This window comes from Gymnoscopelus braueri, assembly GCF_963280865.1.
Source record: "Gymnoscopelus braueri genome assembly, chromosome: 22".
In the NCBI taxonomy this organism is placed as follows: Eukaryota; Metazoa; Chordata; class Actinopteri; order Myctophiformes; family Myctophidae; genus Gymnoscopelus; species Gymnoscopelus braueri.
Window position 1 is genome coordinate 27,575,582 of NC_137624.1, and position 124,603 is coordinate 27,700,184.

Sequence of the window (124,603 nt, forward strand, 5' to 3'; positions counted from 1 at the left end):
TGTACTGAAAATCAGGACCATGGAGATTTGCATTAACATACAACGAAACAAATTAATACGCGCAGTCATATCTCTTCATCTGTGGTGCAATACCATCAGGATATGTAACCTATTCTGTAGCAGAATGTTATCAAATAAATAATCAATGAATAGATCATCTGTCTGTCTGTCTGTCTGTCTGTCTGTCTGTCTGTCTGTCTGTCTGTCTGTCTGTCTGTCTGTCTGTCTGTCTGTCTGTCCGTCCGTCCATCCATAGGTATCCATCTCCCTTCATCAACTATAGTGTTCGAAAAAGTTCCATCCTGGCCTGGGGCTATTCCTAGACAGCTACTAACATCAGTCGCTATTCTGAAGGACACATCAAATATTGCTCATGTTGATTTCTGATCAATCTGGCAGGTACAGCAGGCTACTTTCTTTTACTGAGATGTTTGATCAAAAACAGATGTAAGCGTACTAAACTTAGATTCAAAATGGTAATCGGTCAACAAGATAAGGTCATACAATGGGCATTGGTCAATCAAATGGATACAAGTGGAGTGGGCACTAAGGAAGAGTTGGCACCTCGATGTAAAATGTGCTATTTTGTCCAAAATGTTAAAAGATAAACTATTTGAAAAATGGTCTTAAGTAGCGTAAAGTATACATAATTTTAACATGCACAGTACATCATTATCAGACTTAAATTGACCCTTCAATTTCTTGTTTATGCCCAACATGATCGGATATACAGGTTTGGTAGCAATTTGTAGCAACTGTAGAAATATTAGACCTTAATTGTAAAATGTTCAATCATGTTCTAATCATGCATACTGTACATCACTTAAGACCGTTTTCCAAATAGCTTATTTTTTTACATTTTGGACCAAATAGACATCGAGGTGCCCACTCCTCCTTTAGTGCCCACTCTTCCTGTCACCAATCAAATGAACTCTGTGGTAGCGGTAGTTTTATCTGAAGATCAGATCTGATCTTCAGCTGAAATCAACTTTTTTTTAAAGCCTAACTCATGGTCAGTGACCTCGAGGTCACTGACCATGAGTTAGGCAAAAAAAAAAGAAGTATTCGGTTTGAAAAAGGTCCTCCAGAGTTTGTTCTTGGACTTCCCAGTGTGAGCTCAAGGGTCATCCGGTCAGTCCGGTGGTCAGTGGTCACTCTGTCTGTCAGGAAGCGCTGCTGGCGTCGCTTTCTTTAAATAATATCACAATGTGGAGATCTGATAAGGACTGCAGACTGCTCATGTTATATGATTCATATAGAACCAAGGAAAGGCCTGTATAAACTGTTTATGCACTTCCAGAAGAAACAATGACTCACCGTTATTTCCCCAGACTGGAGCTTTACAGTAAATAATAAATTTTGTCCCCAAATCATAATCTGGGTCTACTCTCTATATAAATTCACCACATGGTATTCCTAATTAAAAATAGCCTATTTTGCCTATAGCTTAATTAGCCTGAACATCTAATAATGTTATTTATGGGCAAAATGTGAAAAGTGTCAAAAATTGATTTATGATTGCATTGCCGGGCATAATTCACACATTCCATCATGTTAATGACACTTATACGTAATATTGTTTTTCTACTAAAAAAAGTTATAATGATCATAATAGCCACGAGACGGACCTTAAAAACAATGAAACCCTCATTGTTAATTTATTCATTTAGCCAAATGGTCCATTAAGGGTGCAATTGGTTACATTTGTATTTGGATTTTACACTACGTGACTTTATACCTAGTTTTATTTCTGAGATTTGAGCCACACACACTATCAATAATTCAAAGGCTATTCTCTCTTTGCCAAACAAAGAAAACAATGCCATAGTGTACATATACTGTCCATATTTCTCTTTTTTTTTTACTACTCGTTTATATGATGTTTTTGCATATTCTGTTAATTATTGCCTTTACATGTATTGATGAATTGAAAACACAGACCACAATGGAAACAAGCTTTAATTGATTGATTGAATACTTAATTAACATTTTTGCTAAAGGAAAGTACAGTTCAATACAATGTCTGCTAAGAAGATTATAAACACAAGAAAGCCTGTGGCTTGTTTCCATTGGGGTCCTTTATACTCAATTCATCAAATAAATAACTGATTCCATTGGTGTTCGAACCCAGGACCTTCAGCGTGGAAAGCAGACGTGATAACCGCTACACTATAGTACCTTACGGCTTTCAGGCTTTTTTTTTGTTTTAATCATTTTAACAACCTTTTGTATAAAACTTTTTACGAACTGTTAATAAAGTAATCAATCAAACAAACAAACACACACAGGGCTACATAAAGAAAAGCTGATCTGAAGTTAAAAAACTTACATTTGAAAGTAGCTACAGTGTTCCCATTTAAAGGTATTAATCCACCAGCAGCAGCACAGAACGGACACAGTGTAGAGTTCAGTCATGTAAAGTCTTTTCAAACTTTCTCTACTCTGTCTGGGCGGATTTACTTTTGTACCCCTCCCACTGGCCCAAGGATGTTAATGTAAGCGCAATCACGTCAAGGCAATGGCTGTGTGCACGCTTCACAGTAGCCCTGATACATGACTGACAGTCATGTATGAACTTCAACATAGTGTTTGCACTTTTTTTTTTGTTTGGCTCGTACATCTGCATAACGTTCACATTTCAAATATAAAGTGCTTACCCCATAGCCACAAATAATGCAATTATGTACGGGTCCACAAAAGTACCTGTATGTTTTGTATTGTTCAATAAAAAGCATTTTAATCCAATTGGTGGCCATTTTCTCATAGAAGTATAACGTATCAGAGTGCAATACACCTCCCAACCGATAGGATCAAGCGGTTGAAAGCACATGGAGAAAATGGGGAGAAAATGGCCACCAATCGAATTAAAATGCTTCGTATTGAACAATACGGAAGATACGGGTACTTTGGAATACCCGTACATAATTGTAACATCCGTGGCTATGGGGTAAGTGCTTTATATTTGAAATTTGAACGGTTATGTAGATGTACGGGCCAAAATTGGGAAAAGTGCAAACACTATATTGAAGTTCATCCATGACGGTCATGACCGATGACCGTCTTGTGATCCATGGCTAGCTTTACAGCTGACCACCAATAGATTGGATGAAGCTTAGCGGGTGGATTAAAAGTAATGGAAATCAAAGGAACTGCAGCAACAAGTATTCAATCAAAAACTCAATCATAAAGTTTAGGCCTATTAGATTTACTGTGTGGACTTCTACTGCTGTTGAGTTAAATGAGAAGTCGTCTTACAAAACAAAGGTAGACTATTATATTTTGCTGACAATGTATCCTTACATAATTTGCAGATGCTTGAGATGATGATGATGATGATGATGATGATGATGATGATGATGATTTGTGGAAGGCTTCCAGGAGCATTCTTCATACCTCAATGTCTGGCTTGTTACAGCTGGATATGTCGACCTCTAGTGGACATATAGTAGGCTGTCTGCCTGGACTATAATAATAATAATAATAATAATAATAATAATAATAATAATAATAATAATAATAATAATAATAATAATAATAATAATAATAATAATAATAATAATTCCATGAGAAGAGAGAAGACAGAGATAGACTGAGAGCAAAGGAATGAGAAAACAGGCTATGATGTGACGTGTTGTGAGCTTGTAGATCTGCTATTTTCACTATTGTAACATGTTTTTTCTTAATAATAATAAAAAAAGGAACGGTCTTGGACATACAAGGTTTCCACCTGACTGCAGGCAGTGGTGGAAACTAAGTAAATGCATGTACTCAAGTACTGTAGGCCTACTTAAAGGGATACTTCACTTTCGGGCCGGGGACACATTTAAAAAAAATATTAAAAATAAATGAAAAAAGTTATGGAAAATTCATGGCCCCCTCACGACACGCAGTGTCCTACTAATGTGTGAGGGGGCCATGAATTTTCCATAACTTTTTTCATTTATTTTTAATATTTTTTTTAAATGTGTCCCCGGCCCGAAAGTGAAGTATCCCTTTAAGTACAATTTTGAGATATTTTTTACTTTACTTGAATATTTCCAATTTCCAATACTTTTATTCTACTACACTACATCTCAGATTCAAATATTGTACTTTTCACTCCACTATAATTATTTGAAATCTTGAGTTACTAGTTACTTTGTAGATTTGGATTATTAGAACATGCATTAAAGAAATAGTTTGTGTCTCCTACCGAAACGGCTGCCTACCGGTCCACTGGTCATCAAATTATTGGCTTAGGAATGCGACAAAAAAAAAAAAATATCCATGAATTCAAGTGTCCATGGGGTGACTAATCGATAGAAAAAAAGAATCTTTTTGGGTGAACTAACCCTTTAATCACTTCAGCCCTATACACTTTGGCTTCAATCTACAAGCTCACAATGTGTCGCATCGCGACGCGTTGTGAGCTTGTAGATCTGCTATTTTCAAAAGATTTGTATACATTTTGAAATGGGACATTCTGCGTAATGAGTACTTTTACTTTTTGTACTTTTAAGTACGTTTTTGAGGCCAATACTTTTGTACTTTTACTCAAGAACATTCTGAATATCAGACTTTTACTTGTAACTTGAATTTCTACGTGGTGGCATACTGGCATTGATACTAGGCCTACTTCTTCCACCACTGACAGCAGGTACACATGGGTGTGTGGTTGAGCTACCTGGTTCAGGCAGGTCAGGCCAAATCAAACCTAATCAAGTTGCGGTGAGGAAGAGCCATAACAGTGTGTGTTTAAGGTCATAGGTGTTGACAGCCGCTGCAATTACCAGCAGCTGAGATCAGCACCCTGCAGCATTGTTTTTGACTGGGCCTGTGTATGAGTGCATACTGTGTGTGTGTGTGTGCGTGTGTGTGTGTGTGTGTGTGTGTGTGTGTGTGTGTGTGTGTGTGTGTGTGTGTGTGTGTGTGTGTGTGTGTGTGTGTGTGTGTGTGTCTGTGTGTGTGTGTGTCTGTGTGTCTGTGTGTGTGTGTGTGTCTGTGTGTGTGTGTGTGTGTGTGTGTGTGCGTGTGTGCGTGTGTGCGTGTGCGTGTGTGCGTGCGTGCGTGCGTTTCATCACATCAACCTATGCACAACCCTGTTGCATTATCTCTTCAGCGTGAGGCTCAATTAACCTACTACTTTGTAACGGTCGCAATGCAGAGCACTGTGAGTTTGTATTTGTTTGTATTTTTGATATTATATAATATTGACATCCTCTGCATTTTTTATTCTGGAAAAAGTTTAAGATTTGTGTTGTTAAAATGTTTTAAAAATATTCCACCTTTTTCTAATAGTCTAATCAGATTTTTTGAAAGTAGCAGAGATATATCTGCTATTTTCAAATATATATATTTTGTATATAGGGTTACAGTGGTTAAAGAGATTTTGATGCTACGTCATATTAGCTTATTTAGCTGTGGGGACCCTCTGGAACCCCCTCAAGGACCCCTGGAGGTGCTCGGGCCCCACTTTGAGAACCACTGATGTAAAGTATGTGTACAGTACAGGTCTCTATCTCTCTCTCTCTCTCTCTCTCTCTCTCTCTCTCTCTCTCTCTCTCTCTCTCTCTCTCTCTCTCTCTCTCTCTAAAACATGACCTGTCTCATACACGGATTTACCAGCTCACAACTGTTTTTTTTTTTTTGTTTTTTACGGCATTTCTGTATACATTTTTGCACTATATTATCACAATACCATCCCCACTAAGGGCTCCTTTTGCAGTTCCAGTTTGAAAGTGCACTGACTGGAATTGATTTAATTCCTTCTTCCACTCCAGTGGTTTGGACCACTGAAGGACGAGGCTGCTTGGCGAGCTTCCACTAAACTAGCAAGACGCACAACAGAAGTGTCCAGCAGTGGTGTAAGTACATGTACTCAAGTACTGTACTTGTGTACTTTAGTACAATTTTGAGGTATTTTTGGGCGGTGAAACCGCCCCTATATGTGAGGTTTGGATATTTGCACCCCCCAATCCTGCGCTGTGATTGGCCACCAGTGTACCCCCCTAACCCTGCACCGTGATTGGCCAATCACAGTCTATTCAGGACTGTGATTGGCTAGTGAAACATGACACATGTGCATAGCCCTATAAATAGGACTATGCACTTAAAAAAAACACATTTATGTTTTTTTTTAAGTTAGGGGTGTACAATGGTTGGTCCACAATATTACTTTTCTTTAAGTGAACTTCCATCACTGTGATGACCACTGTGACCACACCGCCCACTTCACACTGGGTGTGATTTTTTGGGCGGTGAAACCGCCCCTATAAGTGAGGTTTGGAAATTTGTACAATTATCTTGGGCAGTGAAACCGCCCCTATAAGTGAGGTATGGAAATTTGTACAATTATCCTGCGCTGTGATTGGCCAATCACAATCTATTCAGGACTGTGATTGGCCAGTGTCACATGACACATGTGCATAGCCCTATATAAGAAACCATAACTTTAAAAAAAACATAAATTGGTTTTTTTAAAGTTATGGTTTCGTCCATCATAAAGAGTGTTTCAATAAATGTATTTATCTTTTGTACATGATTGGTTGACTCCATTCAGTATTGTGATTAGCTAGCAAGACACCGCCCACTTCACACAGGGTGTGATTTTTATTTACATTACTGGAGTATTTCCAATTTTCAGTACTTTTACTTCTACTCCACTACATCTCGAAGACAAATATTGTACTTTTTACTCCAGTACAATTATTGTATGTTACCGTAGTTACTTTGTAGATTTCGATTATTGTTACGAAACATACGTTAACCACTTCAGCCCTCTTTAAACTTTGGCCATTTGAAAATAGACGATCTTCTGTACAAGCTCACAACACGTCGCTATGTGACGTGTTGTGAGCTTGTAGATCTGATATTTAATTTGATTTTTTTAATTTTCTTTAATTTTAGACATAATATGTCTAAAATTAAAAAAAAAAAAAAATTTAAAGTAAAAGTACTCAATATGCAGAATGTTACCATAAGTTATCATACATTGTATGATAACTTATGGTAACATTCTGCATATTGAGTACTTTTACTTTTGGTACTTTAAGTATATTAAAGTACCAGCAGCAAAATGTTAAATATTTCACCGGAAAGAAAACATTATGTAGTTACTCCGCTGCGCCCTCTACAGATCTGGTCAATGGAATTTTTCTATTGACAAGACATTTTGGCCAAAAAGTGTATTTTAGATGTGAGGTGGGGGGCTCAGAATGTTCCCACTTAGTAGAGTTGACTTTCAACTCCATAAAACGTCTTTGTTCTGGTGAGTAGCGAAAGTGTATTTTTAATTTTTTACTGCAAACGAGAGGCTATGCAGCCTGTGGTGCGTGCGCAAAGAATCGAAAGTCCCATAGCCTTAAGGAGAACTCCTTCAAGCCTATGAATCAGAGCTACTTCACACCCACATATGTCTGAGAAATGTTTACAATTCCTTGTTCTGCTGCGTGTGTTGCATAGTGAGTGCTGACAACTTCATTTGCTATTTTCATGCCTTTTATACTCTGGTTTTAACAAGAAACATGCAGACTGCTATGCTCAACTAAAACGTTCTCGGACTTATCAGGATGAGAAAACAAAGCGACCTAACCTACCGACAACTGTGGTTCAGCAAGACCAATATTTAAGTAAGAGAAGGGCAATTTCTCTTATGGAAGCAAACAGCCAGGTGCTCGAGCACTGGTTGGCCTCTATGTGTGCACCTGATGGAGGCACTGCATGCTACACAGGTCACAGGTTAAACTGCATGCTACGCGGGGACTAGGGAGTCACTCGTTGCCAAAGAAATTAGTGCTGAATTGTCAGATGTCATGAAAGCTGTGAAGAAGCTGTGAAGAACACACTGCTCTACTTCATCATTCTGAGGTTCGACGGAATTCACACGGAACAGTGTTCTCACGCATGTTGAAGTTATGTGTCTAGTCAGGAGTTTTTACTTCTCCAAAACTGCACAGAGCTGGCTGACAATTTCGATGTCTATATCTGGGTTGTGAGCTGAACTGATTATAAGTTCTATGCAAGGCCACAATGCACAGGTCATTCACGTTTCTGTATGACAGTGATATTATATTGTGACACATAATGTATATTTATTTAACGCATTTCCTTCCGAGTATATTTTGCAACTGCAAAACCTTGTGAAACTTGTACGGGAAATAGGTTTACACCTGTAAACTTGTGATGTGACAATAAAATTGAAATTAAATATTATAAGTAAGCCTCAGGGTTCCTTGTGGGGGTTCCAATGGACCGTTACAGGTCTGTAACTCTGAAAGTATACACATTTGTATACTTTTTGCTTGAGTATGAGACACAGAGATGTTTTAATACAAATAGAACTGCATTCAACAATATTCCTACTCAATAACTGTTTTACAAGCCATACTAATTTTAAAGATGAATGTTGTGATCTAAGAACATTAAGTTATAGGTTGAACGGTGTACCACCAGGAATCATGTCTATTACCACTAAGTATGTACAAGTCGGGGTGCAAGTAAGACTATAAAATATGTTTATGATGATAGGGCTACTGTAAGTATTGTTGCAGCTGATTAATATGCCTACATAACAAGGTATTTTTAAATGGCTATTTGTTACTGGGAATTCAATGTGGAGTTTCTTTTGTGTGCTTCATGTCTAAATAAAAAAAAGATAATCCAAATGTTCCCGTAGTTTTATTTGCTGCTTATATTTATATATATAAACACAATCGACATTGACATTGTCTTGCAGTCAAATCATTTGTGCAGAAGACCTAATGCCACACTGTACATGTATTCAGAATAACTCAACATCTGTCCTTTTAACAAACATTGTGAAAACAACATACATACAATCATTGTTCGTACAGTAGCAAATAAAGGTTTACCTCCATGCCCATTCATTCAGTTACCTTAACCTGGGTTACTTTGGCAACACAGGCCAGAGCTCCATGTCTTCCCTCTGGACAGATAAAGCACAGGCTGGATGCTACTGCTGAAGTCCATCAAGCCAAATGCAACATAGTGAATACAGCAGTGGAACACATCAGGAGAAAAAGATTGCTTGAAAGGGAATAGTGCTACAGGTGGAAAGTAGTTAAAGACTATGAGGGCCAAAATGATCAGGACCATTTTGAAGGCTCTTTTTTTGACAGGGTGCATCTCATCCCACCCGGGCCCCGACTGCCTGAGTGCCCAGAGGATTGTAATGTTACAGAACACCATGAAGGCAAACGCTGCAAGGATCAGGACAGTGAAGGCCATCTCAAATTTGACAATAGTGCCCACGCACTTGCAGATAGCGTAGGCCAGCGTGACGAGCCATACCACCGTGACCAGGACAGCTCTGTGGTGGCCGTCCTTTAGTTCAGTGGAGACGATAGGGTGGAGCACAGCCATGTAGCGGTCCAGGCAGATGCAGGACAGAAAAAACGGTGAGGAGTCTTTAACGCCGTAGATGAAGCGCTGTATGTACCAGGTGCTGCCAGTTGTCAGGTAGACAAGGTTGGCGATCTCCAGGGGAATGGTGAGGCAGAAGAAGATGTCCAGCACCGCCAGGTGGAGTATAAAAATGTCCGAGGTGGACGAGTCCCTCTTGTTCTTGTGAATGAGCCATAGCACCATAATGTTAGCTGGAATACCTAGTAACATGTTAATGAGCTGCAAGCTCAGGTACCAGATTAAGACGGCTGGCATGTGTGCGCAACCCTCGTACACTGTCTTCTCTGCATCACTGTAGTTGAGGGAGATGAACAGCAAAGAGGAGTTGATGTGAAATATCTCCATGATGGCTGGATTGGTGTGGTCTCGCAGGAGGACAACAGCCGAATAACCAATAGTGATCCACCTGGACATAGAATAAAATGGTAAGATCAGAATTTACAGTACATTCAGCATGAGAGAGTCTGTCTGTGTGTTAGCATCTAATCTCCGGCACTGTTGGCCCGGTCGCTCCAAAACTGTGCACACACACTCCCTGGATGCCAATTCAGAACCTCTGCCTTTTTCACATGGACCTGTTATAGCGCCACCAGGAGGCCGATTTGTGCAAAACCCATTTTTTTACATTACTCCCACAGATTTTATCCAAACGTCATGCAAATCGGTACACAGTATCTCTATAGTCATGTGATCAACACGGATCTGTCCGATTTCCCATATTCCATCCTCATTGCCTATGGTTAGCTTCCAAAGTTTGCAGGATTGGTCCGTTTTGAACAAAAAGCCTCAAACTATACACGCAGCTTGCGATTTCCCTGAAATTTCACACGCACATTCCCACTAGGCCGAGGAAGAAATGCCACCCTTTTCACATTGGCCTGTTATAGCGCCACCAGCAGGTCTAATTTAGCAAAACAAATTTTTGGAACAAAATGCCTCAAATCATGAATGCAGTGTCTGATTGCGGTCAAAGACTTAAGAATAAATGGCACCCTTTTCACATTGGCCTATTATAGCGCCACCAGGAGGCCAGAATAACGTACCTGACCTGGCGGAGACCTGTGCTCCGAGGAGCAGTTTTATCTGTATTTAATTCCATAATGAAGTAACCCCTTTGTATTCACTCTCAGGCTGATATTGTAAACTGGTCATGTTACATTAGTCCTGGGAGGTACAGCTGACTGAACCACAAAACTGCATACCTTCACCAATGTACCATTGCCACAGTTAGAAAGAACCAAGATTTAATTAATCTGCTTGAGAGACGTCATGAGAGATATACAAATAAAAAAAATACTCACACTGAATTTAGCAGTTATAGAGCAAATAGCATTACAGCATGTTTTAGTGTTAAAGACCATCAGACTAGCATTATAATCCTTAATTGTGTACATTTATGAAAGAAGACCAGAAACAAGTACAAAAATGCATTAAGTAAACAATTTAGTAAGAAACAGTTTTTAAACAATACAGAAATTATATATCCTAGGCTCACTCACCACTTTTAGAGTCTAATAAAATTCCACGCAAGGAATACTGTACCTATCTTCATTCAATTGTGAAAGTGAAAGTGTGGTGGGACTGATGTGATGCAACGACCTTTACCAAAACGTTACTTCCTGCACATCTATTCTGCACTTCCTGGACATCTGCACTTCCTGGACACAAATCAACGACAGCAAACATTGAGAATTACAGAGCAAGAGTCAAAGGGTGACCCTGCCTATATTTGGAGTTGCGCGTGCAACACTCTCGCCACCTCTCCGTCGTTGGCTCGCTCCAGGCCCCACTTCGCTCCTTATATGGTGATGTTTGGCTGGCATGGCTCGTCCTTAAACATTCATTTGTTTTAGTTTGTATTAAGTTTTCATTCATTTAGTTAGTTATTTTTACAAGTGCGTAAGTAGTTTCAGGATGTAACTAGTTTTTGTTTAGTTTTGTTGTTGTAGGCTAGTCTTAGTTATTTTTTTTCAGGTATTATGATGAAGAAAGACTTGATTTATAGATGTTGAAAAAGGTAGGATGAAAGAAAGCATGACATCAAATATGGAAATACTAAGATGATCTTACCTGCAGTTCTAGCTTTAGTTAGTTTTAGGGTGTTCATTATAGTGTTCCCTGATTCATCTCTCGATCAGCTAAGGGGTCCTTGGCCCGAAAATTTTTGAAAACCCCTGCAGTAGAATATCAGTCTCTTAGCAGCAGATACAAATCATATTATGTAGTAGGCTATATCTGCTCCTACAGTAAGTGTTGTTGCTTACTTGCACAAGGAACCGTATTATTATATTGTGACACACAATGTATATTTGATATTGTTGTCCTATTATTTAACGCATTTCCTTTGTTTCTTCTCTATTATTAAGAGTATATTTTGCAACTGCAAAACCGTGTGAAGCTCGTACGGAAAATAGGTTTACACCTGTAAACTTGTGATGTGACAATAAAATTGAAGTTGAATATTATAATAATAATGTAAATGTCAAGTAAGCCTATGGAGCAGTGGTTCTCAAAGTGGGGTCCAGGGACCCTCAGGGTTCCTTATGGACCGTTACAGGTCTGTAACTCTGAAAGTATACAAATGGAACCAAATGGACCCTAACGGGTCCATTTGGTTCCATTTGTATACTTTCAGAGTTCCATTTGAACAGTCTCAGAGATATGGGGGTCCTTGATATGAAAAATGCTGTGAAACAATGCTATAGAGCACTTTCGAGACATGACTGTGATTCATTCCCATCGGAGTTGGAATGTCACTTCATAGTGTGTAGTCGTGCAACGTTGCTTCCATTACATGCCTCGTGAGCAACAAACACAAACAAACACGTGATTTATGCCTGGTACAGTATATTGAGAATAGCTTATACAAACTTCCTCCTATTCATAATGTGAGCATTCCTTCCACAGTCACAGACATAAGCAAGTTAATGTCTATACTAGGCTAAACATATTAGTGAAATAAATTGCACTAAGCTTACTCATATCCTGTCTATCTTACGTGCAAGGTTACATGCAACCTGAACCCACTTAAGGCTGATTTCTAGACAGCTTCATCATACTATGGCGTTGCACAGTGAAAATAGATCTATAATCTCACAACGTGTCTTGATGCCATGAGTTGTGAGCTGGTAGATCTGCTATGTTCGGGAAAGAAATGTGAAAAGTGTAAAAAATGTATATATAATAATGATAATCTAATGACATGCCTAAAATAGGGATGCTAGGTTGAAAGCCGTTAATATAATTTTTAAATATTCATTCATTTAGTTAGTTAGTTTTACAAGTGCATAAGTAGTTTTAGGATGTAGCTTTAGGATGTAGCTTTAGTTTAGTTTTGTTGTTGTTGTAGGCTAGTCTTAGTTTAGTTTTTTCAGGTATTATGAAGAAAGACTTAATTTATAGATGTTGAAAAAGGTAGGATGAAAGAAAGCATGACATCAAATATGATGGTGGAAATACTAAGATGATCTTACCAGCAGTTCTAGCTTTAGTTCGTTTTAGAGTGTTAATTTTAGTGTTTATTTCGTTTTTTAAACAACTTTAAAGGTTCTATGACATTCATTTTCACTTTTTTTTTAATTTTTAATGTTTTTTTGGGGGTTTTATGACCTCAATTACACCCAAAAAATCTGAACTTTGAACATTGAGTGGATTTTCTGGGGTCTGGGGTTTTCTGAATAATTAGGCTGAAAAGTAATCTGAGCTTGGCCCTTCGGCAGTGAGGTCACAGCCGATTAATCCCGCCCACTCTCCTCCTCGCCCCTCCCCTCCCCTATCCTTTCCTTTGGGGGGGGGGGGGGGGGGGGGGGAGCAGAGGCGATGATTGACAGGCAAAATCCCTCACTAGCGACACCCGCAGGCAAAGATTTATTTTTTCATTGCAGTTGAAAAGGCTTTAGAAATGTGAGAGAAAAACACCTGCCATGGATCAATGGAGTGGAATTTTTTGTTAAAACTTTCTATACACGTTTGAAGGACCATGACAAAGACTTTTAATGTGTGGTAAAACTGAACGTCATGAAACCTTTAATGTATTAGGTTCAGTTATCTAAATAAATGTTTTCCCTTTTAGTTTTAGTCTTAGTCTTATTTAACTATAATAACCCTGGGTTGGAAGTGGTTAAAGGTAGCCTGATTATCAGACTGAAGCTTCCGTGGTGCTCACTCAGAGAGTGGGCGGGGTCTATGGTCTGGAACCAGGCTAGGTTAAAGGGATAGTTCACCCCCAAAATTACATTTTTTCTATCGATTAGTTACCCCATGGAGACTTGAATTCATGGTTATTTTTTGTTTTTGTCGCATTCCTAAGCCAATAATTTGATGACCGGCAGTGGTTCCGGTAGGAGACACAAAGAGTCTCCTTTGTATCTCCTACCGGAAGCGCTGCCTACCGGTCCACTGGTCATCAAATTATTGGCTTAGGAATGCGACAAAAACAAAAAAATATATTCAACTATCCCTTTAAATATCTGACCCTTCTATGTAACCAGGCCTGGGGGGATTTGGCCATTCATTCATTCATTTATCAAAGGCTCCTCATCATACTCGGAGGGTGGTCATAGGAGCACACCTATGCCTCTCCTGTTCCAAAGCACTATTTTTTTCCTCCTGTGCCTGGAGATATGAATGTAAAAGTCCGGCCTTCCTTTCCACTGCAGCCGCCTCCGCTCCGATCCACCTCCCCGACCCCTGTGTACCTTTTCAATAGCAGGAAATGATCTGCGACTAACTTGCCCATTGTCTGTCATCACAAGTCAACACGGGGTCCCACTTGGCTGCGTGGGGATGGTGTTGTCGTCAGCCGGGCCAGCCGGCAGCACGTCACTGGTAGAGGGGTAGGGGACAGTAAAGAATCCTGCCAGGTCTCTGGTTTCCTTATGGTCCTCCAAGGGCAGATCTGAAGCATGGTCTTGTGCCAGCTAGTGCCCAACACAGGGTTAGGAAAAAACCCTATGACAGAGGAAAAAACCCAATGGCTGTTATTTGATACATGACACAGACCAATAACAAAGTTGCAAGAACTGCAACATTGTATCATACTTAACCAGTGAACCCTCTAGAGACTTAATTAACTAGATCTGTGTTGGCTCTGTACTTTTTCCCGTCTAGACACCAAATTTCAAAGCCAAAAATATCCGATCTACAAGCTCACAATATGTTGCATTGTGACAAATACAGTAGCCTATACCTAAATCCTCTGAGGGTTATGATACATTCCTGCTTGAGTATACTGTACAAAATAAAATAATGTTTTCATTTTGCACTACTAGTATTTACTGTATATTATGTGTAAAGGAAATTCCCTGAATGTTATGTTCAGTTTCAGATGCCATTTATATCAAATCCCACCCCATTCGGATGCTATCAATGCATTGAATGGGATATTATCACATTTTATCAGACCATTGAATGGGCGAGAAGCCGGTGCAAATCCAACATTTCATAAAGGTGCTGCAGCTTGGTATGGTTGCAATTACGCAATCATGTTGTGTTACGTTAAGATCAATGCAAGTACTTGCAGGATGTAATGAAAACTTCACTACCATTTCAATACACGTAAATCCCAATAAATTAAATCAGATTTCATGTGCCAGAGATCAAATCGTATTTTCATTATGAAAACATCACACAGGCAGGGAGGGGAGTATCATGTGCATGCGAATATAGCTCACCATTTTAGTATAAGGGTAATTGCATACATTTGCATACTGTATGTGCATCAGTTTGCAGTAAAGGCTACTTTAGAAAAGACACATTGACACATGTTGTGTTAGATCTGTTATTTCCAATACACCATCTTGTCTTATCTCCATCCAAGGGGAATCAAAACAGTAAAACAGACTCAAATCAGTATTATTATTATTTTCTGTTATTGTTCTTGGTTATTTGTTTAAAAAAAAAGAGAAACAGGAGGTTTATTTATCAGACTTAGTTCATGAACCAGATATTAGCATTTATTTTATGGACTATTTTTTAGCATGTTTCTGTTATCTCCCTGCTGTTATTAACCACTTAAAGGACGACTTCACCGATTTTCAACCTATCTTCATATAATTGGTCCTCACTAATACTCATGATAAAATTGTACCATTTTTTTCTACTTGGTCTGTGTCTCATAGGAGGGCTGTGGACAGTCCAGAAACCTGTCTACCAGTGACATCATCGTTAGGCATGATTTTTTTTTCCAACAAGATTTCACATTTTTTATTTCGATTTTTATTAACACGAGAACAATGGCTTCTTTTATTGCAACTTTCCAGGAATAGAAAGCCTGCAGTTTCTATTAGCTTGGATTCCCCATTGATGATGTCACTGGTAGACGGGACTCTGAACTGTCCACAGCCCTCCTCTGAGACACAGACCGAGTAGATTTTTTTTTTACCATTTTATCATGAGTATTAGTGAGGACCAATTATATGAAGATAGGTTGAAAATCGGTGAAGTCGTCCTTTAAACCATCTAGTACAAAACTTCTGTATGTGCCCCCCTCTAAACCAAATCTCTTCAGCCGATCTACAAGCTTGCAGATCTGCTATTTTCAACAAATGTTCCCCCCAGAATAGGACTAGGGCTCCAGTGGTTAACCATTCAAAAGGCATTGGAGAAAGGTGTCCTATCTGGCTGTCATCTCAGTTGATTTAAGAGGTAGGCCAACTGAGCAAGGACAGGGGTCTTGGAGTATTACAACTGCCTGTTTGTGAAAACCATTTAAAAACATTTTTGTTGCAGAAGTGATTGCTTTCCCATTTACCGTTTTAGTATTGTTGGATGAATGGATTACATTTTTTTTCGGTGTGCTGGTTCTCTGGTGCTCTCTAGTGGTCACGAGTGGCTGAGCTTTTTGCTTTTGTTCCCCACATATTTGAAACAAAAACTTTGAAAACCCCTAAGCCATTCATTGCAGCCATTGAGGCGATTTCTGAATTGTATTATTTTATATAATTTAAACGCATTTTTTTCTTTTCATTTTCTTGTAGCCTGGTAGCGTTTTTGTTGTAGGCGTCATTGCAAATGAGGGTCTGTTCCTTGAATTAAAAAAATAAAGACATTTTAAAAATGCCATGATCACAATATACCTAATATATACCAGGTAGCCTAAACACAGGTGTTGCCAATTATCACGAGCAAACATGCACAATAGCATCACCCTGTCTCTTGTTCGACCTGATTGGAACAATAGTACCTCAATGGTAAAAACTTTACCCTACTGCTGTCAAGGAGGTCAATTGACAAGACTTTTTTGGTACTTAAAGTACGAAAAGTGAAAGTTCTCATTACGCAGAGTGTCCCATTTAACAAGTTCAATATGTATACAAATCTTTTGAAAATAGCAGATCTACAAGCTCGCATGGCAACGCGTTGTGAGCTTGTAGATCTGCTATTTTCAAATGGCCAAGGCTAAAGTGGTTAAATGTACATTTTGTAATAATCAAAATCTACAAAGTAACTAGTAACTAAAGTTTTCAAATCATTGTAGTGGAGTAAAAGTACAATATTTGCCTCTGAGATGCAGTGGAGTAGAAGTAAAAGTATTGAGAATTGGAAGTACTCCAGTAAAGCAGAGATACCTCAAATTTGTACTTAAGTGCAATACTTGAGTATATGTACTTAGTTACTTTCCACCGCTGAGGATACTGTATAAGCAGGTAGATTTAGGCCTGGGACCAGCTCATTGCATCCTCTCTCACATACAGAGACCTCTACTCCCTACATGTCACGTATACCACCACTATGTCCCTCCTTTCTCCTTTGTTTGTCAGAGAGGGGGCGACCTTTACGTTTTCTAAGATGGCGGCATTCCTTAGCATCCTAGATCAGTGGTTCTCAACCTTTTCAGGCCGTGGCCCCCCCAAAATAATAATATTTGAAGTGGGGACCCCCCACCATGACAAGCACTTGGCATTGTAGGAGTTGAGGCATTACATTTAGTTTGACTCAGTTCCACATATAAATATTGTGAAAATAGCCGATCTACAAGATCTTATAGATCGGCTATTTTTAAATTTTTGCCTCATTCTTATATTATTTGACAATTTGGCCAATGTTTGACCAGTTTTGATGAAATAGCGTGTTGATTACTTTTGATGCAGTGATGGTCTTTTTTTTTCTTCTTTTTTTTTAGGTTTTAAAAATATCTTAAAATTCCCTATCAAGACCCGGACGGCTGGCGTAGCGGTCCAGGCAATGTAGCCCGACAGCGTTGTGGGTTCGAGTCCCGAGCCCGACGGCCTTTGCTGCATTTCACTCCCCATTCATCTCTCCATTTCCTGTCAGCCCACTGTCCTATCAATAAAAAAGACCAGGAGACCTGGTTCTGCCAGACCCAGACTTCACATGACGTGTCAGCCTGTGTCTATGCCCATGTATGGACGAAAGGGGGACAGACTTTTATGGCTGGGGCCTAAGGACAAAGTGACCAAAACCTGTTTTTTGCCCATGTATGGAGAAAACAGGTACAAAACATGCCCATGTATGGACGAAAGGGGGACAGACTTTTATGGCTGGGGCCTAAGGACAAAGTGCCCATGCCCATGTATGGAGAAAACAGGTACAAAGTCTCATGTAAGCCAGACCCCCTGGGTCTGGCAAAAAGCATAAAAGCCCCCCCAAAAAAAAATCCCCCAAAAAAATTTGCTTATGTACACCCACAGGTTGAGAACCACTGCCCCACAAGATACAAGATACTGCATAAGCAGGTAGACGTATAGGCCTGGGACCAGCTCATTGCATTCTGTCTCACATAATACAGAGAGCTCTCACACTCCCCCTCTACTCCCTACATGACACGTATACCACCACTATGTCCCTCCTTTCTCCTTTGTTTGTCAGAGAGGGCGACCTTTACGTTCTCTAAGTCTAAGAGACGGCAGCATTCCTTAACGGTCCTGGATTACTTCATGAAAGTGCTTAGTGACGCCTTTTCTTGATTGACTTTCCGATGGCTTACATCCTGATTCCTGGTCCCCCTTCAGAAGCACTCTTCCTCTTCCTCCAACCTACTGCCACAGAGCACTCCTTGGAGGATAGGCCGGATACCTGTTAGAAAGTGTTTGTGTGACCTGTGTTGGCTTTGCTGTAGTGTGTGTGTGTGTGTGTATGTGGCAAATGTCCCCACAAGTATAGTAGAATTTGAGAAATAGATATTTTGTGAGGACTATTTTCCTGGTCCTCACAAGATAAATGGATGTTTTGTAATTAAAAAAAAAGATTTTGAGAGTTAGGTTGACAAAAGATTCAGGTTGGGTTTAGGATTAGGCATTTACATAGGTTAGATTTAGGGGTTGCAGTTGGAGTTATGAGTGATTTATACATAGGCCTATAGTTGTGCACAGAAAATAGCAGATTTACAAACTCACAACGCCTCACGCTGCGATGCATTGCGAGCTTGTAGATCTGCCATTTTTCAGCTTTAGGGTTGAAAATGGCAAAAAAATGGTAAAAAAAAATGGCGTTCATAAAATCACCATCCTAAAATGATGATGGCCTCTCAAGCATATGAATACAAACGTGTGTGCGCGCACGCGTGCATGAGGTGTGAGCTACAGGAAAGACCTGTTGCTCATCGTGAACTCAGAGGAAGAGTTCCAACAAACAAGGACTAAACTATGTGGAGGTAGCGGCAGCGTGTCCTGCATCCTGTTGTGTCTACATGCTCCACATCTCCAGCCTGTTTATCAAATATAAAAGGATTCCTCTCTCCAAGACTGAATGCTTTGTTCAGTCCTTTGTTTATACGTATGTGTCTACATGAGTATGTGCACGTGTCTGTCTCTCCACAGCTCATACTATCTATCAATCAGCAATTAATACTAAAAGTTAATACTTTACTAAACGCTTTTTCACACAGCAGTAGGTGTTCCCCCCCCCCCCCCCCCCCCCCCCCGATTCCTCTTGATATAAGACAAGGGAAAAAAATATCCAATGCATTTATGCCATATTATAATACAAAAGCAAACATTTCTTAATCTTTAATTCTTTATATTAGATTTCACATATACAGTACCACTCTACAGATATCCAATTATGTTACATACTATACATCTTGAAATAAATAGGATGGCAAATGATTGTTGTGCCAGCATATGGTTGTAGATGGTCACATTTAAATAGATGAATGAAATGTACGGTCAGTGGGAAAAAAATACAAATCAAATAAAAATGATTGTCATTGGATAAAATAGTGTTTAACCACTTGAATCTGGGGAAACATTGTGAGCTTGTAGATGGGCTATTTTGGGGGAAGAGATGGTGTGGAAATAGCGATCCAAGTAGCCTACAGTTGCAACTCAGGTCCGTTTGACTGAGGGTTCTAGTGGTTAAGCCGTCGGAAAAAAATGTTTTCCGGCTATATTGATATGCCCAAAACAGACACCAGGTTGAAAGTGGTTAACCAATGATGTAGCTGTTATGCTTGGCGGTCTGTCAGTGCCAATGTTTGGCACCAGTCATGAAGGAGTGTACTGTACATAAGTTCTGATATACTGTGAGCTTTGTATACAGGGGGGGGGTGAAGAGATGTGGAACCCAGTGCCTGTGTAAAGTGCAAGTTGCCCCAGGCAGCCATTGTACATTTAAGGTCACTAGGTGTCGACAGCCGCTGTAATTACCAGCAGCTGAGATCAGCACCCTGCAGTATTGTCTGAACGTGCCTGTATGAGTGTAGGTACGTGTGTACGTGTATGTGTGTGTGTGTGTGTGTGCATTTTCAAGTGTGCCCTGATCCAGAGAAAGTTCAGATCCACTGTTCTAGTAGATCACACACACACACACACACACAGGTCACAGAAATTGTAGAAAAAAATAGAAATGTATTTGACAGCTATTGTTTTGATGGATGTGTGCACAATTAAGGCATCATGTGTTCCTTAATGTTCTTTCATAAGGAACCAAGGTGAATGAGCAGTTGTTTGCTTTTCCTCAAGTGATGTAGAACCCACACTGAGAAGAAAACAACGACAAGGTTGATCTATTAAAGTTGTTTTTTACTACAGAGCATCGATAGCTTTGGCAACATGGCCGAAGACCTCATCCGGTGGAAGCTCAGAGTCGATCTAAAGTGAGAAAGAAATAGACATTGTTATTACAGAGTACTATCATCGACAGGCAGAAACCTTGTATGGCCAAAACCATTACTTTTCAGGAAAAGGAAAAAATAACCCGTGTTCCACTATATCCAGTGTATATCCAGTGTAGCTATTATTTAATCACAAGCTCTTGTTAACAGCTTGTTATCAGCTACAATTTTATATTGTTGTGGTTCCAATTTTGTCTTTTTATTTGTTTTTGTTTCATCACTTCAAGTTTCACTTGTTTATCCTGTGCGAGTTCCCTCTCCTGTCGGGATGGAATTGGTATCCCGAACTGAAAATGTATTTTATCGTTTACTGAGCTGGAGAGACTGGGAGAGCCCCGTTACTGAACAAACTCTATAGCTATGATTACACACCGTTCACATGGTCATGGAGGCGTGCAAAAGATAAAACTAATGGGTTTGATCAGTTTTAAGAAATTGATTTTAATAAAACAATCAATTTTAAGAAATTGCGAAAATAGCAGATCTGCAAGCTCACAACTCACCGCAACACACTGTAAGATGGTTATAGAATAATCGCAAAGAAGTTAATGCATAGTTACAGCCCTGGTCTACATGCTCACCTTTCGGACAATGCCTCGGCCCTCGTAGAAGGCGATGACTGGCTCTGTGGCTTTGTAGTAAAGATCCAGACGCTTCTTGATGGTTTCCTCGTTGTCGTCGGCGCGGCCGCTGGTCTCGCCGCGCTTCATCAGCCTCTTGACCATGGTCTCGCCTTTAGCGTCAATGTACAGCAGTAGGCAGGGTTTGCCAATCTGCGGCAGAAGACAATTTTGATTTGACTCTTTTTTGGTATAATATTTTCTTATGTGATAAATTACTTGTGAAATGCTTTTCTAGATATTATACATTGTGAATGTAATGTTTTTCGTTAATGTATATTATTGTCTTAGGACCCCAGGAAGACTAGCTGCCATTCAGGCGGCAGCTAATTGGGATCTTTTGTTTTTACCATAAAACTAAAAATGATGAAAGGTTGAATAAAAACTGAAAAATAGCCATACTCCACTGAGGCAGAATCTATGAGACTCTTGTGCATAAATGTATCTATAGTTTATAGAGACTAGTAGCAGGGATAGGGTAAATGCATTGTTTATTCAAAACGTGTGATATGCGATATATCAAGAATAATCAAGTGGTACGTGCCAAGCAGAACAACCACCCCCGCTTCAAAAACAAACAGCTCTTCTGGGCATGTCAAAGGTCATTTTGTCAAATGAAAGATGATATGAGACTTCCTATCTTTAATCTTTTTCTTTCTGGAGCATTTTATGCTTTATTTCAGATAGGTCAATTTAGAGAGACAGGAAACCAAGGTAGAAAGAGAGAAAGAGATAGACGTGAGAAAACGGGGACAGATTCAAGATTTTAAATGTCACCTTTGCAGAACCAATGCAAAGAATTTAGCCCAGTCGTTCATATTGGGATGGTTTCGGCGTTGATTTGTTAGCCCTGGTTTTCTCTGCTGTTCCCTACATTGAATTTAGATGTCCCCAGACATATCAGTAGGCAGAGATCTCTGATCATCTGGCTCCATGAGAATATGGGAAGGATTATATTATAAGTCAAATATAGAAAGAACATTTTGTTCTTGTAGAAATCCAGAATCAAGAGAATAAGAAAGAGTAAATTGGACTGTTTTTTACCAAAGTTATGAATGTAATAGGATTGAATACTTTTTTTGTGACTTCTGACGTTGATCCAATTATGCCCAATGCCCCTCATCCCCATTGGGGCCGGGCATTCTGTTTCCTACCTTCTTCTCGAACTCCTCGCCTTGCACCACCTCACGTGGGTAGCCATCGATGAGGTAGCCCTTGGACACGTCAGCCTTGGCAATCATGGCGTCCTTGATCATGTCCAAGACTGTGTCCTGAAAGCAGAGCCACATCATTCTGCTGTTCAATCCACTGTAAACATGTGGAAATACTGATAGCAAACATAACGTAACCTAATCACACAATCTGCTGTCCCTATTTTGCGTATGTCTTGATAAGCAAAGAAAATCAGAAATTCTAATTATTTTAAAAGAATATTATTTGTATTTCTTTTCAAAAATAGCAAATCTACAAGCTCACAATGCATCGTGAGCTTCTAGGTTAGCTAATTTCATGCAGCACCGTTGTACGGCAAAGTATAAAATGAGGCTTACTGTGTGTGTTATTAAGAAAAGTTTTGAAACATGCATACTAAACACGTATTCATTACAGTGTCATTTGCAGCTGTGTGCGTTTCTGCTTTATAAATTACCTTTTTGTACAAATGCATTTCCTATTCAACATGATAAATGAGGGCTGGCCTGGTGAGCTTTTCTAAAACTGAATTCTGTATCACACTCTCTAGGGTGGTGTAATGCTTAAAACGTTCATTGTAGGAATTATGCGTACACAAGTTTAGAATGTAATATTTAACACAGATTGATGCAACGTATTCCTAGGGTTTTACCAGAGGAACAAGCTCTCCCTTCTGCATGATGTCCTGGAGCTTCTTGCCTCTCTCTGAGCCAGAAGCCACCTCCAAACGCAGCAGATCCCCAGAGGACAGGTGGGTGTAGCCATACTTGGCCACCACCTTCTCGCACTGGGTGCCCTTCCCAGAGCCAGGTCCACCTGAAACGGACACAAGGATTCTTTAATGTATGGACTATGGATCTAATTAACCTCCTATGGGGGTTGGTCCTGGCTGCATAGGGCATGCACTGAATGTTCTATGGAACCCCCTGTACTCCCCTACAAAGTTCCATCAATTATCGCCACCTACAACTGTGGAGAGGTGGGTAGAGTAGCCCAAAAAAAAACTGTACTCAAGTAAAAGTATTGATACTTTAAAATAAAAAGTAGTAATTTAAATAATTACAGTTGAGTAAGAGAAAGAAAGTATCTAGTGAAAAGACTACTCATCTATGTGTTACGTGATCTGATTTATTATTTAAATAATCTAGTCCAATGGTAATTAACAAAATTGTCCGATGTCTCCCTGAGGGAATGTTTCCTTCTTCAAATATACTTCAGTAAAAGTGAAGTGTGCTGCAATAAAACACTTACAAGCACATTTTTTTCTAAATGTATTCAAAACAGTGACTAATTACTGCCCACCTCTGCCTAACTGTTTTGTTTTGTTTACTTGGAAAGTACTGGTCGAACTACTTCTCCAAAGTAGGGGATGCTCATATAGAAACTCCACCAGAAGGAGTTCCTCTGACCTCGTCCCCCCCCCAAGTTCAAGTCGCTATTAAGGGCAAGAATGTGTTCTATTACGCAGCCTCAACACAGTGGTATGCTCTACCAACAGCCCTGAAAGTTTTAACTTCCCCATTAAAGTTTAAAGCTGACCTAAAATCATGGTTCCACATTCCACAAACATTCAAAATAAATTTGTTCCCCGACTGGCCTTCCCCCAGGGTTGTAAACGTCTCACTCCTTGCGAGTGACATGGTCCATGTGTCGTACCCCCGGGCCCCCCACCTCCTTCTATGTTTTTATCTTGAATTTAAACGGTATATTTTTGTGTAGTTGTTTTTGTTACACTGTTGTTTTTCCTGGTTGTTTGAGTGTTGAATGTTTAATGGAAACAAGCCTTTGGCTTTTTTGTGAAATCCATTTGCCGTGTTTTTAACTCGTACTGTATGTAGCCTTAAAAGTCATCAATAAAGTATTCAATCAAAGATGGGTGATATTTTAATGAGGCCGACATACCAAACCTCTTGAAAATATGACTGATAGGTGTACAGCATGATAAGTATATACTAAAATGGTTATAGTTTATAGAGACTAGTAGCAGGGATATAAGAATATCACAGTTTAACAAACCATAAAAATAAAATAGAAAACGTCATGTCGGGCTACTTCAGAAAAGCCACAGACTCATATGAGATACAATGAGTATTTAGAGTAACCATTGTGCTATCGATCATACAGTATGAATCGAATTATGATGTAGAATTGAGGTCCCAATGGCTTCGCATAGATTGTCACTTGTAAATCTGTTATTGGCTGGTGCAATGTGAGCTGAAGTGAACTGATAAGTGATGGCATCTCTTAAACTGTGTTTCACCATTTATTGAGAAAAAGCTAAATACTCACCTACAACAAAGATGATCTTGGCGTCCTTGAGTTTGTCTGAAATAAACAGTGAATCCAGGAATTAATACAGTTCCAAGATTTTGCTTTTAAAACTGACCAGTCCAGCTGAATGCTCAGTTTTGTGACCAAATATTTTGACTACAGACTGAAAAGGCTTGAACGGCCAAGGCTCCAAAGACAGTCAGAGATACATTTTGGGTTTTATTTATTTCGCCCAACTCCTCCATCTAACTCCAGTGCAAGAATATATACATTTAGCAACAATAATACTGGCCTAAAAGTCAAAAATAGAGCAATGAGAACATTAAATAAGCACTTAAGCCCTGTAGCTCTCCCTCAGGGATGTTACATCTGCTTCTGCGGTTGCCCATATCTATCCAACTACCTGTCTGTCCCTGCAGCCTCACACAAATAGGGAGTGGATCCTACCACAGGACACAGAACCAATTAGCAACAATTCCAAATACTTCCATAAATACTCCCAGAGCTTCCCCCGTGCCACAGTATAAAAGTAACCTAAACATTCCTAATGATGCGTTACAATTAAACAAATATAACTTGGGGTAAAGACTCAATGATAGTTTAAATAAACACAATACTCCTAAAGCATATGAAACACCCCTCCTCCACAGCACTTGGCACTTTCCCAATCAAGGGTGTTACGAACATTCAGGGCATACTCACCCATACTCGCCTATCCCCATAAATGGAGACAAAGTCTGACAGTATAGAATAGCTAGAAAAGGAGGTTCCTAAAGCATACCTAGCTCTGACATCAGAACACTCCTTCTAGAAACCCCATATACGGAGATAACCGGAACCATCCAGGACTGACATCGTAGTCCCCGGTTTGGGCATGACAGACATAGCCAGCTCCATATGTGGGAATGCCTGACACCACCTGACATCACCGCCGTGATGTCAGGAGCCACCCTCAGTGGTATAAAACAAGCCGTATGTCAGGGTTGAACTAATCTCATCATCGGCATTAGACCCAGTCTTAACCCTTCCAGAGTGAACAACATAGACCCAATCAGGAATAGCTCATCAGACAATCCAGTGTCCTCGGCGACGCTCGAAGATCATCTTAACTCTCTCCAGAGTAGCAGGAGATTAGCTGGCCTTACAACCCAGTTAATCACGGATGGCATATTCAGGACGACTAGCTGGCCTTACAACCCAGCTAGGCCTTCACAGTGGCTCTTGAGTCCGGTTCTAAACAATCAGCCGATTATAAGTGTTTCAATGGTCCTTCCACCGGAGAGCCGGATTCAGGGCTTACTGTAGGGGCAACAGCTCAGATCACGGAGCCCATCACCTGGCTTGAGCGGCCGTCCCCTCGGGTGACCCGCTCAAGGCAGAGTTCCAGTTCCTCCGCGACCGATCAGGGTTCGGCACGCAGGAGACGCCGCTCGAGGCCTGAACGACGGTCCCATAGGGCGACCCGTTCAAGGCAGAGCTCATCAGCGACCGATCAGAGTTCGGCACGCCCATCACCTGGCTTGAGCGGCCGTCCCCTAGGGTGACCCGTTCAAGGCAGAGTTCCAGTTCCTCCACGACCGATCAGGGTTCGGCACGCAGGAGACGCCGCTCGAGGCCTGAACGACGGTCCCATAGGGCGACCCGTTCAAGGCAGAGTTAGTTCATCAGCGACCGATCAGAGTTCGGCACGCAGGGTACGATACTCGAGGCCTGAACGGCGGTCCCATAGGGTGACCCGCTCAAGGCAGAGTTCCAGTTCCTCATGGGGCAGCGGGCTCATCACTACCACATAAATAAACCTCATCTGAATGTCCTCATGGGGCAGCGGGCTCATCACTACCTCAAGTAATGTATGATGGGTCAAAACAGACAAAAACTGAGACACAGGCATAGGCGAGGAAATGTTCTCTGACTTTGGACGTATTCCCACAGGAAATCCGTGGGGCGGCGTATGCCAGAGAACGTTCTTGGATTTTTAACGTATTTCCACGGGAAATCCGTGGGGCAGCTGTTACGAACATTCAGGGCATACTCACCCATACTCGCCTATCCCCATAAATGGAGACAAAGTCTGACAGTATAGAATAGCTAGAAAAGGAGGTTCCTAAAGCATACCTAGCTCTGACATCAGAACACTCCTTCTAGAAACCCCATATACGGAGATAACCGGAACCATCCAGGACTGACATCGTAGTCCCCGGTTTGGGCATGACAGACATAGCCAGCTCCATATGTGGGAATGCCTGACACCACCTGACATCACCGCCGTGATGTCAGGAGCCACCCTCAGTGGTATAAAACAAGCCGTATGTCAGGGTTGAACTAATCTCATCATCGGCATTAGACCCAGTCTTAACCCTTCCAGAGTGAACAACATAGACCCAATCAGGAATAGCTCATCAGACAATCCAGTGTCCTCGGCGACGCTCGAAGATCATCTTAACTCTCTCCAGAGTAGCAGGAGATTAGCTGGCCTTACAACCCAGTTAATCACGGATGGCATATTCAGGACGACTAGCTGGCCTTACAACCCAGCTAGGCCTTCACAGTGGCTCTTGAGTCCGGTTCTAAACAATCAGCCGATTATAAGTGTTTCAAAGGGGATTACCACCAGCAGTGTAGGAGAGACAACCAGCAAACAATGAGTGAACATTTCATTATCAGTACACAAGTTTAAAACCATTTGTCCTTGCATAACTTTCAATGCAGTCAGATGTGTGTATGTGTATATAGGGCACGGGTTGCCCAGTGACACAGACCATGAGTTGGAGTGAACATATGTATCTGCTGTAAAGCAAATGCATACATCTATAGTAGAGCATCCATTTCCCATAGGTTTAGGTCAAGGACACAGGCTGCACTAATGCATGTCTGTCACACATAATAGTCACACAAACATAGTGTTACTATGGCAGCCGTTGCCACCCCTATTGTTATGTTGTCAGATAAAGAATAAGATCACGTTGAGCAGTCATCAAATGTTGGTTTGCATTGTCACTTTGCACATTTGTGGAAAAGGTTTGGCAACATTTCTGTGTATTTTTTTTGTGTTTAACAATTGTATTTCTTATAAATATTTAGCTTTTGAGCCAAAGTGCATTTGTAACATGTAACATCTTATTGATACTTTGCAAGTGAAAAACATAAAGACCATAAATACTCAATATTAAAGTTGTGTAACATACAATAAGCATAAACCTCAATGGTCTTCTGAAAAGTCACCAAAAGAGGGCAGTATAAGGCAGTGTGATGATGTGCACATTTGACTTGAAAGTAAAATGTTCATTTGTAAATATGCAGTGATATACCATACCTCCCATTTTGATGTCTTAGTTGGAGGTTTCCTTTCAACTGAAAGTAAGATGAGACAAAGAGAGAAAAAAAAAGTCAGTCCACAGCACCACATATTTTCATGGGGGCAAACCATTATAGTAATTGGGTATTACACACTAATCATGGACTTAGTTCTACCTTAAGCTACTACAATTGGTTGCACCTGTTGCTATGTATATAACAAACCAAATCATTCACAAGACTAAAAGATTCTGCTTTCAACAAATATTATTAACTCTTAGGGTAGCTGATGTGAGCAAATACACTATAGTTATTGGATTATTATTATTATTATATGTGCGGTTCTCTGCATGTTCTCTGCATGTTCTCAAACTAATATCAACACTGGCCCAAATGCAATATGTGTGGCATTATGTTTCATTTATAATTCATCGTGAAGCGGTGTCACATGCTACAAATCTATCTAGCTCACGCGAACTTGTAGATCAGCTATTTTCGGCACCCAATGAAGTAAAGCTCAAGCTTTAACTTCGAAATCGCAAGAAACTTACCACACTTCATCAAAAAGCTATTCTGATTTTGCAATTGCTTAGTCCCATATGAATGTATGGGACTGGGGGGTAAGCTTAAAGCCCAATGGACCTAAATTACAAAATCTAAGTGAGGACCACCAACATCAGAATAGCATGTTGATTAATTGTGGTAAGTTTCATGGGATTTTGAAGTGTTTCAAATATGTTTTGAGAGGCATCAGACTGGTAAAACAATCATGAATAGTCTCCCATGTCTCTCTTCTCTCTGCCTTTGCTTTCCCAGCTCTCCCAGACAGACACTCCCCTATCTCTGAAATATTGCATACAAATGGCAAAAACTGAATTATGCTATATACTGGAAACCTGAATGAACATAGAAAGCTATAGGTTGGCACTGATAGTAATATCTATATCTGTATAAGAGGAGTTGGCGGTTGACTCTGCTACTCTGCTCTGGCACACGTAGAGCGAAGGCAGAATGCCAACAGTATCAGTTTGAATGGCATGTGTAAACAGATACCCAGGCTCAAGCAGTTGTGTGCCTGCATCAGATGACTTTGAAGCGTGACTGAGAGAATGCTTCTTTAATAACAGATTCAACAGGCAAAATATGTATATGTAATTTAAAGGACGACTTCACCGCTTTTCAACCTATCTTCATATAATTGGTCCTCACTAATACTCATGATAAAATGGTACAATTTTTTTCTACTTGGTCTGTGTCTCATAGGAGGGCTGTGGACAGTCCAGAAACCTGTCTACCAGTGACATCATCGTTAGGCATGATTTTTTTTTCCAACAAGATTTCAATTTTTTTATTTAGATTTGTATTAACACGAGAACAATGGCTTCTTTTATTGCATTGCAACTTTCAAGGAATAGAAAGCCTGCAGTTTCTATTAGCTTGGATTCCCCATTGATGATGTCACTGGTAGACGGGACTCTGAACTGTCCACAGCCCTCCTCTGAGACACAGACAGAGTAGAAAAAAATTGTACCATTTTATCATGAGTATTAGTGAGGACCTATTATATGAAGATAGGTTGAAAAGCGGTGAAGTCGTCCTTTAACTTTAAGGGTGTGTAAGTGATAGCGTTAAATAGCTCTATTTACCTAGAGCCATCATTGCTATAGAGTAGACAGTGTTTTGTTTTTTTTCTTCAGTAACAGATGTCTCCCTGTCTCTACAGATCTTAAGATAACAGAAAATACAGGTCCGTATACTAATAGTATAGCATGGAAACCAGATGAATCTGCCAGAACAAATGGAAATTTGCTCTCTGGCAGTATATTAGTCTGGTTATGCCAGGCTACAAATCCAATCAGGAGATGTCTGCCATCAGAATATAGAGCTTAAACCTTTTAACTTTTTTACATAAACAGTACCTATACCTCCTTTAATACACAATCCTGCTTAACTGTGTCAATGATGCACTTAGCAATGACATGCATTGAATCTTGGAGATATTATGCTGAATATAGCAGCTAAAAAATAAGTCAATATATATTATATAGTCACTCTATGGCTTTTATGCATTGATGTACACAATCATAACCAGAGGAAATGCATCTAAATATTTCACACATTATGGTCTCCAATCTTTCTACAGAAAATGACAGTGGAGTGGCTCACAATGAAACCATGTCACTGTGAATACTGCAATTTTTGTATGGTAAATTTGTTGCATGCATTCATACATGCATGCATGATATGATAGATATATTTAAATTTTATGCAAACAAATGTTGGCTAGAGCGCACGTGGAGTCACTCTACACATGCTGCCATCTGATCCTGACTTCTATGGCACATGATTAATGGTTACAGAGAGAAAGTCACTTTCTCTGGTTACTTGACAACTGGTTAAAACTGGTTACACTTGACAAGCTCACACCTCGGTGCTCACATGTGGGCTTGTAGTTCGGCTATTTTGGACGTGTGACGCCATCGTACGGCGGAGTATAAATCAGGCAATGGGTTTAGTGTCCTAACATGATCTCCAGTGAGAAAGGGGCATGTGGTTCATCACTTGAAAAGAACATGAAGTCTGGCCACACAAACAGTCTTAACCCAATTAAACCTGGGGCCCGCTATACCAGTGTAACCCTCCACCGCCCTACCAACATACCCCCAGGCCACAACCCCCACCCGGGGTCCCCCCCCAAGGGTCTTGGTCCCCACCTTTTACCCCCTCTACAACAAATCTTTGCCACAACGCGTCAGAACCAAATATTTGCTTCGTCAGGGATTTTTTTTTTCATAAGGAATATTTAAAGTGAGTTATGAATCATCTTCATATCCTGATCAACCAGGAAAGACAAGAAGTGCACCACCTATGTAGATGCACTGCGGCGCGACATCTTGGCTAACAACACTGCAGAGCTCAAGACCCTGATGTTAGATAGGAGAGCAGCGATTCAGGAGTCCCAAGATGGTGTTGGCTAGACCACACTCTCGCATCGCATCATATCCTGATCATGATTATTTCTGTAGCCATTCTGTATGAGAATAAAAACGTATATATATATACACATTATATAAACACAGTATAGCCTACATATACACACATAACTACAACTACTTGACAACAGCACCTACAGCACAGCCGGGTCAAGTTCTGCTGGTGCTAAAATGTCAAACAAAACCAGCGTATTGAATTCGGGCAAGTGACTACAGGCCTGTTTGTTCACTGGCGCATATCTACAGTGCAAACACATTCAAGTGCAATGGTGCACAATGCACATACCTCGGGTCGTGATAAAGCATATTCCATCCATTGAATAGAAAGGGAGTGTTAGAAAGGTGACAAAGATGGGCTTACATTTCAACCATACATGAGGGATATGTGAATGGCATGCAAAACTATTCAAATCATTCACAAGCTACTAATGTACCACTAATGTGCTTTAAAAGATCAAGTGTTAGGACGTGTGTTCCCAGAGGCCCTGGCCATGTGGTCATGACATGTATTATGTAAGGGTGCAACAGTTGCATCAAAATAATCGATCATGAAATTATTTCAATAAAATAGATTTTTTTTAACTGAAAATAGCGGATCTACAAGCTCACAATGCATCACAATACAATGCATTGTGAGCTTAGGCTAATAGGCTATTTTGTGCGACACCTTTGGGATACAATATGGATCAATAGTTAATCAGACTAATCAATTTAGTCGATTATAATCAACCAATTAGAATTTTGTTTGCGTTTATTCCTTCATATATGAAAAAGAATCAAAATGCATCATGATTATTCGATAAATCAAAAAAGTAATCACTTAAGGATTATCACAAAGAAAATGATCGATAGAGGCAGCTTATGCCAAAGTTGCAATTCCTACGGACTAAAATACTGCATATCCCATCATTCTCTGTGTGCCCTAGTATTCATTCACCATCACATGTGGCATTTGTTGCTTCTCAGGTGGCCGATTTCTTTTGAAAGGGGCCGTTAACCCCGTGGTCTTTGTAAATGTCACTAGGAGCACTGTGTCAGCACTGAGCCTCTTTGGGAATGCCACCCTGGCCAATTATAGAGACGGTCATTTAACAGTCTTCTGCTTCCTTGTCATGACAAACATGTTCTGTCCCTTAAGGGGTGTGAGCTGGGCACTACCCAGCAGCTGGGCTTACTATTAGGAAGTTTTCAACTGTCACTTCATGCAAGTTGGAGGCATTAAATAAAAATGTGCATGTTTAATGTATGAAGCTGTCCCATGTAGTAGTAATTATGTGCAAGTACAACGTTGTACAACTCTGTGAATTATTTAAAGTTTAGAATTCCACAACATACTACTGTACTGCATGTGCAATTATGGAGAATTTGAAGTGGTTTCACTGGAGCACAGCAGAAAGTCTGTTCTCATCCATCAACCTATCTATATATTCCAGGTATCTGTCCGTCTCTCTCTATGCCCAAATATGGAGATAACAGGCGTCATCCATAACAGGCGTTATGCCCTGAAGGAGTACTGGCGATCGCCTGCAAATGACAGCACAGAAGATCCCAAATATGGAGTCCCACATGGCTCTTGTCCAGACTGGCCTCAAAGTACTCTGATAATGTGAACTGCACTCGGTAATTATTAAATACAAAAATATTGGGTGATAAATTGTGACCAAAGCGTCGTCAGTGTTTCCCTTAATAAATATACAACTCATTAGGTAAATAATACATGGGCATTCAGTGCAGTACAAGCATTAGTGTTTTGGTACCAATGGCAACTCTGCAAACAAATCCATTTGCTCACATGCTTTGCAACTCTATATTGAACGAATATATTGATTAATAAATGTTTTATGCATTGACGTTCCCCATTATTCCCCCCCTCTCCTATTTTTGACATCTAGAAGCTCAGAACACTTTGCAGCAGGATGTGTTGTGAGCTTGTAGAGCAGTTATTTTTGGGGGGCCACGAGACCGGTGCACAACAATTCATGAATCACCCTTTTACACTTGGTCCTATAGGGAGAGCACAGACAACCACGCGTCTCCTGCGATAATGCGTGACATCAACGCCATTTCTTTCGCCCTGACAGTGAAGAGTTTCACTAGGAGGACAGAGGTACACGCTTTCCCTCCTATATTTCCACACCTCACTGAACAGGCGCCCTGACCAACCTGCAGGAGTTGCTAGTGCAGCAGCAACAGCTAATTGTGTTCGTATGGTCGCCCGACCAAGCCGGAGGTACCGCGAAGGATTCAAACCCCCTAGTCTCTGCATGTGGAGGGCAGGAACCTTACCCGTGCCACCCGAGCACCCTCTCCCATGTTATTACTCCTTTTAAAATTGCAGTCTACAGCTATAAAAAGACCGTCAGTCTGCAGCTGTTCCCAGGATAACATATCAACCATTCTCGAAAAATGTTCCAGGATGGGGGGTCTTGCACTCTGAGCCTCTTCCCCACCCCCCACAAAACCACATAATTCAATCCACTGCCACCTATGACAGTATGTCACTGACCATTAACTACCATAGGGCATTGCATACAGTGCCTTTAATATGTGTGTGTACTGTCTCTTTAAGGGAGAACAGGAGACCTCTTTGACGTCAGGAGAGTGAGGGATTGCTGTTTGTGAGAGAGATGCACTGTTTAGCAGGGAATGTATTGTTGAATCAAATGTGTGGCAGTTCATAATGAGCGTTGTGTGCTTGGGCTCTGAGCTTAGAAGGCTTGGAGAGGACACATGCACTATCGACATGCATGATGATGAGTCAAAGGCAGCAGCAAGCCTGTTTGTGAATGAACACCGCTCTGACATTTTAAAACGGCACTGGATGGTACAAGGCAATGAACTGGCAGAGGTGCATGCTTGAACATAATCACTGCTGTGAGAGCAAACATGATTATGATATCCAGTTACTCAAGTTAGTCAAATTCCCCTCTTCGATGGCACTCTGAATGGCATTATTCTTTCCTCAGTGACTTGCTCAAGCTTACACTGCAAAATCTGCAGTGTTCAGAGTGTACAAATGTTAACAAATGGACCGTAAGGGGACATTTGTACAATCTCAGAGTTAATTATAACACATGATTTGTGTTCAGTCTCTGTGGATGGCACTCTGAATGGCATTCTTCCTTCCATGGCGACTTGCTCAAGCTTAGCCTGCATGTGCCAGCATCTGAACACTGTAGACAAAATGTCCATTCAGTGAAACAATGTCTACCAACCATCCCAAAACAGCTCCTTCAACACTTTGCATCAGACAAGCAGATCATCCGTCGGATGACAGATCGAGTGGATACTAGAGAGCAGCATGATCAGGTGAGTGGAACCTCAGATGAACAGGTGCCACTCACGCCAGTCTCTCTCCACTTGCTGTCTCTCCTCTCGCCCATCCTGTCAAACAGCCCTACCCACTTTCTCAAGCTCTCTCTCTCTCAGATCTGCTTATTTGTCATTCCCAAATAGACCTTGCCCGCTGCCATTTCCCTGCCTGATCCTCCTCTATGGTGCCTTTGTCCTCTGTACTGACCTCTCTTACGCGTTGCGGCTCTAGATCCCAGCGCAGGGGGCTGTCGTCCCTCTGGTTCTCAGTGCGTCTGAGCAGTTACTGCTGCACATTGGCCCTCCCTCCCCCATCCTGAGCCTTTTTATAGCTCAGCTCAGCCCCTGCTCAGCCTGCGTTGCATTCTGGGTAGGGAAGGATCATGAGTAAAGAAATGAGGAGACTGGAGAAAGGGAGGGTGGGGGGAGAGGGGGGGGGGCTGTAATGGAGCTGGTAATGGGAGAGACAAAGGGTGGGAGGTCTACTGTACTGAGTAGACCTCTATACCTACTGCACATATAAACGGAGATGCTACCTTTAAACACATTTTAAATCTGAGGCTTTTTTGTATACTGTTTAAATAGCATTGAGAAAAAATGCTGCCAATTCTCCCAAAAGTGACTGCAAAAGATTGCTGCCATTTGCTTCAAAAAGCTTTATACCCTGTATATATATATATACACACACTGTAAGTATGCCCACTGCTAGATTGCTTGGTGTTCTTTGAGTGAATACAAGTTAGGTCCACCACAGTTTGCATTTCATCTCCAATTTTGCGCCTCACTTACTCTTGGGAGCTGTTATGTAATTGTTGAGTCTATGTTTGCGTTTGTCCCCTAATGAGGAAGTCTGTAAGAAGGGGAAATGGTGTGTGTGTGTGTGTGTGGGGGGGGGGGGGTGTTAGGCTTATCAGCAAATAGCAGATTGCAATGTGGTTCAACTAATATTAATTTACTCCGTTATTGGGTATACGGTTATATAAATATGGACTGTGCAAAAACTTCAGACATGAAGGCTAAGCAATTTACACATTGTACTTTAGATGGTTTAGCCCATTAACCACTTAAAAGCCCATCTACTTGACTGGGGTCATGAAGCCCTTTTATTTCCAGGTATTTACAAGGAATGTAAATGGGAGAAATTATAGTTAATAGGCGAGTATCCATAAAAGAAATGCATGATCTACCAAATACTAGGAAATAAATGCAAAAATATCAAAATAAAAGGATAGTGAAAAGTTATTACTATGTACATATTACTTATTGAGAAACACCACAGTACGTGGGCCCCTGGGCACGGGCTGGACCCCCTTGAAGGGGCATGAAACCCCAGTTTGTTTTCCAGTTCAGGTAAAAAAACGACAGCAGATTAAAAACATGGCAGATTAGTAAGCAACACAGCTGCACCAGACAAATTGATAATGAGTGTGAGATTTTCATACAGTAGGTGTGTCCAGAGCCAAGCATGATAGACAGTATTGACACGCCTAAAATCTAACAGACATTTTGATTAGCTGCAGCTCTGTTGTTTACATCACTATGTGAGTCATTCTACGAAAAGTGCCATTTTCAGTGTTTGATTTGAACTGGGCTGACTCCTCAGTAACAGGGTTGACAACAGGATAGTGTCACCCCTGTTACAATCCTGTGTTAAGTCAACCCTGTTACTGTACAATTATCTAGCCAGTCACACAAGCAATGAGAGCCCAAATGTACTGCACCTCGGTACATATGTATCAAGTCTTTTACCAATTGACATGTTCGTTGATACTCCCTCATACAACCCTCAACTCCTAAAGGGCCCTACATGTCCTCCACACCAACAATAACTTCCGATTAAAAAAAACAACATTTACCTGTCCAAAGCAACCAAAAAGGAAGTTCAGCTTCTTATTTCACCAAAAGCAAACTTTCCCCCATACTGCTACTGTAACAACCACAGCAAAGGTTACTAGGAGTACCACCCTTGCTCCCGCCCCGGTACATACAAGGATACAGGCTCAATGACAGAGACAGAGCCTTCCCCCACCTGGCTAACTCACCCTAGTCTTCATGTGTCCTACTGGCGGGAGGTATTTACGCACTTGAGCCCGATGTGTAGATTGGGCAACCATGAAATGGCAACCCTCTCAAAGCCATGGATGGCCGCGAGGAAGACACAACAATAACAAACAGTTTACTAAAATAATAAACAAGTCCCCCTATCGAGGACACATTTCTTCAACCTATAAGGGGAATAGCTCCACACTGCCTTGTACCACCAGGGAGACAAGCACCAATCAATCACTAAGCTCCTCTCTCTTCACCAAACTATAAAAACACATTTTTTCAAAATTAGAACAAACTCAACCAATAGCCAAACCAGACAATGTTTAACTTTACCAAAGTTACATACTGAAAATGTCTAACCTGCACCTGAATCTCCCATCATTTTAGCACACAGGTAGCATTAGTACTCATCACTAGTACTCACCACTGGAGATTGGAGAACACTGCCCCTGAAGGCCCCAACGTCCATTAAATGAAGATGACCAAAGTGCTAACGACCAGTTTTAAAGCGTTCTACGGATAAATTGTGTCCTACCAAGTTAGACGAGCCCCCATTTGTTACAACCTGACTCAGGGTTGCCGCAAAAGGGAGACACAGGCACAGTTAAAAGTATATAAACTAGTGAAACCAGGAGACCTGGTTCTGCCAGACCCCTAGTTGTTATAACGACATTATGATGTCGTGTGATGATGACATCATTACGTGGAATTCTTGGCAAAAACCGCGGTTGAAAAAACTGTGGTTGAAATCTGAATGGCTGGGTAGGAAAAGATGGACAGACCGACCGACAAAGTCTCATGTAGGCCGACCCCCTGGGTCTGGCAAACATATGTATTTTAAAACTAAATAAACAACTGAAAACATAACATGTCAGTAAATATGAATGACCATCAGTGTGACAGTGTACTGTGTAGACAGTGTATGGGTGCGAGTGTACAGTATGTGCAGTGTGACTGTTGCCAGGTGTAAACCAAGGCAGATTACCGAACAACCTGAGGAGAGAGGGTAGCGAAATCTGACAGGAAGAGGACTGCCTTTAAAGCCCTCAGAACAATAAGCTCAGGTGCTCCAGATCAGAGCTGATGGCCTCCCAGCTCCACCTACCAGGTACCTGCATCCACAACAGACAAGCACTGGTAGACAGAGTGGGAGGGCGTCACAAATGCAACTAATTAGATCTCCCCTTGTAATAGTCCGGTGGATTGGTAAAATTTTTTAGGTGAATCGTTCACTTTTTCATAAAAGCGTGAAACTTGGTAGACTTGTACAGTTTGGGGCCCTGAACATTTTCAGATATGGAGCCATCGCAAAAACGCCCCCTGGTGGCCATGGCGGCCATTTTACTTTCCGCATTACCAAATAATGTATTTTGTGTCAACTCCCAAACCAAACATGATAATACAGAATAGGTGATGTCTACACCTATGTTTTGATGGTCAATGATTACAATAATATCATGTACAACATCATAAACTGTTCAGGTGATATAGTTAATGGTCAATTCAGTGATGTTGTGAGGTAGTCCTGTGCAGTTTTGTCCGAAGATCTGTCACTTTTTCATAAAAGTATGAACCTTGGTACACTTGTACAGTTTGGGGCCCTGAACAATTTTGGATATGGAGCCATCGCAAAAAACTCCCCAGTGGCCTTGGCAGCCATTTTACTTTCCGCCATAACCAAATTATGTATTTAGCATCATATCTCCTAAACAAAACATGATAATACAGAATAGGTGATGTCTACATCTATGTTTTGATGGTTAAGGATTACAGTGATACCATTTAAAACAGAGGTTCTCAAACTGTGGGTTAGGAGTAGGACCCCAAATGGAGTCACAGGAAGGTGGCAGTGGCTACATTAACTGAAAAAGGTTTAAATGTGAATCCTTCCAATTAAGTCTGTTTTTGTTTTGTTTTTGAAAATCATGCAATTATTATAATGGTTCTGGCAACAGATATAGGCTATATACTATAGGCTATAATCATATGAGATAAAACAACCTAAAAACAGTAATAGAATCATTTATCAACACCAAAATTACAATGGAAAAACACAGAAATGAATACATTGTGATTGTACAATTATCTAGCCAGTCACACAAGCAATGCAACTAAATAGATCTCCCCTTGTAGAGGGTATTTGAGCAACCGAGTTACCAGACACAACTCAGACCTGTGTCTTTGATGGTTTTATTATACTGACACACAATACTAACACACTCTAATACTTTTAGGCCAGTATGGCCAGTAAGCCAGTAGGCCATAAGTCAAGTAAAGAGTCGGGTTATAAACCCAAAAAAGTAAACACAAACAACAACGTAACAACAAATTACTGACATGAAATATACACACAAAACTATAAACCATATCAGAAATATATTATCGTCGTGTAAACACGCTCTCAATTCTTACCGTCAGTCTCTCGGAGCTCGAAATGGAAAATTATGAACGCAGCAATAACACCCTGGTAACTAGTAACACTGGTACATGCGTAGAACACTTTGTCCTGATAGTGAGCATCCACTGACTCCATTTATTCCTCTACCCATGTAGGTGTAACCTTCTGTTGACTAATCATGTGACTTGTGTATTATCTTAAAGTAATACTAGGTAACGTTTTCAACAAAACTAAAGTTAAATTGTATATCTTTTGCGAGTGGCAAAAGTTTCACAACACCCACTCCGTGAATTTCACCCCCGGAAGCCTTTTATTTATATATTTTCTATTGAACGTGTACGGGGGGGACTTTCCCGGGAAAATGACGTTCCTGGCCAACGTCATGACGTCGTGGCCGACGTCCTCAGGAACTACCGCAACGGTTTCCTGTTTGGCCAGGAACTACCGCGCTATTAACAAAAAGGAACCTCACGCTGATTTTAAGATAATGTAGGATTGGAAGATCGAAAAAGAACAGAAAAAGAAAGCACAGCTCATGGTAACTAATGCTCCACTGGCTAAGAGAAACGATCCGTAGATAGTATAAAACAATTAAAAGATCGCTTTTTGAAACGCTTCCGGTGAAAACGAATGGAATTCTGGGTAATCGAGGACTAGGGAAATTGTATGCAGTGACGGTAGTGACCAGCAGAGGTTGCTAAAAATCGTTATTTGTGATTCTGCATTGTACAACTTTAACTGAGGAAACACAGGCTTTAGCATCTGACCTAATCAATCAACATGCCCTCATGTGACACTTAAGTGACATGTGTGAAGTCCACTGCTGTGCTGTGGGTTTTTGCAATGGCTCCATATCTGAAAATGTTCAGGGCCCCAAACTGTACAAGTCTACCAAGTTTCACGCTTTTATGAAAAAGTGAATGGCTGGGTGAATGATGAAAGTGAATGATTTTCGTCTCAATCCACCGGACTATAAAGGGTATTAGAGCAACCGAGTTAGCGGACACAACTCAGACTCTTTGATTAATTGTATTATACTAACATTACAATACAAACATACTCTAACACTTATAGGCCTAGGAAAGGAAACACAAACAACACAACAACAAATTACTGACATGCGATATACACACAAAATTGTAAAACATATCAGAAATACATACATGTATCGTCATATAGTTCTTAGAATTGCATATATTTGTACTTATGACTAAATATCCTGAAACATTCTGAAAATAAGATACAGGCAGGCACTAGAAGGCCACATGTGCAGGTAACATGCCAATACAAACGCCACCGTTACATCATAATAATGGATTATTCTACTTTTTTTTTTATGTAACTATTAAAATCTTTTATGTTTTTATAATAACAAAAAACTGTTTTGAGGTATTTAATATTTGAAAGCAATGTGTTCTGCTTCTGTATCTACCGATCTATAAATGCACAGATTGTGTGTGTGTGTGTGTGTGTGTGTGTGTGTGTGTGTGTGTGTGTGTGTGTGTGTGTGTGTGTCTGTCTGTGTCACATACCGTGACTCCAACAGGTTGGTCGGGGGGGGTGCCTGTTCATCAGGGGCCAGAGCTGTGTCAGGGGTCATCGCCATGCTGTCTTGTGGTGGACATTTTTGTCAAAATTCTATTTTTGCCATGGACATGCAAATGAGCGGACAATAATATTACCAGAAACGCATAAAGAGCTAGCCCTGAATGACCATTGCAGGTCTGTAATGCTGAGTGTACAAATGGAACCAAATGGACCCTATTGGTTCCATTTGTACACTCTCAGAGTTCTAATCTAAAAAAAAGAAAATATCCCACGATTTTGTAACCCCATTTTTTACACCCAGTGCCAATTGTCTATGTAATCCTGGGCACTACCTTCCCTCTGCCAACCTAGGGAGGCCAGGGACTCTCAGAGTTATGGTGGTACTTGAAAATAAAAAAAAGTTTGTGAAACCACTGTACTAGTGAACTCCTAATGTGCCATAGTGTCATAGTGAATCAGTGCCATACATGTTCTGAAGAAAACCTGGAGACTGACATTCACTAATGGGGTCTTGTGATCAAAATAATAATTAATTATAATGTTATGTAAAAACAAAATCTAGAATTTGCCACGGACAAGGACAAGTCTTTGTCCGACATATTGATGGACTGGGATGGATAGAGTGTTCTTCTACATGCCATGCATTACGGCCTCTTGGTGAAACTCCTCCAGCGGCTGACGACTCCATGTGTGTCATTGGAGACCAAACAGTAGGGGCTGTTAGTAGCAGGGACTATACACATAGCATAGGGTGAATTGGCAATGACTAAATTGTGGAGAAAATGAAATAAATGCATATACAGTAGGCCTACCTACATAAATGAATGAATTAAAAAATAAATCCTTTCTCCAAGACTGTTTATGGTCTTCAAACAGTCCTTATTTCACAGAACAAACAAAATGAATAAACCTACCAAAAAAATGCAGCCGTGGTTGTTCTTGTGTCGCTACTTTGGACCTGAAACACTGCGGACCGACCTGCCTGGAGATTAGAACATTTCACAGAACAAACAAATGAATAAACCTACAAAAAAAATGCAGCCGTGGTTGTTCTTGTGTCGCTACTTTGGACCTGAAACACTGCGGACCGACCTGCCTGGAGATTAGAAAGATCCATGAAGGTGCAGCGGTCCTCTGTGAGAGCAGGAGACGCTCCCCGTGAAATGTTGATGAGGCAGCAGGGCAAAGCCAAGAAAGGAACTGTGTGCCTGCCTGCTCCTCAGGGCTCTACATCCTCTCTGAGCTGTCCAGCGTGCCAGATTATATTCTGGGCTCAGATTGGTCTTTTCAGTCATATATGCGCACTTACCAAAACTCAACAAATTGAGATTGTGCCATGGTCATCATCAACTTTGGATGGAAGAACAAGAAGTGGAAAAGGCTGCATCAACTGGCATCCTGAGAGGGGAGGGAGGGGGGGGGGTGGGGAGAAGACAAGAGATCAATTCTAGATTCAGTATCCTATCCTCTAGTAGTTCAGTAGTTCTTTTTCATGCCAAGGACCCCCAGAATGATATACATTTGGCCACGGAACCACATCTGAAAACGTTTTGTGCCAAGGATTCCAAGAAGAAAAAAATTCAAAATTAAACATTTTTCAAACAATTCAAGATGTTCAAAAATAGCATATGTACAAGCTCACAGCGCGTCACTTTGTGCCGCGCTGTGAGCTTGTATATCTGCTATTTTTGAGGGGATGTATTGTATGTATTTTTGAATAGCAAAAGTATAAAATATGGTTAAAGTGGTTACAATGATTGTGACGCTATATTAACACATTTTGCTGGGGACACCTGGGGGTCCCCGGACTCCAACTTGAGCACCACTGCTCTAGATAGAAAATGTAAGCAGAGTTGCATCGATTGTAAAGTCACTACTCACTAAATAAACAAGACAGTTTAAAAAGGGCTTCTCTATGCATTCTGTGGCAATTCGTTTTTTCTTCCTTGGATGGCATGTGGACAGGAGCGCTCGTTTTGGTTCACTGGACATCTCGCTTTGGTTTTACAACAAATGCACAACTTTTTTAAAACACTTGAAAACAAGGCAGTTGCATCAACGGCAGTCAGTTGCTGTCGATGCCTGGAGGCTTGGGAGGCACGCCTGAGCAAGTTGCTAGGCAAGGGAGTGCCCAAGTCCCGTGGACAAGCACACCGTCTGGGTCTGAAAAGGAAAGCTGTGGTGGATGGGATAGGTTCATTAAACTAAACCCTCGTCTCTCAGCCATCACAGGGCATCTGAGCTCATGTGTCCACTTGCCATACAAACAGGACAAACACTATGTATAATAGTCTGTGAACAAAGCCAGGTGAGCAAGATTGGAAAGTAGAGGGTTAAATAAACTTTTTTTTTTTTTACTGTTTTTTATATATACACACACAGTTAAGAATTATTTTTTAATTGAAGTTGTTTAAAATAGTTTTTAAATCTTGAAATATATTTGTGTTGGAAAAGAATTCTCTTTTCCAACAAAAATATATTTCAAGATTTTACTCGCGACCCATAAAAATTGGTCCGTGACCCAAACATTGGCCATAGGGTATAAATGTTACACCAAGTAATTTCCAAATGAACACTGTTCGGTACCGTTGTTGCGGTGCGTTCTAGCCATCCAGATGCTGTAACTGCAGATGTTACGTGTCCACTGAACCTGGTCCCCCGGCTCCAAACCCCAGGAAGGTTAAAGGTCGCAGGACCTGGAGTGACCATTCTGCAACGTGGACAAGCTCCTGTTTACTGTTGATAGCACGGTGTGCACACGCACGCAAGGACACATTGCCAAACATTCTCAAAAACATTTAAATAATCAAAAAGAGCTTGATCTACAAGCTCACAGCATGTCACACCATGATTGACATGTTGCGAGCTTGTGGATCTGCAATTTTCGTTTGGAAAAGTTTGTAAACCCCCAAACAGTGGTGGAAAGTAACTAAGTACATTTACTCAAGTACTGTACTTAAGTACAATTTTGAGGTATTTGTACTTTACTGAGTATTTCCAATTGTCTATACTTTTACTCCACTACATCTCAGAGGCAAATATTGTACTTTTACTCCACTACAATTTGAACATTTTAGTTACTAGATACTTTTCAGATATAAATTATTATATTATGAAACACACATTAACCACTTTAGCCCTATTTTATACTTAGGCTATTTGAAAATAGCCGATCTACAAGCTCACAACGCAACGCGATGCGACACGTTGTGAGCTTGTAGATCGGCTATTTTCAAAAATGTTAGTACTTTTACTTTTGGTACATTTTGATACCAATATTTTTGTACTTTTACTCAAGTAAAATTTGAATTCTGGACTTTTACTTGTAACGGAGTACTTCTACATTGCAGTATTGATACTTTTACGTAAGTAAATCCTTTGAGTACTTTTTCCACCACTGCCCCCAAATGGCCGCTTGGTAATAAAAAGGTTCCCAGCTCGAATCCCCGGCTCCCCTGTGGGTAAGTGTCAAAGTGTCCCTGAGCAATACACTGAACCCCTAACTGTGTGAGAATGTGATGCAGATAGTAAAGCACTTTGGATAAACCATAGTGTGTAGTTACTCAGTAGGACAAAGTGCTGCTGTCCCATCAATAGCAGAAAATAATGTGGATTATGTAGATCATTAAAAAAGGCACCGACTGTCCATTTCACTTACAAAGGAAGTCCATAGCATAAAGTGGCACTCAAAGAGGTATAGTTAAGTCCTTTATTAACAAACTCTGGGACAAACAATTAAAATCTGGTAATACAAAATATAAAAAAGTTGGCCTTCATTCTTTTTGACGGAGTAATTCTGAAAGATAAAGAAAAAAACAATTAATTAAAACATTTACACATGAGATCAGCGCATATACCTTCTATGAATGTAGAATACTTATGGCATATTCCCAGGGCAATTTAGGTGGCAGTATTTGGGAATTAAATCAAACTTAAATAATGAGATTTCTAAAAAACGAAAGCCAGAGCCAAGATTGAGGCCAAATTAAAGAAAATCAAAATTAAATTTATTTTTAAGAGAAAGATCAATGGAGATAAAAAAAGAGAAGTTAAAAATGCAGATTGGTGCTTCTAGGATCAACAGGAACCATGACTTGAAAAAGAAAAGACCTGAGCACTCAAAAATGAAGCTGAGAGGGCATAAAATAAGTCTTTTTTTCTTGTAATGACATTAAAGCCGTTTAAATTTTGTGTTGCAGATTTTCAAATTGCCATATTTGTTCAACGTTTTATAAAAGCAATAACTCACTTGAGGACAACCCCCTTAGCCGAGATGTAATGGCCTGTTGCATGTCTTGTGCTTTAAACTAGGGATGCCAGAAACTGATCAAAATCCAATTTTAATATTCTACTGCCCTGGGGAAGATCTTTCAACTATTCTGTGCATCACTCTGCTCTCTCGTCTGTGACCCATTGCAGTGCTTTGAAATCACTGCTACAGTCTGTGCGTTTTTGGCGAGATGGCTCAACTAGTGCCTGTGTTTTCGCTTCGTGTCACGCAGCAAACACAGCTGACCTACAAGCCCACACTGCGTTGCATCCGCATGGGCTTGCAGATCGGCTTGTGCTCTGCGTGCAACACCGTCATACGACAAAGCATAATCGAGTTTAGGGACAAGAGAGGCGGAGCTACCACATGTTGAGGGCCCTCTACATTAGGCTACAGTTTATACTACTGTAATATCAAATAGCAGACAGTGTGAACAATTAATGGCAATTTACTGTATCATTTTGGCTATAAATGAACCATAATTTTTTTTGGGAGACCGCCACGAATATTTGAAAATCAAATTTTTGGCAGGATCCCTACTTTAAACCAGTGAGTTGCAAACCAAATTTGTGATTTAATTCATTAGAATAATTGCTACAAACCATACCTTGCAGCCGTCTGATTTCTTGCCGAGCCTCTTCCAGTTGTCTCTGGGCAACAGCGCAGTTGGCACAGTCTGCAAAAACATTTATGACACTTTTATGAGTCCTCTGCAGAAAGATTTGACTAGATGTGAATAAAACAAGACTCTGTGAAACGATAAATGTGGCTGTTAGATGTCAATAAAGGTCTTCTGCAGAAAAATTATTTGAATCGGAACAGGTTAGGCTTTCATTATTTGCTGCTAGATTTGGCTGGTATAATTTCCCAAAACCGCAGCAAAAGAGAGAAGGAAAAAAAAGGCGAATTAGCAAGCGAATCGTGAGGGAAAAGACAGAGATACTTTCAACACTTAAGTATCGTCATTATTTTTTAAACCATACCTGGAAGCTGTCCAATTTCTCCTCGACACTCTGCGATTTCTTGCTGAGCCTCTCCCAGTTGTCTCTGGGCTACGGCGCAGTCTGCAAAAACATTTGACACTTGTATGAGTCCTCTGCAGAAAGATTTGACTAGATGTGAACAAAAGAAGACTTGAAATATGAAAAGTATATGAAAGTATAAATGAGGACGTTAGACGTCAATAAAGGTCTTCTGGAGGGAAAACTGATATTTTTTGAAAATATGTAATCAAATTATCGATTTGCTGCAAAAAAAGAAAATTACATAACACAAAATGGATATACATTTCAGAATGAAAAGCACAACCCTGACAATGACTTCAGCTAGTTAAAGGTTAACTGTAACTATTTATAAATAAAAAAACAATTTAAGCCATCATTTTTCGCTATCAGCCACTGACTATACTATTGTGCTGGTGTGTTTCCCTAGCCTGACTCCAGCCCCTGAATCACAAGCCACGGCCATAAAAATAAATACAAATGTTCTGGTGACTATCAAACAGTCAAACAAAATGAAAATGAGTGCCAGGCTAGTGTTTCCCTGCAGGAAGACTGATCCCTCTGGCTGTATTTTAGTTTTGTGCCACCGTTTATGTTGACATTCATCCCTGTGCAGGGACACCCGTCTGTGCGGGGGTGGGGGGCTTGTGCTAAAAATTAACAAGTTTCACTTCATTTAAAATGCTCCAGAGTAGACACCAGTGAAGAATGCCGGTTCGCCATTAACATTGAATAACAAATGGTCTAACTGTGATTATGTTTGACATATTCTGTTGATGCAGGCATTGAAATGCTAGTAAAAGGAAGACTCCATGCCGAGTCTCTAGATCAGTGGTTCTCAAAGTGGATTCCAGGGACTCTCTGGGTTCCTATAGGGGGGTCTAAATGGACCCTTGCAAGTCTGTAACTCTGACTGTATACAAATGGAACCAAATGGACCCGTCAGGGTCCATTTGGTTCCATTTGTATACGGTCAGAGTTAAGGGGAGACCTTGAAATGTAAAAGTCTAGATTAACACTTCAGGAACCAGTCACACTACCAACTCACCTTGGACTTTGGGAAGCGGCGCTCTCTGGTTGGCTGTAGGTGGCTGCAGGCCTCTAGCTGCCCTTCCTGGCTGAGATGGAGCTGAGGAGGCTTTAGGCAGCACTGGATCATCTAATAGCCCAGAGAGAGAGGGAAAAGTTAAGCTCAAGCAGCTTTTTTGTTGTGCAGGCAGATAGATACACACAGGGACACTTGAGCGTTAATTTACTGCTGTTAACTTAACTCTGAGAGTGTACAAATGCATGGAGCCAAATGGCAGTAGAAGGGTCCAACCGTCAGTTACAAAAACTCTCAAAACGTCCCTTTTAAGAGCCACGTGCTCATTACTATTGAATACAATTCTGGCTGTTATTATTACTGTATCATTCATGGGCAGCAAAATCTGTTCCTGGCTGTGCCTCATCAAGGGCGTATGCGTCGTCGGTTGGAGCTGGATGAAGTCAAGGCGTGAGTGGCCGTCTTCAACGTCCTCTTAAGACATCGGACGTGACCACACTTTTTCATCATTCCTGTCACCGTTACAGTTGGTCATGTGGGAGGATGTCGAAAAGCATGCGTCTCCTCTGATAAACATGAAGTCACCAAGCCTTTTTTCAGACAGCGAGGAGTGTTACCGGGAAGAAACAGTCCATCTGACCAAAACCAACCTCGTAGGAGTCGCTAGAGCAATGAAGGATCCTCCTCCCCGCAAACACAGCCAATTGGGTTTGTTAAAGCGCATGCAACCGTGGATTAAAACCCCTAGTCTCTGCAGTGGTGGGCAGGAACTTTATCCCTAGGACACGTGGACGCCCCTAATTTGAAACTAAGCAAACCCTTTATTTACCAATTTTCTTCTGTTTTGCTCCAGGCAAAGCCAGTCTGCTGCCAGGCCTCTTCAGGGTTTGTGATTGGCCAGTCTTCACTGAAGGCAAGGAAAAAGCAAATATGCAGGATTTAAAATACAACATGGACAAAAAGCCCCCCTGGTCTCCCACGGATTTAATTCTGAAACTTAATTAAAAACTTTAACCATTTTGATCCCGACATGCCTAATTTGTCCATGCCCGGCTAAGCAAAATGTTAATGTTTTGCGAGGTTGTAGATCATTTTTGAAATAGGGCTTAATTGGGAAAATGGTCATTGGGTTCTGCACCACCAATGACGGCACCTTTCCACATATTGCCGTCTCTGTGATATCACAACTTTTCTGTGTTCCAAGAGCTCAAAATGAAGCCGTAATTGATGAGGTATGATGACAGACTTTAGACCTCCAGCGCCTCCTACCTGTCTGGGAAGGCTCTGCAGCACTAGAAGAGGGCACCGGAACATCTAAAAATCACAGGGATAGAAATGAAGTAGGGTTAAGCTCATGAACCCTATTCATCTGAGCATGTGATAAGCTAAGTAACTTGTAGCTCGGCTATTGTGGGCAAAGAGATTTTATTTAGAGGGGACCAAATAGGGATCATTGGGGAATCCAGGTGAACAAAGTATATAGGGTTTTAGTGGTTAATTATAATAGAATCACTAAGATTCTTGACACATGAGGTGGAAGGGTGTTCAATGCCAGAACTAAAGCTCTACCAGACTGGAACAATTCATGAGACTTTTAACAAAGACTTTATTTACCCATCTTCTTCCTTTTTGCTAACAAAGCAGCCTCCCCACTTGAGGAGCCACTCCTCAAGTCCCTCCTGTTTGGTGGCTGGCCAATCTTCAATAATGGGACGGCAGGGGCTGCATTTGTGTGAGCTTAGATGGAGAAAAAAGCAAATACGCTGGATTTAGAGACAACATGAAGAAAGGTGAGCTCACAGACCATAGAATTCACTGTTTACAGAACTCAGTGAGAATTAGTGGGAATTCTGACCAGACGGCGCAATGTATTTTTCCCGTTCTCAAAATGAAGCGGTTTGATGGAACGTTCCAACAATCCATAATAGCGTGGAACAGTCCAACAAGCCATAACAGCTGTGTGTAAAATATTCTTTGAAAGTGTACATTTTTGAACACCACTCCAACACCTGTAGCTAGAAATTACATTATTGCAGTATTGTCCTTGAAAAAGAACAACATAAACGGACAGGAATGGGTGAGTGTTCGTGCTGGCCAATATAGCTATATGAGTGGTTCTCGACATGTGGGTCGGGACCCCCACATGATGAATCATGTGGGGGGTCCCCAGATGACAGTAAATAGACAATTTAAGGACTTTTAATACCCCCCCAAAAAAAGGGGAAAAAATCATTACGACATCAAAAGTAATCAACAGTGAACACTATACTTTAAAAAATGGTCAAACATTGGCCAAATAATATAATCTACTATTAATATAATCTGATCTACAAACTCATGCCTCGCAATTTGTAGATTGGCTATTTTCACAATATTTATCTGTGGAACAGAGTGAGTCAAACTAAATGTAATGCCTCAACTCCTACAATTCCAAGTGCTTGTTAGGGAGGGGGTCCCCAGTTCAAATATGATTATTTTGGGGGGTCCCCAGTTCAAATATAATTATTTGTTGGGGTCACAGCCTGAAAAGGTTGAGAACCACTGATATACATTATATCAATATTGTGAAATGAGACTAGATATTGCATGGCGTTTTAGATATTGTGTACCTGTTGGTTCAACAGATGCTTTTGCTGCCAATCCTGCCACGCTTCTTGTCAAAGGGGGTCTGAGAGCTGGCATGGCTCTCTGAGTGGGTAAAGGTAGACCACCGCCCTGACGTTTCCTTAAACCAGCACCAGGTAGCACAGCACCTACAGAAGGCCCAACTGGGAAGACGGAGGAGATGGATAAATTCCAGTTTAGGCATTTTGCAAGTGCAAACTCAGAATAAAATGGTATGAACCCTGGTCGATCAACGACAGGGTAAATAACGGTCAAGTAGCAGTGCAAAGAGAACGATGTGGCGTTTCAAAGAAACTAACGATACCAGGTAAAGCTAGCATCTGACATGCCATCTCAACATTAACATTAGCAAAACAAATAACCATGATTGTGTGAACACGCTAAATTCACTATTTGACTGAGATTTGGGACATAGTAGATACAAACTACTACTGCTATGCCTGTCAAAACACTTTTTTTTTAAAGCACAGAACTAAATTGAATATTAAGTTATTCTTACCTGCATCTGCGCTACCTGTGACCATGGCCTTGGGGGTTTCCATGGCTTTGGGGATTCCTATGGCCTTAGGAATTCCTTTGGCTTCGGGGACAACGGACCTGGGGATTCCCGTGGCCTGAGGTAGTCAGCGTTAAGGAGACAAAAAGCACACATTTTAAGGGACAGGTGTTTTTTGTGTGTACATTTTATCTATAGCAAGAGCAAAGGAGAGATCAAACATTCCACTCATACCTCCTTGGGGAGAGCAGCAGTACTTCCTGGTCCGTCAGCCTGGGCCCTCCTCATCAATGGTAGGCTTCCTGGTCCGTCAGTCTGGGCCCTCCTCATCAATGGTAGGCCAGTGTGTTTCTTCGAATTGCCACCAGGAATCATTGAGGCTGAAGGAGGCAGCAGGTGTTTAACTCTGGGGTCGTTCGGGTTCATGAACGTCTTCCGGTCACTCACAAGGTTTGTTGGGGGAACAAACTGCGAGTCTGACTTAACAGTGTTTGTTAGGGGAACAAACTGCGAGTCCGACTCAACAGTGTTTGTTGGGGGAACAAACTGTGACTGATAAAGTTTTCGTGGCACCACAGAGGCTTTATCCCATACGGTTTCAGTTGGGCGGGAGTGAGGCATGGGTGTAGATTCTTGCATGGGTGGAAATTCTTGCCTCAATTCTAAAGTGTCATCCAGATAATTATTGCAAGCTTCATTAGATGAATACAGAGCCGGGCTGTCAGAGACTTCATCCATCTTTAAAGTGCTCGACTGTGAATTGTCCTTACTGTTACCAGGTCCAGTAACTGCCATGTCCTCAGGTTCAGCTTCAGAGACTGCCCTTACAACAGGCTCAGCTACAGAGACTGTCACTACACCTGGCTCATCTTCAGAGACTGTCACTACAACTGGCTCATCTTCAGAGACCGCCACTACACCTGGCTCATCTTCAGAGACTGTCACTACACCTGGCTCATCTTCAGAGACTGTCACTACACCTGGCTCATCTTCAGAGACTGTCACTACACCTGGCTCATCTTCAGAGACCGCCACTACACCTGGCTCATCTTCAGAGACTGTCACTACACCTGGCTCATCTTCAGAGACTGCCACTACACCTGGCTCAGCTTCAGAGACTGCCACTACAACCGGCACTACAACCGGCTCAGCTTGAGAGAGCGCCACCACACCCAGCTCATCTTCAGAGACTGCCACTACACCCGGCTCAGCTTCAGAGACTGCCACTACACCTGGCTCATCTTCAGAGACTGCCACTACACCCAGCTCAGCTTCAGAGACTGCCACTACAACCGGCTCAGCTTGAGAGAGCGCCACCACACCCAGCTCATCTTCAGAGACCGTCACCACAATTGGCTCAGTTTCCTCACAGTCTGCCACTACCACCTGCTCCTTATCAAAAGTCATGTGCAGATCAACCATTTTGGCGTTAAGTTCTGCATCAACTGTTGTATCTTTACACTTTGCAGGGCCAGGTGGGTGGACATCAAATGTGTCGTTTTCAGGGCTAGTGGTCTGGTTAGTTGGCATTGCTGAACTGTCCATGTCAAAGGTGTTCTGTGGGTTAACTCTCACAGGCCTAGTTGAACCACTAATGTTAAAGGTGTTCTGTGGGTTAACTCCGATAGGGCTGGTAGTGGTCTGGTTAGGGAGACTGGTTGAACTGTCCATGTCAATGGTGTTCTGTGGGTTAACTCCGATAGGGAAGGTAGTGGTCTGGTTACGGAGACTGGTTGAACTGTCTATGTCAAAGGTGTTCTGTGGGTTAACTCTCGTAGGGCTGGTAGTGGTCTGGTTAGGGAGACTGGTTGAACTGTCCATATCAAAGGTGTTCTGAGGGCTAACACTCGTACGGCTATCAAACAAAGAATGTGTGCTGCAGAGTGCAGAAACAGATTCAGTTTCAAAGGTACTGCCTCGAGCCTCCGCTTCAGAGACTGCCCCAGCATCTGTCACTGCATCAAGTTCAGCATCAACGGTGTTCTGCAGAGCAACCATTTTGCCAGTAGGGTCTGCATCAGCCGTCACATTATTACACTTTGAGGGGCCAGGTGGGTGGTCATCAAATGTGTCGTTTATAGAGCTAGTAGTGGTCTGGTTAGTGAGCTTGGCTGGACTCTCCATGGTGTTCTCCAAAGACGCGGTAAGGTTCTCGAGATGACTGCATGAACCAATAGCCTCTGCTGCAGCACCATCTTGATTGAAGACAGGGCTGCTGATCGCAGTCCCATCCGCCACACCCTCTATGGTGGACACATCAAATGAGACGTGTGACAAAGTCTCATCCCCTAGCACAAAGTCAGGACTAAGGCTATTGACAACGGTCAGAACTCTCCGTTTCGAAAGGTATCTTGAAATTGGGGTGAGATCGGGTAGCAAACAGGGGGTCTGTGATTTTGATTTGACTCCACCATTGCGGCTATACTGAGCTGGGGTAGTGAAGTGGAAGCCCTCAGGGAGTGGGTTAGCCTCTACACATCGGGGGACCCCATCACGGTGTGGCGAAGGACATTCTGTGGGAGGAATGTTTTCACGGCCTTCATCCATTCTTGCTTCTTTCAGGAAAGGACGTGACGTCTTATTTTGCAGTCTTTATCTGCAGGCTCCTGTGAATGTAGATTAAAAGATTTGCAAAGACCGTTAATTCTTTATAGACACCAGCAAAGATTTTTAGATCAATCAACAGTCAACACTAATGCTTACATTGCCTGGCAAGAAATAACCAATCAATGAGTAACTTTAACAAGGTTACCTTTGTATAGCCTTTTGATCCTTGTCTACCTCCAATTTGAAACTGTAGTTTTGTCACTGGGTTATGGTAATGTTAAATATAAGGTGAAGTATAAATAATTAGGAATATAGTTAGAATAGAATCATCACAAAACTCTAGAAAAGGTATAGACTGTTTTACACAAGGGCTTTCCCCATCTTGCAAATATTATTGATATGCCAGTATCAGTTGGAACTGAAAACATTTTGCATTAAAAGAAAAAATCTACACTACATTATGACAGCTCCACACACAAGCCTTCATTCAGCCTACATCATGTAACCTTAAGGGTGATTTATAAATGTATGCCAGCATTTGCATATCGAATTTAATATTAGCAGCCACAGGCAGCTGATAGATGGAGTAGAGGAAAAAAGGCCAAAAGGCCATTATGGACACTGAAAACATTCCGTTTTTTGGCTGAAGACTAAATAGCATAAAATCAAATGCATGATCTAAATATAGCTTTAACAATTCCCTAGCTCTGGTCCATAGCATTAGAAGGAGTTCTAACGCTATGGACCAGAGCTAACAATTTCCGCTTGCCTGGAAAAACAAACAAAATGGAATATCTCAGAACACAAGCGGTCCGATTTGACTGGTAAGCAAGCACTTCCGCAGTGGTGTAAAGTAACTAAGTACATTTACTTAAGTACTGTATTTAAGTACAATTTTGAGGTACTTTTACTTTACTGGAGTATTTCCAATTGTCTATACTTTTACTCCACTACATCTCAGAGGCAAATATTGTACTTTTACTCCACTACAATTATTTGAAAACTTTAGTTACTAGTTACTTTTCAGATATAAATGATTACATTATAAAACATACATTAACTACTTTAGCCCTATTTTATACCTAGGCTATTTGAAAATAGCCGATCTACATGTGAGCTTGTAGATCTGCTATTTTCAAACATTTTAGTACTTTTACTTTTGGTACGATAAGTACATTTTGATACCAATACTTTTGTACTTTTACTCAAGTACATTTTTAATTCCGGACTATTACTTGTAATGGAGTACTTCGATATTGCAGTATTGATACTTTTACTTAAGTAAAAAATTTGAGTACTTTTTCCACCACTGAGCACTTGTACATGTTATGGGGATGTAGGGCCATGATGACACACAGTAGTGCTTCTAGGAGATATTGGGGATGGTTGACTGAATAACATCAGAATCTATTAAAAAAAAAAACTCGTCCGTGGATACAATCCAGGGTAATCAAATGTGGACCAAAAAAAAGCCACGACCCGGAAGTTGCCGTCAACATTGCCATGGATCACACGTCTGTCACGACCGTCATGGATGATCTTCAAAAGAATGTTTGTGCCGTCTCCCTTTTTGGCCCGTACAACTTCCAAATTTAAGATATAAAGCGCTAACCCCATGGCCACGGATGTTACAATTCACTTCGGGTGGGTATGAGTACCCGTATCTTCCGTATTGTTCAATAAAAAGCATTTTAATCCGACTGGTGGACATTCTCATAAGAGTTATAATGTATCAAGAGTGCAATACACCTCCCTACCGATAGGGTCGCGTTGTCGAAGGCATATGGAGAAAATGGCCAACGATCGGATTAGAGTGCTTTTTATTGAACAATACTAAAGATACGGGTACTTCCGAGTTCCCGAACAAAATTGTAACATCCGTGGCCATGGGGTAAGCACTTAATATTTGAAATCTGAACGTTTATGTAGGTGTACGGGTTGTAAATGGAGAAAGTGTAAACACGAGGTTGAAGTTCATCCATGACGGTCATGTCTCAGGGCTACCGTTAACAGGGCTATACCATTTAGCAGCTAAGCTAACAGCTAAAGCTGTTGCACAACAAACAGTGTAGTTTTACTGCCTGCCAGGTTGTTTTTTTTTCATATATATTCAAGGCAGTTAAAGGGGAAATCCACCCATTTTCAATATTTAACTATGTCATTAATATAGCATAAAGGAGTTGTGTGGAAATAAGAAAAAATTTAAAAAAAAATTAACATTGCAAAAAAATGTAACATTGCAAAAAAATTAACATTGCAAATTACACCATGATGAGTCATCACAGTGTAATTTGCAATGTTAATTTTTTTGCAATGTTAAATTTTTTTGCAATGTTAATTTTTTTTTAATTTTTTTCTTATTTCCACACAACTCCTTTATGCTATATTAATGACATAGTTAAATATTGAAAATGGGTGGATTTCCCCTTTAACTACGTTGGGACCGTTGCAAAGATTTATGGCACTACGTGTCTAGAAGCTAATGTTAACTCGGTAGCTACATCATCCTACATGTCACGAAAACAAACGAATTATGTTACTGACGCAGGCTGATGGATGTGTTGGTCTCTCGGTCATAAAATACATTACTGATACATCATAGAAGTGTTGTTGGATGGGTTATAGTAAGGGTTTAGAGAGAATTCAGAACACTTACCCAAACACACCAGAACCACAGACGACAAACACAGCTGATCTGTGCTCTCCTCTCTCTCTGTTTAAATCGGCTGCTCCTCATTGGCAGGATAGAAAGCAACCAATCACAGGGTAGAAGAAGTCTTCTTCGTTGGTAGCCTAGACGCGCATTACCGCCACCAACTGGACTGGAGTGTGAAATAGGAGATCACATAGCAGGGGTAGGCAACCTTAGGCACGGGTGCCACCATTGGCACAGGGGAGGGTGATCACTGGCAGTCTGGCACACTGGCATAAGTGTGAGAGAGAGTTTTTTTTTTTTTTTTTTTTCAAATTAAATATTCAAAATAAAAAGTTTAGTCCGTTAAATTAAGTCCCCTCACATCTATATACAAATTACATTAATTAAATGCACACAATTCTACATTCATTCAAACTCCTAACTCTGACTGACTGGGGAGGGAGTCTGGGAGATATTGCTCTGAGTCTAATGATCATTACTTCCTGATGTGAAAGTATAAAATATTTCTAAAGAAGAAGAAAAAATTAAGGTTGTTATGTATAGCCTATGGACTTAATGTTGATATGGCACACTGACTATCAAGACTTCATGTCAAAAAGGTTGCCGACCCCTGATATACAGTATACTATCTATCTAAGATATATATATACAGTATATATATATAGTAATATAGATAGATAGAATGTACACAGACATGTACATGTATATAGATATAGATATAGTATGAGATACACTGTATCAGAATCAGAATCACATTACAAGGTGGGTTCATTGCAGTTAAAAGATAGTCAACTCATAAAAAGAGAGAAGAGAGGTGGATGCACAAAGGTATGTGTTCGTATAGTATTGTAGACTAGACATTGCAGTTTGTTTGATACATTGTATGTGTAGTTTATTAGCTTTGTATGTTATGAGCATATTGTTTGTACCTCATCTTACAGTCTTTAGTCCGTATCTGTATGTTACAGTCCTCATTATATTTAAAGACAATTATTGTTTTACATCGAGATTAAGATGTATGTATGTTGTATGTTTCAGACCACAGCTGTAATAAATACCCTCAACTGGGAACAGTCTGATTTCTTCTGTGTCCTCTGACCGGGACACACCTCCATACCTTGTGCCACTGCCGCTCTATACCACATTCCCGACGACCCCGTCTCCTTTACAGAGTCCCTTTAAAACACATTTCATTTCAGTCTGTGCAGTGTCACCGGACTTAGGTCTTGTTCAGCAGTGTAATTGCTGCTAGGTAAAAAATGTTCAAGAGTCAGGTGGTATTGCTCCCTATTGCTATATAGATATATGTAAATATATATTCATTTATTTTTCAAAAATAAATCTACAAGCTCACAACGCGTCACAATGCGAAGCGTTGTGAGCTTGTAGATCGGCTAATTTCAGAACATTATGAAAAATGTAGAATAATGTTGAATAATTGTGTAAACATTTAACAATCTTCTCTCATAGGGGTCCCTGGCACAAAATCTTTTCAGATGAGGTTCATGGCCAAAGGTTGGGCTTCTTGGCATGACAATGTTTGAGAACCACTCATATGTAGCCTATTTAAAAAACAACAACATATAGATTAATTTAACTAAATAATTGTATATTCTTTTTTAATAATGTGACATTAAATCTTTCCTGTTGTTTCCACCAAGAGACCTTGATATCTACGCAGTGATATTAGTCTGGCCATGCCAGGCTAGTGTCATCCCATCAGGAAAATGCCTGGGCAATCACTTACAAGTACTCAAACTATCTATTTATTTGGATACTTTCCTAATAATAATAACAATCCTTTTAACATAACCTTTGACTGTACTACCTATACTGTTAACAAACTGATGAATAAAGCATTCATTCAATCAATCAATCAATAATTCTAGTTTACTAATAGTCTCCCTTGTACTTACTGTAAAAAAACAACAAACTTAGTGCTTACTATGGATTTCATTTCCCTAACATCTGTACTTTTTCCATCCACTTACCTATAGCAGGTTCCCGTGGAAAACAAAACGACAACATAGCCAAATGAGACCTTTTTATTAAAAGCACGGGTAACATTGTCACATCCTCAAAAGGAACATAAATACAAAAAAATATATATGTACATATCATGGCAGTGACAAAGAGGGTCGTACCGGCTAGTTCTGAAGATAGTTCTGAAGCATGTTCTTCTGTGAGGTGTAACAGGTGTTTTCATAGCAGGGACCTGTTCTTTATCATGTCTCTTTTCAACTATGAAGGGGTAACCTAGAACAAGGGTTCCCAAACCTTTCAGGCCGCGTCCCCCCCATAATAATCATATTTGAACTGGAGACCCCCCACCCTGACAAGCACTTGGGATTGTGGGCATTACATTTAGTTTGACTCGGTTCCACAGATAAATGTTGTGAAAATAGACAAAATATATCGGCTATCACAATGTTGGCCTTTTTCTTAAGTAATATTTGACAATTTGTTTGTTGTTTGTTGTTTACTGTAAACAGTAAAGTTACTGTTTGCTGTTCAATGAGAAAACAATGTTGCACATTAAGCTAATCATCCGGGGCCCCCCAAAAAATAAGTTGGGGACCCCCTGGGGGTCCCGACCCCCAGTTTGGGAACCACTGACCTAGAAGAACCTTCCATAACCTGAAACTTTCCAGAACCTGTGAAGTTCTGTGATGTTTTTCGTTTGTTTTTTTGTTGACGTTTACATTATAACCACAACCAGCCCTGAAGGGGGAGGTATCAACTCTTGTAATTCTGCTATTTTTTGCAATTTTAGGAAAAAACATTCTGAAAGTACAGTATATAAGTTCTGACTTCTGGGTTCCCAGAACTCAAGGTTAGTATGTATCATCAGCTCCAGCCGTAGCGTGTGGGAAAACACCTCTACAACCCGTGAAATGGGTTTCACGGCACGCCGCACGGTTCACTTAGTTTGTGTAGTCGAAAACAGCCGTAAGAGAAATACAGTATATGATCACCACCATGTACTTGTTCACGGAATATTTCTTAGGCTGACCTTTGAGGTACAAAAAGGAGGTGTACACTATAATATTTAATTAACAGTGAGCCCCAAAGAGAGGACAGTACATTTTAAAGATATGTACAGTGAAATGATCATACTTATGTTTCAAACTCACTTGACGCCAAAAACGGCATTTAATTGAAAGTTTTAGTCTGCACCTCTCTTTGGTGAACTTGGCTGTGCTGTAAGGGACTCGGAAATGAATAGAAATGTACACTATTAGGCACTAATTGCATTTATGATAACACTCTAATCTTTACAAAAATTATTCGCAAAAATATGCAAAGGATATGGTACAGTTAAGAAAAGCTTGTCAATGAAATATGATAAAAGTGCTTAAAATCATTATACTTTGAGCGCGATATCATTATTACAACTTTCTCCTTCAAAATATTCAAGATCAAAGGCTGACTTATATCCCCAAGGGCTAAATTAACTGTAATTTATTAATCAGTGGTAATGTTTGTTTGTTTGATTTTTCTTTACCACAGGGGGGCAGTGTGTCAGCACTGCAGAGAGCATAGCATTGTTGCTGGCAGCACTCTTCCAGAAGTAAGTCATACACCATCTTAAGTGTCTTCATTTTGACAAAATTGCCCCGAACAGGGTTGCCAGGGTTAATGTGGTTAACATAAATTTTTTAAATAAATTTGTTAAAATTGTGATATTATGAAACATAAACATATCATACAATCTGCATTTTCCCAAAAGAAAATGCATGTATTTAACTCAGTCGGACCAGACACAGGCATAAAACATATCCCCACCGGCGATAAAAAATGAATGACTAGAGATGGGGATATCAAAAGCAGAGGCATAGATTCCCCCGATACCCCTAGCAAATCGAACCCTGATTCTGGTCATCAGATTGATGAAAATACCTAGAAATTTATTTAACACTGGACTCCACTTGTCTACTGTTGGCCATCCTTAATACTGTTTATACAACTAACACCAGTGTTCCACATCAATCCATCGTGGTAAATACTCATCATGCACTTATCAACCACAAGACGTGTGACACTTGGGGAATACAATCTGAGAGTCTGAGAAAAATGTTGATTAAGGCATTCGACGGGGTAAACGTCTTGTCTTTTTATGTTAACGTCCCAAAATTACAAAGTCAAACCGTATAGCTCTTCTGTCCCACATGTCCTGGCTCAAATTCTGCTTGATTTCTCATTTTATGTACAGACATTTAAAACGTAATACAACGAGTGACAGCTGGCAGGGCACCACCTATTGCACATGGGATTTACCTCTTCATCGAGAAGAACCGACGCAGTCTCACTCCCAACTCGTCACACACACTGACGCTTCGGTCAGGACCCCGTTGCATCGCCAGTGAACCCACTGGGTACCGCTTTAACGCCACTTTTCAACATTCGGGATGGTCTGCGTTTACAAAAATAGTAAATAATGATCCGTCCGCGTCAATATGGGACACGAACAGGGCACCGTTCGCGTACGGACGTACCGGACGCGAAAGAAGTCTTGACCAAGCGTCTATATATATATATATATATGACGACTTAGGAGTGAGAAACGTGTTGCAAAAACATAGTTAATTTCAAACCCTTCACCTCGAATAGGGTACTTTATTTTCCGCTGTATTCCTATTTCTTCAGAGCTTCAAGTCCTTAGCTGGAATCTCCGCCGGGGGCCTCGGGATCGGGGCTGTCCGGATCGTCGGAGGGCAGATGGACGCGCTGCTCGTCCATGCGTTTGGCCTGCACCCTCTGGATGAGGCTGAAGAAGTCCTCGTCAGGCACTGTGGGCGCATGAGGACCGGCTTCCGGCGGGGAGCAGCGCTGGTCGTCGATCCGCGAGGACTGCCAGAGAGATGAGGAGAAAGTGACCGAGTGAGAGAGGGTTAAAATGACAAAGACATGAACGTGCAATCAGACATTTTTTTAACCCATTCGATCCGGGAACGCATCTCTGTCATTTTAGATTTCTTTGGCTATTCAAAAATAGCAGATCTACAAGCTAATCTTTCTAATCGAACATTTGTAAAATATTTTGTTCCAGGCCAGGGACCCACCAGAAGCAAAGATTTGAGTTACAAATGTTCGCTTTAGAAATATATATATATATATATTCAAAGATTTGCACACATTTTTACGATTTTCTTTTCAAAAATAGCAGATCTACAAGCTCATAGCGCGGCTCTGTGCCGCACTATGAGCTTGTATATTATATATATATAATATATATATATATAATAAATCTAAAGTGACACAGATGCGTTGCCGGATTGAATGGGTTAAAAGTTCAAAGGGCCCCAGTTCTAGAAAAGATCTATGAAATGAATTATTCATTTTAGGCATTGAAGTGTAGCCTAGCGTTAACAACGTAAGCCCTGTATACGACATACGAAAAAAATAGGCAAAATAAATTACAATCTACAAGCTCACAGCTCATTGCGATGTGCCGCAGGTCTGCTATATGTGTACGTATTTATTTATAGAAAATATTTAAAAAAGGAACATTTGGAAAATCTTTGAAAACCTGAAAAAAGGTTGAAAGTGGTTAAGCAAGATTTTCAGAGGACATTGCTGATCTACCATCAGTTTTCCTTACAGATGATAATGGCTGGATGAGAATGCAGTCCTGTCCGTGACCTCACACTTCCCTGTAGCGCGATGAGGGATGATGAGGTCCTATTGCGTTACATTCCGCCGCGCTAAGGGCAGGAACAGCTAAAATCACCTTTTTTCTGAACATTGTATGCAACATGTAAAGGTCCTGCTTTTCCGTCCATTCCGTCTGAACTACAGACATCTGTTGGATACCAGGACTACCTTTACATAATGTGGTACGATGTTCACAAAAAGGTATGGATCGGACATTTTCCGTAACGCAGTGGGATCTCATCCCGGAGATACAGCAGAGTGGGAGGTCACATATGAGACAAGGCTACTCTTAATGGAGCTCCTACTCTGTATGACTAATGTCTCTAAATGCAGGGATTCCCAAACTCACCTGTGGGGCAGGGACCACTCACTGGTGGGCTGTGAGGAGGGCCCCCAAATAATTGGCAAAACACTGAGATTTGAATGATATAAAATAACATTAATATAACTTTTTTTTCCTTTTTTTAAATGCGATACCCAATTCTTGTGATAGCGAAAACTTAAAGCTGCACTATGTGACTTTCCTCTTCCACCCCGGATGTGAACCCGGTTTACTAGGCAAGTGCTGAAATGTTAACCATAGGCCTAATAGTGCCTACCTGCTTGCTCAGAGGATACATTTAATATTGGTAAAAATTCATGTCAGATCCTGTGTCTAGGTGAGACACGATCTAAATGTCTGAATAGAAGAGCAGGGATACAAAATACAGCCACCCCAATATATATATATATATATTATATGCATATTGTATTAACTCATTCACTGCCAGAACAATTTTTTTTTGCGTTTGCCCACTGCCAGAGATTTTTCATTGAAAAAAAAAAGTACTCAGGAGCCGAGATACAAAATGTTTAAGTTTTAAGTTAACAAGGAAGTGGATGGGAGTCTAGATCTTCAAAAAATCATATCTCCTTGGTCTTTGGGTCAAAAAAAAAAAAAAATATATAAAAAAAAAAAAAAAAGTAAAAAAAGTCGTTTTAGTCGTTCTTGGCAGACAGGGCTTATGGGACAGAAGTCGTTTTAGTCGTTCTAGGCAGGGAATGAGTTAATATACTCTCCCAAACGGATTGGACAAAAGGACATTTTATTAATAAAAATAAAAACACACCCAGTGTGAAGTGAGCGGTGCTATTTATGAGTTATTAATTTCATCATGCATCTCGGTAGCCAATCACAGCGCGTCTGCGAAGTTTGAAGTTAATTTCATCATGTGTCTCGCTAGCCAATCACAGCACGTCCTGCAAAGCTTAGCCTATGGTCGTGTTTTCCACAGCATGGCGTCACAGCGAAAGACAAATTTTCACGACGGAAAGAAAAACTTGACGGATGGGTCCTAAACCCTCTTATAGGAGCGGTTGCACCGCTCAAAAAGTGACATAGTGCTGCTTTTAAGTATATTACGTTAATTCTATTGATCAATAAACATGTTCTGAAAATGTACACAGCACGGCCATCGGACCACGAACCACTTTAGAGATTTTCAAGTGGGCCGTGATCCAGAAAGGGTTGGGAATCACTGCTCTAATGAGAACCTTTTTCTTTTTACCTTTCAGCCTCCTTTTCTCTAAAAAAGAAAGTCTCTTGCACACCTACAAAGGCGACAGGTGCGTAAAGGAGAAGACCAAACGAGGGCCTCAACGCACCGGAAGAAAGAACTCCCACATGCGATCTTCAAATGCAATTAAAAAAGTTTTAATGAGAATAACAAGACCGAAACTTTGCTATTCCCATTCAAACTTTTTAATTGCTTTTGAAGACAGTGTGCAGGATTTATTTTTTCTTTCAACCCCCTTTTTCACCCCAATTTATGTCGTTATGCCATTCCGTTATTGATTCCTTGAAGATACAACCCTTTAACCCATTCAATCCGGGAACTTTGGCTATATATATTGCAGATCTGCTATTTTTGAAAAACCGTGAAAAGTTGTTTAACTCTTTGAATATATATATTTTTTAAGCAAACATTTGTAACTCAAATCTTTGCTTCTGGGGGGGTCCCTGGAACAAAATGTTTTGAGATGGGTGTCCGCGGCCAAATACATATCTAAAAATGTTTTCTAAATCCTAACAGTATGTTGCTACTGTATATATCATTGGTGCTCCAAATTTCCCATGATTACAAAAAAAAAAAATGCAGATCTACAAGCTCATAGCGCAAGCACAGCTTGTATATCTGCTATTTTTGAATAGCCAAAGAAATCTTAAAATGACACATAATGCGTTCCCGGTCTTAATGGATTAACTTTGAGTGCCTGTTATTTATGAAGTGTGTTCCCCACCTGGCACTTAATGAGCATGTTGAAGAAATCGTCGCTGGGCTCCTGGGGGTCACCTTCGCCCACCAGGCTCCCTAGGTTGTTGTGGGTGATCCGCAGGCCCGGCAGGTTGCCCACGTTGACCCGCTGGTCATCGAGGCGGCGACTCTGAGAGCTGGCGATCAAATCGAACAGCTCCTCTGTCTGGGGCGACGTGGTGAGTGCGGGATCTGAGAGACGCATGATGGGGAGGCCATTTGAGTCAATCTTTGCACAGACAGACTGAAAGACTGGGAAGCATTTCTTCCCTCCCTAGTCCCTAGTCCCTATTCCCTAGTCCCACTCCCACTTATCCTTTGTTAAAAAAAATATTAACCGTGCACCTTATCCGTGGTGGAAAGTAACTGTGTACATTTACTTTAAAGGTTTCATGACGTTCAGTTTTACCACACATTAAAAGTCTTTGTCATGGTCCTTCAAACGTGTATAGAAAGTTTTAACAAAAAAATCCACTCCATTGATCCATGGCAGGTGTTTTTCTCTCACATTTCTAAAGCCTTTTCAACTGCAATGAAAAAAGAAATCTTTGCCTGCGGGTGTCGCTGGTGAGGGATTTTGCCTGTCAATCATCGCCTCTGCTCCGCCCCCCCCAAAGGAAAGGATAGGGGAGGGGAGGGGCGAGGAGGAGAGTGGGCGGGATTAATCGGCTGTGACCTCACTGCCGAAGGGCCAAGCTCAGATTACTTTTCAGCCTAATTATTCAGAAAACCCCAGACCACAGAAAATCCACTGAATGTTCAAAGTTCAGATTTTTTGGGTGTAATTGAGGTCATAAAACCCCCCAAAAAACATAAAAAATAAAAAAAGTGAAAATGAATGTCATAGAACCTTTAAGTACAATGTCAAGGTACTTTTACTTTAGTTGATTTCCATTTCTTGATGCTTTATACTTCACTACACCTCAGATGCAAATGTACTTTTTACTCCACTGCATTTATTTGACAGCTTTAGTTACTAGTTACTTTGCAAAGTTAGATGACTAATACTTAATCAAAGCATTAATTAAATCAAAACCTTTCTCTAAAATAAAATCTATTTTTGAATGGCTAAAGTATAAAATAGAGCTTAAGTGGTTCATGATCAATAATTCTAATCCAATAGCGATATATGACTCCGAAATGGACATTCTGCATAATGAATACTTTTTTACTTTGGCTATTTTAAGTATTTTGATGCTAATACTTTTGTATTAGCATCATTTTGAATGCAGGACTTTTACTTGTAACAGAGTATGTTTAAACTGGTATTGCCACGTTTTGTTAAGTCCAAAATCCTCCACCGCTGCATACGATGCAATTATAAAGTCTCATGACAGATTAAGTACAGAGTAATTACAATTTGATCACAGTGTCGAGTCAAAGAACACTCCACAGAAGCGGAAGGAATTGTCTTGAGGCTCAGCTGTTCTAAATAATTGTCTACTAAATGCCAGAAACAAAGAGAACACTGTTTCTTATCATTCTGCTTCAAGGCAGTGAATTAGGCAGTGAACTATGGCTACAACTATTGACTATTTCCTTAGTGATTAATCTATTGATTAACTTTTTCGATTAATCGCATAATCTAGAAGCAATTTTCTTTGATCATTTGTTTTACTTCTTGACACGACATTGAAAAATTCCAATAGTTTTTTTTAAAATAATTGACTAAATCAATGAGTCTGATTAACCATTTAAGCCCTATTTTATACTTTGTTGAACAACAGTGTTGCACAAAAAAATTGCGAAAAAAATAAAACACTACAAGCTCAGTTGTGAAAGGGAAAAAAATCTAAATGTCAATCTTTTCCCCCAAATCGATATAAAAAAAAAATCTAAATAGATTGATATTTTTTGGTAAATCAATTAAATCGATTAGTTCGATTAAAGGAAGAAAAAAAAGCTAAATGTCAACATTTTCCCCCAAATCCATATTTATTTATTTTTTAAATAGATTGATAATTTTTTGTAAATCAATTCAATCGATTAGTTCGATTAACTGTTGCACCTGTATTTCCAACCTACCTATCATGTCATTTAGTGACGGGATGGAGTCGGCAGCACCCTCTCCGTTTTGAGTCTCATCAAGATTGCAGCGCTGGTCATCCATGCGGCTGCTCTGGAACTTGCTGAGGAGGTCAAAGAAGCAGTCTTCATCTGAGGGGTCACGACCCAGTTTCTGAAAAAAAAAGAAAATACAGGAAAAAAAGGTCAAATCAAAGATTTGTTTGTGGGCATGTCATTATAGGAAAATATTTTCAAACATCCTCAAGAGTATTGAAAACGGCATCGCAACGCTTTGTGAGCTTCTTCTATTTTCACTACTTTTGTGTGACAGCGACAAAATGCATTTGACTGGAGAAAAAATGAATACAGGCTGTTTTTATATCCATGCCAAACAAATACATTGCTAAAAGCATTTTAAGAGTATTTACAAGAATCGATCAAAATCAGTTGTTGGCAGAATAGAAACTAGGCTGGGTCTCATAACAGCATAACTTCACATGGATCTCAGACTTGATGTGGCCAGTCTATGACACTTTGATTGATTGATTGATAGTTGGTTGATTGATTGATTGAATACTTTATTAGCAAGTTTAGGAAACAGTAGGGCAGTACAGTTACAAAAGCTATGCTTAAAGGATAACACAAAAAGACCCAGGTTTTTTTTGGGGGGGGGGGGATTTATGGAATTTATTTTATTTTTTATTTATCTATGAAATTATTTTGAAAAATGTTTGAGTTTGTTTTTAATTCATGAAAAATGGTGACAAAATGAAGGAAACAAAAAATAAAGGGATATTTACTCGCAACCCATGAAAACCCAAATGGGCCAGTGACCCAGTGTTTGGGAAACAGTGATCTATGGCGTACAGTATCTCTTGTATGACTCCATATTTGGGCATGGTTTCAGCCTGATTCAACCACGTTCACTTGCTTATGGACGGACTGGCTCTTAAAAGAGTCTAGCCAATGACGTCATCCGTGCCCAAATTATGTTTTTTTTTACCTCTTTTTTAGAGGTAATACATACATGGCCAGCTCACATGGGATGGCTTTCTTAGAAGGAGCGCCATGACCTAGATGTTCAAGGTGGTAATGCAGACCATCTCCCATGATTAGTATAATCCATTATAAAAATAAACTACCCATTTCCAGTCCAGTACAAAGGCCCCAGCAGTGATGACCTCCAAAGACGTCTTGGGAATATAATAGGAAATTGCCTTTTGTCAGCTTCACACTTACACGTTCTGTAGAGCATTGGTTCTCAAAGTAGGGTCCGGGGAGCCCCAGGGGTCCTTGAGGGAGTTCCAGGGGGTCCCCAACTAAATGATGGATTGTTAGGAACCAAATGCACCCTTATGGTTCTGTAACTCTGAGAGTGTACAAATGGAACCAAATGGACGCTGTCGGGTCCATTTGGTTCCATTTGTATATTATCATTGATTTTACAATATAATTTGGGGTCCCAGAGATAGAAATGCCATTAAATGGGGGTCCGTGTAGACTAATGCATGTCAAACTGGGGGTCTTTGAAATTAAAATGGTTGAGAATCACTGCTAGAGCCGTAAAAATCTTCTCTTATGGTGGTCCCTGGCATTTTTTTCCAATGGGGGTCTGCGGGCTAATAAGTGTCAAGTTGGGGGTCCTTGATATAAAAAAGTTTGAGAACCACTGCTGTAGAGGCATCCATTTTGGCAGGTAAGTTAGGACTATTCCTACTGTAGTTTTATAGTAGTATGCCGAAATACAGTATGAATATGGATGTGTGATAAATCTCTCGTTAATTATTATCATTGTTATTTTAATTTGCTCCTTTGTTTTCTAATTATTGTTCTTTACTTGATCTGGATAGGAGAGTGAAGAGTGATAGCGTGCAGAGGTCAGACAGGAGGGCAGTGTTGCCATGTACCCTTATTATAATCGACAGAAATTAGTTTTTCTGTAACATAGCTTGTGAATATTGGTAGTTGTTGGTTGCGTGTTTCTAAAGTGTAGTTGCTTATTTGGGCTTGCTGCCTAATGTTGTTTAAACCAGCGGTTATCAAACATGTTCATGTCAAGGATAGCAGAACTACTGTACACGCTCACAACATAGTGAGCTTGTAGATCTGCTATTATAATTTTATTTTTTTCAAATATAGGGCTAGTGGTTCAACTGATTTTTATGCTATATTCAGTCATTTTTCTGGGGACCTCCATTCTTTTGGGCTTGTTTTTGTAGACCTGGTTGCTTATTTCTCTCACAAAATCTGCCAACGCTGCAGGGGGGATGACATGGAGCAGGCCAGGAATCGAACTTATTTGCGTGATACATTAAAGTGGTGATTCTCACCACTTCTTTTGCATTTTGAGGAGACCCAGATGGATATCATTGCTGTCGGAACAGAAACCTCACATCTCCATATTTCAACTTTTTATGTTTTTTTTTTTTCATAAACTAATGCCCTACTACTTGCGAAACGGGGATAGACTCCTGCACTCTGGCTGATACCGACAATAAGCCTCTCCGACCTACCTTACTCACTACAGTGTCAGACAAAATCAATCTCTATCTATCTATCTATCTATCTATCTATCTACAGTGGTGTAAAGTAACTAAGTACTGTACATGTACTCAAGTACTGTAATTTTCAGGTATTTTTACATGACTTGAGTATTTCAAATTGTCAGTACTTTTACTTCTATTCCACAACATCTCAGAGAAAAATATTGTACTTTTACTTCACTACAATTATTTGAAAACTTTAGTTACTAGTTACTTTGCATATTTTTACTATTATTACAAAACATATATTATCCACTTCAACCCTATATACATTTCGGCCATTTGAAAATAGCCGATCTGCTATTTTCAAATGATTTTTTATACATTTCATACATTTGAAAACTTGTGAAAGGGGACATTCTGCATAATGAGTACTTTCTACTTTTGGTATCTATCTGTCTGTTAGAGCAATAACTTCGGCAACGCTGGGCAAGCTATTGATAACACAGAGTTAAGCGATGTGTTTCTGCTTGTGAATAATAATGATCAAATGTCTAAAGATGACATTAAAAAAACAACCACGCTCCTTGGAACAAAGGTTTCAGTAAAAATCGGCACAGGACCACAGCAGTCCAAGAACTTGTGATTCTGTTAAATGAATGACTTCCTTTGCTTAGCTGATTCTCTTAAGCACACTGGTTCTCAACATGGGGTACCGTCCCACTAGGACACTCTCCGAGATAAATTAACACTTTTTACAGGATTTTACAGTGTAAATTGGGGCCCCAGAGATGAAAATAAAATGGGAGCCCGTGGCCTAGCCCTAATGCAGTGGTTCTCAACCTGGGGGTCCCCAGATGACAGTGAAGAGACAATTTAAGTAAGGACTTTTAAGACCTTTTTAATACCTAGGGGGGAAAAAAGAAAGAAAGAAATGAAAAAGACCCTTACTGCAAGCTACTGTGAGCTTGTAGATCTGCTATTTCCACAATATTTATCTGTGGAGCCGAGTCAAACTAAATGTAATACCTCAAATCCTACAATTTCAAGTGTTTGTCTGATTATTATTTGTATGTATATGTATATAAAAACTGTGGGTCCTTGACATATATATCTTTTGAGAATCTTAAATCCCATCTTAGCACAACCAGTGCATTAGTCATTTTTCACATCCTACACAATGTCTCTCCAACCACAACAACACCAGCAACCACAGGTGAAATAAACAATGCCCCCGTGTGTTGTAAAAGCATCATGTGATGATCTCACATCATCACGGACAAAAAAAAAACACAATCAAAGGTTAATGGAAAACAGAACAGAAGAGAGCCTCACAGATCAATAGAGTCTGATGCCATCCTCCATTATAGAAGCTCTTTGATTATGGCCCCTGGAACAATAATGCTGCTCAGCTCCCTAAAGTGCAACGCTAGCAGCTTACAGTACTGTATAGTCAACAATACGTCTACTGTAGTATGTGCCATCATAGCAAGAATAAGAATAATTAACCACATTCATCCGAGTGTCCCTCTCCTGGGGTGAACGTTCGGGCGAAAATAGCCGAAAGACAAACTCAAAACGCGACGCGTTGCGGTCTTGTAGATTGAGCGTGAAGATCAGCTATTTTCAGCACGCAACACCAGCGTTTTTTTTCTTTTCTTCATGTGATTCATTTGCACGAAAATATATATTCACACAGAACACAGCAAAAGAAAAATATGATTTCTTACCGCAAATAAAGGCGTCTTTAATGCAAAATAGTTGCGTGTGAAAAGACCAATATGTAAATCAGGCTTAACAGTGCTCACGCTTTGATGCACTACCAACGCTTACTAGATACAAGCAAAATACCGACCTTCAAGTTTATGCTTCTATACAGTATGGAGCGGCATAATTATGAAGTAGGTCAGCAAAAAACAATGTACTCGTTCAGTCACATTATTGGGAAGAACTTTTAACCACATGAACTCTATAGTGATCCCTATGCTGTGGCAGACATTCGGCGAAAATAGTCAAACATTTGGCGAAAAGATCTACAAGCTCCTGACGCGGCGCTATGAGCTTGTAGATCTGCTATTTTTGAATAATCTAGATTTTTTTTCAAAAAACTGTTAGGATTTTTACTCTCTAGCCTAACTTACTAAACTGGACCCGAGTTGGCTCTGTACTTGGACTATTTTTTTCGGTCTACACCAAATCTCACGACAAAAATAGCCAATCTACAAGCTCACAATGCGTCGCAATGTGCAATTTCTTTGGCTAATGTTCCCCCCAGAACACGGATGCTGGGGTTCAAGTGCTTAAACTAATTAGCAGTTTTCCTCCTTATCAGACAAAAAAGAAACGCAAACAAACTGTGACAAGCTGATAGACTACTAAAAAAGCAAGCAGAGACAAAAGTTAGGCGGCAGACATGCAGGGTCACGAATCCACACACACAAGTCGCAAAGTCATTATTTAAGCATCACTCCAGTCAGTCACGTTGTTATTAAAGCGTGAAGCATCTTACCACCCCGCTTCTTCTACTCTATCCTGCTGCTCTCCGTTCCGTTCGCTCTCCCTTCTCATCCGTCTGCACGGCTGCTTCACACAAACCCTCGATCCCCCCTCCTCAACTCACCATTTCCCACTGCTCTCTCAGTCCGTCTCTCTAGTGCCCCCTCCCTTCAACATCCCACAATCTATCCCTCCCCTCTCTCTCTCTCTCACTCTCTCTCTCTCTCTCTCTCTCTCCCTCCCTCCCTTCTTCCCCCTCTCTCTCTCTCACTCTCTCTCCCCCCTCTCTCTCACACCCTCCCTCTCTCCCTCCCTCTCTCTTTATCTTTCTCTCTCTCTCCCTCGTTCTGTGTGTCACTCCTTGCAGGCCATCATTGTGCCCCAGCTGTAGCCCTGCTCTCCGCAGTGTGGGAAAACAACTCATTATGGGGAGCAGGGGCGTGAGGGGGGGGTCCCTCCGATCAAGGTCACACTGTCGGCGGAGCGAAGGCCGAGGGGACAAACGAGGGGTGACAGTGTACTGGGTTGAGAGGCATTGCAGCCACAGCTACATTCATTCATTAGCATGCCATCATCATCATCAGTATCTATCTGGCACAGACGCCCGACAACCAGGCAGCAAACGACACGCTTTAAATGTATGGACCGTTGAGGGGAAAACAAAACTGTTCCTATAATAATACTGAAAATAGCAAATCTACAAGCTCACGCTTTGTGAGCCACTGTTTCAGATTTGTTTTTTTAAACTTGTTTCTTACAATGACGTGCCCCAAACACGGAACAATTGTGAATAGATTATTTTATTACATTGGCTTATTTTTTTTATAATCAATTAAATTGATTAGTTTGATTACACTTACTTCTTTACGATGTTGCATATCACCCGCATTATTACCGCAAGCCCACAAAAAAAGAAATCAGTATCTCACCAGCAAATTCCCCAATCGATACCGATTATCATTAGCTTGCCCTCTTGATTACCACTGTGCTGTGACTTCTATGCCCGTGTCCTCTACCCCCCCGGACCCTTTGTCTCTGATTGAATCTCTGCCTCCCGTGTCGTGACTGACGAGAGGAAAACCTTGTACAGTACGTCCAAATCCGTTCCTTTTTCATTATAAAATGAAAATCAAGTAAAATAGTGAAAATAAACGATCTACAAGCTCTATGATGGATGAGCTTGTCATTACCCTGTGCGACACTCTTGTATGACAAAGCAGGGCATTAACGTACTGGGGAAGAAAACATGAAAAGTTGAAATGTAGAGATACGAGGTTTCTGCCCGACAGCAGCGATGCTTACTGTCCAGATACTCAATTAGGGCACTGGGACAGAGCACCTCAGAGAGGAGAAAGAGATGAAGAGTGAGATATTGTGTGTGAGAGAGGGGGAGGGAGAGAGAGAGAAAGAGAGAGAGAGAGAGAGAGGGGGGGGGGTTCTGTGAAAGAAAGAGAAGGAAAGACTCACTGTCTGTGGGAGGGGCAAAAGGTTCTTCCTAAATTACATCACCGTTGCTATAGGAACCAGCATTCCCCGGTTCGCACCCTCCACCCTTATTACGGACCCTCTCTTCTACAGACACATTTCTCTATCCATTCTGACATAATAAGATGAAAACAATAAATATACGCCGACAGCGCATTTAATGTCAGATTATGCTGATTACTTTATACAAAGATCAAGAGAGGTGCAAAGCGTCGGCATGCCTTCCTGTTCAAATCAATATATGAATCTCCAAAGCACTCTCAGGCTTTAAATAATATTCATTTTCATAAACCTTGCATGTCCAGGATCAATTGTAATACAACAGGTGCAGTAATACAATAGATTCCTAATGAAGATTGGAAAAGAAAAACGAACGAAAATTGTGGAAGTGGATCTTGGACTTCATGTGTACGGCCTATGATGACATCATCATGGTCTATGACATATCTATGATGTATCACTCCAAGTTTGTGCAAGGTTCCGAACCCAATCACAGCACCCTTTGACTTGCATTCTAAAATGAAAGTTAAAATATTTCAAAAAGTATAAAATGTGTGTTTAAAAAAAATCACACCCAGTGTGTCAATGAGCGGTGTTATTTAAAAACAACAGTGGTCATCACAGTGATGGAAGCTCACTTAAAAAAATAAAGAAATTTAAGTGCGTGGTGCTATAGGTTATTAATTTCATCATGCGTCTCGCTAGCCAATCACAGTACTGAGCAAAGGGTGTGAATAGAGTCAGCCAATCACAGTACAGCGAAAGACACATTTTCACGACGGTCTTTTCACGACGGTCCCAAACCCACTTATAGGAGCGGCTACACCGCTCAAAAAGGTAATAATGTGGCCTACTGGCAGTAGTGTGCACAAGATGTCCAGAGACAGATACACACACAGACCCTTTTCTAGACCACTCGGCTCTGAGGAACCAGGCTGTAGACAAAAAAGAACAAGGTGCCTTTTACAAACATTATGCTTTCTCATATTCAAATTTAAAAAGGAAATAACCTGGGGATTTTAAATACTTAGTGATCACTGATCGCATCAGCTGTCCATATTTCTTCCCCTGGCTCTTCAGGTATAAAGCAGACTCCTCAGCAGATGCTGCATAATGAGATCTTGTCTCCTGGCCACCTACTGCACCAGCTCACTAAAATCCATTAAACAGCTCGGATTTGTCAGGTGGGCGCTTATCGATCGACCGTATGTGTCTAAAAGGCATGGAGGGAGTGAGAGGTGGAGGACGAGGATAATGCATTTAGGTGATACACTTTATACTCTGAAGGAACTGGGATTTAACTTGGGGTTTAAGCGATCGCAAGACACTCAAGACATCGCTGTTGTCAGCAACAAGCCATGTCTCTGATTACCTTTCCAACCATCAGTCTATGTCTATATAATGCATTATAAACTACCGGTAATCATAATAATCTGCTTAAAACACTATAATTATAATTATAAGCAATCATGAAAAAATAAAGGTCCATGAGTGTCCAGCAATTATGACGTATTATGATACTTGACCGAATAAAGTCATTCATTATAAAATGCTTTATACTGTGTGTTATTGTTCTAATCTAAAGCACTATGAATATATTTATAGATTATAATGCTTTTCTTTTTTTTTCTTTTTTTGGGCATTTTATTCCTTTATTATTGATAGGGCAGTAGACTGACAGGAAATGGAGAGAGAGAGAGAGATGGGGAGTGACATGCAGCAAAGGCCGTCGGGATCGGGACTCGAACTCGCTGTCAGGTTACATTGTAGCCTAGGTGCCCGGACCGCTACGACACAGACACGACAGACCCTCTTGAATAACTCTTGAATAATTTTGAATTACGAAAACTGCTGATTCAGAAGGTATTTGTAGAATCGGCCTCAGGTCTTAATGGGTTAATATAACTAATGACTTACTGGCACCGGAGGCGCGACTTGCACGGTGATGTCATCGGCGTCGACGGGAGAGTCCAGCCACTGCCGTTCGTCTGATGACTGGCTGTCAGGATAGCCCTTCCTCTTACCCGGCTGGGACAGCTGGCTCTTGGATCTCCTGGAGATACTGTCCATGTCCTGACTGTCTCCATTCTACAGCACAGGCAGTTGTGGAAGGAAGAACTCAGCCTCAGTACATGAGTCAAAGTAGAGATCACTTTTTGCGAAAAGGTTAAAGCTCTATATTCTGATAGTAATTGTTGCTATAGAGTGTTTGTTCAGTCACATGAGTCTCCCCGTCTCTCCATCTCTTTCTAATAAACAGAAAATACATTTGCAGGCAGGTGGGTTGCTAATTTCTTTTGAGAGATAAATGGGTAATGAGAGATTACCCATTTATCAGCTTCAATTGTATAGCGTTCCCGTTTCTATTTTGTCTTCTCATTTCTTTGTGTCATCACTTCCAATCATTACACTTGTTTATCTCGCATCCTGCATGAGTTCTCTCTCCGTATTGGATATGATTGCTATCCTGATACGAAAATTATTTTTCTGTTTACTAAAGAGCTGGAGAGCTCTATAATATTACATTACATTACATTACAGTCATTTAGCAGACGCTTTTATCCAAAGCGACTTACAATAAGTGTATTCAACATAGGTAGGGAACGAAAACTACTAATCACCAGAAGTCTTTAGTGCATTTTCTGCAAAAACAACAACCAAGAGTATACCTAGCGCTAAGGTAAAAGTGCAATATATCAGATACCTATTTCCTTAAACAGATGAGACAAAATAGCTAAATCAAATGAGCATGAGCTAAAACAAATAAGTGTATCGACTAAACAAGATCCAATAAACAATACAACAATAGAAAACAAGCGTTCGTTCAACTAGTTAACAACAAGTAGGTCAGGCAGAGAGGAAGGGTAGTGTTTCCTGAAGAGGTGGTTTTTCAGCCTGCGGCGAAATATGGGCAGTGACTCTGCTGTCCTAACATCAGTGGGAAGTTCATTCCACCACTGTGGGGCCAGAACAGAAAAGAGTCGTGACCGTGTGGATCGGCCAGAAGGACCCTTGAGGCAATCAGTCGCCCCGAGGTGGCAGACCGAAGTGGTCGGGCAGGGGTGTAGGCATCGACCATAGCCCGGAGGTAAGAAGGAGCTGTTCCTTTCACTGCCCTATAGGCTAGCACCAGGGTTTTGAACTGGATGCGAGCCGCTACGGGGAGCCAGTGTAGAGAACGGAGAAGGATGGTTGTGTGGGAGAACTTGGGGCGGTTGAACACCAGACGAGCCGCAGCTTTCTTTCTTTTCTTATAATAATCAATGACATCAGAATATAGAGCTTATAAACACTTATTTTAACAAAAGAAAATCACGTAAAGCACCTTTAAGAAAACACATTTTAGAAAAAACAAATCACCTTATCTGACGAGTACTTCCACAGTTCCACACTGTCCATGCTGTTTCGTTTGGTAAATTTGGGTCGTGCTCCTATAAAAAAAAAAAGGGGGGGGAGAAAAACTATATTTGTCACAACTTTCAATGTAAAAGTTTGCAGTATCTCTTATACACTTTAGTTTGAAACCCTCTCATGAACTGACTCATGTGTATGGGTTTCCCTCGTTTCATGTTTGTGTTTTTTTTCTGCGACAGAATGCTATATCAATGGCTCTGGTGGTCCCATGATGTTTGGTAAAGATAGGAGACTTAACTTAGACAGACAACCGGAGGACACAGACTGAATAAGGGACTCTTTGCCTACTCTTCACCCAAGGGAGAATTCTCGAATCTGGGTGTGAATCAGTCCAGGAGAGAACCATCGTGCAACGGCCTTATGTGAGGAAGCAGACAATTTCCTTATCATTGTGTTGCCTTCATGTGTGTACTACTTCCATCCACATGTGACTAGAGGGGGACAATGTCAGCCTTTTGTTAGCAAAAGGCCAACTTCTTCTCACCATTTATCTCACCACTTAGGGGCGATCACCTCAAGACGCATCGTGAGAAAACACTGTGGGTAAAACAGGGTGGTTCCCCTATTCGCAAGTACAAGGGTGTGGCGTCACTGTAGCTAAAAGAATATTCTGTCGAAGAGGAATAAAGCTTAGTTTCTCGTCAAATTTCACATCAAATCACATGGTTGAGAGCACAGCCAGATCACCAGGTTTCTTTCTAGACCGCGACAATAATGACTACTGTGACCAAGCTAATTTAACTGCCAAGAATAACTCATCTAAGAAGCACTTCAATGGTAAATCAATCACAATACAAATCCCACAATACAAGGTCAACAACTCTGTTCCCTTTCTGAACAAGTACACTTTCAATCAAATTATATCAATGCCATCAATTAACATTGATTACTGCAGAACTATAATTGATATCAATCAACTGAAATGCTGTGCAAATAATAATAATAATAATAACAAATTGTCTCCAGGACATTTCTAGCATCCAATAAATGTTTTAGCAGTCAATCTCACGCACATAATATGGACTCCCACACTGAAAAGAGAGTCGTTAAAGGACAGGTATGGTATTTCCCCCTCTGTGTGTGTGTGTGATGTGAGGAGAGGTGAGGTGAGGTCACAACGCATTGCATTGTAAGCTTGACTTATTGATCTGCTATTTTTTTCTATTTTTGAACTTCAGCCTATGCTCACCTTGCATCTCAAACTCTGACCCACAGGGTGAAAGGTCACTCTCACTGACTCCCAGAGCGTCCATCAGCTGCTCCACGTTCATCCTGGCTGTCAGCTCCCCGTTCCTGTCCCCAATCTGATTGGTACACACACACACACACACACACACACACACACACACACACACACACACAGACATTCTATTTATTACTTTTTAGATTGATCGAATAATGTTTGTGATCTAATAATTTTTGTGTTTTTTTAAATCGACGAATCGACACACAAAATTCCTAATTTATTTTTTAAAATAATCAATTAAATCAATTAGTCTGATTAATCACATATGGCCTATCAAGTGTCAAGCTAAAATAGCCAATCTACAAGCTTGAGAGCTTGTGGAACTGCAATTTTTGTTTATTGTTTAATAATCGATAGTTTTTTTATAATCAATCAAATCGATTAGTTTGATTAACTGTCGCTGCCCGACACTGTACCATGGGTATATCCATGTGAAAATGTTGTACCTCTTTGGAGATGTCCAGATGCTTTCGGGCGTAGTGGAGAGCTTGTCTGTGGTTCCCTAAAGACACATATGCATTTCCCAGACTCCAGCAGGCACGGCCCTCTCCAACTCTTTGGATAGATGCAAAAATACTGCATGTAAATACTCGAATGTCTTTAGCAAAAATGTTTAAGTTTTTGAGTGAGTGAGTGAGTGAGTGAGTGAGTGAGTGAGTGAGTGAGTGATTGAGTGAGTGAGTGAGTGAGTGAGTGAGTGATGGGGCTCACGATTATGACATTTTACATGACAATTAATTGTCACACAAATAATTGCGATTAATGATTTAATAGTGTCATTGAACACTGGAACATAATATTACAAATTTCTGTCTGGCTTCTAGGCTTTGAAGTTGCACAGGGCAGATATGACAAATAACTTAAAAACATTCATAATGGAAATAGACGATCTACAAGCTCACAGGACGTTGCGACACGTTTGAAAATATCTGAAAATGTTTTAACATGGAAACGATTATGACGATTACGCAAAAATAATTGCGATTATCTCAAATAATTGCTATTAGGCGATTATGTAATAATTGTGACAGGCCTAGTGAGTGAGTGAGTGAGTGAGTGAGTGAGTGAGTGAGTGTGTGTGTCTGAGAGAGAGAGGGGGTAGGTGCGTGCGTAGTGAGTGTGTGTGTGTCTGAGAGAGAGAGAGAGAGAGGGGGAGGTGTGTGTGTGTGCGTGGGGTGAGTGTGCGTGCGTACCTGTCAGTGAGTTCTTGAGCGATGAGCAGGTGTTTGAGGTGGTAGTCTATAGCCCTCTCATATTGCTGTAGCAGGGTGTAAGTGTTTCCCAGGCTGTAGCAGGCCTGAGCCTCCATCACCTGGTCTCTGAGCTGCCTGGACAACTGCAAGGTTTTCCTACACGGAACGACATGAAGGGATAACATTGATACAGAAAGAAGGGAGGAGAGGGAAGATTTGAAATAATTAACCACTTGGTTTAGCCATTTTCAATCTGACGTTTGTCGCGGAAACCTGGATCAATCAGGAATTGACGCGGCAATAGGAGTCGAGACAATATTCTAGGTCAGTGGTTCTCAACCAGTGGTCCGGGGACCACCAGTGGTCCTTGAGGGGGTTCCAGGTGGTCCCCAGCTAAATGATGGAGAGTTGGTAACCAAATGGACCCTTATAGACTCTTGAGAGTGTAAAATTATTGTAAAAGAGTTAAATTATTGTAAAACATCTGCATTACTGACAGTAATTAAAGAATTGTTATTTTGATCAACGTTTGCCTGTTATCTCTCTCTATGGTACCGACCAACATCAATACAGCATGGAATTGTGGACAAAATCGTATCCAACGATAACAAAATATTCCACGTGTTGGAATAAAATATTACTGGTGATGATTATCTCACCCATCACTGTATTTTATATGATAAAGTGGGTTGGCCATCTCTCGCAGTTCGTAGAGAGCAACATTGTATGTTATTTATTTATAAGGCCTTGTGTGGTAAACTTCCTTTATACCTAACCTCGCTTTTGGAACCAAAGGTTACTGGTGGTCACTCAACACGTTCACAAACACACATTAGATATACCAGTCCACGTAAGAGCAGTGAACATGGAAAAACTGCATTCATGTATTATGCTCCGCACAAATGGAACAAACTTCAGGACTCTCTGAAACTGGTGCGATTGGTCTCAATAGAGACATTCAGGGTGCTTCTTGAGGACACACTACATAGTGACTGTACCGGTTTCATGTAACACTGTTTATTTGCATCTGATTTTAAATTTCTGTGTTGTTATCCATTTCCTCACTGTATTGTCTGATTCACCGCCTTTTGCGTTTATTTTAATGTGGTTTTATGCTTCTGCTTTTCTTTTTTCGCTTTATTGTCAAAGTTGTGACATTGTAATGTGATTCAAATGTTTGTTATCAGGGCATCCTTGAAAAAGAGAGCTTGCTCTCAATGGGTTTCCCTGAATAAATAAAGGAAAAAGAAAGAAAGAAAGGGTCTCAGAGTCTAAATCTCATCAAATGGTGGTCCGTGTCTCAAACGCCGAATAAATAATGGACGTCGATATGAAAAGGGTTGAAAACCACTGTTCTAGGTGGTGATGGTTATGCTTTAATTTACATGATATCATGGGGAGAAGTATGTTAGAAACACTAGACACACGGTAGTTTTGCCAACAAGCACAGGGCTCACCCATATAAATACTAGCTGCTACAAGGACAAGCTAAACCATAACAGACAGGCTGTAACAAAACAAAAAACAATAGCTATCAGGCCTAGCGGCGACATGTTGGCTCCTACAGGCTACCAAATATCATGTCATATCATAATGTATAATATAAGTACAATAAGTGATCATCAAATATGAAGGTTAGATATAACAACCATAAAAAATATATAGTATAATGTATAATTCTTACTCACGTCCCAATTTTTTGGCATGTCATAATAGGCAGAATTTTCAAAAAATAAATAAATTTAAAAAATATATATTTTAAATAGCACATCTACAAGCTTACTATGTGTCATGATCTGACACCTTATGAGCTTTTACATTTTCAATTTTTTTTTAATGTTTTGATCAAATATGGCATCAGAATCAGAATCAATTTATTGTCACTTCCATAATACACACTCAGCATACATGGGAGAAAAATACTGTTCTCAGTAAACTGATGGTGCTTGTCACAGTAAAAACAGCAGACAAACTTACGTGGATAAGTGGATCGATTTTAGAAGGTAAGAGGAAAATAAAGTAAAAATAAATATTCTTATAATTAGTCAATATTGTTGAATAAACAATCTGATAGATACAGAGTCAGTCATAAATTCCTTTTGGCTGCATAGGTGCACCTTTATCATTCCTCCACTAGATGTCAGAACGTCCTCTATTCTCACCTGTAGTATTCTGTGGCTGTGTTGAACTGGCCCAGGAATATCAGAGCGTTACCAAGGTTACTGTACGCTCGGCGCTCCGCTGCTTTGTCACCAAATTCTTTGGCAATGGACAGTCGCTGTGAAATGACACAATATCAGTTTCAGTCCTATGAATGCAGAGCAGCCTGAAAGGTCATGAACCCATTAAGACCTGAGGCCGATTCTACAAATGTAAACCCTAACCCTAAACGTATGTTGCTATCAGTGGTTCTCAAACATTTTCATGTATTTGGCCGCGGACACCCATCTCAAAATATTTTGTTCCAGGGACCCCCAGAAGCAAAGATTTGAGTAAAACATTTAAATAATGTATATATTCTATTTGCACACATAAAAAAAAAAATCTAAAATAGCAGATCTACAAGCTCATAGCGCGGCACAAAGTGACTCAAATCTAAAATGACACAGATGCTTTCCCGGTCGTGCTCACTGCATCGCTTCATTAACCATAATCACACAGTGTCCATTTTGCTCTTCTGTCATACTAGGGTTGCGGGGGATTTGTTTTTCCTGTATTGATCTGTTGATCAATATACTGATCAATACATTTCATCCATGTTACGTCAGAACCCTAGTCGCATTCTAACTCGCTCTGGGGAATAGCTAGTCCTTCTGGTTCCTTGTGCCAAATCTGAACTGGGAATGGCTGCTTTCAGCATTGGTGCACCTGGTTCTTGGAACCTCTTGCAACAAGACCTTAAACTAAATATCCTAGCATCTATTGGCCATTTTAGGAATGTACTTAATAACCGTTCATTACCTGTATGCAACTGTTTTAACTGATTGCTTTCAACATGCGAATGTTGTTATTTCTATGTGTAATCTCGGCATCATTGTAAATGAGGGTCTCCCTCAATGATCTCTCAGAGAATTTTAAATATAGGTTGAATGAATGAATACATAAAATATATATATTTTTAAAAGGTTTTTCGCGATTATTCGATTGATCTAACAGCAATCGATAGAATAATCAATAAGGAGATAATTGATAGTTGCGGCCCTGAATACAAGTCGCTTGTTCATGATGTCTGATTCTTCATACATTACACTTGTGTGACTATAAATCCTGTAATTACTCACCTGGCGGTGGAACTTGATGGCCTCAACAAAGTTTCCCAGGAGGTAGTGCGTGTTGCCCAGATTACCAAAGGCTCTCCCCTGGGCAGCTCGATCCCCGAGCTCTTTGACCAAACACAGATTCATTCTACAAACAGATGAGCACATTCCTGTTTAGATCAGTGGTTCCTGAACATTTTCATGTCAACGACCCCCAAAATCGATATGCATTTGACCAAAGACGCCCATCTGGAGAGATTTTGTGCCAGGGATCCCCATAAGACAAGATTTGTTGACAAAATGTCAACGCTTTAAAAAAAGTAACCGATCTACAAGCTGTCAGCTTGTAGATCTGCTATTTTAGAATAACCGAAAAATGTAATAGTGCTTTTAAGTGTTTTAACTGTTCCTCATTTTGCTGGGAAGCCCATTGACCCCTCCTCAAGGACCCCCGGGGGTCCCCAGACCCCACTTTGAGAACCAGTGATTTAGATTATTTCCTAAATAACTAGCCAGTGAAATATAAAAGCTATTACATTTCTTTGACAAAGACTGCTGTCAATTACTGACTGCAAAACTCCTGTCACAACATCTGTGGGATGTGTAATTTTCACCAATGTAAATTGTGAAATTATTAGCAACATGTAGAGACAAAAATATTCTAGACAGCAACCGTTCGGTAACACTGTGTTACCGAACACTTAAGCTTTGCGTGCATCTGTGAATCCACAGGGACGTGTGTATGCTTCTAATGTCCTTTTAATGTAACAACAATTGCAGTTTAATCAGACACTTTGATACAAGCCTGCTCTGAATCATAGCTGGCACTTTCACCTGTACTGTGCCCGTTAATTGCCTTCAGCTGGTAGTGTGTGGGTTTAATAGGCGATAATGGCCCCAGTATGAAGTGTTTATTTAGTGTGTGTCTGTGTGTGTGTGTGTGTGTGTGTGTGTGTGTGTGTGTGTGTGTGTGTGTGTGTGTGTGTGTGTGTGTGTGCGTGTGCGTGTGCGTGTACCACTGCCTCTCAACATAGGGTTCGGGGACCCCCACGGGTCCTCGAGGTGGTTCCTGGGGGTCCCCAGCTAAATGATCGATAGCGGTAGATAGGAACCAAATGGACCTTGTTTTGGTTATTGTTTTGGGGTACAGCTTGGTGCCGTGACACAAGCAAGTGCCTCTCTTTAGCTTTGTACTGAATGTAGCATGTGCTTTCTCCCTGCTTTCCTAAGATAACTACTGAATGTTTAATGTACTTATGCCATGGGCTCATGTATTAAACTTCTATCTTAATAACGTGAAGTTTCTCCAACAATTCTATGTATATCTATAACAGTTTTGGACAGAAAAGGTGTCTATGTACAGTATTGCAGCGACCCCGCAAAAGACCGCGAAAGAAGGGCCGTAACTTGCTCCTCCATGGGAGCTAGCTCTCTTGGCGTTGCTTGTTACCTGTTGGTCTGCCAAGCTGAAGACCGGCGGAGTTCGATTCCAACTCGGTGCGCGAAACGTTATAGTATATCGTCATCGGTGTTGCCATGTCTGCTTAATACGTGACTTTGGGCTTGTTTTTCTGTTAAGTTGCTTGTAAATATTGGTAAGTTGCGGGTTGCGTTTTTTTGGGCTTGTTTCTAAAGTGCTTATTTGGGCTTGTTTCCTAATGTTGTTTAAACCAGTGGTTCTCAAACATTTTCATGTCAAGGACCCCCAAATTAATATGTAATTGTCCGCGTATCCCCATCTGAAAACATTTTGTGCGAGGGACCCCATAGCAGATTTGTGTTGTTAATTCTTTTTTTTTTATATTTCAAATTTGTCAAATATTTTCCCCAAGATTTTTGTGAAAACAGCAAATAGTTAATAATAGCTTGTGGATCGGCTAAATATAGTCGATGTATACAGGTTTAAAGTGCTCATGTGTTAGTTGCTTCTTTTGGGCTTGTTTTCATGCACCTTGTTGCTTATTTCTCTCAGGCAACACTGAGTGTCATGCTTACTCGTAGTAGCCAGTAGCCCTTTGCAGGGTGTCTCTGACATCAGGAGGGAGGTCTCCAGGTTCTTGCGTACAGCCCCATAGCTGCTGCTTGCCCTTGGCATGGAACACGTTCCCAACGTTGTACAATGCTCTAGCCTCTCCCACCTAAAGCCACAAACATTAATAAGACAAGTGTTAAAGGTAGGGTAAGTGATATTTTTTGGTTAAAACAAAAAGTATTTTGTTAAAAGGTTAAAATACTATATCCTGATAGTAATCATTGCTATAGAGTGTTTTTTCAGTAACAGATGTCTCCCTGTCTCTCCAGCTCTTTAATAAACAGAAAATACATTTTTCGGTAGGTGTCAAAATCTCAGCCAATCAGGAGAAAGTACCCATTTTTAAGCTTAATTTGTATAGTGTTCCAGCTCCAATTTTGTCTGCTCATTTCTTAGTGTCATCACTTTCAATTTCACTTGTTTAATCTATATCCTGATTGAGTTCTCTGTCCTGGTTGGATAAAATTGTAAATGAAACTGAAACTGAAACGAAAATGCATTTTCTGTTTAATAAAGAGGTGGAGAGACAAGGAGACTCCTAATACATAACAAACACTCTATAGCAATGAGTACTATCAGAATATAGAGCTATTTAACACTTATTTTAACCAAAGTAAATCACTTACCCTACCTTTAACATCCTGCAATAGGAAAATCACAAACTACAACTGAACGTCCATCGACGGTCAACCAGCTGTTCTGTGGCCAGTAGTGGCCAGACAGTAAAAATGTTGTCCGTCTGGACTATGCTGTTTTTCTTTTTTTTATTAAACGTTAACAAGGCTTGATGTGTTCTAAAATGTTTTTACTGTACAATATGTGTCTGCAACTTTAAGCCGGAATTCCGGAAACTGTGTTTCCACTGTTAGCTTGCAAGCTAATGGCTAACCAAAACAGCTGACTCCAAATTGGCATATCGTTGCTGTCGGGTGCATTATTGCTGTCATAAGTCCAAAAACTCTAACTTTTCAGGATTCAAATTCAAAAATAGCAAAAATGTACGCTCTACAAGCTAAAAATGCATTGCATGGCGACGCATTTTGGGCTTGTAGATCGCCTATTTTAGTGTGACACTGTAGCATGACAAAGTACGGCATTCATTTAAAAAACTAAAATATGGAGGAGATATGGAGGTTTCTGCCCGACAACAACTACATGGTAAGGTTATGGTTACGTGTGTGTGTGTGTGTGTGTGTGTGTGTGTGTGTGTGTGTGTGTGTGTGTGTGTGTGTGTGTGTGTGTGAGAGCGTGTGTCATACCTTGTCACCCTGCTCTTGAGAGATGTCTAGGTGCCTCTCACAGCACACAGCTGCCTCATCAAAGCGCCCCAGCACCTTTAGCGTATTGCCAAGGTTACCGCTGGCCTTTCCCTCACCTATTCTGTCTCCTATTGTCCTGAAAGTGAAAGGAAAATGGTGCAAAAGTAAGGACACTGAACTGTCTTATTATGTCACTGCCTCTCAGACTATGGCGGGGTCCGGGGACCCCCCCGGGCGTCCTTAAGGTGGCTCCAGGGGGTCAAATGAGGAACAGTTTAAACACTTATGCCCTATTTGATGTGTTGGCTATTTATTCACAACACGTCGCATCGCAACACGTTGTGAGTGTGTAGAACGGCTATTTTAGAAAACAATTTGACAAATGTTGACAAATCTTCTCTTATGGGAGTCCCTGGTACAAACTATTTTCAAATGGGGTCGTATACATGTCAATTTGGTGGTCCTTGACATGAAAATATTCGGATATCACTTGTCTATGTTATAATTAATTAATTACTTAATTATTCATTACCTAATAATAATCTGATCAGCAATTTTTTTTAAATTCTGTCAGCTAAAAGGTTGCTTCATTCCACAGAGCAGGTACGAGCGATCCTGCTGGGAATGTGATGTAACAAGTTAAATGCTCCTGCTGGCTCTAATCGCTACCCTGCTGGAACACCAAATGCACACCTCTCGGCAGGGGAAGGGATTACCGAGGTCACAAAATATCAAGCCGGTGGTTGGTCAGCGTAAACTGTTTAAAATCCCCCGTCACCTTTTCTGGGACACCGGGGGGGGATAATTCATACTTTGTCGCACATCTGTGTCGTTGATTTCCAACAGAAATGTTAATACATTTGGAAACATTGTATATCTGCATATCATTTTAATAGCAGATATACAAGCTCATAGTGCGTCACTTCGTGCCGCACTATGAGCTTGTAGATCTGCTATTTTTTTTTTAATTGTGAAAATGTGTGCAAATCTTTGAATATATATTGTTCAAAGCAAAAAAAAATTACTCAAATCTTTGCTTCTGAACAAAATGTTTTTGAGATGGGGGTCCGCAGCCAAATACATATAATTTTGGGGGTCCTTGGCATGGAAAAGTTTGAGCACCACTGACATAGAAATATTTTTTTTACTGTTACTGTTACTGTGAAAAGTGTTACTCAAGAGAATCAAGAGGGATTTATTAGTCACTCAGAGTCATACAGGTACAAAGCAGTGAAATGTTGTTGGGACATGTTCCACAGACTGTGCTAACACAACAATACAATAAGCTATAACAACGAGATAATAATACAAAATTGTAAAGACAGAAATAAAGTTAAAAGTACAGGTAGAACGACAGGTCTGATAAACCTCTTATGGCAGGTATATCTTTCACTGAAAACAAGTTATTTTCGTGACATCGCCATATGAGGAAGTATACATTATTAAGAATGTTGCAATTCAGCTTCCATTTCCCCTAATTTCTAGTAATTCTTTTTGCTATAATTCAATACACAAAAATTCTTCTTTACGTTGAAATCAAACCGGCTTGCCTTCAGAACAATAAATCACAACATGTATCATGCATGTGTTCAGTTATGCACATTATGCGCATATCTTTTAACTGCAAAATATGCATCACATTCTTTCGGTTGAAAATGGGTTATCTTCGGCATGCCACATGGCCATGTATGAAACATAAATGAGCCTTAGAAATCGTGTCCTCACCTGGCCAGCGTGAGGTCATGTTTGTGGTACTCCAGGGCTTTGCCGTACTCCTTCAGGTAGAAGTAGGCGTTGCCCAGTTGGCTGTAGATGGCACTGAGGGTCTTCAGGTCTTCTGTGCCCACCTGAACGGCTGCCTCGAAGAACACTGTTCCGCCTTTAAAGTCCCCCGCTTTACACAGCCTCTCTCCTTCCAAGGCCAACTCCAAACACGACGCCTCCATCCTGTATATACCACACACACACACACACACACACACAAAAGCGCACACAGAAGTGGGAGACAGAAAGTAGCTTGAATAGGGATCTTCTTGACAAGATCGCCATAGCAACAGGGTCTGTAGTGTAGACATGTCAATGTTTCCTTGACAACAGAGTCAGACATCATTCTGACACGATGAGCATCATGAAGTTGCACTTCCAGCTCATTCTACCTTTTTTTTTAAATGGTATGAATCTGTAGGAGGAGAGCCATCTATAAGAGTGTCTGTCTGTCTGTCCGATCAGCGCTCGGTTTCTTGTTCACACTGCCTGTGGATCAACACGTTTAATATTTTCGTTGAATATTTAACTTTTATTTGATAAGAGAAGTCAATGGCGGTCAGATCAGGCTGAAACCGTGTGTCATACATGATAGATATGTAATTATATTAGAAGGTATTAAGATTTCTTCCCGAGATCTAAAAGAGCAAGTCGACCAATTTTTGTCCACCTATTTAAAATGCCTATACAAAAATAGGCTTGCATTTTGTGTAAAAGACAAGGAAAATACAATTGATTAGAATACAAGTTAACCTGCAGTTGTAGATACAGTACAGTATTTTACAGTATTTTATTGTTGTATTGTTTTATTGGATCTTGTTTAGTCGATACACTTATATGTTTTAGCTCGTGCTCATTTGATTTGGCTATTTTGTCTCATCTGTTTAAGAAAGTAGGTAGCTGATATATTGCACTTTTACCTTAGCGCTAGGTATACTCTTGGTTGCTTGTTTTTGCAGAAAATGCATTTAAGACTTCTTCTGGTGATTAGTAGTTTCGTTCCCTACCTATGTTGAATGCACTTATTGTAAGTCGCTTTGGATAAAAGCGTCTGCTAAATGACTGTAATGTAATGTATGTTACTATCCCTGCTGAATTAAAACAGAAGGCATGTACAGTATGCATGCCAGAAATAACGTAACAAAAGAGCAGGATCAGACTGCTTCAAGGGAGAGGTCACTGTGTATATATATATGCGTACAGTATAAACTCTTCCACCCACCTCTAGAATGGCTTGGTTACCATGGCAATGCCTTGATCAGCAAAGCCAAGTTAGTGTGTGTAAAAGCCTTAAGGGGCTATCTACTCTCTAGTCCTGCGACAAAGTCTCTATACTGTTAGATGTCGGCATTATTTAGTTTAGTTTACTTGAAAAGCAACAATGTCACAGTTAAAACCATCCGAGGATGAGTCCAGGACTTATTTTCTTTGTGGTCCTCATACACTTACACAAAAACATATCCGATCACAGGGTGACAGTCATGTACAATAGAAAAGCCATAAGTACAATCCAAAGGAATTTGGTTTCACAACTTTCTCTCCAGGCAACTCTTATGGACAATCAGCACTAAAACGATCATCTGAAATCATGTTTACAGCTTACGTAGTAAGAATATGATCTCCAACATTACCTGGGTTTCAGCTTGACTCGTGTTTTCTCCACATATACCTGTAGCTCCAGCCGCAAAGGCTTAAGCACAGCTTGGGGCCGAGGCCCATGGTGAACTAATCTACACACTGCCCTTTCTGCCCCCGTCAGGGGGCAAGGCTCAGAGTCCATGGGGGGCACAAGCTCAAAAAGATCAATATTAAACTAGACTTAGTATTAAATCCATTCCATCACCATGCCTATCACTGATTAAGGTAGGTATAGTGAAGCACTGCTTTAGATAAATCAAACAAAAAAAAATAGAAGAAGAAGACAAATAAACTTATCAATTGACTTTTTGCTCTCTGGTTAGAAGCTAAACACAGAGTCCCACGACAAGGATCACATCTGCCTTTCACGTTTCTTCCAAAAGTCCAAAATCCAAATATTGAACTTCAACAGCCAAAGGGAGCCTGAAACCTGAAACTCCCACACAAGGATGTACGTTACCCAGGCGTTACGAAAAGCCACATTTAAACCAGAGTCCCAACGTTTATGTTTCCAGCAAGTTGAGTTCCGTCCAAGTAAACAATTCAGTTGTCAAAATCTGGGAAAACGACCAGCTCTCACAGCCCTTCAGTAACACTTTATTCTCCTCTCCGCATGTGGATCCTCTCCATCCTTCCAAATGTCATTTGAGGTGAATTGCCCACCAAGGAAAGATCCTGGGTGACAGCGGGGGAGATGTGTGACAACAGAATGACGCCGGCACCTCACACACACACACACACGAACAAGACAGTGATGGGTGAGGGTGGGGGTGGGGCGGAAAGGCATCTGGCCAATCACTAATCCAGAGATCTGAACCTTCTCAGAGGACAGTGGGTGAATATCCCAGACTAATCCATCTGTCTGCTGACTCCGCCGCTGACATTATTATGTTACCAAGAAAGGCACAAGACTGGCCCCGTAAACCACCTTCAACCTGCCCGTCTCTATTTTGGGCCGTGTCAACTGTCAAAAATTGCCGATCTACAAGCTCACAACGTGTCACATCGTGATGCGTTGTGAGCTTGTATATCGGCTATGTTCGCTATTTGGCATATATGACAATTAATATATCTCCTATATAACTCCTATATAACTAACTTTTTGCCATTTCAGAGTTCTGTATCTTTGTCCGGATGGCATGAGTGAAAAGTGACGATAGAGAGGATGATCAGTGTCATTTGCCATTGTGAGTGCTAAACGTGTGATGGCTTTATCGTTCATATCAGAAAGTGCGGTTGTGGGAATTAGGCCCACAATCTTAGAAGCAATATGGGTAATTTACCAACATGTTTCGACCACAAGCGGTCTTCATCAGGGCTAAATTTAGCCCTGATGAAGGCTTGTGGTCGAAACATGTTGGTTTAAATAAAGGCTGCTCCCTCTTTTAACTCGAGTGCCCGGATCTCCCATTTTTTATCTGATGTCTTTTCCCGTCTGATCCAGGAGCACCTTTTTCTATTTTAACTCTGTTGACTTTTACGTCTCCGGTGAGCATCTGGTTGCCATGCTCTCAATGCGGGTAATACTGGAAGGTTTGTTTTTGTTAGACATGGTCAGTATATTGAAAAAAACATGGGGGAGGGACAATACAACAGAACAGGCATAAATATCAGGACAGACAGGTACTCTGACAACTCGTACAATGCATATTACATAACAGTATGTTTAATAATGGACTGTACCGAAGCTGAAGTGACAAGCAACTGAAAAGTTTAGTTTCTCCAGAAGCCCTTGAACCTTGGATGGAAGACAGTCGGTGATGTTAACAAAACAAACTGCTTGTGTCAGGACAAACTCCAGATTCATGCTGTTGACAGGCACTATTCATTCTCTCTCTCTCTCTCTCTCTCTCTCTCTCTCTCCCCCCTCTCTCACACACGCACACACACACACACACACACACACGCACACACACACACACACACACACAAAGCTATGTCACCAAACTCTGAAAGAGTATTCTCTTTGATCACGATGCAACTATATCGCCTCTAGTGAAGGCTTTGAAGTCCACAAATGAGATCATAACAACAGAGAGACATTTCCCTGTTTCATGTGACCTAAAACTACCTAGCCTTGTCACTCATTTCAGCTCATACACTTAAACTCTTAAACTTCATGGACTACCAACCTAGGAAGGATTAGCAGCATTTCAGTATTGTATTTGATTGGTATTATTAAAGTCAGGTTCCGAAAATCGGACTTTAGGTGACAACCACAATATAAATCACTAGTTACAATATAAATTATAAAAAACATACAAATATTGTATATCTGTATATCTATCGGACTGTTCCTGTGTCATGTGGATTTAGCATCTATAAATAGTTCCTAATCTATGATTTAAAAAATCCTGGAAAAAATGGAATCCTGCAGGATTGAGAATTTGAGATAACTAGCCATTACTTAGACCAGAGTAAACATGTCATAGTGGAGATGAATGTGAGGACAGGATAGTGAAGCCATGACCGAAAGCTACTGTACAGTATAGTATGTTCATGACAGAGTGTGGAGGCCCCATTTACTGTACAGCTGACATAATGATACTGTAATACCAGCCAAAAGGCAGGCAAGGCAGATCCAAGTGATAGTCACAATAAATCTGGAAAAACGTAAATCTGTTCTCACTCAAACAACTGTACAACCTGCTGAGCATGCTGTCTGCAGGTTTTCTGACAAGCACATGGGAACAACAACAAACAAAAAATCTGAAATCCAGGCAAGAAACATTCAAAAGGTTTGACTATTTGGTACCAATTCACTAACAAACAGGATCAAAACCCGAAATTGCACAAGGTTAATTCCGATGACCCTGCGCAATGCGCATTATACTGCATCACAAACTGTACTTGAAAGTCGATGTCTTCATCTGCAAATGGATCAAGACTCTAGCCTAATCCCTCCCTTGAAGCAGAAAACATGCTGCAGCTGCATTCCGTTTGGGTTAAACAACTCAGGATGGTCTGGGGTCTGAGAGTCAACAGCCAAATCTGTGAGAAATGCCGATGCTCATCAAGGAGGCAGTAGTTCAAGAAATTGGCAGACAAAATAGACAGTTGTCATAGTTGGCCAGTTCCACGTGGGAAGACTAGAACTTGGATGAAGGAAAGCTGTAAACAGACATGAAAGACATCGGATCAGACAAAAATGAGAAGATATCTTGACAATGGCCTCTATTTTGAGGGCAGTACAGTAAGTAACGTTAATGTTTATCTGCAGCGCAATTGATGGGTTTGCAAGTCTGACACAGCACCACAATCGGTACATTAAAACCACTTAAAACCCTACATACTTTAGTTGACTGGGGTCCCCCAGCGCTCTATACTAGCCCCCTCCTTTTTCCCCTCTATATAGCAAATCTATTCGAACATAGCCAATCTATAAGCTCACAGCGGGTCTCATTGAGACGCGTTGTGAGCTTGTAGATTTGCTATTTTCTGCAAATGTTCACCTATTATGACATGCCCAGAAAAGGGACGCTAGGGTTAAAGTAGTTCAAGGACACACAAGTTGGTCTAACCCTAAAAAGGACAACCCACCACAAGATCAGTGGCTGTTATTGCATTTTATTTCAAACTTATCATCAGTTTGTGCACTGTATCCAGTCTAAATGGTTCTCTAAAGGGCTTATAATAATCATTATATTATAGTTAGGTATGACTGTCATTAGTCAAACATGCACATGGTCAAAGGACTATCTTCAACACATTAACCACGTTAATCCTAGCATCCCTATTCTGGGCATAATGTCATAATAGGCGAGCATTTGGCAAAAATAGGCACTATTTGAGGTATGACAAATATATGGGGATCAACATACACAGCTTTTGACATGGGATTCTCAGCACTGTTGGGAGATTTAATTCATGCCTGCTTGGAACCCGGAGAAAACACTGCGATGGGTAGTTGTCATCCCAGTGTGTCCGTTTACCGCCCTCAAACTGGAGGCCAATGGGACAACGCTTATCCAACAAAGCCATTAGCTTCTTTGATTACAATTACAGATCCTATAGCCCAGAATCTGTGTCTTAATTACAACCACACGTGATGATACCCTTCCCAGACCATACGACTTACTCACAATTTATCACCATGTAGTTAGTTATGTGACAATGTTATGCCACTGTCACCTTACAACATCCTGAAATGTATGTATGTATGTATGTACCGTAATTTTCGCACTATAAGCCGCACCTGACTATAAGCCGCAGCAGCTAAATTGAATGATTTGTACATATATAAGCCGCACTGGACTATAAGCCGCGGGTGTAAAATCCATACATTTAGGAGGTCCCCTAGTGGCCGTTAGCTGTAAAAATCCATAGATAAGCCGCACCGTTATATAAGCCGCAGGGTCGAAAAATGGGAAAAAAGTCGCGGCTTATAGTCCGAAATTTACGGTACACATCATATTAGACAGGAAAACTCTGTTAGTTTGCAGTACATATGGCAGCTGCCGTCTATGAGCCGATTCACAGTGCCGTAGGCTGTGACAGAGCAGCTTCTGCCAGTGTCAGACAAGTCTTCCGGACAAACAATCACAATGTGTTTCATAAAACACTGCCACTGAGCCGCAAACAATGCAAAACATTTAGTCTAAGGGAAGCCTGGAGACCGTATTTGAAGATTTTGAACATGAAGCTGTACAATTCAAAACAGCAGAGTCCATTTTCTCACTTGTAGGAATAGCGGCCAATGGCCATAGTAGTCAAGAGGATGTGCATCAAATTAATCATGTATGAATATGAGTATATGCAATTCTATATCCCACATGTTCTGCATACATAATCTTTCCTCTGAAAAGAAGAAAAGGTGGTCTTTGGGAACAGTTCAGTTAAAGAAGAAAAGAAGTTAAAGTTGTACAATGCAGAATCACAAATAACGATTTTTAGCAACCTCTGCTGGTCACTACCGTCACTGCATACAATTTCCGTAGTCCTCGATTACCCAGAATTCCATTCGTTTTCACCGGAAGCCGGAAGCGTTTCAAAAAGCGATCTTTTAATTGTTTTATACTATCTACGGATCGTTTCTCTTAGCCAGTGGAGCATTAGTTACCATGAGCTGTGCTTTCTTTTTCTGTTCTTTTTCGATCTTCCAATCCTACATTCTCTTAAAATCAGCGTGAGGTTCCTTTTTGTTATTAGCGCGATAGTTCCTGGCCAAACAGGAAACCGTTGTGGTAGTTCCTGGCCGACGTCATGACGTTGGCCAGGACGTCGGCCACGACGTCATGACGTTGGCCAGGAACGTCATTTTCCCGGGAAAGTCCCCCCGTACACGTTCAATAGAAAATATATAAATAAAAGGCTTCCGGGGGTGAAATTCATGGAGTGGGTGTTGTGAAACTTTTGCCACTCACAAAAGATATACAATTTAACTTTAGTTTTGTTGAAAACGTTACCTAGTATGCCTTTAAGAAAGAAGTTAAAGGGATGTTTCACTTTCCCAAAAAGTTTGGGTCCTTTTATCATCTACTCAGACTTTTGTGAACACCCCTGACAGTTTTTAAGTTGCTCGATTCAGTATTTAGATATTTGATATTCATTTTTCAGACACGCCCCCTTACTATACAAACCCATTGTAACTTCAAACTCTATTTTAACCATGAAAGATTCATCGAAAATCGAGCAACTTAAAAACTGTCCGGGGTGCTCCCAAAAGCCTGAGTAGACGATAAAATGACCAACGTTTTTTTTTAAAGTGAAATATCCTTTTAAGAAAGGGACATTAGTTAAAACTATAGTCAACAGAAACAAACAACTAAACTAAATAACATAACAAAAAGACAAAGCAATACGGAAGTGAAGTGGGACAACAAAAAAAAAACATTTACATCTGCCAGACATTTAAAATAAATTAAAGACGACAAGAGACAACAGCAGAAAGGCACAAAGGAATTAGTCTCTGCAGCAAGATTCTTTTTTATTTTTTTTTAAGTTTACTTTTATTCTTGCCATCGTTGTGGCTGACCCAAAGAATGCCTCTGTGTGGTACAGTCTGCCATTCTCTCCTCTGCTTACCACTCTAATTGGTCTGTTTGGGAGACATTCATCCCATAATAGGCTGCCTGTGGTCTAAAGGAGACAGTCTTCCAATACAGTCACCATGGCAGTACGGGGGGAAGTACACCCCTATTGGACAGGTTTCAGGAACCAAAGTTAAAGTGAAGTTCTCAGTGAGGTCTGACAGTTAAGCTGAACTTTACCATGAGCCATAATGTATGCCCTTTCAATGAAAACAGCTTAGTGTGGACTGTGAGCACACACACAGCCCCGCCAGATGAGGAAGGTTAGTCATTGTTATTTTGTAATAACTAGTACTTGAGTCGGACAACATACTTTCTTATAGCATACCAGCCACAATAACTGACTTTACTCTGACAATTTAATAAAGTGTGTGCTCTTGTCAGTGGTGTAAAGCAACTAAGAACATTTACTCAAGTCCTGTACTTAAGTACAATTTTGAGGTACTTTTGCTTTACTGGAGTATTTCCAATTATCAGTACATTTACTTCTACTCTACTACATCTCAGAGGCAAATATTGTACTTTTACTGCACTACAGTTATTTGAAAACTTTAGTTACTAGTTACTTTGCAGATATAAATTATTACATTATAAAACATACATTTACCACTTTAGTCCTATTTTATACCTAGATCTACAAGCTCACAACTTTTGTGAGCTTGTAGATCTGCTATTTTCAAATATTTTTGTACTTTTACTTTTGGTACTTTAAAGTACATTTTGATGCCAATACTTTTGTACTTTTACTCAGGTAACATTTTGAACAAAGGGCTTTTACTTGTAACAGAGTATGTTTATATTGTGGTATTGAAATATGTGAGTACTTCTTCCACCACTGGTTATTTTGTAATAACTAGTACTTGAGTCGGACAACATACTTTGAAAATAATGTAGCATTCTTATAGCATACCAGCCACAATAACTGACTTTAACTCTGACAATGTAATAAAGTGTGTGTGCTGAGTCTCTTGTGTATAAGTATTTACAGGAGTAAGACTAAATGCCTGTGTAAGCGACTTTTTTATATTATGGTATTGTGAAAAAACAAAGCAAAGCAAAGAAAAAGAAGAGAAAAAAAACATGAATCCAATGTGGAAAGTGAAAGGCCCCAACAAAAGGAATGTTTTTAACCATAGCTGTTTGCGGTCCCACTCCACACACCACTGGGACAAGAGTGTGAGTTGATGTTGACAACAACAATCATTCTAAAGCCTTCACACTTTTTTTCCACAGTGGTTTGATAAACTCTTACAGCACATCATTTGATACACATTTCTAATCACTTTGTTTTGAGCAGAGCTAGTAAACAAAATTGTATTGTTAAATAGCTGCAAACAGGAGAGGCATCAATATGAAAAGCAAAGGCCGCAATGCCTCATTTATACTTGGCCCACGCCGAAAATAGCAGATCTATAAACTACAAGCTCAAAATAGCAGATCTACAAGCTCATATCCGCAGATCTACAAGCTTGCTTGACGTTCTGTGTAAAGCACATTGAATTGCCTTGTTGTTTAAATGTGCTATCCAAATCAAATTGCCTGGCCTTGCCTTATAACCTCGCAATTGTAATCGCAATTGTAGATCTGTTTTTTTATTTCATTTTCGGCTCAGTCAGAGAAGGCGTGCCATAAGCGGACAGACGCCCTTTTCCGCCAGCACCCAAATGCGTCAGTGGCAGTGCCCTTATTATTTTCTCAGTGCATGATAATAAGGTCATATACAATGTGAGCATGAGACTGTAATATCAGCCTTAACTAATCGCCACAGAATTAGCACACAGTCAGAAATGAATGTGTTACTTCATGCAATGTCAATCCTGGCCATACTGATTATGGCTGAGTGTGTGTTCTGTTGCCCCTCTAGGAATACCTTCTTCACGTGATGTGGTATTTCGTTTCACTTGTCCTTGATAGGGGTGATCGGGACAGGTGAAGCATTGTAGTTGATTTAGACACTTGGGAGAGAGTGCCCTTGTACCAGAGAGGATAGAAAATAATTGACTCACAAATTTTACCTTACCTTCAGAATTATAACAGTAGCCTATGTTCATTGATTTATCAGATCTCTCTTGTAAAAATAAAAAACAATTCTCCAAAATAGATATTCTATTCTGTTGTTTTTTGGTCATTTTCATTGTCAGGAGTGGATGGACTGCACGTTCTCACCCTAGCGTCCCTATTATTATAGAAGAAAATTTAAACTTTTTCAGGAATCGCGAAAATAGACGATCAACAAGCTCAACAATGTGTCGCGATACAACACACGCTAAGCTTGTAGATCGGCTATATTTGCGTGACATCATCGCACCAGGAAGTATAAAATAGGGCTTAAGTGGTGATATTACCCTACAGTATATTCAGTACATGTACAGCTAGCTCTGTTGGAGCTCTTCTTTCATTAGGGATTCTGCACTGCTGTTCCCTTTGGCGGAGTCCTGGCTTAGCCCAGGAACTATGTCCTCAGAGTACTAATCCAGCCCATAATTACAGAGCGCCAAGGCTAGTTGTCAGGGAAACCAAAGAGAAACTCTCTAGGAATGCTTTTTGCCGTGTTGTATGTCTATGTCAATCCAGGCAGAACCTCTATTGCTCTATTCTCTCTTTCTGTTACAGTATATTGCATTTTTTTCATTCTCATATCTGCCTGTCTATTCCTCTATATGGTGAAGAAAAGATAAATGGTGCATTTATATAGTGCCTTCCTCCAAAGCGCTGTACAATGGATTACATACATTCACACACATGCACACACACACACACACACACACAGTGGAGGAAAGCAACTTGCAACTTGCTTATCAGGAGCAGTTATAATGGAGTTCAGGTCTTCAGGACATTTTCGACACAAAGTCAGGAGGAGCCGGGAATCAAACCGGCAACCTTCCAATTCCAAGACGGCCACGCTACCCCCTGAGCCACTGCCCACGGCCCCTTCGCCCTTACTGCCTCGATTAACCACTTAAGGCTTATTCCGACATTTTCAAGCTACTATTCAACAAACAAGTGTCATATGAGTTCAAAACGTTAAAGAGTGGAACGTTACCAAGAAATACAGACATTTAGGGGAATACGTCATCAACACCCATAATTGGGTCATTACATAATTATATTTTCCCCTGCCTCACAAAATAAATTGTGAAATTTAAAGACAACACACAATGGTGATTTTGCGTTTGTCCTAAACCGAGAAGTTCACTGAATTAAAATGTGCTCTTTTGATTTGTAATAAACGCGGTAATAACAACCTGGTTATTCCAGTGCAGAGTCTTGAGTACAACTCATCCTCTCGTCCTGCTGCTATTAGACTTTAACCACAATACCCTAGCATCCCTATTCTTAGGGCGAACATTCAGCGAAAATAGCCAGCGTTGTGGGTTGGCCTGTCACAATTATTACATAATTGTCTAATCGCAATTATAATCGTCATAATCGTTTCCATGTTGAAAAATGTTGAATATGGTTAAAAACATTTTCAAAAAGTAGTGGAAATAGCAGATCTACAAGCTCACAACTTATCACGATGTGATGCGTTGTGAGCTTGTAGATCGGCTATTTCCACTATTAATGTTTTCTTTTGTAAGTATAAAGTGATTAAATATGCCAGTCATTTATTTGTATTTAGTTTTTTTGTCATATCTACCCTGTGTAACTTCAAAGCCTAAAAGCCAAACAGAAATTTAACTTTTATTCATAAGCTCCAGTGTTCAACGACAAAAACTAAATCGTTAATAGCAATTATTTGCGTGACAATTAATCAAGAAAAATTTCATAATCGTGACAGCCCTAGTTGTGAGCTTGTAGATTGGCTATTTTCGGCGTGGTTTTTAACACATTAGAGCAATACGTTCACATTGCGCAAACTACCTTTAAGTTAAGGCTGTTGTGTTTCGTCTAGCTAGGGTTTTGGTACTAAAATATGTCTAAGATACAAGTTACGGTATGTTATTTATGTATGTACAAAGGGACTTGGAAGTTGTTCCTATCATGCCTGATATTGTCATAACTGTGAGAGCAGAGTAAACAAAGCTAAGTAAGTACACACTCAACATACTCTATGAAGAAGCTGAACATACAAAGTGGAAAAATAAAAACATTAGAGGCCCTACATGGTAAATAAATCCTTGGAAAGACAAAGACAGCCACTGCACTAAAAAGGTTATGGATTGACACTGCGTGGGCTGGGAAGTATAGAGGGAATGCTGTGACAGTAGGCAGGCCTCTATGGCCATATGATGGAAACAAAGCAAAATACAGTAAGTGTGTGCATGACGTGCGTGCGTCTGTCTGTTTGTCCCAGGGGCATGATGACCTCACGGGGCTTGTGAATGTCAATTCACAACTCAGCAGCCATTAACATTCCCAGCAGCCCCTTCTGTGTACACAGCCTGTCCCTCAAGTGGCGTGGGGGTAGCAATTTCTACAATAGCAAGACGTTGACGGTGTTTAACTTTGATATAAATGTTTGTCCAAAAGTGGATAGGTTTTTGTAATGCTGAGTAGTGAGTACACATCAGGTCACGTCAAAGTGCTGGCTGAATGTGGCACATGTTACCCGTAAGAGCCAGTGCACACACACACACACACACACACACACACACACACACACACACACACCCGCACTGTCACTGTCATAAGCGAGATTTGTGACATTTATGGGGTGCGGTGTGAAAGGGACAACAAAATCACATCACACAAAACAGATATGACTCATCAACTTAAAGCAGTGTTAAAATGTTTTAAATGAAAATAATTTTCACATAAATTATTTTAGAGTATTACGCCTGATGGAAACAAAAACAAATATTTGCCAGCCCAAAACTATTAAATGTACAGTAAATATAATGTTCCTACAGTTTCATGATGTGCAAACAGGCAGCAGTACTAATGGGAAATGCAAGAATATTATGCAGACAAGGCGATTAAGAAACCTTTTGTCATTTCCTGTTATATTATTATACACTAATAACCCATTTGTGTCACTGCCTGTTATATATACACGACTGTCAAATCACAGCAGTCAGGTGTGTAGTAGGTCTGTATATATCTCCATCATCCTCACGTGTGTGTTCTTCTGCACTGTATTTACACGTGGTCGTGGCGTGATAGTTCACCCATATGGTGTGTTTTAAAAGAACGAGCCATGTGTGTGTTTGTGAGTGAGTCCGTCTCTTCCCATCCCCAGCCAGCCAGCCAGAGACACTCCTTGCTACATCCCACCCATCATGTCAGTCCACGTCTTATACGTGGCTCCCTCCAGTCTGCACATTCCAGCCACCACCACAGTCAGACCAGCAGCAGTTCAGTTCACCCAGAGCTAGGCTGAGATCTCAGGGAGCCAAGCCAGGAATGAGGCTTAGAACTGGGGCTGCTTTGGGGCTGAAGGGAAGGAAGGAAGCTGTGCCTGGGTCTTTCTTTCTTGGTGGCTCTACAGCACAGGGAGAGCTGGTTGGGCCAGCTTTCCTTGCCTTGCTCCTCCTCAGTCAGTCATGCATTGAGCCCGGCAGACAGTCCTCGTCTGCCTCCTCCTCCTTCTCCTCCTCCCCACCCTGTGTCTTTCTCTTCCTTCTCTCCTTTGACCCCCTCCTCCACCGGTAACAACAACAGTGTACCCAAGATCAGGCTACAATTAAAGCAGTGTCAACCAAAAGTCTCCCCCATAGGGTCATACAATGCTAAAATCTCTGTGTCTCCCCCATAGGATCCTAGAAAGCTAAAAAATCTGTGTGTCTACCAAATATCTCCCCCATAGGGTCTTACAAAGCTAAAAATCTGTGTGTCTCCCAAATGTCTCCCCCATAGAGTCCTACAAAGCTAAAAAAAATCTGTGTGTCTCCCCCATAGGGTCCTACCTTGAGTGGAGCCTCTTGCTTGCCAGATCCTGGTCCATTATAGTACCGTTAGCAACGGACTGAGCCATGGAAGGAGCTGCTCTATCTGGACTGGCAGCCTCCTACCTGCCTCTTCCTTCTGGTTCTGAGGACCCTTCAGATTACCTTCCTCCGCTAACTATTCACCACGTCTTTTCTTTTGTATGCCTCTCTCAGCTGCCTGTCTCTCCCATTGGTCTCTCTCTCACTCTGTCTATACACACACACACACACACACACACACAGTAATGGCAGCTGCTGCTGTGCTGAGGAAGTGAGGTATTGTGCAAACACAAGCCATATAAAAGACAGCCCCTCCCCCGACGTGACATCATCAGAGGCTGGGGAGTAAAATAGAGAGAGAGAGAGAGTGTGTGTGTGTGTGTGTGTGTGTGTGTGTGTGTGTGTGTGTGTGTGTGTGTGTGTGTGTGTGTGTGTGTGTGTGTGTGTGTGTGTGTGTGTGTGTGTGTGTGTGTGTGTGTGTGTGTGTGTGTGTGTGTGTGTGTGTGTGTGTGTGTGTGTGTGTGTGTGTGTGTGAGAGAGAGAGAGAGTGACTTTAGGAGTAGGACAGTGGTGAAACCCAGTGGTGGAAAGTAACTAAGTACATGTACTCAAGTACTGTACTTAAGTACAATTATGACATCTGATCTACAAGCTCACCATGCATGGTGATGCGACGCATTGTGTGCTTGTAGATCTGCTATTTTCAAATTATTTTTTTTACTTGTCAAATGGGACATTCTGCATAATGAGTACTTTCTACTTTTGGTACTTGTCTTTAAGTACATTTTGATAACAATATTTTTGTACTTTTACTCAAGTAATTAACTTGAAAAACATTTCAGTACTTTTTCCACCACTGGTGAAACCCTACTGTCTTTCTCTTTCACTTCATCTGAAAAGCACACATGCATGTGAAGAGGACGGTATGATGGGGGGATACATAGCCAACTACGCCACCTATAGGGAATTGCACCCTAGGAAATAGTTATAATAATATATATGAAGACATGGCTGAACCACATGAACCCTATTGTCCCTATTCTGGAATTCTCAACATTCAGCAAACAGCATTAATTTCTCACAAGCTTTTAAGCGAAGAGATTTGGTGTAGATGGAAAAAAGGAGGGGGCCAAGTAGCCTATATTTAGACCCCTGGGAGACCCCGATCAACAAAGGATAGGGTTGAAACTTTAAACCACAAAGAAAGGGCACTTGAGTGCATAATGGAACTTGCCACAAGGTCTGTACAGAGAGAGGCAGATCTGTGTGTCAATTGCAAGAATATAAACTTGCTTTATTTTTGTAAAATTTTACAAACACGTATTAAAATACTCAAATAGAGGATTTATATTTTGAGCAAAACATTCAAAAGGCCACCCGAAAAGTCACAGTGGCACAGTCATACATGTGTCCAAATTGGGGAGTGGGGGGTCGGGTGTACCAGTGAGTGGAGGGACATGGGCTGACCAGCGCAGTTCTGGGTCAGCCTAATTGTTGTCTTCAGATAACACAATAATAAATATCTTGGGCAATGGTTCTCTAATTTTTTCATGTCAAGGACCCCCAAATTCATATTTATTTGGCCACGGACCCACATCTGAAAATATTTTGTGCCAGGGACCCCCACACAAGATTTGTGTTGTTAAAATGTTCCAAAAATATGCCATTTTCCTTTTTTAAATAGGAGATCTACAAGCTCACTTATAGATCGGACATTTTCAAATAGTCAGTGTACTGTAGGCCTATAGTGGTTGAACTGATTTTTATGCTATATTAACTACTTTTGTTCAGGACCCCCAAAGGACCCCTGGGGGTCCCCGGAACCACTGATTTCCGGGGCACAAGGTAGGCCTAACCACGGGTGAACAGGCCTACTTGCCCAGGCCCAGGGGCCCAAGATCTCAGGCTTAAAGTGACATGTTATTATCTACACCAGGCCAAAGGTTTATGTTTTCACACATAGTCTGTCTATGTGTTTGTCTGTCCGGAGCTAATCTCACGAACAGCTGGACCGATCAGGGCCAAATTTCTTAGGCTAAGAAAATGCCTCCACACGTTTATTTTTCACATATTGTACAATGCAATTATTTTATGATGCAAGTCAATGGCGGTCGGATCGAGCTGAAACCTTGCAGAATATGGAGTCATGAGTCATAGATATGTCATGGATGACTGACATCATAGACGGACCACATGAAGTCCAAGATCCACATGGGAACCACGGCGTTAGACTGTGTGCACTATGAATAGCCTGTGCACGCACTGTCAGCCCACACATGATGTTGTTGTCGGGCAGAAACCTTGTATCAACATATTTCAACGTTTTATCTACAAGCTCAGCTTGTAGATCAGCTATTTTTTTTCTTTTTTTAAGTCAAGTGTGGTAAGTGTGTCTGTGGGTTTTATAAATATTGAACCAGTGAAAAAAGTGTTACCAAGCGCTTGTGACTAAATAATAACTACATTGGACCCATTGGAACACAGGTCCTTTTTCCATTTCCTTATACAGTAAGTAACAGTTTTGGACATTTCCAAGGGTTAGGTTTCCACAGCGTCGATGTGTAAATGGAGACACAGGACCAAAACATTATTCTCTCTGACAAAAACAGAGAAAAGCATCTGACCATCATGAACGATGTGTCTCTCAGAAGGTAGGACATCATGTAGACATCCTGCAGTACTTTAATGAGAGCTGTGTCTAGGCCAAATATAAGATGTATTGTACGTTCCTGCTTCACAATAGTACTTTCCATTGCACACCAGAAAAGATATTGTATAATGTAAGAAGAAAACCTGCAATATATCAGAAAATCTGGGTTAATTTCTTTGACGTTCTTCCATCATTATCTCCTAATAGTTGATTTTTCTATCTCCTCTGTTTACATTTTTTTTAATATTTGATATTGTCTGAAAGGTGTTGTGAAAAAAGGAAAATAAGAGACTGTTGAGGGTTGAGTAGTGTACCATTCTGGGAAAGGGGTGGGGGGAGGGTCTGGGAGGACTGTTTTTGTATTTTTGTCTTCGTTCTGTTGTGTTTTTGTGTATTGTGTCTTTTCTTTTATTCTTTGTCTTTTTTACAAAAAAAGAAAAAAGAAATGTGATAATGATATGTGTACATTGTGCATTGTCAATAAATAAATCATTATAATAAAAAACAATAGTATTTTCCAGGATACTCTTAGTTGCTTGTTTTAGAAGAGAATGCACTTAATACTTCTAGTGATTAGTAGTTTCGTTCCCTACCTTTTAGAAACTGGTCGATTGAGGTCACTATTCAAGTTTGAGAACAAGGAGACAGGTCACACATGTGAGGTCAAGATTAGCTCAATCTGTGTATGATCTTGACAAGTGTGCACATGGCAAAATGGAGCAACGCCTGCACACACAAATAAATGCACATAAATGTACATACACTGTACATGTTGTACAAATATATTTACACACACATACTGAGCAGTGCAAACATACGCAGATGGATACTGTTTAGAAGTGGGACCCATGCAGACAGCATTCTCAACTTTTACACGCCAGTAGGCCTAATGTCTCACAATTTGCCTGTGCTTAAGTCCCTCCCTGGACCCCCCCTGGCATGATACAGTATGTGGCACGGTTTGCAGCCAGTTGTGAGGCAGGAGTAGATAGTATAGCTATATGTTTCTTTAAGTTAACTATGTTAAGTGCTTTCTTCTGTCACAAGCACACTACTGCTGCTGCTGCTCTGGCTCGCACGCGTCAAGTGGATTAATTGTGTTTCCGGTATAATAATGTAATCTGGGCAGCATTCCAAAATGCCTGCCGCAAAAGCAATAAGGACTCTGAATGTATTTGTCCCCAACAGTTGGGGGACATTTAAGTGAATCAATGTCCATCCATGATACATTTTAGCCAGAAGCAAATTTTCATCTGTAGTCCCTGAGCAGGCAGTTAAAAAGTGGTGATAAAACTATCCATAGAAAAACAGACATATCAATACAATACAAGACAAGACAAGTAGACATAGTACAGGAGACAGAACAATTACAGTAAAGTATGAGAAATGACACCAGTGACAACATCATGATCATGACCCTAGCCCTCTGCAGTATCCAATGTAAACTTTACAGTGCCACCTTGAGGTCAATGAGCGTCATTTAATGTGCCTGAGTGGGCGGAATTTGCAAACCAACTGCCAATTGTGGTGTAATTTTAGGCCATACTTCTTTATTTTTTCTTTTAGTGGATAGAAATAATGAGAACAAAAACAGTGGGGTTTGGAGGGCTTCCCTACTGGGACCCCTAATGAGTATGCAAGAGAACAGGAGTGTTGTTGTTAAAGCAACCTCTCATTTATAAAATACAAGGGTATAGTATAAAAGTGCAGATTCAAGTGCCAAGAAGTTTATAAACCTCCCCCCATCTGATTTATGTCATACAACATCTATATATGAGTGGCGATTTGATCGGATTGACAGTCCTAAATACGATACAGCTGTGGACACAAAAACCTGCCACACCAGTCTCTTATTTACATACTGACATATGGCATGACCTATTTTTGCAATCCTTATCCAACAGAAGGAAAACTTTCAGCAGGCACCAGTCATCCAAGATGAACCAAGAAGCAACACAATAAAGACAGAAAATAATATTTCTCTGAGTTAGGAGTAGTATAGGCTGGTGAAGTACTCGTGTCCAGGGTTGATGATAATAGAAATGTGCTGTTTCGCATCCTGAAAGGTTGGCCTTAATACAGTTTCAGCTGAAGAAAAGATGTGTGCAACTGTATTATTTATAGTGATATCATTGATAGTGATGAGGATGTATCAATGCAAATGAAGCATTAATCAGCTTGTACAAATGTGTGTACATGGTCGCTGACCAAGCGTCCATGTGATTTTGAGGCTATATGACACATTTTGTGAAAGATGCCCTCCAGGGCAAGATGTACATCCCATGTAATTCAACCTATGGTCACTAGATGGTAGCAAACTTAATCTATGAATGTTTTCTACATGCAGTAAGCTTTTTTTTCTTTCCTCCCTGATTGCTAGTGATGTTTTGGCAGAGACCGTTTTATTTCCCCCCCCCCTTTCCCCCCCTTTTTTGCTCAAGTAGACATGTTGGGCAATATGATATAATAGTAAATATAAAATACACTGTATATAATAATACAAATCTTGTGCTAAAAGCCTCCCAAAAAATGCTTCCCTCAAAATGTATATCTTAATTTTTACATCAATCATTACATTAAATAGATGTGTATTTTGTGTTGTTGAGCATGAATTGTGAATTATAAAATGAAATTCGTAAGACAGAAGCAGGTCCATATTTTCATAATGCTTGGCAATTCATGGCTTTTTTCCCCCTTTTAAACACACCAGAAGCCAGAAAAGGTGGAAGGTTGGGCATGGGACTAGCAACCCCAACCCGTAAAAACCTAAAACACTGCCCAGGCAGGGTGTGCTTGCGGCCCCATGCTCCACCTAGGATACAGGATAAGTCAAGTATTTCATTAAAGCATGTACTTTTGAATATGTTTTAAAGCAAGTACTCCAGTACCCAACTATAAATTTCACTGAGCAACTTTCACTTGTAGTTGAGTCACATTTGATCAGGAGTATCTATACTTTGACTCAAGCCTACTGGGTTGAGTATTTTTTGTTGTTGACTAGAAAAAAAAAGGCAGCCTTTGGGTCTTAGGACCCCTATGTAAGCATAGCCCTGTCCTGTTGTTCCCCTGCCACTGAGCCGGGACCTCATGTGACTGCTGTCCTTCTCCTCCCACCTCCCCCCGTCACCTTTGGGTGTCACATTGATGACAGGGGGTTTTTAGTCTTGCCCAAATACATGGAGGGACTTGGTTTTGCAAATTATTCCGAATACAAATTAAAAAAAGAAATTGGCCTGTAAGCAACGTTCACAAGAAATGTTGTGCTGATATGAATGCACACGCACTCCTGACCTAAAGGACCTCTGGGGGGTCCCGGACCCCACTTTGAGAACCACTAAAGGCCACAAGGCTCCTCTTCTTGTCAGAGATGTCATGGTTCCCAAACACCATCATGCTGTCCCACAGGTTCTTGACAATGTCCGCTGGCAACTTGTGGGATTAGCAGACAGATAAATATATGATGGATGGTCTAGGCAGCGCACTTTGTCCACTCCACTAAGCTTTCAGATCTCTGATTCATAGCTGACAGGGCTTAGCTGAGGAAATAATCTCAACTGTCCTCTACAACTCTCTGTAGACCACTTCTACCACAATAAGATGTCTCCTGTTAATGATCAGGTCCACTGCTCTGCTCACTGGCACAAATTGAGCCAACTGTTTTTTTTTTGCTGTCATGTTTAAAGCAACGATGAAGATGAAATACGGTGTAAACAACTGAAGAAACTGGGCGTTATATGGGGATTCTTGTGCTCAGACAAAACACATTTTTAAAGGTGATTGTTGTGACTTTTCTTTGACATTTTTTATTTTTGTGACTCTCAAAAAGCCTGTGGTATCTCTTAAAGGTTTAAATGGAGAGGCATTTTTATGGAAGCATTCTAACATGCCATTTTCCGCTATTTCCTTTTTTTTTTTTTTTTTTTTCTTTAGAAAGAAGTATCTTTCACCATGTGTTTGTTGACAATAGCTTGGTTCAGTGAGTTCAGCTGGTTTGTCCATTTGTCCAAAGCAGTGTAGCGAGACTGTCTCTTCTTATGGTCCAGTAACATTAGCTGGTTAAGCTGGTCAATGCGGCCCTGGATTGTATTTGCCAGTATGCAATGCACCAGCAAACTCTCCACATCACATACATCAATGTTCAGCTCCTTGGAGATAAAGGGGATGCGTATTCTTGTGTATGGTTTGATGAGTTTGATAAGTACTTGAGTTCTGATGTTCCGCAGGAGTTCCCCAATGTGCTCTTTGATGAAAGTGTCTTCCATTATGTTACTGCGATTTAAGATTTTCTCGAATCCAGCGATGTCATTATTCTGGTAGGCGCCTAACAAGTTTGTCATCACTAGGATCTCGGTGTCATTCTTATAGGGTTTGGCCTCCTGAGAGTCAAAGGGGTTGATTGCTGACTTCATTAGCATACTGGCAAGGACCAGGTACTTCAGGCATGTGGTTCTCCTTGGGCTCCCAGACTCGTCGTAGTTTTTGAAGGCCTCAAAGAAGTCTATGTGAGCCTTCTCAAACTCGCCCTCCCTCAGGTGCATCTTCCCCCCACATTCTCTGATGAGTCCCATGATGAGCGGGTGAGGGATGGCTGACTTGATGTTAAGAGATAGCTTGTACAGGGCCTTCAGTTTCTTGTTGTTCTTCTGTGCGGTGTACATCTGGATCTCCAGAGCGTATATCTCTAAGAGCTGTGTGCCTTTCTTTAGGTCATCCTTTCCACTGTCTGTATGACATGACTGGAGCAGTTGTTGGACTACCTTCTGTAGTTTTCCATATTCCTCACTCTCCAAGTACAGTTTCCCCAGCTTTGAGTTAGTCTTAAACCATGATCTGTCATTCTTTGCATCTTTCAAAGCCTCAAGAGTAGTTTCATAGAAATTCTGTAGCAGGTCCATCTGTTTGGCGGTGGAGATGTAGTCCAGAATGGAGTTGATGGACTTCTCTGAGTAGTTGCTGGTGACGGCACTCCTGATATATGTCAGCAGTTGCTTGTATCTGTCCATCATTTCTGGAAAGTTGTTCAGCTTGAAGTGTATTTTGACCATCTGTTTGAGTGCTTTGAATCCCCATTCTCCTTTCTCTCCTTCTAGTTCCAGCACCTTTTCAAAACTGCAGAGTGCTGCTTTGGGGTCATCCTCCTTGAGACCTTTGGAGTTATAGTACTGGTTCTCCAGGCCCACATTGGGTCCAGACGTGCTGTCATCCGATTCCATTTCATAGTCTTCTTCATCGTCGCACATGAAGTCATCTTCCATGTCAGACATCGTGATGGTTTTCCTTGCTTATACCAAAAGAAAGCAAAACTGAAGCTTAGATCGAATCACAAAGTTAGAGAGTGTTGGAATGACTCAGAAACTAAGATACCTGTTGCATGCTATATATATATATACCACTGCAGTGACGTATGAGCAATTATACATCACTAGCGCATCATGAGTGCCATGCCTGTTAAAGCTACAAAAATGCCCAAAAGTGGTGTTGGGAACTGCAGAGGCAACAAATTGTATTTATTTATTTTCTTATCTCTATAATTTTTTGCCCAAATATGGAAATAACTGATGTCATAGTACTGATGTCATAGATGACTAACGTCATAGACTGGCTACTGCACTAGACTAGCCTTCAGGTCCTTTGATAAGGTGCTGCACAGGTATTGGGGAAAAAGCACAAATTGTGTTTTATCATGTTTGTCATGTTGGCTATTATATGGCCACAGTTCCATACAGAGGAAAGAATATCCCCTCCAATACAGTATGTTACAGTAATTCTATTCAATCACCATCATTTAATTTAATCTAATTCAAATGCGACACCCGTTATGAGAGTTCTTGGACGCCAGGTTATTACGTCATGTGTGAAGCACAACAACTTGGGACAGTTCAGGGATCTCCATATATAGGCAACACGTGGACACAGCCACACACACAGACAGACAAATTCCTGAATTTGTAGGTAGAATATTCAGAAGCTCATCTCCAGTTTCTTGGAGTGGTACCAGATGAGCTCCGCATGAAAATGTAACTATTTTGCGTATCTTTTTTTTAACACTGGCAGATTCGTCTGATTTCCAGGCTAGCACTTTATTGCCTTTGCATGGTCATGCAAATCAGTGGTATATATATAATTAATTGCTACTGATAGCAGGAAGTCAATATAAAAAGTGTAGAAATGTAAAATCCGCACCTCTCTAAACCTTGTTTATGAATTTGCCCAGGCTAATGCCCTAGTTTCACGTTAGTGATAATTTAAAACCAGACTACAATATTTCCCCCGTCAATAGGACTTATGCTGTGAGAAGACTTGACCATGAAAAATATGTTTCCTCCCAGATCAACCCATAAACACGAGTTGGCAAAAAAAAAAAAGAAAGAAAGAAAAAAGAAAACGGTTTAGTTTTTCCTCAGACGTGAGCATAGTTTGCAGATAAGACTTCATATCACCTGTCTAACACCATATTGGGGTCCTCTGACCCTTACAGTTATAGACGGACGACACATCCTGCATTAAGTCTGCCAACTTGTTCATGTCACATCCATGTCTCAGTCCTGCATGTTTCTGTCCTTGCTTCCTCATTTCTTTGTCTCCTCGTCCTTTTTAGCATCTGGCTTGTTTCCTGGCTGGGAAGCCAGCGAGCTGATGGCGTTACGGATGGCCTCGTCGTCGGGGTCCACGCCGGGCAGGCTCTCTATGACACTCTGAAGGAACTCTGGATCCTGCATCACGTCATTGTCATCCTCCTCCCTGGTAGACTCCGCAGTAGTGTCCATGGGGGCTCCTGTGTCCATGTCCCCGAATTCTCCTCCTGAAAGAGACATCTGCAGGGCATAGGCTATCTGCTCCTCCTCTGTCATGTTGTTAAAGTCGGGCTGAGAGTCTGGTTGAGAAACAGACATCTGAGACGAGGCCTCATCGGATTCGCCTGCATTGGGTGCGGGCACGCCTGTCTCAGCAGCAGAGGCAGCAGCTGCTCTTTGCTCCTCCATTGACACACGTAGGGCCAGGGCCAGCTCTGGATCGTTACTGGGGTCCACGCCGAACTCAAAGTCATTGGCTCCCAGGCCCATCATTGAGCCTCCTTCGCCGTCCAGGATGTGTGACGAGACCAGGGCATCGGCAAGGTTGGCTCCAGGTGGGACAGTGGCCAAGTGGGAGCCTGTCCCTTCATTGCCATTCAGAGTGTTCATGAAGGCAGTAAGCTTTTCTGTGTTCAGCTCCTCTTCTCCAAAACTGATAATATCCACATTGACCTTCTCTTTTTTCAAGCGCTTTGCCAACTTAACAAGGTCTTTCTCGTTATCCTCCACAGGACTCCCCACGAAGGCAATGATTCTCATCTTGTGGTTTTTCCCTTGCCTGTGCTTTAGGGCAAGATGAGCCACTCTAATGGCTGTGCAAAAGGAGATCTTGCCACGGGGCTGGACAGCATGGAGTTTGGACTGGAAGCGGCCAGTATCAGGATTATTCTGTAGGGTCATCAGGACCTCACAGTTATTTGCCATTGTGAGGAGGCCCACGTTGTTCTCTGGGTTACTGCGAGTTTTGGACTTGCAGACAATGACGACGGCATCTTGCTGAGCCTGTAGCCTCATTGGCAGAAAGTCTCCATTTCTCATATATTCACTGTTGTCCACACAGAACATAGTACTTTCAAGGACCATTCTGAAAACCTGATGCTCGACTGAGGGATCACCTGTCTACTATATATATTATACTGCCACAGTGACGTATGACCCACATACAGTCACATACATCAGTGCAACGTCATGAATACCACGCCCGTTGTGGGGTAAGACCGGTATAGGTCATCATGGTTACAAGACGGGGTCTAATAACGCAGTGGCTTCCCTGATGTCACGTTAATGATGTCATACATAGATAACATCAGTGTGGAACTCCATATTTGGGCAAGACTGATCGGTGGATCGGCAGGGCAGAGGACCTGAGATTATGGATTAAAAAAAGGCTCTGCTCTGGATGTCGTTTTTTTTTTTTATAGAGAAATTGAAATCATTCAATTGGCTCTAAATTTCCTTCTAATAATCTTGAACTGATTGGATTACCTACTAGTGCACATCTGCTTTTATGACGGTTGCTGTGTCTTTCTTATAGGGCCATTTCCCAGATTTTGAACCTGAATCCCCCTTTTATGATGTTGAAGACCTAATAAACATGTTGTGATATAAACTTGGACTAGTGGATTACAGTCCATACATACAGTCCATGCTTCCTGTAGTTCCAGTCTGACTGGCCCCATGCCCAGCCCATGTTATACTGTCTGCGTGTCTGTCTGCATCTGTATCTACTGTATGACCCAGCCCCAAGGGCGTCTCCAAATTGGACTACATAATATGTAGTTCAGCCTCTACCAACACCTCCTCTAGGGCACGTGACACTCTCACATTACCTTTGGAAGATATCTACAGCACTAATATTTGCAGACACAATACAAATGACTATTTACCTAATACAGGTTAAAAAAAATGCACAATAAACTAATGACATACATACCAAACAAAAGCCAAACCTTCAAACAAACAAAAATCACACCCTGTGTGAAGTGGGCGGTGTATTCCTAGCTAATCACAATACTGAATGGAGTCAACCAATCATGTACAAAAGATAAATACATTTATTGAAACACTCTTTATGATGGACGAAACCATAACTCGAAAAAAACCAAGTTTTGGTTTTTTTCGAGTTATGGTTGCTTATATAGGGCTATGCACATGTGTCATGTGACACTGGCCAATCACAGTCCTGAATAGACTGTGATTGGCCAATCACAGCGCAGGATAATTCTACAAATGTCCTGGGCCCAGATCTCAGCGCAGGAAAATGTACATTTTTCCAAATCTCACTTATAGGGGCGGTTTCACCGCCCAAAAAACTCCAACCACACCCCGGCCCTCTCTCTTCCCTCCATTACCACTTGGTGCAGCCTGACAAGGTAATTGACATCAGCTGAAGTCACAGGCTGCATTCTAATGTGAGTAGCCTACACACCACACTCTGTTTACACACCTCCCAGAAATAGACCACATAAATAGAGTGATTATTCCCCCAAAATAAAAGCACAATTGTAACCAAAATGAACTTTCTATTTGCCGGTTTAAGGGGGATGTTCTCACCTACCCGCTGGTTTTGGACGGGAGTTGCGCAAGGCATGCATGATTACATGCAAGCTGATAGTTGGAGTAATAGACAGTTGAAGCAATCCAGAGGAACACATACTTCTAGGTTATTTTTTGTTCTATTTCGGTAATAGGGTGCCAATTTCAAATATGAATACTCTTTCCCACTATGTTGCAGCTTCTTCCAGCGGTGAAATGCTCCTTTAGTCGTGCTAAACCAGCGGCTAGTAACTAAATAACCACTAGATGGTGCACGTGTGCTCAGGTCCCAAGCGATTGCTTTTCTGGACCTGCTGCAATTAGATAATCTTGGCATGGTTGGCAGATCATTCAGAGCTCATTTGCTGGCCTGAAGGAGAGGCAGGTGCTGTCATGGTGGAGGCAGTAGAGGAAAGCTCACTGCTTGACAAGGATGCTGTAGTACTAAAAGAGGTTTCCCTATGATTACGTGCCAAAGAAACACTTTTAGTGCTATTTAGCACCATTTTTATATTGTCTGAGAAATTGCATACCTTTTTTTTTACTTAAGCCAACAAGGGGATTAGTCATTTTGAGAAATTACACAGATTGGGGCTTTAACTAGTGACATGCTCCTAACCAACCTACTAAACTAAAACACAAAGTTTGGAAATTTGTGTTCGGTAGATTTACAGTATACTGTCTCTGTTGCTTCTTGGCTTTATACCAATGGAAAAGCCTTTTTATTTCCCTTTTAAATGGTGCCCCGTTTGGAACATGCATTTGTGGGATGAGCAGCAGAGCTGAATAAGCACAATAACCTATTTGGCAGTGAAGATTTGGCAAATATTTCATGGGCGCAACCCAGTTACCCACATACTCAGCTGTTCTGCTCATCCCACAAATGCATGTTCCTACAAACGAGGCACCATTTAAAAGGAAGATAAACAGGCATTCCAACAATATGAAAGTTATTGCCAAGAACCATTGTTACAACATAATCTATCAAAGATTTATTTTTGTTCAATGTTCTATTTTGATCACCGTACGTTTGGACTTTTTGATTGCTCTGACCACCTTATTGAAAGCCACTATTATCATAATACAGAAATAATTACAGTTACTTATGCTATTTTTGCCCCATGTGAACTCATAAATACTGTATCTCTCCTTTACACACACACACACACACACACACACACACACACACACACACACACACACACACACACACACACACACACACACACACACACACACACACACACAAAATGCACCATTTACCACACACACACACACACACACACACACACACACACACACACACACACACACACACACACACACACACACACACACACACACACACACACACACACACACACACACACACACACACACACAGATGTGCATCAACCTCCCCACCAATTTCACCATCACACATTATTTACATATACTTCAGCTGCTTCCCGAGCGGATAAATATATGAACAAATATCAAATATGTCTGATAAGCTTAAAGGATCATCATTCGTCAAGCATGTCTAATGATGATCTTTTGTAATTATTATTATTTGGTATTACAGGGCTTTGGACAAAAGTAACAGACAGCACATTCTATGAGGAAGGAATAAATGTATTAATGTAATTGTTATTAATTCATTTGACTTATTTGAATTCAGACTTATACAATGTGTCATTCACATTATGATAAAAGATCAGTTGCTCGTAGTTTTACAGAAATATTTAATTAATAACTTGATGATTAGGTATTTTTCACACAGTTCATATTTCCTATGCTTTCATTGCATTAATCAATATGAGTGAATGAACATCAGTGTTCATTCTGTGACTGCCAAATTGCTCATAATGCTGTTGGCCAGAGCCCATGCTGGTTTTACAAAATGTGGGTTAGGCAGCTCAATTAGGAAATTAATGTAGCTGCCTATCAGAGCAAGCAAGTGGGCCAAATGTTTAGGGTTAAGAGTACGGTCATAATTGCATTCGCATTTGAGTTAAAAGCATGTTTTGTCTTTTTTTATATTCTTCCAATAGAAACCACTTATATTAATGAGACATATTTCTTTTCCTTTTTCCAGACTTGTTGTTTCATAAGCTCATAGAGACACCTATTTCATCACACTTAAATTCTGTTGTCATCTGAGATAAACCAATAACATACTGTTGCCCCCATGTCCTTTGATTTATTCTGTTTTATTTTTTTCCATTCATTTATTTGTTTTTGTCTTTAATCTGCAGACAATAATACAACATCATTGGGACCTTCTCCATTACTATTAGTAAAAGAGCAGTTTATCATGCCTAATCGCGCACTGAAAATAGCAGATCTACAAGCTCACAATGCGTCGCGGATGCGACGCATTGTGAGCTTGTAGATCGGCTATTTTTGGTGCCTCGTACACCATCGTACAAGGAATTATACATCAGGATTTACAGGCAGTAAACTGCTGAGGCAAAATGAGATTGCCATAAGCTGATTTTAGATTTATAAACTTATATTTTTTGGGGGGGTACTTTGTTTGCCTGCATGTGCTTTTCAGAAAAACAAAACCATCTGTCTTTTCCAACTACCATGTTTATACAGTTATACTGTTGTCTCTCAATGAGACATAACTGTGTGTTAGTGTGTTCCGATGAGGCAAGTATTTTATTCACATTATGTATTCTATTTTATTCACATTCTACTGGTATTTGCAAAAACCACTAAACATCTTATATTGGTCTTGCTCATGTTTTATTCATGTGAGACTGACATTATGTATATCTTGAATGCATGCCAAGTGTCAGTGTCTGCCATATGGCATAGGAATAAAGAACGCCACGTTCTGTGACATAGAGGTCAAGCTATACATCTATAGGTTGTACAGGGCGACCATCCTTAAGTAAGTGCACAAAACATATCAATATATACAGTATATTGATCAATATAGCAATCAATCAATATAGTTTCTGTGCTTATCGATAACACCATATTGAGCCCATACTGTACAGGGAAACAAAGTAAGTAAGAGGTTTGGTACATGTGCAAAATAAAATACAACTTTTTAAAATGTTGAATCATCTACAGCTGTACATAAACAAAATGCCCCCTCCATATTGGAGGTTAGTATGCCTCTATGATACAACATTTATCATAGGTATAAACTATTACGCCCTGATTTGTAGAAATGACCTACAGTATCTATAGTTCCAAACATGGCTAGACTGCTAAATAATACCAGCGTGGTGTACCTCATTATAGGAACAAATGACATATGTATAGATTAATCCTGATTAACAACACTTGACCTCTCATGTTAAGAAACATGAAGATTACATTTTAATGCTAAATCTTTGACCTCATCTATTGTATAATTGATCTTTTTTCTTTCATACAGTCCTTCGACTATCTTGACTTTACAACTTCAACTTGATTTTAACCACTTTTTAAAAAAAATCAAAAATGACAGATCTACAAGATCTACAAGATTCCATTTGTACACTCTCTGGGTTACAGACCTGTAAGGGTCCATTTGGTTCTTAACTATAAATCATTTAGCTGGGGACCCCTGGAATCCCCTCAAGGACCCCTATGGTCCTTGAGAGGACCCCACTTACAATATAGTCCATATGGCTCGACCCTTTAAAGTAAAATATTTGCTCCACATGTATTTGTCAACATTTGTCTTCAGGACATAGATTTTTAGGGCCCATACACTCTTATTATGCTATTACAGTAGGACACTACTGTACTTGCAGATAGTTTCTCCATGTTCACTCCATTGATATCTTACAACAGTGGTTCTCAACCTGTGGGCCGGGATCCTCAGATGATCCTCACATGATTTTGGGGGGTTCCCCAGAAGACAGTGAAGTGGCAATTTAAGGACTTTTATGACCTTTTTAATACTTAAAAAAAGAGGGGAAAATTACTACTGTAAGTAATCAACAAACTATACTATAAAAACTGGTCAAACATTGGTCAAATTGTCAAAAAATATAAGAAAGAGGAAACAATTGTGAAAATAGCCGATCTACAAGCTCACAACGCCTCGCGAGGCGATAATATAGGCAGCCCATGGAGCTGATTGCATGGCATTGGGCCTGTGAACAGTTGTAATACACTAACTACATTTTATGTGCCGTTTGGCTCTCAGCAAACCTGAACTATGCCAGAGGGTTTGGGAAAGGAAACACCAATTAGCATGATGGAAAAGTCAGAGCAAATCTTCACCCAGACCGTCGCTTGGGAGCTTTGAGAATACAGGGAGAGAGATGGAAAAGCAAAAGATGAGCCTTTTAAATCTATCCCATTTTTGCTGTGTGTCTGAGAGATTCGGCTGGAGCTGAGGTCAGAATCAGAATCAGAATCTATACCCTAAAACCTTTTTGAATGTCTAAAAAGCAACGATTTTCAACATCTTTAATTTAAAGGACGCCACAGTTTGATATGCAGTAGGCCACAGACACATCGAACACACTGCAAAGCTCTATAAAAGTCAAAATAGTTAAAGGACTGTAAATCCCACTGAACAGATTTTCAATACAATAGATGAGGTCAAAGATTTAGCATTAAAATGTAATTTTCATTTGTCTTCACGAGAGGTCAAGTGTTGTTAATCAGGATTAATCTAATACATTATGTCTTAATGAGTTACACCACGTATTAGTTAGCACGGCAGTCTAGCCATGTTCATTTCCACGTGCCGCACTGTGCAAATAGTGTGACTGTGAATAGCTGCTGAGGAGGACAAATAAACAAACAAATATTTAGCAATTTTACAAAGAGAGCATATCAAAACCACCTAATTCTAAACATAAAATAGGGTGTGATAGTTTATACATCTATGATAATTCAGAATCAATTTTAATACGGACAGATTTTGAATAGGGAAATAGGGACGTCAGGATTAATGTGCTTAAAATTAAATTTGAATTAAATTGTTATTATATTATCAAACATAAATATCAAACATATCAGGCTACCTTTCCCCAAAAGGAAATGCATGTATCTAATTCAGCCTGAAAAGAAGCAGGATAAAACTATCCCTACCGGCCATAAAAATAAATGAGAAGGGATATCAAAAGCAGAGGCATTTTAACCCTGTTACAGCCTTTACAAATGTATGCATAGACAACTCTATTTAACATGTTTCATAGTTCATGACTATACATATTGTAATATTTGTAGTGTTTTATTGTGTGCTTATATCAGATGTCATTTCTTAGAAGCACTGTGTGTATTCTGTCTGACTACCACAGGAGGGCAGTGTTGTTTTGTCATGGGTGCATTTCTGTTGTGTTGTTTATAGCTTGAGGCTAAATTGAACAAGTAAACATTTTCAATACGTTTTATATGATATTTATTATTATTATTATTATTATTATTATTATTATTATTATTATTATTATTATTATTGCAGTGGCCATTGGACTATTTCATAAATTACAATGTCCCTAGAGAAGTCATGATTTATTCAGCTGTTTGTTTGTTTACACATTATCTATTCTATTACTATGTTGGATTCATGTTCATGTGTGTTTTCAGACATTTAACCCCTTACCACCCTCAATACCCTCAGCCACCCTCAATACTTAATGAACTTGACCTTTGGCTCTGCTCTTTTTACCCTCTAGTCTACTCCAAATGTCTTTGCCGCAAATAGCCGATTTACAAGCTCACAACACGAGGGATGCTAGAGTTCACGTGGTTAGCTCGAGGCCCAAAGGAGAAATTTGATGTATCCCTAGGACCCAAACACAAAATAGCTCACAACACGTCACGATGCGAGGTCTTGTGAGCTTGTAGATCTGCTATTTTCACAACTTAATAAAAGTATCTTAATGGATGTTTTCTCTTTTTTTGTATGGAATTCTTTTTGAAAAAAACGTTTGAATTAGTTTTTAACTGGAAAAATAATAATTAAAAACAAAATCTAGGAAACAAAAAATAAAAGGGGTATTTACTTAAAAATTGGTCCGCGACCCAAACATGGGTCCCGACCCACTGTTTGGTTACAGTGCTGTATAGCATTACATGTGACATGGGTGTAAGGTGGAGGTGGGGTTTGCTTTGACCAGATGCTGAATGAGCAGAGACACACCGACGTTGTCCTCAGTTCCACCTGTCTTCAAGGTAGCAGCTCTCAAACACCATGGTCTCCATGGCGACAGACCGTCCTCCTCATAGCGAGGTCTATTGTCACCACACACACACACACACACACACACACACACACACACACACACACACACACACACACACACACACACACACACACACACACACACACACACACACACACACACACACACACACACACACACACACACACACACACACTTAAGTAAAAGTATCAATACTGCAATGTAGAAATACTCTGTTACGAGTGAAAGTCCATATTCCAAATTTACTTGAGTAAAAGTACAAAAGTATTGATATCAAAATGTAGTTAAAGTACCAAAAGTAGAAAGTACTCATTGTGCAGAATGTCCCATTTCACAAGTTTTCAAATGTATGAAATGTATAAACATCATTTGAAAATAGCCGATCTACAAGCTCACAATGTGTTGCATCGCGACGCATTGTGAGCTTGTAGATCTGCTATTTTCAAATGGCCGAAATGTATATATACGTAGGGCTGAAGTGGTTAACTCTTCGTCTGCCACTGACGAGATTTCTCGGATAGGTTTTGTAATAATAATCAAAATCTGCAAAGTAACTAGTAACTAAAGTTTTCAAATAATTGTAGTTGAGTAAAAGTACAATATTTGTCTCTGAGATGTAGTGGAATAGAAGTAAAAGTACTGAAAATTCTAAATACTCAAGTAATGTAAAAAAAATCACACCCTGTGTGAAGTGGGCGGTGTCTTGCTAGCTAATCACAATACTGAATGGAGTCAACCAATCATGTACAAAAGATAAATACATTTATTGAAACACTCTTTATGATGGACGAAAGCATAACAGCGCAGGATAATTGTACAAATTTCCTGGGCCCAGATCACAGCGCAGGAAAATGTACATTTTTCCAAATCTCACTTATAGGGGCGGTTTCACCGCCCAAAAATACCTCAAAATTGTACAGTACTTGAGTACATGTATACTTAGTTACTTTACACCACTGATTTTGCAGTAAAATTCCATGCATCCTGAAACTGTTTGGACCTAGATCGGACCAAACAAAACGCATGAGTCTCCGAAAAACCAAAACGAAAATAAAAACAGAAACATGAGCAATTCATTCAGTATTTCACACTGTGTATACAAGAGCGGGCTACAAGTGGCTGAAAACAGCATATGGGGGAGAGATTTAGAAAATAAATATTGATTTGTTCACAGCTTATACTTAGCCCCTCTTGTATGACTGTAAACAGGGTCTTATCTCCCTTTTGGCTGCAACACACTCATAGAAAGTTGTCCTCTAATCCAATGGTTCTCAAAGTGGGGTCTGGGGTTTCTTGGAGGGGTTCCAGGGGGTCCCCAGCAAAATGAGGAACAGTGTAACCATTGTATTTACGTATAGGCGCTTATTTACTTAAAACCCTATTTGATACTTTGGCTATTTTCGAAACATTTTGAAAGATTTAGGGAAAATTAAGACATTATGAAATAATTTCAAAAACAACACTGATCTTCTCTTATGGGGGTCCCAGGCACAACATTTATTTCAGATGGGGGGTCCACAGCCAAATACATATATCAGTTTGGGGGGTCCTTGACATGAAAGCGTTTGAGAAGCGCTGCTCTAATCTGTGAGACCTGGAATAAATGGAGGAGATGAGATGAGATGCTCTAGACAGCCTTCCACTGTCAGACAGTGAAGGTTGACTGATGCATGGTAATGTACCAGTCAACAAGGTCAGGGAGAGGTTGGAGAAGAAAGATGCCTAAGAAGAGGTGTGTGTGTGTGTACGTGCGTGCCTGCCTGCCTGCCTGCCTGCCTGCCTGCCTGCCTGCCTGCCTGCCTGCCTGCCTGCCTGCCTGCCTGCCTGCCTGCCTGCCTGCCTGTCTGTCTGTCTGTCTGTCTGTCTGTCTGTCTGTCTGTCTGTCTGTCTGTCTGTCTGTCTGCCTGTCTGTCTGCCTGTCTGGTTAATGTTTTGTTGTCTGTATATATACAGACAACATATATCAGATTTTTGCTTTGTCTGTGAGAATTCATTTGTCACTCATTCGCTCATAGCTTACAGGTACAAACAGCAAAATGTTGTTGTGACATGGACCGCCTGAACGCAAATACAATATACACACGATTATAATATAGTACGGTAGTAGAGTACTCTATGAAATAAATAAAATAAGAAATAAGAAAGCAAGATAGCAGCAACAGGTAATATGCAATGAACGTGCAGAATTTGGTGGGGGGGGTGTAATAAAATGCACAGCGAGGTAATTATACATACAGTATGTACATCGAGTGCAGTTCTTGTGTATATCTTTGCAGTACACTTGTCTATGTACATTTTGTGCAAAGCAGATTTCTGTGTGTGTGTGTGTGTGTGTGTGTGTGTGTGTGTGTGTGTGTGTGTGTGTGTGTGTGTGTGTGTGTGTGTGTGTGTGTGTGTGTGTGTGTGTGTGTGTGTGTGTGTGTGTGTGTGTGTGTGTGTGTGTGTGTGTGTGTGTGTGTGTGTGTGTGTGTCTGTCTGTTGGCAGCAGGTTGCATGCGTCTCTGTTGTGCCTCCTTGTTCTTGGCCTAGTTTTAGAAGAGGTGAATTGAGGGCAACTGGAGTCTATAAGGGGGTAAGGGGATTAGATCTCCAAACACGCTCCTCTCCAGTTTGGGATTTTGCTGTGAGTATAAACCAGACACCTAAAAGTCTGCCAGGGATTAAGATAAAGAGAGAAGTAAGACAAGCGTGTGTGCTGTGTGGCGTGAGTGGGGAGATGTTTTGAACCACTTTCAACCTGGAGTCCCACTTTTGGGCATGACAATATATTTTGTCATAGCCTACATTTTTTTAAATCTTCCAATTTTGAAAAAGCTGTGAAAAGAAATTCTAAACCATTCCAAAAAAATCAGAAATAGCTGATTTACAAGCTCACAACCAGCTCAGCTATTTTCACCACCTTCGTAATGACACTGTTGCACGACAAAGGATAAAATATAGGACTTAGGTGGTTTAAACTAATTTGAATAAAACAAACAGCCGGTGTAACAAATACATAAAACAATATGCTGTCATGATATGATCTAGCATCATCACCAGTGCATAATGGTGACCTATTTGCATGGGGCGCGTGCCGCGATGCTCATCGCGTGAATGTTTTCCAGGGATAATACTTAATACAGGAGAAGCTGTTCTTTTCATCTGTTCTATTGATGGATGGTCTGTGCTCGATTCACTGCTTTAATTAAGAAATGGCTCAGATTTACCCCGTTTTTTGTTTTCAGGCCATTTCCTGATTCAGGCAAATAAGACAGTCCCTGGGTCATCTTGGTGGTAGAGCATCCAAATGTTCAGGGCAGTGGTTCTCAAACTAATTGATAATTAAATAGATTAATACAAATAATCATTAAGAAAATAATTGATAGTTTCAGGCAGAAATGTTCTGCTGAGACGAGTTCTTGAGGGAACATCTCTTGGCGGGTTCTCCGTCTTATTTCTCACATTCGCAAATCTCATATATTGCAGTATTCCCAAAACTTTACAGGTATTTTGTGCTGAGAACTGATTTGTATATATCTAGTGGTGGAAAGTAACTTTGTGGTGAAAAGTATCTTTACCCAAGTACTTTACATTTTGAGGTACTTACTTTACTTGAGTATTTCTATTTTTAGATACTTTATACCTGTCTACATCTCAGAGGCAAATATTAATTTCTTACTCCACTGCAATTATTTGGCAGCTTTAGTTAATAGTCAGGTCTACTTTGTAGATTTAGGCTATTAATAAACATACATTAACCACTTAAGCCCTATTTTACACTTCAGCTATTCAAAAATAGCTGATCCACAAGCTCACAACATGACCTGGTACTGTAGATTTGCTATTTTTGAAAAACGTTTGACAAATTGTGAATATTTTGATGCCAATACTTCTGTGCTTTTACTCAAATACAGGCCTTTTACTTGTAACAGAGATATTATACACAGAGGTATTGCTGCTTTTACTTACTTTACAAAATCTGAGTAGCCTACCTCTTCCACCACTGCATATGCCTTATTATCATATTGAACCTACTGCACAGTATAAGATCATCAGTCTGTGGATTTAATGGTCCTGATGCTCTTATGTGGTTTACTATGGACTGTCTCCATCTCTTTGTCTTGAGGAAAGGGGGGGGGGGGGGGGGGGTTCCTCCAGCCCTCCAGCCTGGCCTTCTGGAGGTTCCTTGTGGGGTGAAGGGGTGAAGGGGTGAAGGGGTGCTGCTCCATCTTGTTCTTCCAAGAAAGTGGGTCATGAGTCTGAGACAGCGGGATTACCGACCGTCAGGCAGGCGTGTGCCGCGCTGCCTCTTATCCATAATTCTTAAATCTGCCCCTCCGCCGTGCAGTGGAAAATAAGCACACACACACACACACACACACACACGCACACACACACACACACACACACACACACACACACACACACACACACACACACACACACACACACACACACACACACACACACACACACACACACACACACACGTGCCCTCTGCAATTAATCAGATGCTTGTTAGTCTAAGAAAATTCATAACTGACCCCCTGACACCCCCCTACCCCACCCCACCGCACCGCACCCCACCGCACCCCACCCCTGCCGTTTCCCAGCTGGTAGAAGACCCCAAACAGTAATCAAGGTATCTTCTATGTCTAACAGTCTCTCCAACCAACAAAACAAAAGAATTGCACAAAAACAAACAAATAAATACATACATACAGTACATACCAAGGAATGCCACACACACAAACTCGGCCGCTATAGCTCTTTCTCCCCTCAGAATTTATGTCATTTGCAGACTGTGTTGCCAGTGAATTGTTTTCTAATTTACAGAATCAAGGCCAGCTCAGCAATAATGATATCTAATAGTGACACCTTGATAAATGCCAGCTTTTAAACACCTGACCCCCATGATCCTGTGTGGCAGGCCATCCAGTATGCTCTGACACAGAGTATGATTAATCCGCAAATAAATTACTAATAATAAATACATTCATTTTGGACTTGAATGATTACATCCATCATTAGGGAGCGACGTTGCCACGTATAACGCTCGCCAAGCGATGTCAGTCTCTTTACCTCCATGCACCTCTTCTTCCCATCTCCCTCCTGCTGATCATCATGTGAAGCCCGATTTAAGCCCGATTTATACTTTTGCACTGAAAATATCAGATCTAGAAGCTCACAACGCGTCGCATTCGTGACCGTGTTGATGATTGCTTGTAGATCTGTTATTTTTGGCACGCGACAAGCCGTACGATGAACTATAGAGACACACTAACACAGTGGTTCTCAAACTTTTTCATGTCAAGGACCCTCAAATTGTATTTGGTCACGGACCCCCATCTGAAAATATTTTGTGCCAGGGATCCGCCATACAAGATTTGTGATCAAATGTTTCAAAAATATTCCAAATGTTAAACATTTTTGCAAGATTTTGTTTTGAAAATAGCAGCTCTACAAGCTCACAACACGTCGCAAAGAGACGCGTTGTGAACCTGTAGATCGGCTATTTTCAAATAGCCAATGTATATCGGGCTCAAGTGGTTAAACTGAATTGAATGCAAAATTGACTCATTTTGCTCGGAACCCCCTGGTACTCCCCCAAGGACCCCTGGGGGTCCCCGGACCCCACTTTGAGAACCAATGCTCTAACACAGCCCAGTGAGAATATATGTAGACCTTCAATGTTATAGACAAGGGACTGTAACTAACCCCCTCATTTCATATGTGGGGACCAGGCATGGAGGATCGGTGGCTCTGGGCTTGGTGGGGTTCATCAGGAGGTAGAGAGAGGAGGGCAGACCACAGATTTCAAATTAGAATTCAATTAAACTATCCACAGGCATCCATTAACCTTTTTGTTAATTCCCCAGTGACACAACCTTGAATATGTCACATACGTATCATCAGTGGTGTATAGTAACTTAAGTACATGTACTCTCAAGTACTGTACTTAAAGTTGTACAATGCAGAATCCCAAATAACGATTTTTAGCAACCTCTGCTGGTCACTACCGTCACTGCATACAATTTCCGTAATCCTCGATTACCCAGAATTCCATTCGTTTTCACCGGAAGCCGGAAGCGCTTCAAAAAGCGATCTTTTAATTGTTTTATACTATCTACGGATCGTTTCTCTTAGCCAGTGGAGCATTAGTTACCATGAGCTGTGCTTTCTTTTTCTGTTCTTTTTCGATCTTCCAATCCTACATTCTCTTAACATCAGCGTGAGGTTCCTTTTTGCTATTACCGCGGTAGTTCCTGGCCAAACAGGAAACCGTTGCGGTAGTTCCTGGGGACGTCGGCCACGACGTCATGACGTTGGCCAGGAACGTCATTTCCCCGGGAAAGTCCCCCCCTTCACCGTTCAATAGAAAATATATAAATAAAAGGCTTCCGGGGGTGAAATTCATGGAGTGGGTGTTGTGAAACTTTTGCCACTGACAAAAGATATACAATTTAACTTTAGTTTTGTTGAAAACGTTACCTAGTATTACTTTAAGTACAATTTTGAGTTCTGACTTTCTTCAGTATTTACAATTTTCAGTGCTTTTACTTCTACCCCACTACATCACAGAGGAAAATGTTGTACTTTTACTGCACTACAATTAAAACTTTAGTTACTAGTTACTTTGTAGATTTTGAATTTTGAATATTATTTCAGAACACATTAACCAATTCAGCCCTATATATATTTTGGCCGTTTGAAAATAGCCGATCTACAAGCTCACCATACATTGTGAGCTTGTAGATCTGCTATTTTCAAAAGATTTTTTGTACATTTTGAACTTGTGAAATGGGACATTCTGCACAATGAATACTTTTACTTTTGGTACTTTACATAGAATAGAATATTTCTACATTGCAGTATTGATACTTTTACTTAAGTAAAACATTTCAGTACTCTTTCTGCCAACTGTGTATAATTCGCAACCACATTGTTCATGACGTAACTCATTTCCAATGATTCATTTAGGTCAAAAGAATATGTTTTTCATGACAGCCTTGTGGAACTGCTCGCCTCTTTGTTGTGGCTTTTTGGATCCGGCCTACTTTAAAGAAGAGATGAATTGAGAGGACAATTATAGATAATGGGATCAAATCTTCGTGTTCATGTGACAATTAATACTGAATGTCACTTTATGTCAGCCTTGTAAATAATGTAGCCTATTCATAATAACTGCTAACGTCAACAGTTGGTCGGGGAGAGAGTAGACAACCAAATACCTCCTCCGACGAGTCTCTCCAGCCTCTGCTTTTCACCTGACAGTGAGGTGTTTCACTGGTACAATGTCACGCAAGCAGAGGAACACGCTATGCCTCCCCGTTCAACTCCCTGTTGAACAGAAACCCTGACCGAACAGTAGGAATAGCCACTACAGCATTCAACTAGTCTCGTTCCCAGCCTTACTCATCTGCGAAGAGAAAAGCATTGTCACGACCTAATGATCACATCACTTGTTTCATTCACGGAGAATGTTAACAGATTTGTAAAGCGTCAACGTCATTTCCTTGGGCGGTACTTCCGTCAAATTCCGGTACTTCCGTTTAGACACTCAACCGGTCAGGTCTTGCCCAGCGTGTATTCAACAAGTTGTCTGTGGGCTGGTCTTGCCTGTGTGACAGGATTATGCCCATTTATGGACACATACCCATATATGGAGATACCTTACGTCAGCACAAATCATTGTTATTCAATGTTTTCTGTTGTCTGTGATCGTGTATAGTGTATGGGGGTCCCTGACACTAAATCCTTTTCAGACAATACCATATACATTTGTGGGCCCTTGACATGATTG

General features: G+C 40.6%; 7 protein-coding genes across 7 annotated transcripts in view; all 7 read right to left on the reverse strand.

Annotated features, from left to right (window-relative positions):
* The window catches only part of eng (endoglin), a 56,655-nt gene extending 54,195 nt beyond the window's left edge, over nucleotides 1-2,460 (reverse strand). Inside the window, exon 1 of the mRNA XM_080420112.1 lies at nucleotides 2,330-2,460. The gene's annotated coding sequence lies outside the window, so the exon portion shown is untranslated. The remainder of the gene's footprint in view (nucleotides 1-2,329) is intronic.
* A 6,414-nt stretch (nucleotides 2,461-8,874) lies between these two features.
* Nucleotides 8,875-9,747, reverse strand: LOC308078922 (uracil nucleotide/cysteinyl leukotriene receptor-like; the record flags this gene model as incomplete). The annotated part of the gene is made up of 1 exon (XM_080420263.1): nucleotides 8,875-9,747. The coding sequence occupies one exon, from the start codon at nucleotides 9,745-9,747 to the stop codon at nucleotides 8,875-8,877; it is 873 nt and encodes a 290-aa protein (XP_080276389.1).
* A 10,620-nt stretch (nucleotides 9,748-20,367) lies between these two features.
* ak1 (adenylate kinase 1) lies at nucleotides 20,368-34,470 on the reverse strand. Its single transcript, XM_080419399.1, has 7 exons — nucleotides 34,366-34,470; nucleotides 27,872-27,909; nucleotides 24,577-24,612; nucleotides 22,940-23,103; nucleotides 22,251-22,367; nucleotides 21,058-21,249; nucleotides 20,368-20,453 (listed from the first exon to the last, which is right to left on the reverse strand). The coding sequence occupies exons 2-7, from the start codon at nucleotides 27,876-27,878 to the stop codon at nucleotides 20,388-20,390; spliced, it is 582 nt and encodes a 193-aa protein (XP_080275525.1). The 5' UTR covers nucleotides 27,879-27,909; nucleotides 34,366-34,470; the 3' UTR covers nucleotides 20,368-20,387.
* A 9,377-nt stretch (nucleotides 34,471-43,847) lies between these two features.
* Nucleotides 43,848-54,836, reverse strand: LOC308078582 (uncharacterized protein). Its single transcript, XM_080419802.1, has 11 exons — nucleotides 54,793-54,836; nucleotides 49,824-52,195; nucleotides 49,593-49,707; nucleotides 49,078-49,236; nucleotides 48,083-48,205; nucleotides 47,738-47,782; nucleotides 47,298-47,375; nucleotides 46,472-46,582; nucleotides 45,406-45,486; nucleotides 45,030-45,098; nucleotides 43,848-43,948 (listed from the first exon to the last, which is right to left on the reverse strand). Exons 2-11 carry the CDS (start codon nucleotides 52,134-52,136, stop codon nucleotides 43,926-43,928), a joined length of 3,117 nt encoding a protein of 1,038 aa, XP_080275928.1. The 5' UTR covers nucleotides 52,137-52,195; nucleotides 54,793-54,836; the 3' UTR covers nucleotides 43,848-43,925.
* A 1,987-nt stretch (nucleotides 54,837-56,823) lies between these two features.
* On the reverse strand, nucleotides 56,824-99,169 carry gpsm1b (G protein signaling modulator 1b). The gene is made up of 14 exons (XM_080419791.1): nucleotides 98,894-99,169; nucleotides 85,339-85,560; nucleotides 83,614-83,749; nucleotides 82,318-82,460; nucleotides 80,347-80,470; nucleotides 79,228-79,343; nucleotides 77,066-77,221; nucleotides 76,319-76,427; nucleotides 75,816-75,930; nucleotides 74,573-74,643; nucleotides 73,130-73,300; nucleotides 64,767-64,920; nucleotides 62,728-62,933; nucleotides 56,824-59,643 (listed from the first exon to the last, which is right to left on the reverse strand). Exons 1-14 carry the CDS (start codon nucleotides 98,959-98,961, stop codon nucleotides 59,452-59,454), a joined length of 1,983 nt encoding a protein of 660 aa, XP_080275917.1. The 5' UTR covers nucleotides 98,962-99,169; the 3' UTR covers nucleotides 56,824-59,451.
* Nucleotides 99,170-105,490: 6,321 nt separating this feature from the next.
* Nucleotides 105,491-106,828, reverse strand: LOC308078923 (COP9 signalosome complex subunit 2-like; the record flags this gene model as incomplete). Its single annotated transcript, XM_080420264.1, has 1 exon — nucleotides 105,491-106,828. The coding sequence occupies one exon, from the start codon at nucleotides 106,826-106,828 to the stop codon at nucleotides 105,491-105,493; it is 1,338 nt and encodes a 445-aa protein (XP_080276390.1).
* A 1,305-nt stretch (nucleotides 106,829-108,133) lies between these two features.
* On the reverse strand, nucleotides 108,134-109,222 carry LOC308078058 (26S proteasome non-ATPase regulatory subunit 4-like; the record flags this gene model as incomplete). Its single annotated transcript, XM_080419118.1, has 1 exon — nucleotides 108,134-109,222. The coding sequence occupies one exon, from the start codon at nucleotides 109,220-109,222 to the stop codon at nucleotides 108,134-108,136; it is 1,089 nt and encodes a 362-aa protein (XP_080275244.1).
* Between the last annotated feature and the right edge of the window lie 15,381 nt (nucleotides 109,223-124,603).

Excerpts from the sequence above, each read along its gene's own strand:
- ak1 (XM_080419399.1), bottom strand. Across the intron at positions 23,104-24,576 it reads CAAGATCATCTTTGTTGTAG|GTGGACCTGGCTCTGGGAAG; the intron begins GTGAGTATTTAG and ends TGTCCGTTTCAG. Across the intron at positions 21,250-22,250 it reads GCGAGGAGTTCGAGAAGAAG|ATTGGCAAACCCTGCCTACT; the intron begins GTAGGAAACAGA and ends CTTCTGCCGCAG.
- LOC308078582 (XM_080419802.1), bottom strand. The coding sequence starts at position 52,136 with ATGGATGAAGGCCGTGAAAACATTCCTCCCACAGAATGTCCTTCGCCA. Across the intron at positions 49,237-49,592 it reads CACAGGTAGCGCAGATGCAG|TTGGGCCTTCTGTAGGTGCT; the intron begins GTAAGAATAACT and ends CCGTCTTCCCAG. Across the intron at positions 47,783-48,082 it reads AGCAAAAAGGAAGAAGATGG|ATGTTCCGGTGCCCTCTTCT; the intron begins GTAAATAAAGTC and ends TGTGATTTTTAG.
- gpsm1b (XM_080419791.1), bottom strand. The coding sequence starts at position 98,961 with ATGGCTCAGTCCGTTGCTAACGGTACTATAATGGACCAGGATCTGGCA. Across the intron at positions 82,461-83,613 it reads CTCAAGAGCAGGGTGACAAG|GTGGGAGAGGCTAGAGCATT; the intron begins GTATGACACACG and ends TTGTGGCTTTAG. Across the intron at positions 73,301-74,572 it reads GGAAGTACTCGTCAGATAAG|AATGGAGACAGTCAGGACAT; the intron begins GTGATTTGTTTT and ends CCTGTGCTGTAG.